The 137066-nt window shown below is 46.8% G+C and overlaps 9 protein-coding genes across 21 annotated transcripts in view; 3 read left to right on the top strand and 6 right to left on the bottom strand.

Annotated features, from left to right (window-relative positions):
- Positions 1-27368: 27368 nt before the first annotated feature.
- On the bottom strand, positions 27369-29120 carry tmem18 (transmembrane protein 18). Its single transcript, XM_076016829.1, has 5 exons — positions 28940-29120; positions 28646-28763; positions 28295-28349; positions 28114-28207; positions 27369-28006 (listed from the first exon to the last, which is right to left on the bottom strand). The coding sequence occupies exons 1-5, from the start codon at positions 29030-29032 to the stop codon at positions 27908-27910; spliced, it is 459 nt and encodes a 152-aa protein (XP_075872944.1). The 5' UTR covers positions 29033-29120; the 3' UTR covers positions 27369-27907.
- A 401-nt stretch (positions 29121-29521) lies between these two features.
- Positions 29522-31909, bottom strand: LOC142882209 (required for drug-induced death protein 1-like). Its single transcript, XM_076016797.1, has 2 exons — positions 31479-31909; positions 29522-30253 (listed from the first exon to the last, which is right to left on the bottom strand). Exons 1-2 carry the CDS (start codon positions 31782-31784, stop codon positions 30116-30118), a joined length of 444 nt encoding a protein of 147 aa, XP_075872912.1. The 5' UTR covers positions 31785-31909; the 3' UTR covers positions 29522-30115.
- Positions 31910-32547: 638 nt separating this feature from the next.
- On the bottom strand, positions 32548-40235 carry LOC142882208 (structural maintenance of chromosomes protein 6). Of its 2 annotated transcripts, XR_012925751.1 has the most exons (28): positions 40083-40235; positions 39686-39852; positions 39482-39599; positions 39264-39369; positions 38953-39089; positions 38813-38874; positions 38608-38688; positions 38417-38518; positions 38216-38335; positions 38014-38112; positions 37748-37894; positions 37350-37438; positions 37087-37251; positions 36837-37015; positions 36223-36424; positions 35976-36090; positions 35598-35758; positions 35276-35411; positions 35065-35145; positions 34787-34957; positions 34522-34659; positions 34204-34349; positions 33974-34099; positions 33743-33848; positions 33372-33524; positions 33186-33283; positions 32759-32920; positions 32548-32720 (listed from the first exon to the last, which is right to left on the bottom strand). XR_012925751.1 is itself a non-coding variant. In XM_076016795.1 (27 exons), exons 2-27 carry the CDS (start codon positions 39803-39805, stop codon positions 32830-32832), a joined length of 3249 nt encoding a protein of 1082 aa, XP_075872910.1. In that variant the 5' UTR covers positions 39806-39852; positions 40083-40235; the 3' UTR covers positions 32548-32829. The 2 variants fall into 2 exon arrangements, 1 of the variants encoding a protein (XP_075872910.1); XM_076016795.1 differs by having other exon boundaries at positions 32548-32920.
- A 546-nt stretch (positions 40236-40781) lies between these two features.
- On the bottom strand, positions 40782-50590 carry ak9 (adenylate kinase 9). 2 transcript variants are annotated; one of them, XM_076016831.1, is made up of 36 exons: positions 50450-50590; positions 50262-50359; positions 50086-50149; positions 49966-50018; positions 49780-49876; positions 49566-49678; positions 49300-49464; positions 49093-49215; positions 48885-48959; positions 48626-48727; positions 48402-48541; positions 47982-48304; positions 47878-47898; positions 47539-47657; positions 47253-47400; positions 47058-47154; positions 46822-46895; positions 46353-46550; positions 45883-46022; positions 45582-45788; positions 45192-45461; positions 44977-45110; positions 44507-44726; positions 44380-44433; positions 44063-44299; positions 43726-43944; positions 43379-43595; positions 43075-43276; positions 42848-42994; positions 42526-42743; positions 42218-42414; positions 41954-42123; positions 41714-41812; positions 41463-41565; positions 41243-41357; positions 40782-41107 (listed from the first exon to the last, which is right to left on the bottom strand). In XM_076016831.1, the coding sequence occupies exons 1-36, from the start codon at positions 50478-50480 to the stop codon at positions 40899-40901; spliced, it is 5199 nt and encodes a 1732-aa protein (XP_075872946.1). In that variant the 5' UTR covers positions 50481-50590; the 3' UTR covers positions 40782-40898. The 2 variants fall into 2 exon arrangements, with proteins under 2 accessions (XP_075872946.1, XP_075872948.1); XM_076016833.1 differs by having other exon boundaries at positions 49093-49212.
- Positions 50591-51383: 793 nt separating this feature from the next.
- fig4a (FIG4 phosphoinositide 5-phosphatase a) lies at positions 51384-85354 on the top strand. Of its 2 annotated transcripts, none has more exons than XM_076016835.1 (24): positions 51384-51617; positions 51774-51876; positions 53506-53805; positions 54466-54589; positions 56635-56791; positions 57619-57669; positions 57812-57975; positions 58566-58694; positions 60569-60669; positions 61136-61298; positions 63539-63636; positions 66672-66805; positions 66985-67101; positions 68515-68560; positions 68904-69052; positions 69308-69474; positions 72990-73128; positions 74766-74824; positions 75182-75329; positions 75514-75597; positions 75940-76141; positions 79319-79407; positions 80514-80588; positions 84560-85354. In XM_076016835.1, exons 3-24 carry the CDS (start codon positions 53686-53688, stop codon positions 84735-84737), a joined length of 2694 nt encoding a protein of 897 aa, XP_075872950.1. In that variant the 5' UTR covers positions 51384-51617; positions 51774-51876; positions 53506-53685; the 3' UTR covers positions 84738-85354. The 2 variants fall into 2 exon arrangements, with proteins under 2 accessions (XP_075872950.1, XP_075872949.1); XM_076016834.1 differs by having other exon boundaries at positions 53707-53805; positions 84560-85353.
- A 4592-nt stretch (positions 85355-89946) lies between these two features.
- On the top strand, positions 89947-91445 carry gpr6 (G protein-coupled receptor 6). The gene has a single exon (XM_076016799.1). The coding sequence runs from the start codon at positions 90016-90018 to the stop codon at positions 91012-91014; it is 999 nt and encodes a 332-aa protein (XP_075872914.1). The 5' UTR covers positions 89947-90015; the 3' UTR covers positions 91015-91445.
- A 7011-nt stretch (positions 91446-98456) lies between these two features.
- On the bottom strand, positions 98457-100427 carry ccdc167 (coiled-coil domain containing 167). Its single transcript, XM_076016850.1, has 4 exons — positions 100269-100427; positions 100060-100154; positions 99892-99944; positions 98457-99335 (listed from the first exon to the last, which is right to left on the bottom strand). The coding sequence occupies exons 1-4, from the start codon at positions 100317-100319 to the stop codon at positions 99205-99207; spliced, it is 330 nt and encodes a 109-aa protein (XP_075872965.1). The 5' UTR covers positions 100320-100427; the 3' UTR covers positions 98457-99204.
- A 132-nt stretch (positions 100428-100559) lies between these two features.
- Positions 100560-107327, top strand: kif25 (kinesin family member 25). Of its 2 annotated transcripts, XM_076016837.1 has the most exons (15): positions 100560-101107; positions 101277-101342; positions 101875-102003; positions 102100-102232; positions 103105-103208; positions 103295-103380; positions 103678-103717; positions 103797-103864; positions 103955-104029; positions 104118-104252; positions 104430-104606; positions 105113-105267; positions 105348-105611; positions 106222-106377; positions 106798-107327. In XM_076016837.1, the coding sequence occupies exons 1-15, from the start codon at positions 101039-101041 to the stop codon at positions 106950-106952; spliced, it is 1812 nt and encodes a 603-aa protein (XP_075872952.1). In that variant the 5' UTR covers positions 100560-101038; the 3' UTR covers positions 106953-107327. The 2 variants fall into 2 exon arrangements, with proteins under 2 accessions (XP_075872952.1, XP_075872951.1); XM_076016836.1 differs by lacking the exon at positions 100560-101107 and having other exon boundaries at positions 101117-101342.
- A 1399-nt stretch (positions 107328-108726) lies between these two features.
- wasf1 (WASP family member 1) overlaps positions 108727-137066 on the bottom strand; it is a 42380-nt gene continuing 14040 nt past the window's right edge. For 3 of the 9 annotated variants that reach the window (XM_076016839.1, XM_076016840.1, XM_076016841.1), the window contains exons 3-12: positions 129800-130002; positions 129100-129234; positions 123408-123561; positions 121850-121967; positions 118732-118815; positions 115814-115870; positions 114932-115095; positions 114071-114247; positions 111788-112350; positions 108727-110758 (exon numbers count right to left, since the gene is read on the bottom strand). In XM_076016839.1, coding sequence (XP_075872954.1) covers positions 110601-110758; positions 111788-112350; positions 114071-114247; positions 114932-115095; positions 115814-115870; positions 118732-118815; positions 121850-121967; positions 123408-123561; positions 129100-129234; positions 129800-129932 — 1743 coding nt within the window. In that variant the 5' untranslated portion in view covers positions 129933-130002 and the 3' untranslated portion in view covers positions 108727-110600. The remainder of the gene's footprint in view (positions 110759-111787; positions 112351-114070; positions 114248-114931; positions 115096-115813; positions 115871-118731; positions 118816-121849; positions 121968-123407; positions 123562-129099; positions 129235-129799; positions 130003-137066) is intronic. The other 6 variants (XM_076016844.1, XM_076016843.1, XM_076016842.1 and 3 more) reach the window with 6 other exon arrangements.

Raw genomic sequence — 137066 nt, 5'->3', positions numbered from 1 at the left:
ATTTAGCCCTCTGCTGACAACCTCTCACAGCATAAAAGCCACAGACACTGATGGCGCGTTGATCTGGAGACTCTGCTTCGCTTTGCTGGCTTGTAGCGTGTCTTATGGTTGGAAAACATCGCACTAGAATTGTTCACTTGCCAAGAGACATAAAGCAAAGAAACATATGTTGCATGAGTGACTCACTATAAAAAGAAACTGCGCATAATTAACTTCCAACCTCTTGCTATGACCCATTAATCTATGTCCAAAACTACTGGAACTGCTAAATTTAAATAGAACGCAGATGCTGACAATGTTATTAAGCACACATGTGATCCCCCCGACCCCCAGGAAGCCAGCATAAATAAACAAAAAGTTCCAAAAAAATTACAAAAGCAAGTAATATTGTTAAATCAATCTGACAGACATCTGATCTTTATCTTTATTATTTTCGTAAAAAAAAAAAAAAATCAATAAAGTCAACATCATTTAGTTCTGACATGTATCCAGAAATTTCAAACAGATCGAGAACCAGTTCCTCAAACTGTGCCCGAAGAGCAGGAGATGACACGGTGCGGATGCGGATCTCCTCCACATACACATGCAAATGTTTGCATTAACGTGCATGCATGCATCAGGACGCATGCTTCATAGATGAGCCTCCGTGTAGCCTCTAACCCTGAGTAACAGCGGGGGAGGACCAATCATCAGCCAGTTTCCGGAAAGGAACAATTTCAGCCATTAGTATTTTGGTGGAGGTGGTGGAGGTGGTGGAGGTGGTGGAGGTGGTGGAGGTGGGGCAGACGGTGAGGAGTTTATATACATCGGTTTTCCATTTCTCGCTGTCAGATCTCTCAGATTCAGAGCTCAAGCTACACGACGGCACTGATTCCATATCGTCCAGCGTGTCTCTCTGTCCAGGGCATCACGCCTGTTAGTCTCTCTTTTCAATTTCTCGATTTGGAAGCAATGAAAAGTGAGTCTCATGCACTTGTTGTATTCAAGCGTTCACTGTTTACAATGGTATGATTATACAATAAATTTTGTGAAACAATATTCTGTGTCCTGGCTTCTCCCATGCCTATTACTTTTGGCAGCATCGTGGGATTTTTGTTAGTTTTGAAGATTCCAGATGCCTCTCAGACTAAACATCGTTAAAGTTTATCGCCGGCTGTAAACCAAGCTTGGTGTTTGAGTTGATAAAAAGCGTTTTGAGCCGATTAGCTACAGCGCAAAATAGGCAAAAAGGGGGTCACGTCTTCGGTACAAAATAATATTTGTGAATGTTCGGACGGTCAGGTCCATCCGGGCCTCGTGGTGATTTCTGGGGATGAGACGATATGAAAATCTCACGGTGGGATGTTGAGTCGAGACTCATACGTGGCGACACAAACTCACTGCTTCATCTCACACCTGCGTCGGCCTCAGTTTGTTTCTCTTGTGCGAAAACAAGCTGGATGACTGCCTGACACGAGCTGCTCACTCTTCCCACCTGGTTGGATTCGTATCCAACTATGAGCCAATCACACATTTTCAGCTCGTTGGGGCAGCTAGTAAGCACTACCAGACCTTTTAAAGGAAAAACCATTAGCGATAGCCTCGAATCCCTGCAAATACCACAGGCAGACGTGCTACGTGGTACTACTTGGTGGATGGGTCATACCGTCGTAAATGGGCAGAGCGACTTTTACAGCTCTATCTAAAGTTAGGACGCTGTCCAAAAAAAACAAATATTACTGCCGGCAGAAGACGGTTAAACAATGATTCATCACATGGTGTGTCACCGTTCCTTGAGAACCCACAGGTCGAGAGGAACCTCCATCAGCACAACAAAAGGGACAAGGACAACAACAACAACACAATAGGTACGTGCGAGCTGTCTGGCCGGGGAAACATGCCGTGCATTCTTGCCGTGGAGCCTCTGCAGACTCCTTGTAACCCTTTGCAAGTGTTTGAAACCAAACCCTCATGCTCCATTATTCAACTGGCTGAGAAACATTTGCAATCATTTAGTTGTCCTGCCCGGAGCGAGACTGTGGTAAAAGGAGACCACAATGGCTGGTTTCTGTCCACCCAGGGAACGGCGTACTGACTTTGGCAACCAACGACTTCTGCAAAGAACTCACCAGCGCCATCTGCCCACCAAGCTTACAAAACGTGCCGGTTGTGATTTTAGAGCGGGCTGTCTTTTGAGATGTGCCAAGACACCCAGGAGTAACAGGGGAGGGCGGGGTGGGGTGTGATCGAGTTGACGGCAAACTGAACAAACGAGCAAACTGCAATTTCAATTAGGGAATACCTGCATGCTCCAGAAACACTTTAGGTGTCTTCACAGAACATTTAGCTCCAATTCCCACTGCAGTGGTCCTGACAGTCTTGCAGCGCTTTGGTTTTGTCTCAATGAGCCTCAAATGTGCCACACAGTCAAAAAAGCACAAACGATGAGTTGAAGCCGGGTTTCAGCGCTTCGCTCCCCTGTTCCTCGAACCCTGCATTCTTCAGACCTTCTGCTCCCTTGATGGTCGATGAGGAAAGAGTTTCACTTTTAGAAGCAGCCAGCTCGGCTGCTATTGGAATCAGAAATTCAAAGAGTTTGAGACGTACGTTGTAGTGGTGCCATTAGGCAATAATTCATCCCTGGTGGTTAAAAATTTGGGAGACGTATGGCTGCTCTGCACAAATTGATCCACACAAGCACATTTTTGCTGATGAAACCTCAGCACGGCCATGACGAATGAGCTGCTTGAAAACTTTCTCGACGGCAAATGATAAAAGTGCAGATTTTGGAGTCACGCGGTGAGACTGATGGCCTTTGTTTGTATGTTGACAGGCGTCACTCTCGCCTCGTGGATCCTCTATGAAGACCAGCCAGTTCAACTGAAGGAGCGGCTGATTCACAAGGGCAGATCCAGTGAAAGTGACTCGATCAGCACGCTGTAGTTTTTAAGTTTTTATAGTTTCTTATAAACACAACGACAGCCCTGGTATTTCGTTTTCCTTTATGCACCTGATGGTCCTTATTGTGCGGCTGTTGCTGATTGGCTCCCTGCTGAGCCTTTTTATTGACTGTCTGAAGCATTTATGGGAAAGGGGGGCGGGGCCATTGATTGAACCTTCCACCGTAGCATCCACGCGAGTGATCACAGCTTGAAGAAAGCGGCAGCAAGGCGGCTGCGGTAAACTGCAGGCCGGACGGTTGCGCTCTACTTGCTCATCACGGCGCCTCAGAGAAGCTGTTTGTCTCGACAAACTGCCCAGAGTTGGACGTTTTTCAAGCAGCATCAAAGCAACAGCAACATTACAGAAAAGGAAATAGTCTCTGTCTGGCTCAGAGACTGTTTCTTCCACCCTTTGGCTGATTTTTCCTTTTCATCACGGGGCAGCGTGTGACTGCGTTTGCATAATAACACCTAATATGTCTCTTATTATTAGTCAGATCTTCATCCGGCTGCGTGCAGGCCTGCAAATCTGTGGCTGAACAACAGGTGTGGAGTCTCCCATCCAGCCGGGGGATGTGATTGTATTTGGCCGATAGAAAACATATTTTCCACATGCAGGCCAATAACGCAGATGGTTCGCCGAGCTGCGAATGACCTGTTTTCCTTTTGCCCCCATGTGAAAGGATTCCATTTCAGCAGTTCCACAATTCACAGTGCATCCGCATTGTAACATTGAGATGCCCCCCCCGCAAAAGAATCACTTATGTTATAAATATAACATCAATTTCGACACCTGGCAGCCATTACAGTAAACATATTTAAGTTTCTGTGGCCTTCTTTCTCCGTTTGAAAGGACAGACAGCAGCACACTTTTCTGAAACTAAACAAACAAACAAAAAAAAACAACATATTATGGACATTTTTCTAAGCTGTGGAGACACAGAAGTCCGGTTACAGCGGAGAGCCGCATCATCGCCGACCAAGGTGACGGAAAAAACTTTTTGGGATGAAAGGTGTCCACGGTTGTTTCGGCGTGACAGATCAGCAATGATCCGCCGCCTGACGCCACCGTGTTCCACAGAAAAGAGACGCAGGGAAGAGGCACTCAGACACGGATCAGTTACTTTGCCTCCACTGGCAGCCTTTTTCCCTGGAACGACTGCAGCAGCGTTCACCCCCATTATCGATGACCGCAGGCCCTGGAGGCATCGGCAACAAGCACACACAAAAAAGAAGAAAAACTGGAAATCTGCTGATGTGAGTCCACTAAATTAAAAACAGTGATTTAAAAAAAAAAAAAAAAAAAAAGGATAGGAAAAAAAAATCACAAGTGACATCTGATTGACATGTGTAAAAGAAAACAGATAAGGTGGAGTAACTACGAAATGAAGTGTCGATGTGTCGCTGTGTAAATCAAATAGAGGTACATTTATCTGGAAACAAGCCCTGATTGAAACATTATTTTCAAAGAGCGGCCCTATTTCGGTTTTTCTGTCTGCCAGCTATCCTTCAGAAGATAGCTGCTATCAAATGAGAGGAGACAAGACATACAGCACTTTCTGTGGACATGGGATTTTTTTTTCTCTCTCTCTCTCTAAGAATTTCCATGAATTCAGTGACCCAGAAACAGGTTGAAAATCTGAGTCTGAGGGCGTATTCACACCTGCCCTGTTTGGTTGGAAAATAATGTTTTGGTTAGCATAGTAGAAAGTTTAGTAGCACGTCGTCGGACCGTCGGGCGAACATGAGTCGCTGATCAACATGGAGCAATGAGGACACGCTTCTTGGTTGGTAAACATCTCCTCATAAAATCGACGTTGTATCAAAAGCTTCTGATGCTCCAAATGACCTGCAAACGCTTGTGTTTGGGTGGAAAAAACAAACAAACATGAGCACAACGAATGCAGCACGCTGGAGATCCACGATTGTTTCCGTATTTTATTGTGTTACCCCACCCCCCCCCCCCCCCCGTACCGTTTTGTCCAATGATTTGCACGATCTTTGCACACATGTGGGTTTGTTGTCAAATCCAGGGACTCTTGCGAAGATTGCAACATGAAAAGGAAGTGCACCAAACCAAAAAGATACATTGTATTTTGGTCCGGACCAAAGAAAGCGTACTAAGGACTTTCCTGGTGTGAAAACGCCCTGACTTAGAGTTAAAAGCCAACCTGCACAGAGAGAATTGTTAGTCACTTTATTTTTATGTATTTATTTGTTTTGTTTATTAATTTATTGAGCTCTCCGAGGCTTCCTAATTATCCACATAGTTTGCACATGGCCTGATTGTCTGCACAGCTGAAGCAGTCAGCCTCAGAGTGCTCAGTGCAGCCACCTGTGAAGGTGAGGTCGTGGGCGGAGCTATCGACCAGTGCTGGTTCCCACTGGAAGAAGGTGAGACTGAACTTGTTTTAACTTTACTCTGCTCTTGAAAATGTTTTCATCTTCTTCTTCTACTTCTTTTTCTTCTTCAAATCAATCAGCCAGACAAGAAGGGCGGAGGGGGAGGAGCCACTGAACCCTTCCTCTTTGCAGGACATCAGATATTGAAAGGTAAGTTGTATTAAATAAGAGAGTGAACATTCATGTTCAGTCAATCAATCAATCAGCTTTATTTATGCAACACATTTAAAGAAAACATCTGTGTATTTAAATTTAACTTGATCAATTTAATTGAATTAATGTATTTAATCTAATTTAATCTTCAAGGTTTTGGAAGAAGCTCGCAGTCAAATGTTGGCATTTAAATATCTGTTTTTGTGGATAAAAATGACGGCTACAGTTTTTGCTCAGTGAATCCATCCAGTGCTGAATGAAGGAAGCTGCAATTTTTTTTTTTTCCCAAAGTTGTTTAAAGCTTGCTCGTTATTTATCCTGAAATCCCTTTCGTTCCTCTTGTTGTGTTCTTGTCGTACAACACCACATCAAAAGCCTCAGGGCTGTAAAATGCCAGCGTGTTGCCTTTGTGGTGATGACTTCTGAGCCCCGAGACGAAATCTGCCATTTGAAGGCTGTCGATGAGACTCTCACTCTGGGGTCAGCAGCCCGTGTGTGAGAGCCAGTTCACGATTCCCGTTCAGAGGTTTGTGTTCTTCCAAGTTGTCAGAGTTGGAGCGTAGCAGAGAGGGAGATCGTTAAATAGTTTGGAGATATTGATAAACTGATAAATCTGATGACGCTGATAAAAGTTATATAGCGTTTTGGAATGATTTCATTGACTTTAAGTGCTGTGGAATTAGAGCTGAGAGAGTTTGGATCTTTTAAGGGCGATCAATCAAATCCGAGCCGCTCTCTATCCTCTCCTAATCCCGACACATCCACAACAGAGCAGAACTCTCTCATGGAAGCATCAATCGCTGGGGAAGCGACGCCTTCCTCTCCAGCGACACAAGAGCCCTCACATAAACAAAGCTTTCTAATTTGTCTCCGACATCTGTTTGCTTTTCTCCTGTTTTTTCAAGATGGGACGACGAGATTTAATGCTGGCGCTCAAAGCCCAACGATGACTCCTTTTTTAAATACTTTTGGCGAAAGGGAAATAGAGCAGAGGCCAAGTGCAGCGAAAGACAAATCTGGAGAGATTTTATAAGACAAACAAGTGGGAGTGGTGGGTGGGGGCGGGGGGGGGGGGGTCGAGGGGTGGATGTCGGGGAGGGAGCGAGGGAGGTGGTGTGATAAGCAAAACAAGATAAGGAAAGAGAAGCACACATGGTTTGGGGCGCATGGAAGGCCAGTGATGTAGAAGGACTTCAGAAGCCAGGAAAATCTTCTGGAGATTGAAATCTGAAGAGGAGGACGAGCGTTGTGACGGTGCACGGCTCAGTAGCTTCACCCGCTGGCTTTCCTCGACATGAAGCGTCTTTGAAACATCATTTAAGTGATGCGTTAGATAAATATTCCCATGGATGAGGTTCTCATTGATTGAAATTATTTTTCTACTTTTGGAGCGAATCTTTTCATCTGCTGCAAATTTAACGAGTGGTGCAGGATTTAACCTCCAGCTGCTCTGGTGTTTGACCTCCTCCTGTGTGTGTGTGTGTGTGTGTGTGTGTGTGTGTGTGTGTGTGTGTGTGTGTGTGTGTGTGGCCACATCTTAAAATCTCCACTCACACAAATCTTCTACACCTTCTTCTTCCTTAGCGATACGCAAAGCAGTAGGCAGAACGTTCTGCGCAAAGTCGGCACAAGCGAACCCCGACGTCCGATGGAACGTTTCCTGAAGCCGCGGGGATTTATTCCAGGCATCCATCCGCTAAAGAGCCCTTGTATTGAAAAGGTTAAACCCTCTGTCAGAGAGAGCCAGTCAGATTTACTGCAGCAGCCTTTGGCCCCCCGGTGGCCACACCTCCTGATGTCCCATCGGTGCGATGAGTGACATTTGACATGCATTGCTAGCACATGAGCTGATTGACCTCTCGCTTGCCCCCGCGACCTCTCTCACACTTATTAACTCTCTGTGGAGCAAATTAGCCCAATCACTAAATGAGCCTTGGCAGATGGAATACAGCTAATTAGAGACAGTGGCAGCTCGGTTAAAAGTACAGCTTCATTTTTTAAAATTTTTTTTTTAGTTTTATAAATTCTGGCTTCTAGCTTCAAATTGTACCTCAAATTCTGCTGCTCGGACCACAAAGAGTTGTGCTGATTGTGCAGCTGAGCCTCCATATGACGCTTTTATTCTACTTACCATCCTTTTTTTTGGGCCTTTTGGGCTCAAGGTAGTCTGGACTACGTCACTGTTCAAATTTGAAAGCAGTATTGATGAATTGGACGCTGCTGCTAATCTCTCTCGCAGCAGCAAGGCTCGCAGTCACTTCCTGTGTTCTTTTCTTCCTCCTCTCTTCTCATTGGATTGACTTCAGTCCTCAACGATCCAGTCGCACTGCGAGGTTCTGGGTTTGTTTTAATAATGTAACCTGGGCGAGGCAGAACTGTCAAAGTCTTATTTGGCACGCGTGGAAATGCAACAATGGGTGGGAGGAGTGTGAACAGGCTTTTCACAAGTCTGTTGCTGAACCCAGTGGGCTGAACCCTCTTTGTGTGTGAGTGGCAGCTGTTCTCCACCTCGCTGCCAGACCTTTGGTTTGCAGAGGCGGGAGATCCCCTCGTCCTCGGGTTAATTTGGACACCAGAGGCACTTGATCTCCTCAGCGGGAGGAGGAGGACGCCAACAAACGGATGCGTCTTCCGTGTGCGTGAGCCGGTTTACGGGCCTGTAACGAGCTGGCCTGGATCTCTGCGCCAACATTAGATGGACTTCATGTTTCTCGTGAGGCCCAGACATTGGCTTTTTTTCCCCCAAGGTTTCATGCTCTTGTCCTCTTCTCGTTAGTTCACCTCTCATCTCGCCGTCCATCCATCTCCTGCTCACCAGCGTCGCGAGCAGGCCTCCTCCCGGAGGACAGGCTTCGAGGTCTTCACATCCCCGACCGCTCTGATCGTCTCACCTTTTGACCTCTGACCCCCTCTCGGCCGTCCGAGTCGCTCGTTTTCCGGTCTGTTCTTGAGATTGAACCGGCCCAACCAGCCGCTCGCTCAAAAGCAAACAAGCAGACGCCAAACGGCGTCGCAAACATATATTAAAGCGCCGGGACTGTTCTCACCCAGACAGACACGCCTTCACTCCCTAAAATTCCTGCGTATAAGTCAGTGCTTGGTCGACTCCCACGTGTCGCTTTCATCTTTAAATAATGTCTCATCGGGGTCACACCAGTGTGGAAATACCTACCTTTCAATGTCCTCTGATGGCACTGGACTGGAAGGACGACGTCCACGATGTGACCTGCATCCTCATGAATCGTCCGGCCGTAGGAGGAGGAGGAGGGTGGGGTGGAGGTGGAGGTAGGGTGGGGAAGATGGAGGGCGGCTCTCCCACCATCTGGGAGACGCTGAACACTGGCGGCGTGGGTCGAACATGGGAGAACACTCCTTCAGGAGAATTTATTTATTTATTTTTTTTTTTTAAAGCAAAGGAAATGTTAATGTCCTCAGTGACATTTCAGTCGCCGTCCTGATGCTATCGGAGTCGAACCCTTCAAACGGAGAGTCCGACGCAAAGTCTGGTTGGGGCGTCGTTCCGACCTTTGCTTCGCTCTCCTCGTCACAAAAACACACGTGATGGAATTTTTCATTCTGCATGTTTTATTTTTGAGGCGCTGCGAGCTCCACAACGACGACTCTGTAACCCCCCCCCCCCACCTCCACCTGATCTGCTCCTCGAATTCCAGAATTCCCCCAAAACAACGCCTGGGTTCATATTAATATACATAACTTTTCTCTCTCTCTAATCTTGTAAAATCGGTCGGTCAGTCTGGATCGTTTCCAGCTTGCTGAAGCAATCACGTATAGGCAATCAAATCAGCGTCCTGCGAGGAGGAGGAGGAGGAGGAGGAGGAGGAAGAGGAAGCCAAGGTTTGATTGTAAAATAGCCGAAGTTGGTGCAAAAAAAAAAAAAAAAACCTCCTAAAAAAACAGTTGCTCATTAGAGAAAGAGCAAAGAAGACTTAATGAAACACTGTGGCAGTGTGTGGAGAATGACACATGTCGATCGTTGCCCCTGGGGACGCCTCAAACTGTTTCCCGGACACCCAGCTGGCAGCGAAAAATGTGACTGGTCAGCTTTGAATGCAAACAGACCTCCCCTCCAATGTGCTTTAATGTCTTTGGAACATCGTGGGTCGTTTTGGGTCTTTTCCCATTTTTGAAGCTGCTTCACGGGCGCAACATCTTTTTCTTATTCATTAAGATCGCAGTAGATACTGGAGCATAAAAGTCGTAAAAAAAGAAAAAAAAAAAGAAAAAAAAAAGCCAGGAATTCCAGCAGAGTCTGGGGGGAGAATCTCATGTGGAAGCTGGGAAACGGAACAAAGCTGAGTGCGAGAGGAAGTCAAAGCACCAGCTGAGATTGACGGGCCAAGTAAAAATTTCAACAACACCTCGTCAGGTTGACGGCATCGTTGTGAAATATTGGAGGGCTTAAGGATTTACGAGTTCACGGTGGAAACAAAACAAAACAAAAAATCAAACTAAACCTCACTGCTTTCTATGCATTCAGGATCAGATTTGGAAATGCATTTCCAGTTTTCTAACACCTAATTTTATTTCCCTTTCAACAAATCCCCTGTCAGTGTGGTGTCCGCACTGATGATGTGAAACGGTGATTTGTGTTGGGAGGAAACAAATGGAAGTGGACAAGTGGACAGCTGTCGACTGGTCAAGTGAGAGTTCAGTTGGTTTTATCAGCTGGAATGTCCCCAAAGAAATGTGACAACAACCCTTAAAAACAACAATAATAATAATAATGATAAATAATTGCCTCAACTCCAGCGAGCAAAGTCGACTTGTCGAAAAACAACAATTAAGCAGATTGATTTTCACTCTCTTTTTTTGGTACGTTTTTTTTTGTTTTGTTTTTGTAAATGCTTATTTACTTTGGCCAGCAGGAAGAAGAGCAGCAGTGACACTGAGCTCGCGAAGCTTCAAGAACACTAACGACTGCTGCACAGCGTCTTTCTGCAGGCCGAGTGTCCAAACACAGCGGCTGAGTCAACACGGCCGCCGATGTTGCGCAGATAGATCGCATCACAATTCGCTTCGAGTGAACGTGGGAGACAAACACGGAGACTTTCAGCCCTCGGACGCCAGCAGATACGAGATTTTTTGTTTTGAACGATTAAATTGTCAATCAGCGCTTTTCCGGACTTGCATTCGAAGCGGCGCTTCGTAAATCAAGGTGGATCATGGCGGAGACAGACTGTGCAAGCCGGCGGCGGCGGCAAATAAACATCTGGCAGATGTGTTTTATGCTCAGATTAGAGGAAGGTATGTTGGAATCCAAGGAGCTCGGTCCCGGGCTTCTTTATCTTGGCGAGCACCGCTCGGTGATGTTAATATTTTGTTACTTTTTAATCAGCCGTGGAGCGTTGCCGCTAGCTCTTCGCCATCACTTCGCTCATATTTAAAGATCTCTCAGCGACCTTGGGGGAGAGGTCGGTCACGGTTTCGTCTCTGTCCTGACTTGTGTTTACATATCTGGTATTGGCTTCCAGCGGCATCGCGTCTCACTCGGCGAGGATAGATTTCACATTGCGACGCAGTTCGGCCGCACCCTCCGACATACCTGCCGAGTTTCGCACTTCCCCACTTCGAATCTTCGAACCTTCGGGCCTCGTTGTGCTGTGGATGTTTTACTAAAGGCTAAAGTTGTAAAGCTTCAGGTGAACTTGCAACCGTCGGAGGAGGATGAATAATGGAAGGCGACAAGCAGAGGCTTAAAAATTCATCGCAACACAAATAGGTCTGGGCTGGGCCCTGGTCATGGGGAGGGGTCTGGTCTCACTTGCCGTTGGGGCCCCCATCCGGGGGCCGGGTTCTGCTGCCTGTCCGCCCCGAGTGGTGTCCCTTCTTCTTGGGGTATCTGCCTCCCTGTCATCTTGCCCTGGCTCCTCGTGGGGCCCGGGGGGCCTGCTACTCCGGGCCTCTTCCTGGCCAGCTTTGCGGCGGGTGTGCCGTGTCCGGAACCCCCCCCCACCCCCGGCCCGTCGCTGGAGTGGGGCGGTTGCGGCCCTGGCCCCAGGTACACACACCCCTACATCCACACACACACACACACACACACACACACACACACACACACACACACACACACACACACACACTGGTATACACAAGCGCGTGTATATATATATATATATCATTATCATTACTATTATTAACGCTGTTGTTATTATCATTGCTATTATTATTATTATTATTATTATCATTATATGTACATGCATGTATGTTTGTATATGGGTATATATGCATTTGTATGTACTGTATATATGTATATGTGTATAAACATGTGTATATGTATGTATATATGTAGCTATATATATATACATGTATATATGGATGTGTATACATGTATATTTTCTCTTTCATATTCTCTCTTCAGATCAATCAGTTTATTATTTGAGTAAGCCCAGTATCGGACAATTAGCTGTGAAAATTTACTATCTGTTTTTGTTACCCCCCCCCCCCCACACACACACACACACACACACACACAATAGTTGTATATTGTTGCCAGTTGCCTCCTCTATCCCTCTCTCTCTATCCCTCTCATCATCCCCTCCCTTGCCCCCCCCCCAAAAAAAAAAATCATATCTGCGAGAGGAATCCAGAGTTTTATTACGGCGCTCCGGACACGCACCCGAGGCAGGCTCAGTGTGTGTGTCCAGAAGAAGGGAACAGTCAGGTTTTATGCATGTGGGCAAAGGGGGGAAAGGACAAGAGGTTCAAAGGTGGTTTGGTCCTGGAAGGGCAACTGGTTAAACAAAAGGTTCACAGGTGGTTCGGCAGTCATGCCACGGGAAATGGGCTCGTGCACAGCAGGAGAGTACTGTGGGAAACTGGAAGTGGGAATTAAAGAAGTGTGATGTTTACACAGGCAGGGGCCACGTAGGAATAGCTATCACAGTTTACATATTTGGTATTGGCTTCCAGCGGCATTGCGTCTCACTCGGCAAGGATAGATTTCACACTGCGACGCAGTTCGGCCGCACCCTCCGACATACCTGCCGAGTTTCGCACTTCCCCACTTCGAATCTTCGACCTTCGGGCCTCGTTGTGCTGTGGATGTTTTCTAAAGGCTATTTTCCCGATTGTCAAGGCAACTTTACGCGTCACTTTAACAAAAAAATAAATACTGATGGATCCCTGGGAGCTGTAAAGTCCAGGTTTCCCCGCCGGCGGCCAGCCGGTCAGACGTCTCATCACTTATTGATGGGGAGGCTGAGAACACAGGAAAATACGAGCGGGGCTTCAGGTGAACTTGCAACCGTTTGGAGGAGGATGAATAATGGAAGGCGACAAGCAGAGGCTTAAAAATTCATCGCAGTACAAATAGGTTTGTGTGTGTCGCTGATATCGACGCAGTCCTCAGAATCAGGGAGCTGTTGCTGATTAGAAAAAACCCTTTGACCCACTTTAGAAAAAAATGTAATGAAAAAACAACTCTGGAAGGAGGCTGCTGGAAGTTGAAGGTGCTGCTGCTGGTTGCCACAGTTTACAGCTGAGCGTATTAACTTCCTGTGTCATGTCTACCTTCTCACTTCCTGTCTTTGTTTCCCCTCCTCCACCCCGACTCCCCCCCCCCCCCCTCACCCTCCCTGTCACCCCTCGCCGGGCCGCCTGCCCCACCCTGTTTGCCTCCACCTGTGTCCTCTCAACCCGGCACATATGGGGCGAAGCGCCTCCGCCCTGTTCTTGTCAGCTCATCCATCTGCGTGTTTTCATTCCCTGCGTCCTGTGTCTTTGTAATCTTTGCTCTCGCAGGCGCGGCCAACTCTTTCCCTCTCACTCCGTCCCTTTTTTTTTTTTTTGTATTTTTTCGAGTCAACACACAAAGAATCCAGGAAATTCCCAACATCTACCGAGGAAACGGCCGTGCGCCTTGGGCTTTGCAAGAACACAGCGGTTTTCGCTTTCCCGCCGAAATTTACAGACCTCTCACTCCCCTGGATGATGATGAGACAATAGCATTGAGGATTGAGCAAAGAGGTGGAAACACAAGCTGGCCTTGTCACGACTTGGATACAATCTTAATATTTTCGACCGGTTACTACAAAAAAAATATTGTTGTGAAATAATAAGATCTCAAATTTACACAAGGACAATGGTTTTAAAGTAAATCAACAATTTGTGCCATTGAAGGAGTGAACGCAGGCGTTTCCCTCCCTCAGGTCTCTCGCATTGGTTCCTCCACCTCTCTTCCACACGTCCCTTCTAAGCCACTTCATTTCATTCCCCCGCAGATAAGAGCAGCCACTTCAGGCTCCTTAAATCAAAGCGGCCCAGACTAAAGTGGGAAGGACAATCAGTCTGTCTGGCATCTCTGCTGCCTTTGACGGAACCTCCACCCGACGCTGAGGCCACACAAATGCTGCGTTCGTCAGACTAGAAAACATCTGCGGGGGTTTTGAGAGACGTGCGTTCGCATTCGTCGGGGGCCGAGGAGATCGCGACGGCGATCCGCTAGAAGTGAGAGTGGAATGACGGAGAGAGTCGTGGAGAAGCCCTGTGGGCTCTACCAGCATGACGCCCAATAGAACCAATGATAAGTCTATTTTGAGACATGTTAAGTTGGGTTTTGATTTTGCTAATACGGTTGTATTTTACACGATAATGATTGTGACGGTTTTATTGCTCCAACATGATTCAACCGTGACCCAGAACTTGGAGCTGCTATAGAAAACTGGGATTAACATTAACATTGTTTGCGCAGTGATTTGAGACCATTAGACCCAACTAAATCTCCAGATTGTGCTTTTAATTCTTCATGCCCGGTCAGTCAGTACTGCTGCTCCAGACCTTTGGCCCCACATGTCTAATCTGGGGTGGGATGAGTGTATGTGCGTGTGTGTATGTGCGTGTTTGTGTTGCGGAGTTGGGGCGGGAATGGGGGGGGGGGGGGCGCTGATACACCGGAACATGCTAAACAATCTTAATTTTTAGCAAATTTTAGCCAAAAACATTTATAAAACCATTAAAAAAAAAAAAAGAGGCAACTTTCCGAATTTTCGCAGCTGTTGGTTTGATGGATATATTTATGGTGGCATACTTTCACCTTTGTGAAGTGTCAATCCAAAACAAATGTTTTTAACAGCTGTTGCCTTTGAAGAAGTTGTCATGAGTAAATACCTTGGAAATGACTTCCAGACAGTTGAGGTCCCTTCTACACAGACAAATCTTCTATTAAGGAGTGTTTGCGCTAAAGCCTCACTCCACCCAGGATTATGAGTAACAAGCATCCAATTAATACTGTTAATACACACAGCTACTCCCGCGATGCAAAGGATCGTTAAATCAAAACATGAAATTTTGGGAGTTTTTTGCCAATAGGTACCATCCCCTTGGGATTAGTGAAGTACTCCGATTGTGATCCGTTGATATTGCGTTGCTAAAACATGAAAACGGCACCAAATGATTTTACATGTTACAGGATGTCTGGACGCTACGCCATCGGTCTGCTGGTTTGCGACCTGTGCTGACTCACGGCGGTCTGAGTCATCGGATGCTGCCACAGGTTTCACATTATTAAGCGAAGCTCTTTGGCTTATCGTGTTAGCGATGACATCATTCCCAGGGCACTCATCCGTTTGAGTTTGGAGGAAAGGCCTCGGCGGCCCACTGTTGCCATACAAATGCTATTACGCTCATAAATTCTGTAATTGCATTATGGGAGTTAAAGCATACAATGATATTTTTTACTTTGAAACTTTGTCAGCCCCAAGACAGGAGCTTATAAAAATTGATTGAAGGAGAGATTTTTTTTCAATAGAAAGACAGTCCCGACCCCTTAGTCATCGTAGGATATTTCTGGAGGAAGAAGAAGAGGCTTCCGATATTTTTTCTGCGTGGCCTTTGAGGTCCCAATATCCCTTCCTCATTTCCCCTCGCGAGCGCCATCTCCACTTTTTTTTTGTCTTTGGGTTGGGCAGGTGGGGTGTGTTTGCATAACTCACACAACTGGGCTGCGTGTGGGGAAATTACCTCCGTCTCTTCTGGAGACAAAGTGTCATCGCGCCAGACGGAACCCTCGACAAACAAGCGGCGGTGACGCAGGAGAGGCGGCCGGCGGCCAGACGGAGGAGGCTTCCGTCGGTATTTCCAGACCCGGAACCTCCAAAAGAGGCGCCCGCTTGATGGGACCTGTTGGTTTTGGTCGCCGCTTGGTGCAAAGGAGGAAATTGGGCAACGATAATGAACGGTCAGACTTGGACCAACTGTCACCTCCACGCCCAGACATGAGCGAGACCTGTGGGCGTGGCCGTCACCAGGGGGGAGGAGTTTCCTGCTGGGGTCTCACCCTGGCCCGCCATTCTCTCCAGTATGGATCTGCCTGACTAGATGTGACTGGGGGGAGAAATAAGCTCCACCGTCTGTTGTGTAGGATCAGACGTACGTGAATAATCAGGTTTGTGCGTATCGCCAAACTGGAGCGATGAAACGATGGCATGTCCCACGTGTGCTCGGCGCAGACGCATCGCAAGCCAGTTTTATGGCCGCGCATTTAAGCCAGTCTGCAGAGGATTTACTGTCTGATAGATGTGTGCACATGAGGCACAGCGGCTCGACTGCCAGGATTAGTCAGGCTCTCGTGTTGATATATCGGCTGAGTTTTCCGACTCAGCGCAACACTTTCGTGCGGTGAACTAGGATTTGGAGTTCAAACCTCAAACTTTTTTGTTCCTTTGACGAATGAGCAACTGGCGATGCCTCTGACCGAAACCCTCACACACAGACATGTGCGCGCGCATATGCACACGTACACACACACACACACACACACACACGCACGCACGTGGCACCCATCATCTAGGTGTGTTTGATTAAAAGTGGATATAAGGTGGAGAATAGTTTTCATCAGCTGGGTTGGAGCAAAGGAAATGGGGCCATGTGATGAATCCTTGCATAAGCGGCCGCTGCTGTTCCAACATGCAAATGCTGCTCGGCAATGAGACAATTTTTTTTTTTTTTTTATATATATAAACAGCCCATTGTTTAAGCTGGGTTTCTCTGAAAACGCAGAAATATTTCTTCAGTTCGGCCTTCAGCCGCTGTTTTCACTGAAACACCCACTCCTCAGGGTGGATAGGGTTGAAAACGCCGATTTTTGAAGAAATATTTTTGGAAGACGGCTTGTGTTTTTTTTCTAGAGCGTTTTTGAAAAATGTGCGGTTTCAAAAAAATCTGTCTCCGTGTAAACGGCCCCTCAGTCTCAGTTCGGGTGAAACTGGGAGGCAGGTGCTTGCAGAAAGCAGAAGAAGAAGAAGCAATGCATCTTTTTTGCAATGAAGCCTCGTCTTAATGCTAATACCATAGGTATTTGTGGCATTATTAAATTTGCCTCCTCCTGATCTGTGTGTACAGATGTGGCAGGTGCCCCACTGGCTATCCCCAGCGTTCCGTGGGAAGTTTTCAGCTCTAGTTAGCGAGGGGTTAGTGGCGAACCCTGACAGACACCCGGGTGAGAGAGCTCTCCGCTCCCTTTGCTCTCTCCTCGTCGCTAAAAAGAGGAGCAGGCTTCCAGCAGCGTCCGCCCGCCGAGCGGAAGGGACGGCGTGTCGAGCCGGAGCGTCTTGCCGCGCTCTGGTTTTTCCTGCAAATCTTTGAGCAGCAGCGTGACTGAGGGAGAAAGAGAGAGAGAGAGAGAGAGAGAGAGACGGATGTCAGGCTTCTCCTTCCGTGTAGAATCAGTGCGTCAAACATTTTATAAACTATTCAACATCGAATTCAGAGAGCCGTGACGTCTGCATCTTGGTTTATTATTCAATGTTTTGGAGTTTCTATTTTGGAGAAACATTGGCTGTTTTGGTCCCAGCCGCCGTCTAGTAACTCTGTAGGTAGTCAAAGGGTCAGAGACAAGTTAACGCCTTTTGCAGTTTTAAAACTGCTTTACTTCTTACCAGAAGTTTCTTCACTTCTGAGAGCCGATTAGAGGGATAGCTTGATATTTTTTGGAGAATTTGTCGTGACTAGCAAACTTCCCTTGAGTTACCGGTGCAAAACGGAGAGGTGAAGGGAGGAACCTTGATGAGTTTCATCAAATGCACAATCCAAGCAAAACGCTCTCATGGACAAGTTGGGACCTGCACATTTACCACACTGAAAGAATACGTTGGTTCGACGGAGAAGCCGACGGCGGACTTTGCGGTCGACAGCGATGATGATTTCTAGATATTAATAGTCGAGACCCACAACCTGATTTATTTGAGGGTAAGAAACCCTCCAAGTTCTCGCCGTGTCTCTCAGCCCCAGTGGTTCACTCAAGGAAGTAGTTTCCGGTAATTGCTCCGTGCCTCCTAATGTTACACTATTATACATTATTATTATTTCATAGCGCGGTGGTGGAGGTGCAGGCCTCAACTTGTCTGGCAGAGCCTTCTGGAGCTGCAGGATTGTGCATTTGATGAGTTTCATTGCCGTTCACCTTCCACCCCATAATCTCAACGACAACAGGCCCTGATAATTAAAGGCAATGTACCGACTCGAATAACGACTGAGAGGCTAATTTGTTGAACTATCCCTTTAAGAAAATGCAGTGGCTGAAACTGGACCAGAAGATGAAAAATTAATGATGGTGCAGCGGTGGAGGCCTGCAAGCATCTTCACCACCTCCCCCGCTGATGTGACAAGTGGATTCTGTACAATGGAAGCCTGTAGATCCCAACGTTTTTTTCGGTGTTGTGACCCAAAAAAGAGCGAAAATCTGAAATCGAAATTTGCCGTTTTTCGATACGAAAGGCGTCTTTCGCAGCCAGATGTTATCCCACCTGCACCGCCAGCCGCACAGAGCTCCGTCGTCCATCACTCAGTGTTTATGACCAGCTGTGTTTCTTGGCTAATTTCAGACCTAATTGTGATTTAATGGGACAGCCTTTAGAAAAATAGGCGGAGGAAAGAAGAAAAAAAACAACGCACACAAAGAGACAGAGACAGGAAGGAAAAGCAGCGCTGACCGGGGGAGAAATTCCTCCCCTCACATCGATTAGCCGACTTATTTTTCCCACACCTGTGGCTCCACCGGCTTCTATTCTTCATGTTGCCTCTTTTTTTCTTTTTTTGTTGGTGTGTTATGTACGTCTACATTGAAACAGTTTTAAAAAATCGCGGTTAAATTACGCTATGAAAACATCTGTCAACATTTGGTAATAATACACATCTGCATTGTGCAGCCATTTCTCTCTCTGTCGTTCTCTCTCTCTCTCTCTCTCTCTCTCCCACACGACCGCAGGCTTTTCCTTTCCTTTTATGAGTCACCGCCCACAGAGACGTCGGACCCCCCCCCCACTGAGCTGCACGACAGCTCATCTGTGTCACAGTATTTTGTTGGATGACACAGCCGCCCCCCCCGTCCCCCCATCCCCCCAGACCCCCTGCACCCTCACCCCCTCCCCCCTCCACGCAGGCCGATGAGTCAAGGCGTGATGCAGAACGGCCCCCGTTTTCCAACAGTATGTGTCTCCAGCGTGCCCCGTCACCAGTGCACTGTACCTCTGCTTCTTTTTCAGAACGCGTGCACACTCCAGATGCACAGTTCTGCCAATCAGCTCCGCTGCGATGTCATAAAAGGCACTGACACATCTCCAAGACTGGTCGAGGTCAGCCTTTAGGTCCGTTTGCTCCCACCCCCGCTGAGCATGGGAAAGTTCTTCTGGCACCAAAACCAGTATCAGCAGTGTTACAGCTGTAACCAGTATTCAGCAGAGCAGCTAATATCTAAAGGGAGGCTTTAAACAGAGGGCTAACTCAAGCAGCTGTACTGGAGTCCAGGATGCAAGATAAGCGTCTGCTAATTGGGCTTTTAAGAACAGTGTTAAGGACCCAAGCCCAAGATGAGTTGCAACATCTGACTGGTGCGTTGTGAATGGTGCACGGCTTATAGTCACAACAATAAGCCGTGATTCATGCGTCTCTGACCGGAGTCTCAAATTGGCATAACTAATGGAGGAGACAGCGTCCCCGCAGTGAACACTCTGTCCAGACAGACGGACGAGGACCAGAGCGGACATGAATAAGCTCATTTCATTCTGGAGCCTCCTTCATTTCCCCCCTTACACACACACACACACACATACATATACATATATATAGACACTTGTTTTTGCCGACCACATGTGGCTCCTTCCTTCCTTCCAAATATCACGCATTGCTTTCAATTCCAGAGTTTCTTTGGGAAAATATCTTTGCTCTTCCAGCTTGTTGTCACTCTGTTGCCGTCACCTCCAAACTGCTGGTTCCACTTTTGGCCCTTTTCAGCAATTTCAGCTTATGGCGGCGGCAGCCATCACTGTGGCCCTGCAAGGTGCCAAGTCTCTTTAAAATCTCTCTCAAAAAAAAAGGAAAAAAGTAGCGCTGCTCATGACCCATCGGATGAGGACAACCTCCTGATTGGTCACCGAGCTACAAAACAAAATAGTTTTTTTGTCAATCCATTTTTTTCTGTGATCCAATAGTGTAAGGAACTGGCGACCTGTCCAGGCTGTGGCTCCGTCTTCGCTCGGTGACCCTGGAGGACGCTGGAGGTCCTTCAAGTCCCTCGCGCTCAAAGCTGGTCATTAAAAACAACATGAACTTGAACTTGGAGGCACATTACAGCTCAGCTTGCGCGGTTACAATAACAAGTCAATGTGTGATGAATTGCTATATACCGCAAATACCCCTTCACCCCCCCCCCAATCCTCCACCACCACTATTTGGTAGCGAATTACATCCACTCTGTCTCATATTGCGGGCTACGAAATGGATTTTGCCATTACGTCTTTTGGCTTTGTGTGCGATAATATTCTGTGCGTGCTGCCCGGTGCCGCTAGCCGAGGCCTGGTGGGAGTGAAGGTGATTATTGACGCGATGGGCTCCGTTCCCATGTCAATACAACTGACCAGGAGGTCAAGACAAATGATGTTGTCTGATGTAATCACGCTTGGGTAATTACACACCCTGCGCTTATTGCTGCGGGTGGGTCCCTCTTCCCATCATGCCTCTGGGAATGTGTTTATGGAGAGCCTATGGTCACAGTGCACGCAAAAAGATGGAGAGCGGAGCAGCAACCCGTAATGTCTCCCCACCTGAGACTGGATTTCTCGCTTCTTACCGCATTTTCCTTTTTTTCCATGACATCTGGATATCTGGAAAGCAGCGAAAGGTGCTTAAATAAGTGTTCTTCCAAAAAAGACTTCACACATCTGGTTTGGAAAAACCTGCCTTGCACTGCAAGAGAAAAACAATTTTTGAAATGTTATTTCCGATGTAAGGAAACAGCGCTGACATCACAATGGGAAGCACCGTCCAATATTTTATGTCCTGCCGGAATTCCCTGTGTGCTTTTCCTTAATAAAGACATAAAAATCAATTGTGCTTCTACGCTTACAGCCTTCGACCCCCCGCCACAGAGGATATAATATCTGCTTTTCTAAAAAAAAAAAAAGGAAAGAAACCTCTTGTGAAATAGGAAATGACACGCTCGCTGCGCTCCAGCCTCCAGCGGCCAAAGGTTCTGTATGTTTTCCTGATGTGCTCCGATGGAAACAAAACAGGAAGTTGGTCAGCAATTATAAGCCTGAAAAATAATCAGTCAAATCTATTCTTGGACTCTGGTGATACAATCCCACCACTGGGTTTGTTTGAAACACCAAGGAGGTCAATTTATTGATCTTTCTCCCAAACCCCAGCACTGAAAAAAGGTGAAATTGTTGCTCAACAGAAGAAGAAGAAGAAGAAGAAGAAGAAGAAGAAGAAGAAGAAGAAGGAACAGGAAGTGGATTAAGATTCGCACTTGATTGCTCAAGTTTAGTAGAACACTGTGTGGCGCTGTGTCATCAACCCGTGGCTGTTTGGATTTGACTGGCAGGAGCTTCATCTAAACACGTTGGGAGGTTTCCTCCTCTTTTCCAAACCCTACAACCTAAACCAGTAAACCAGACCACCTCAAGTTCTGCTCAAGTAAAGAACAAAAGAGGAAGTTCAAAGTTAAAGGAACATTTCTTCACTTTGCAATCAGTTCTTGTGAAGAACTAACTACCAAACTTTGGACTGTGAATAGAGAATACTGATCCTCACGACCACCCCCCATGACCACACACACACACACACACACACACACCCCCACCCACTCAAAGCCTCTATTGGTTTGTGCCCCTGAATCATGTCGTTGTTATAATTAACACGATTAATTTGCACCGAACCGCACACATTCTTAATTCCTCACGACGCTGCATCACACATGTATTTACATTCCGTGCCGCTGCACCACGGTGTGGGTTCCATTCCCAGTGGACGGCGCCTGGGCCCGCACGGACACCCCGGCGGCCGCCTGCACCGCGCCGCAGAAAGAACCGCTCTGGTCAAACATCTGTGTAATCATGGAAATTGCAGCAATTCATTCGCCAGCACACGCTGAGTGAGTCATCTATCACGCTGTATCGCTCACTCCGGATCCCCCCTCCCTCCCCCGCGTTTCCGCCTCCCCCCCCCCACCATTGCATTAGCGAGGCGGTCAGTCAGTCAGTCATCCAGCACCGCCGGGGTCAGAGTGCGCTGCCTTCACATGCCTCTGCCCGACCCTCTCCCTGTGTCCGCCACTGACAGCTTTAACATGGATTTGTCACAGACGCCGACGGGAAACAAAGCACGATTATGGATCTCGCGCTGCAACAAGTGGGCTCCCTGGAGTCAGGGGGGACCCCCAGTCTGTCCCCATGCACAGCAGGAGAGATTCACACCCGCTCATCCCAACTGTGATGTCAGGATTCTCTCTCTGTGGAAAAAAATTCCCCTGCAGAAATACCATCCAGAAAACACATTAGATTTAGCTTACTTACTTACTTACTTCTTCTGCCGCATTATCCGGGGTCGGGTCGCGGAGGCAGCAGCCTCAGCAGAGATGCCCAGACCTCCCTGGCCCCATTCACCTCCTCCAGCTCATCCGGTGGGACCCCAAGGCGTTCCAAGGCCAGCCAGGAGACACAGTCCCTCCAGCGTGTCCTGGGTCTTCCCCGAGGCCTCCTCCCGGTGGGACATGCCCGGAACACCTGCCCAGGGAGGCGTCCAGGAGGCATGCGGAACAGATGCCCGAGCCACCTCAGCTGGCCCCTCTCAATGCGGAGGAGCAGCGGCTCTACTCCGAGCTCCTCCCGGGTGGCCGAGCTTCTCACCCTATCCCTCAGGGTACGCCCAGCCACCCTGCGGAGGATTCTCATTTTGGCCGCTTGTATTCGCGATCTCGTTCTTTCGATTACTACCCAAAGCTTGTGACCATAGGTGAGGGTGGGAACATAGATCTCACGCTCCATCCACCCCTCACTCGTGAACAAGACCCCGAGATACTTGAACTCCTCCACCTGAGGCAGGATCTCCCCACCGACCCGGAGAGGACAAACCACCTTTTTCGAGAACCATGGCCTCGGACTTGGAGGGCTGATTCTCATCCCAGCCATTTCACACTCAGCTGCAAACCGCCCCAGTGCACGTTGGAGGTCCTGGCTCCATGAAGCCTACATGACCACACAAAAGGCGGAGACGCAATCATGTGGTTCCTGAACCAGACTGCCTCCGGCCCCTGGCTGCGCCTAGAAATTCTGTCCATAAAAATGATGAACAGAACCGGTGACAAAGGGCAGCCCTGCCGGAGTCCAGCACGCACTGGGAACAAGTCTGACTTACTGCCGGCAATGCGAACCAGACTCCTGCTCCGATCATACAGGGACCGCGCGGCCCTTAACCGAACCCGTACTCCTGGAGAACTCCCCACAAGACGCGTCGAGGGACACGGTCGAACGCCTTCTCCACATCCACAAAGCACATGTAGACTGGTTGGGCGAACTCCCATGAACACTCAAGCACCCGGCGGAGAGTATGGAGCTGGTCCAATGTTCTACAACCCGTTTTAGTTTATTTATTGTTTATTTATATCAAAGTCGAGGCAAATGGGGAGCAGGTATGTGAAAAAACATCTCCATGTGGACAAGACAGTGGCTCATTTTTCCTTCTATAATCTGTACTGTGCAACAGGTGGAAAGCAAATCCATCCGTCCGTCCGTCCACTTTTCTGCCACACTGACCCTGGGGGGCCACCGCAGCCCATCTCAGCTGTCACCCCGAGTCCCCACTTCTGCACGGACACCACTAAGAACAATGCGGGAAAAAAAGAAGAGAAAACTGAGGGAACATCTGTTATGGCCCGAGGCCTTACGATCCCTTCCTGCTCCACATATGAAAGACGTTGGCTTTTGACAATCCAGGATAAGGTGCAAGTGCTCCAATGCTAAAGTGTATAATTACAGCGCTCATTATCCTGTTGCGAGGAGTCGTAAAGTGGCAGAGTGGATGGCACAGAGCACAGACAGATGCCTGAGAAAGTCTGCACAACTGGTTTGTTTATGTATTCCAAGTTCCAGCTTTATAGAAAAAGAAGTGATGCAGTTGTAGAAGCAGAAGAAAAAGTCCTTGGCTGCTCTTCCAGCTGTACATACCGTTTCAAGAAGGTGATCATTTCCAATTAACGTCTAGTCAGGAAGGAGGACAGGACGTGTTGCACTTATTTCCAGGATCGACTGAAGCCTTGTATTTTATATTTTTTTAAGTTGATTATACAACACGTGTCCTTCAGTGTGAGGCAATAAAAAAAACACTTCTTTTATTTTTCTTTAGCAGTAAAAAAAAAATGATTGGCCCATAAAGACAGACAGATACAGTGATCGTCAGAAACAATACACACAATGGACTCCAAGATCACAGAGTTCTTAGCAAACCCACCCAAACACATTAATCCTCCCATTCTGACTGTAGCTCGTGGAATCCACTTGAACACGTGGCTCCAACAGAATCCGGTCAGGGCAAAAAAAAAAAAAAAAAAAAAGGTTTTCAGGTCAGGTGGCCTCCCAAAGCTCTTGCCGCTCATTTGAGCACTTTGTCTGACGTTGCGTTGGAAGTTCTCCAGTGCAGTGTGGGAGAGCGACACCCCCAGTGGAGGCAGACGTGAATGAAGGAAGGGAAGATAAACCTCTTGTTTCAGGTATCAAGAATGAATTATTTGGCCTCATTTGTTTTAAAAGCTGTAATATTCTCTCTTGGTACTGGGTGTAAATGACATCTTTATTATTGATTTATTTATTTATTTTTACATTACAAAAAAAATATGTTTGGATCCAAGATTCCCTAGTTGAACTTGTTTTTTTTTTTGGGGGGGGGGGGGGGGGATTCTCATGATGAAACCCTTGAGGTTTACCAATGAAAATAACCTGTCAAGACAACATATTCCTGCCAGTTTGTTTATTTTACGCGGCCAGCTGTTTCCGAATCTCTGGCTACTGAACAAGAAAGCGTTACTGACGGTCGCTCTTTTTCTGGCCAGGGTCAGATTTTTAAACATTTCCTCCGGTGATCCCGAGAATTTTTTTTTTTTTTTTTTTGCGTAAATTTGAATCTCGGAAACTTTTGCGTTGAGCGCATGAGAGCATTGAGAAGAGGCTGAAACTGTTCTTAACCTCATCGCCGCATCCTGAATAAACAGTAACAATGTCAGCAAAGAACTTCAGGCATCCATGGAGCATCTGCTCTTCATCTTGACCTTTTCCACTCGCACTTACATATCCTGAAAATATCCAAAAATCTTGAGAGGGGTCAGCTGGGGAGGAGAACCCCGCAGGTCATCGCCTCGACGCTTAAAAAGCCTGAAATAGCAAAAAAAGGTTCCCATGAAATACATCACATCACCGTTATCTTGCGTGGCAGGTGACACCAAATGGTCCTCCAAGTGATTTGTGGCGAGCATTAGAGCTGGGCGGCTGTCCAAGCCTGTGTTTATAATCTGATAAAATAATGGTTACATAACATTTATTCTCACTCTCGGTGAGCATCAGCGAGACTGCTTTTCACTTCTTCTTCTTCTTCTTCTACTTCTTCTTCTTCTTCTTCTTCTTCTTCTTCTTCTTCAACAACTTTCTGTGCCATGTTGACACAACAGGCCAACATCCACATGTTCGGAAAAACATGATTGTGAAAAAAAAAAAATCAAGGAAACGTTTTGGCTTAATTAATTCCAGCCATATCGTTTTTCCTCCTTTAATCGCTCAAATGGCTTCACAATTGTTTATTTCCAAGTCCCTTTGGAGCCAGAATGCTCTTTAAACATTTCAGTGCCAAAGCCTACGACCAGACTTTGATGTGTGAAATTGGGTGAAAAAGCTTGGTGACAAGGCCAAGTGAAATCAAGTGAAAAAATTGTTTTTTTGTTGTTGTTTGGCTTCTGATGAGACGTCCTGCGTATTGTAAAATAAAAAAATAAATAAAATAAAAAACAGAGAGAAAGAGAGAGAGAGAGAGAGAGAGAGAGAGAGAGAGAGAGAGAGAGAGAGAGAGATCTGTGCCTCCAAAGCATCAATGAGCATCCCAGGAATGAGAACAGTCTATGTTTATACTTCTTTTGGCTTGCTTTATTTTCAGTTTTCACTCAAGACGCTGTGCAATATTCATTTTTGTATGGCTTCTCTTTGTTCTTTTACTGTGCAATTAACCTATTTTAAAGTCTTTTAAATTGTGTACCCCATTTCGCTGTGGTGTGTGACTCCTCGTCTCTTTGCACCCTGTTTCCATTATGTTGAACTTGACTGTGTAACGACAGCAAAGTCTATTCTATTCCGTTCTCTAATGGATTTACCACAGTTGCTGTCTTTAAATGCGGAATGTTGCTTTTGTCTCTAGTTTGGTAAATTAGCCAGGGAGCTCTTCCAAGTGTTTTGACGTGCAACACTACACGCACACTGTATGAAAAGATATTTATCATTTGACCGACCTCATCAGGTTTAAAAAGGCCAAAATGGGGTTTTACCTCCATCTTCAATTCTGAGCTGGATTGAGTTTCCGTTAGTCAGATACAAAACCCAACAATCAAATGACTAATTCATCTTTCCCCCCAAATGTTTGTTTCTGCTCACTGAAGTGATGTTTTACAAGGTGCAGTCTAAACATATGAAGTGGCATTTTGGCTTCATCACCCCACTGGACAGCTCAAGCAACCAGTCTGTCTGCTGTTTGCCTCCCGCACTCTCGCATACCATCCGATGAGGGCCGCAGTCCAATAGCTCGTGTCCGCACCCTGAAGCGAACCAGCTCATGTCAAATGCATCTGGTAACACAAACTGGGAGTCATACAAACAAAATCAAAACAGAGCGAGGCAGGCGGGGAACGGCATCCTGTCATCCTCTGGCCAGAGATAAGAATGTAGAAAAATGAAGTGCGAGTCGATGGAAAATCTCTCGCGTTGCCGTTTTTTGTTTTTTTTGTTTTGTTTTGAGTGGCACCTGAGTCTTGTGATTGAATTCACAGTGCCCTCTAGTGGTGCACTACCGTGGCCTCTTTTTTTTTTTTTTTTTTTGAAGGTGGTACGTTTGTTAGTTAGTTTTCTGTGTCTGAGGAAATCAACACACACAAGGCTGAAAAACCCCTCCAGTGCCGTTAAAAAAAAAAAAAAAAAGACATGAATATGTATCTTCAGTGTGTTGAAATTTTCAAAGTAAGACTTTCTCATGAGGAAATCTGGCACGATGCTGTGGACAAGAGCACACGTGTAAATGGTTTGGTTGCAGCTGGGTTCCATTTAGTGGCTCTGGATGCAGCAGGTTGTTGATGACATAGACGCTGGCTGTCAGACACGGAAAGGAGCGGAGTCCACGCTGGCCTTATCAGCGCCAGCTGTGCGCCTCCTCGCAGCGCTCAAACCTGCATTTGATGAACGTCCATCATGAAAAAGATTTGAACTGGGCTGGCAGCCCCTCGTGTGGAGGGTCTCTGCCTCTGTCATGTGATCTCAATTTGCAGCTACTCCCCCGTCGCCCTCAAATACTCAAGATGCGCGCCCATATATGCACACAAACCCACACATATACACACTCTTCCAGAGAGAATTTAAACATGTATATGGAAATTAGATGGATTTATTGGGAAATTAAGACATTCAAAGAAATCAACCGCCACCTAAAGCCCGGCGCTGAGCCTGCAACTGAGTGATGATCGATACTGCAGCAACCATACAGCACAGTAAAAAAAAAAAAAAAATACAAATACAAATACAAATAAAAAAAAATAGCATAATCTAAACAAACCTAAATGACACATTGTACAAGGACTTTTGTTGTTTCCCAGCCTTTAAACTCACCAATTACAATAAAAACGTTCACAAACACTTTAAACGTATAGTTTGGAATTTAATACATTATGAGAATCAAAAATATATGTATAACGTAATGTCCTCGGGACCCTCAGAACTGCACAGTACAGAATCTTCCTTAACAAAAAGAAGCAGAGAGTTACTTCTGACTGGCATCAGTGAAGCATCACTTTGCAGTCAGCCGAAAGGAATCTGTCCTCCATTCCAAAATTCAGGATTAGCTGAGATTCCTAAATCCTCTGGATGAAGCCCTTTTTTGGGGAACAAGTGGGGGGATCAGTCATTCTTCATCCGCTTCTCTTTGCGCGCTTTTCGCTTGAGCTGAAGTGTCTTCAGTTCAGCCATGGTGGAAAAGGTCCTGTACACCCACAGCATCTGTCAGAGCACATAAACACACGCAGGAAAAAGGAGGTGTGAAACTGTGCATTTGAACCTTTCTGCTTGACATGTCCAGGATGATGACGGATGATCACAACGCTCACCACGATTAGGACGGTGTTCATGAGAAGAGGAATGGAAAAGACCAAGGATATGAACATCCCCTTGGAGTCAAAGTACTGGAAATTGGAGAAGGACCTGCAAATGTAGGAAAATGTAGTGTTGTTCATTTGAACTAGTCATTATTGCAAATCAGCAACACAATGACCAGAGAGACGGACCAACCTCCAGTTCATGGCTGCCAACTCATTTAAATGTTCCGCACTGTACACCAGGCCAACTGTAGAGAGAGGTGGCGTCAACATGCAAAAAATAATATTGGGTTAAAAAAAACAACAACAAATAAAACCTCTAAATATGCTTTTTATAAAAAGGTAGCTATTTAAGAATTAACATATAAAACGTGTTTGAGTGATTTCACACTTTTATTGTTTCCTACATAAATCCATGTGCGTTCATACGTAGTTTTGATGCCTTCGTTGAGAAACTGCGATGTCAATAGTCATGATGACAAGTGACAATAGTCATTCTCGATTGAGCCGTGCTCATCATCTGCAGTATGCATCAATTACTCACCCATGATTAGGAAGTGAACCACCTGGGCTCTGTAGTACCTGCACGTCACCGCAGTCAGGATTAAACACACCGCGTGAAACACCAGCAGCCCGATGAGCCAGGGCTCCGACCACTGCACCTGGAGAGAGGCAGTAAGTGCGCGTCATATTCACCAGCCGTCAAAGACAACAAATAGGATTTTACGGCTCCTTTAAACGGGTAGCTTTGGTTAGCCGTGTGGATATGACTCATGCTAACGGCTCGCAGCTATCTACCCAGCCCGGCTCACGAGACGCTACCTGAAGCGTCACTTACAGACATCAGAAACGTCCATATCGATGTGATTCGTAAGTTGCTGTAACCGTCGATGGGTATCGAAGAAATGTTTTTGGCTTTGTGGTCCGTCATCCTTGGCAAAGTGAGCTCCTGCTTCCGAACGTCCAACGTAAACAAACAGAGTCTGCGGAAGAAGCGAACGAGTCGCAGTCAATTTACGTCACAACCGCGACCAACCGGCGCGTCGCGTAAATGAAACGGCAAAAAAAACCGCTGCGTCCGACACCGGCTCGATCCTGCTCCCAGTTCCGTTGCTTGCTTGCGGCCTTATGTCCTTCTGTTTCAGCTGTATATCCTTTATTTGCACCCATTTCTCACTTCTAACTTTTTCTGTTTTAATGCTTTATATTCAGCCTCAGATATTTGAAAAAATAAAATAAAATAAAAATAATAATAATAGTTATGCTCATGCAAAACTTTATGGTATTTGTCCTGTGTATTTTCTTGTAGAAAGAGACGATAAAAAAGGAAGAAAAGAAAAACCTTTCAGTCCTACAGATCAGACAATTATAAAAGGGAGATGTTTTAATCATTCAGTTTAAAAATACACTTTGCACTTCATTTAGACAAATATCTTTATTTCAACTGAAGTAAATTTCCTTAAAGGAGTGCTCCAAGCCTCTAGAAAAAAAAAGTCTAAAATTACAAATCATATTTGTGCATATGTGAATTTGCACACACATCACGATTAGCAAAACACGCAATTGAACAAAGACGTGGATCGTGAAATGTTTTAGACTATATGAGCATCATCTTCATAATGTCTTAATTCATAATTTCAGCTTTCATCTGCCCCTCATACCTTCAACACGTCTTCTTAGATTCTCTTCTCATAAAGTAGAAACTTCATGGTCTGTCAAAAGTGCCACTTTACACTATCCCCCTGCACAAATGCTTACACCAAACAGATGCTTAAAAAATAGATATACCCCATATATACAAGTGTTTTATCATTTAAATTGTGGGTTATGATGTGGTTATGATGCAGTAGCATATGCATATTACAGTAAAGGACATGTGATTGTAACAGAACCATTGTTAAACAAATATGCTGATTAAAAAAACGTGACTTAATGCACGGATCGATGTTAGGGTCAATCTTTGGCAGTCCGGCAGTGTCTGTGTTGGTAGAAGAGGTGGTGTGCATGGCGCAGATCAGCTGGTGTTCCTCCCGGGGTGATAGTCAGGCACAAAAGTAGCAGCCACTGTGATCGGAGTGGAGTAACCCAGGGCAAAGTTGTACAGGCCGAGCATCAGGCACTTCCATGTGGCACGAAGTGCTTTGCCAACGTTCTGGGGGGAAAAAACAACAACAACCCACCTCCGTGTAAATGTGCACACATCAACACGGTTTTCAGGTCAGCGGTTGCTCAAATCAAATAGCTGTGAGTTCAAAATCACAATCATATTTAAACATAGATAAAGACGGATGTGGGTTTGCTTCAAAAGGTTGAATTTGACCTAAATTGTGTTGAGACATTGTGGGACAACGTGGCAACAATCTAGAGAAAAGAGGTGGATTGTTGTTTGTTGGTTTTGTTTTGTTTTAAATCTGAGCGTGTGATGTTGAGAAACAATAGCTCCACGGGAGCAGAGAGAGGACAGGAAGAGGAAAGGGCTGAGTGCCCGAAGTGGACACAGGAAGTCAGATGTTGGAGGAAAAGCAGAACAAAAACAACCCAGGTCTTTTGAGCCACAATTATTTATCCACAGCACAACATGTCTTACATGTAAAATGAAATAAAATAAAATGAATAAAAAATAGACAGCAAATTTGTGTATTTCCGGGATTTTTTTTGCTGGGGAAAACAAGTTGATGGATTGAAAATTAATTTCTGCAATTTCTGTTTTATAATGTACTGGAATAGACAGTAGTGATACGACAATACTGTCCACACAGTTTACACATTGACTGTGGTTGTGTTTTGCAGATAAGAGCCCATTCCATTGTCATAAAATGGTGCAAGGTAACTGATAAACTCTAAAATAAGTAGGCCGACTCGGCCCAGAGTCCAGAAGCCTCTCTGGCAAATCAAAGTAGGTCAAAAAAATTGGTCATTTAGTGTTTTGAATAAAACAAAAAGGGAAAAAAGTAAAGTATGAAAACATTTCAGATGATTTGTTGAAAAAAATATTTGTGTTTGTGCATATTTAATTGATTAACTTGATTGTTTGTGAACATCACCAAAATAATTCAAATTATTTTAGTGGAGCTGGTTGATTGATGCCATTTGGAGTTTTTAAAATAAAATATGTATATAACTTACCCAAGAGGAAACTACAGAGAAAGAGAAACGTATTCTTGTTAGATCTGTTCAAGTTTCCGCGTTCAACACACAGTTGTTGTTGTTGTTGTTGTTTATATGATCATATTCAGATAAGCAGATTTAACAGATTTATGATTTTGAACTTATAATGCAGTGCTGAAAGTTTTAAGTTGTGCTAAGTTATTTTGACTGCGTGAGTGATTTTATTTCCTTTTTTATGTGTCAAAAAAACAAAAACAAAATCCTTGTACCTTCTTGACTTTCTTGTACTGCTCCTTCTTCTTTTTCTTGCGCTCTTCCTTTGCGTCGTCGTCGACCAGGGGCTCGTACCTCTCGGGCAGGAAGGCAAAGTGGATTTCCCTGTGGCCCTTGTCACTTTTCCTGCGGCTGGCGGCGGCAGTGGGCCACCCGTCCTGGTGCCCTGCGTGAAGCGCTCCCTCCTGGTGATCCATGTTGTCCTTGTGCCGCTGATATTTTGCAGCACATACGTGTGCGGGAGTGTCAGCTGCTGCTGCTGCATTTCTGTCAAACATTGATGGAAGAGATTTGGCCTTCATGTCGCATGCTTGTCGCTGGCAGCAGCTCTCGGGGATGTAAAAAGGGGGAAAAAAAAAAAAAGACTTAGCCTCAGGAGGTCAGGTATGATGTCGGGAGAAGTTTCGTGCATGAGTGGAAGTGCATTCCAGTGGTCAAGCCTTATGAGGGGGATTTGGCGCAAAGCCCTTAAAGGTGTAAATCCTTCCTCCTCACAAGACTGACCTTGAAATCCTGGGGTCTCAAATCCAGCGCTTATATTATCTTTTAACCAGGAAATAATGAGCAGAGACCAGGAGAAGACGGGCGGGTTTGGCATCTCTGCTTTGTTCTGTCACTTGTTGCAAACAATTAGGACACTGTTGCAGCTTCTGGACTAAATTCCAGGTCAGAGTGATTAATACCGTTTTTTCAAGCTCCTCATTTCAACCAATTGTCCGGACTTTATCTTTCACCCTGGACTTCAGTAGAGCAGCCCTTTTATCATGAACAGCATATTTAGCCTTCTGTTTACAGACTCCTGCAACTTCACTTCCTGCTTTGTCGGCTCTTCCTTCCTGGGGGTGTTGGCTATACCCTTTGTGATGTCACAATGGGCTAATTTCCACACTTTTGTCTTGAGCCTCATGGAAAAATAAGAAATAAAGCAAAGCCCAAAAATGCTAATGTATAATTCTGATGCCAACTAGCACGCACGCAACTTCTGAGGTGAAATAGCTGAACTAGGCAGAAAATGTTCTGTTTAAAAAAAGGAAAAAAATTAATGAAGCAACACATTTGTATCAGTTGTAACAGTTTAACATTAAATTTAATTAGTTTACATTTGCACATCACTTACAGAGAAAGCTGAACATTTTTAACAGTTTATCCATATTTGGTAATTTTTCCAATGCAATGACGGCATTTTATTGGCATTTGGTTGTGTACAAAATTACATGAATGTGTAAAACTGCGAACATTGTGTAAAACTGCGAACATTGTGTAAAACTGCAAACATGGTGTAAAACTTCAAGGGCTGAGGAACCTTCTCCCCGTGTCAGTTGCTGTAAAATTCCCAGCTGGTATCTACTAAACTACTACTTCCTCTTCCCTCTCCTCGCCGCCGCGGTCGGGATCTTTGAGACGCAGGATCCGGATTAATCTGGTCTCGGGAAGAGAACTGGGAACCAAAGACGAGAGAGAGAGAGAGAGAGAGAGAGAGAGAGAGAGAAAAAAAACAACGGCCATCAGAAATGAGGCGATATCTGCGGACGAGCAGCTCGAGTCGTTTCCCAGGAAAAACGAGCAGCAGAAAAAAAAAAAAGAGGAGCACGTTGTCAGAGGTTAATTACTGTGAATACACAGCTCCTAGGAAAACAAATCGCACGCTGGTGGTCCAGCAGCTTGTACATGCACTGACGAGGTGTGGCATGTGGCGACTGTACCTCATGCTCTGCGGGGTGAGGAAGATGAACTGTCTGTAGCGCTGGCTGGCAGCCACCTTCAGCATCATGTCCATCGATATCCGACGGTTCACCATGTCCTGGTCAGAAGGGGAGACCGTCATCTTTTTGATTCTCCTCCTCCTCCCTACAAAGCGCTTCTTCTTCCCACAGAGTGGATCATCTTACCATGAAAACGTCAAACTCGTCCAGGCAGCGGAAGGGCGCCTCCGTGATGGCCCAGAGGGAGAGGACGAAGCAGACGGTGGAGAAGGAGCGCTCGCCACCGGACAGCGAGCGCATGTCACTCAGGTCGGCCGTGTTGCCCTGACCGGGCTGCACCTGCAGGGGAGAGAGAGAGAGAGAGAGAGACAGAGAACAATACAGTCAGTGCACCTTGATGCAGCCGTGGTGGCCTTTAAAGGTTAAGTGTGTAGTATTTGGAGCTTTTGAAGAAACGTCCTCTAAAAACACAGAGGTGAATGACAAATTGGTGAAATTGAAATTTTAGTCAGGGTGAAAAAAAAAAAAAAAAACCCCACTGAGGGAAATGTTCTTACTGAAATGGTGAGGGTTTCATTCTTGTGGTCAAAGAGCATGTTCCCAGAGTAACCTCTCTGGGCCAGCGTGTTGTCAAAGTAGTATTTGCAGCGGGCCGAGAGGAACCTGAGGAGGCGGAGAAAAGGAGCGACGGCGTGTATTGTAGGTCAGTGCCGTTCTGCCGCAAGTGACCACTCACAAAAATCTAAAGTGTTAAAAAAAATCTAAAGACGGAATGCGCAACAACTTGCCTTCGCATGTCGGTGTAGACCTGCTGTCTCTGGTTCATGACTTTGTTGAGGGACTTGACAAAGTTCCTGAGGTCCTTGATCTGGTGTGCCATGTTCTTGTAGCTCTCCAAAGCCTCGTGATACAGCCTGGATGTCGGGAGACAGACAGACAGGCAGACAGACAGACAGCAGGGTGAGGTGAGGATGAATCAGTAGGGGCGGGCCAACAGCAGGAAGTCTGGCTGAGATACCTGGTCACCTCCTCGCGGTCGCCCTGCTGCTCCACCTGAGCGTTGATTTTGATATCCAGACGCACCATCTCGCTGTCCAGGCTCTTCGCCGAGCGTCCGACCTCCAGACGTTCGGGGCAGAGTTCGATGGCCTTGGCTAGGGAAGCCTGAACCGCCAGGAGAGAAAAACATCAGTTTTAAATGAAGAGGCATCACTTCTTGTTCCACCTCAGGGACATTTATCAGAACCGTTTAGGCCACAGTTAGGGTGGCAAACACTCATTGAACTCCTGATCGTTCGCTAAAGTCTATTTGGAAAACAGATCCCCGCTGGCCCACCTTAAGCTCCTGCTCTTTGCTGACCAGGTTTGCCTCCTGGGTCTTTATGTTGCCGAGGTGGACGCTGCGCTTGTCTTCGTAGTGCTTCTTGTGATGCTTGCCCTTCATCACCTCCTGGTCCGTCTTGCTCAGCTCCTCCTGTTACAGGACAAAAGAGAACCGCGGTGAGCTTTGTGCCGTGCTCCCTCCCTCCCTCCCGCTCTCTCTCTCTCTCTCTCCCTCCCTCTTACCACCGGACTCACGGCCGGAGGATTCCAGGTTCTACCTTCTTCACGTCCGCCTCCTCGGCGGCTGCGTTGATCCTCTCCTTGTGCTGCCTGTACTCTTGCTCCGCCCTCTCATACTGGGCCTTGAGCTCGGCCATCTGGGCGCGTCTTTCTTCGTACTCGGCCGTCTTGGATGCGATCTTTGCAATGATCTCCTGCAGGTCTTCTTCCTGCAGGTTGAAAGGTGACAGTGGCAGCGTCACCCGATGCAAACACAGAACCGGGATGAATATTAGTCTGTCTAATTTTACATCGCAGCGATGCGTCCTGTACAAACCAGAGGCTTTAAGTCCTCCGACTGAGGCTCCTCCACATTCTTCAGGTCCGTCAGCTCCAGCTGCAGCTTGGTGATCTTATTCTGAAACAAACCGACAAATGTAGTGAAACACGTCAAAAAGTCAGTGCTGCACAGAAACGCATGCACCAATCTCCGATCTGCCATCAACACAAAACCAGATCTGAAAGAAGGCGTGAGGTGAAAGACTTACTTTCGTCGTTTTCTTCTCTGCGTCTGCTCGTCTCAGGAGCACTTGGTTCTGTTTGATGTCCTCGTCCATCTTTCTTATCTGCTGCTGGAAGCGATTCGCTTTAGCTCTCAGGTTCTCGTTCTCACATTGCTGGTGGCTGAGAGGAGGGACAGCGGACGAGTCATTTGTCAAGGCAAAGGAGAGGTTGTTGCATTGCAAGGAGTTGTCATCGTTGAAGTACACACACACACACACACACACACACACACACACACACACACACACACACACACACACACACACACACACACACACACACACACACACACACACACACACACACCGAATCTCCTCCTCTACGTCTCCGGAGAGGAAGCGGGCTCTGTTCTGCTCAGCAGTGTAATTGCGGTTTGTGAAGATCTGATCTCCCTCCTTTGAAAAGGCACAGGAGCAGTTGCGTGGGGGGTTGGGACCCTGGATCACTCGGCGAGCCTCTGTACGATTCTACAAGAAAGAAAACACAAAAAACACAACATGATTTGTACTTAATTTTACATTTCAAGCTCACGTGAAAACTCAAAAATACTTTACAGGGCAATTAAAGATTAAGAAATCAAACAGATCTAAAAGAAATTGAAGACGGTGAAGTGTACAACATAACAGGACAGGCAACGTAGGACAATGAATCACTTGCAGTGTGCACTGCAGACCATCGCCATACCATGAAGAGCAGAATGCTCTCGATTCCTCTCATGTCAATCAGGCAGTTTGCTACGACCGGGTCATCAATTTCCAGGACCTGCAGCACCGACTGGTGGGGGGGGTGATCCACCGCCCTGCCACAGAGACACAAGAAAAACCCAGAGGATGGCAAAAAATGTTGAAGAGTTGAAACGACCCCATGGGTTTTCGTGTGTTTGTTCTCTGTGCAGCAGGAGGCCGTCGCCCTGCGGGTCACTTAGACTCACCGTTTTCTCGTGTCGTGGCAACTTGGTAGGAAAGGGCTGGTGATGATTTGAGGTCTATTACCCCCTGGGAACACTCTGCTCATGATGCCCTTCAGCGCTCTCTCGTCCTCGTGGTTATCACAGGTAAAGGCCTGCAGCAGCGCTTTGAGACACACCTCCACGGCCAGAGCCAGCTCCGGAACCTTCAGGCTGATCAGGTAACCTGGAAAAAAGGATCAATTCAAATGTGGATTTATTGTACATTTGTTATGATAAATATTGTTTATTTTCAGAGATTTATACTCACAGTAATGGTAAACTTGGATAGAAATGTTTTTTTGTTTCAAAAGTTGCAAAGCATGTTCATATAAAACTGCTGGACGTAAAGCATATTGGGATTCATAACTTGCCCTTAACAGACTTTACGACTTTCTCTCCTGCTTTGTTATGATGTAAAATATTAAATTAATTAATTAATTAAATTATATTTAAAAAAAACCAAAAAACGTCCATATAAGTAGTTGTCACAAACGTCTAAATACACTCAATGAAAATCATTTTTGGTCTGTTTTCTGTTTTGGCGCTTACAATCAGTCAAATGTCGGTGGCTTTAGTGCTGCCAGGTGGTTTCTTACCCAGAGGTCCTCGGGGTTTGCGCTTGAACTGGCCTTTTCTGTGGGCTTCCTCGATGGCATTCAGCAGCGCTGGCACGTGCTCCCCAAAGCGGCGCAGGCGATTGGACCGGCTGCTCTCCAGCATCTGCAGGTTCCTTTGGTTGGCGTCGATGGCCCTCATCACCAAGTCGTTCTCTTTCCTGGCGGTGAAGGGATTTGTTTGGATGTCCTGATCTTCCTTAAGGGTCAGGTAAGATTTTAACTTTCCTACTTTAACTTGTCTTGTTCCTCCTTGGCCCTGCTGCAAGCGCGCTCGTACTGGTCGGCCTGCTGGCCCAGGGTGGAGATCTGGTGTCCCAGCTGTTCCAGCTCGGCCTGTATTTGCTCCATACGCTCCACTCTGGCCTGCTGCTCTGTTCCTGATGTCTGGCTGATGCTGGAGGGACGAGCAATTGGATAATGACACAGATGTGATTATTATAAAGACATGTTTTGCCACAGAAGCGGGCATTAGAGATACAGTGTGGGATGTACCTCAGATTGAGATCATTTATTCTTGAGGACAGTTGGGCTTTGTCCTTATCCAGGTCCCTCAGGTTTGCCCTGCATCTGTGGACCATGACCTAGCCCACACACATTATCACATTGAACATTAAACATTTCAGCCAAAGTCCAACACTTGCCAATTATCAGATTGTTTTTTCCTAATCAATGTTAAGCTCCCAAACAAGGGCCAAATGGAACAAAATTCTTGCATCATTAAAGTGCCATGCCAACTCTCTAAAATGTTAATGGTACTATTCACAGGACGCTTTTGAGTCTCTCTGATGTAAAAAAAAATAAAAATAATAATTGAACAACACAATAATCAGAGTATTTCTCAGCACTTCATGAAACTTGATCAGGTTTACAGCTTTCATACCGACGCTCACCTCGCTAGACTTGAAAATTGCATTTTGTTCCTGGACTTTGGCCTTGAGCTCGGAGCAGGTTGACTGAAGCTCCGAGAGCTGCTGCGTGATCCCGTCCAGCTGTTCTTGACTTTGCCTCTTTTTCTTTTCAGCCTCCTCCACCTTGTTCTGGGAGAAAAGGGAAGCCATTCCATGACAAGTGCATTGATGGAGAGCAGCAACCACTGCAGGTCAGCGGCTAGCATCCCCGACATCTTCTGAAATTGAAATTGAATTGGCCCACTCACTTTCCATTCATCCACCTTCTCGTCATATTTCTCTGTAGACGATCTGTCTGTCTTCAGCTTGGCCTTCATTGGCTCCAACTCCTTTTCCATTTCAATTATCTGGAACGATCACATTTATGTGATTCTCACAGGAGGCGGAAATGACGCATTTCATTAAAAAGGACTCAAATGTCTTATTTTAAAAAGTAAGACAGAAGCTCACCTGTGCCCAGGCCATTTGCCTGGTCAACTCCTCCTTTTTGGTGTGCATTTCATCCAGAGACGCCAGGCTCTTGTAACGGTCCTCTTTCTCTGAAAACTTGTGCTTCAAGTCTTTTACGCACTGGATGAAACATTTTAAGACGCGTTAAACACAACTGCTGCCTTTGAGGCAGAAAATGAAGAAAATAAAATTCATTCTTACTTCATTAAGTTGTTCAATTTTGTCTTCGATGACAGATTTGGTAGTTTTGATGTAAACAAAGTCCTCTCTCATTTGATCCAGTTGGGTAGCCTTCATAAAGAACTGCAAAAAAAAAAAAAAACAAAAAAAAAACAGCAACTTGTAAATCAAGAAATGCATCTTCGCTGAAGTTCACGCAAAGCAAGAATTACCTTATACTTGTCGCCTTCTCCTTTAGAGTGCAGGAAGTATTTGCTCATTTCCTGAGTGAGGATAGACACCGGATTGTTTACCTGGAGGGAAAAAAAAACACCATTAAGATGACACACCCTCATACCAATCCAGTCTGTCTGGATAAGCAACAATTTCATGCTGTTCCACTAATGTGATGCAGAAAGGTTGAAGTGCAGCAGATACCTGTATATTGAAACTGTCGAGGATGGACAGCAGCTCTTCCTTTTTGTTCGACACAATTTGGCCTTTTGAGACAGGATTTTGCTGTGAGCACGTGGCCTATTTTTCTGGCAAACGACCGTTTGTCAATCTCCAACTCTTACCTGATTTGCTCTTGAGCTTATAGGTTCTCAGTCCCTCGCGCGTTATTTTCAGATCAACAATAATGGCATCCCCATACACCTCGGGCTTGTACGAGTCCTTCCCCTTGTTGCGCAAGGTGATGGATAAATCCGCTGAGCTGGAGAGCGGACACACAAGTTACTCAACCATCATCAATTCTCAAGGGGAAAAAAAAAAGAAAGAAAAGAAACGGTGGCCATGTGGTTGCGAGAGGACGAAAACAATCTGCTTTACCGGTCATCCAACCTGTGGCAAACAAAAATAAACAGAACAACTGAAGCACAACTGTTACCTCTCGCCTTCCTTCACAAAACCCTTCAGGCTGGACCCTCTGTTTGTTGCCTGCGCATTGCCACCCAAGGCTACTATGAGAGCTGTCAGAATGGCACTTTTTCCACCTGCACAGAAGATGGCGACGACAACAACAAGGCACTTGTTGAAGGCATACAAAACAACAACAAACACGGAGGAGGAGTTTTCCCAGACAAACGGCTCAACAGCTGCACTCACTTCCATTGTTGCCCACGACGAAGTTGACGTTAGATCCGAAGGTGAAGGGTCCGAGGTGAGAGTGACACATGAAGTTCTTCAGGGTGATGCTCTCCACAATCCCCGCGTCGCGCACCACCTGGAGTTCGGGAACGCGCTTTCGTCATCATGGCACGTCTGTCTAAAAATAAACCATCGTCATGAGGACGATGAGCGGTAGGTCACCTGTTTGCTCGGCAGAGGATCCTCGGCGTCGCTTCCATCCTCCACCGCTCCATCGTCCTCAGCGTTCCGGGCACGTTTTTGGGGCTTCCCATGACCGGATGTGCTCGGTCTTTTAGACATGACGATCCTGGGTACTGAAGCCAAGGAGTCTCGGGGGAGACTCGAAACTGAAACGAAGAGAGTGGGCAAGTTGCTCTCACTATCCCAGCAAAAGATGAAAACAGCTGGCCGGAATGTAAACCGGCGATTCCAACCACTGAGCACTGGACTGTCACGGTTGTCGGCTTTCGTATGATGAAAGCGAGTCGGGTTAGCAAACCGGAGCAATTTGGAAAGCTAGCGAACTAACTGGGTAATAACGAAGCCAGGCGAGGGCGATACCGGAAGTTAAACTCACCTTGATTCGTTTGGCGGTGCCCGGGATCAACTGCGCGGAAACCAGACAGATGTGTTTTCAGTCGACTGGGCAAACGTCACGCAAGTGCGTGGATACCTCCCATCGCTTTATTTTCGTTGACGAATTCGCGCGCACTGTTTGCGGAGAAATCTCGCGTGAATAGACGAGACTTGGCTCTGTTAGCAGCAGCAACAGCATTAGCATGGGTATATCAGCCCAGGGTAGGCACCCATGCTAGGCACTCTCTATCCGCAGGCACGTCAAAAGAAAAACTAACACAGAAAATTAAAATAATGGATCTTGAAAGGTTAATAAATGGGGGAAAAAAATAATCTATTTATATATATTTAAAAAGATAATGAAGTATACACAGACATAGGGAACAACGAGCAAACTACTACCAATAGGTAGCATTAATTTAATTTAATACTAAATTAGAATTTTGTGAAGAGCAAGTCGCTAATCAAGCCTATCAAAATTAAAGTGATAGCGTGTAGAAAAGGTTTCATTCAAAATAGAAGGCCGGTCTTTTTAAATTAAAATATCATTACCTTCATTTTTCTCTTTATGCAATTTTATATTGTTTCAGACTGAATTAAAGAAGTGATATGCAGTACCACACAAAAAACAATGATACATTTTTATACATTTATTAATCAAAAGATAGAATTATAATAAACAGAGTATATATTTCTTGGACAACTCCTTCCCCTGAACCATGACGTAACCTGATACATCTGATTGATACAACAAAAATGTAACAGCAACAACAGTACTCATGATAACAAAATACACAGGTTTTGAAAACCACCAAGGCTATAGCACAGAACTTTTCCCTGAGACATTTCTCAAAGCTAGGAACTTGTGAAGCTTGAATTCATAGTCCAAGGGACGTTCGCTGAGTGGCTTGTAGTTCCCCCTCATTGATGAGCACAGGTAGGGAATGAGTGCACAGTTCTCTTCAAACAAGGCCAACTTCTTTTTGTAGATCTCTCTGATGTAGGTTGGGCTTTTGTGGTTGAAAGCTAAAAAAAAAGAAAAAAAAAAAAGAAGAAAGATTGGATTCATTGTGTCAGTGTCTGTGCTGAGGCGGTGGATAAAAACTGTAAAAAGAAAAAAGTAAATGAAGCGCGGCATTCTTTTCATATTGTTTCCTTTACCTTTGAGATAGAAAGCAACATAGATGAGTGCTGAGGTTTTTACTGTGAGGAAGGGATACTTTGGTTTGAGACGCCCGACTGCTGTCATGGCTTTTATGACGGTCACAGCTACACCCTAGAGTGAAAGAGGCGGTGGGTACGAGGGTCCAAAAAAAAAGTAAATATATATCTATATGTTGTGACCATTTTGTTTTGTGTGCGTGGTTATGTATGACCTCACCTGTTCCAGGTAGCCCAGTGTTGGCAGAGACGTGAGGGGAACGGGGTCACTCAGAGGAGGGATCTTGATGGGCAGCTTCAGTTCCCAGTAGGTCTCAGGAGTCCTTGGTTAAAGATATATCAAATATATAGTATATCATGCTCAGATGAAAGAAAAATGACACTGCATTTATAAGTACAAGGAATAACATTTAGACACTAGTGAGTTAGTGAGTATGGTAAAACCTTTAGAAGAAAAAAAGAGCGCAGCACCTCATGAACCTGTCCTGTTTCTGCCTCGACTCCAAAAAGTAGATCTGTTCTCTGTACTCGACAGCAAATTCCATCTTTCCTTGAACCAGTGCTTCATATCTAGAGAGAAAAAAACAACTTTTGGGTTTTTCAAGTTAAAAAAAAGTTCCTCCAACACCATTAAAATAGAACTTGAGGAGGTTACGTGGCCAGTAAAGTGAACTAGACTATATTTAAAATGTTTGCAAATCAGGAGGTTACCTTTGCTTCCCATCCAGAAATGTTACTGGGCAGAAACCCTTCATGTGAGCTTGTTGAGGGAACCTGTTCCTCACCTCACTCCCAGTCAGCTTCCGGGGTAAAAAGTGGGGCGGTGGGAGATTGTGTGGGCAGTTGGGAGCCAGAAAGTCATCGGGACAGTCCAGGAACAGCTGCAGTCGGCAGGGAAAGTTTTGCTCACAAAACATAAGAACATGGATCACGCACCGAGCTAATATGTCCGAAAAATAAGGAATTGTCGCTGACCTCTAAATGTTCTTTACCGCACGTTCTGTAGAAGCGTCCCCTGTACTCTGCACCGTGTGTCAGGGCTTTAGTCTCGGAGCAGTCGGTCAAGTGGTAGAGGAGAGCCAAGCAGATTGGGCAGTAGTGGCCAAACTCCCCAAGGCGGGACTGCAGCTCCCTGGGCGTGATGCAGAGTCTGTTGATGCAGGCGGCTTGCTCTGAGAAATGAAAATTGATGTGAAGGATAAAACAGTTTGCATTTTCTTCAAAAGAGAACACAGCTTTAAAAGTTCCTGTGACTAAAAAAAGTCCCCTCTGATCGTACTTACTGTTGTTTCTCCTCTCCAGGTAGCTGTGGATATTTTTCATGCTGATGCTGACCTCCTTCAAAATGCTGTTCCAGATCCACCATTGACTCCTCTGGCCGTCCATCGGGATCCAGTTCTGATACTCTTCCTTGAAGAAGTGCCTCACCGCCGCCACCTCCTGCTTGTAGCAAATGTTGCGAATGTGGATGATCTCGGAGCTGTCGTGCTTCGGGTGAGGCCTGGGAGTGGAGGACATTTTGTTGCATTGCGGTTAAAAGTTTAACATTTGAAAAAACATAAGAGAGACAAACAAACATGTTGCTGATGAATTACTGTCACCGACTTGTTTGGCTTCATCTTGTCAGCGAGGCCTCTCTTTAGCACCTCAACGGTTTCGAGCTCCAGCTCGAATATAACCAGCGGGATCAGGTTCCTCGACCCCAACAGCTCTGCCTGCTTTATTGTGTTTGGGAATCCATCCAACACGTACCTGAAGTCATAAACGTCTGGGTGAGTCTTCCCCATCACCATCAATTTGCAAAATTAAGAATGTTGCCCTGCACAGCTCACCCGCGAGTGTTGCAGATCAAGCTCAGAAACGCCACCTCCAGGCACTGGACTGCAAGCTCATCCGGGACGGTGAGACCCCGGAAGAGGTACGATTTCATCTGGGCGGCCAGCTCGGTGTGTTGGTGCGTGTTGAGCACCATGCGCATAACACTGCCGATGGAGAGCCGAGCCAAGCCGTACTTCTGAGCAAACATTTGTGCCACTGTAGCAAACAAAAAAAAAAAGCCACGATGACGGTAAATGTATTGAATGCATTGAGAAACAAAATCTCTTCAAACACGTGGCACAGAATGTGAGCGTTCACCAGTAGTTTTCCCGCTTTTTGGGGGTCCCACCACTGCCATTTTGATAGGCACGCAGGGGTTGGGCTTGGGCTGCCTCAGGTACTTCAGAGGATTTGCAGTAAACGTTTTGCGATTCTCGACAGAATTAAAAAAGTAAATGTACTGGTTGAAGATGAGAGGCTGCGCGCTGCTGAGTGGCCACGGCAGCGAGTGGACCAGCTCGCCTTCGTTGTATTGCTGCAGAAGGAGAAACTTGATGGCGTTAATATTAAAATCATTTTTTTCAATTCAAAAATGATTCAAAATTGGCATTTTTGATTAGAGCACAAGTAGAAATTTCATTAATAGCTGTTACGATGCACTCCACCTTGACTGGATCCCAGCATCCAAATGCACTGTAGAATTTATAAGAAGACATGAGCAGCATTTGCGCCAGGCTGTACGAGATGGGCTGGCACTTGAGCAGAAGGGCCTCCCTGTCTCTCTGCAGGGCCAGGGTTTTCTGGAGGAGCTGCTTCCTCACGGTGCCGAGCTTGCGAGAGGCGTTGATCAGCACTTTGGCAATGTTGTTTTCAGCCAGCAGCTCCTAGCGAACACACACAGGCAAGCAAAGTCATTTGTATCATTCAGCCTGCATGCAACGCATGACTCTGCACTGTCAAGCAAAACGTGTGTAGTCGTGATACACTATGGTGTATTACTACCATCACAAGAGCCAGATTGTTTTCATCCGTCATGAAGCGCTCCTCTATATCCATCTCCAGCCTCTGGATCGCTGCCTCCTCGTGCTCTCTGTTGAGAATATCTTCTGGATCTTCCTCCGGTGGGAACTCATCCTCCAGCATGGCTTCAATCTCCTCCTTCAGAGCAGCCAGTTCTTCATTGTCTTCGTCGTCCTCGTCGTCCTCCTCATCCTCCTCATCCCCCGAGCGGTTCCTGAACTGAGTGGAGGAAGCGCGGAACGAGGCTTGTGATTCTCATCTTCATCCCCAGTTTGCTCATGCGGCTTCATTGTGCCTACCTTGGCTTCGAACTCTGCCATCATCTCGGCCCGTCTTTTGGCCATGCTCTCCTCCTGGAAAGTGAGAGCTTATGAGGGCACAGCTCGAGACGCAGTCAGTGAAGATGCCATGCAAGATCTTGCTTACCCGGTTCTTTAGACGGAGCTGCCGCAGCATGGTGATCTGCTCCTCCAGGTGCCTCTGCCATTTGCGCCACTGGTCCAGGTACGACGGCAACAGGCGCTTCTGAACCTCCATGATGTTGGCTTCCATTATGAGCACCAGATCGGGGAAAAGCTGCTGCTGCAGTAGGTATTCAACCTCATCAGTGTTGGATGGAAAGCCCTCCAGAATAAAACCAGTCGACCTGCCAAGTGAATGAGAGGCGTGCACATTTATTTTCCCAAAATGTCAAACACTGCTCCCTCTTTTGGTATTCAAAGTAATTACACAGAGTCTTTTACTTTATCCATAATTATCAGGTAAAATAAGCAAATTATATCAATTTTATCAGTGGGGTCTTGGGAATATATGTCTTCCTGAGAAGATTACTAATATTCATCCACTAAATACATAATTCTTTAAACAAGCAGTTGTGTCTCTCTCTATTCAAATACCGGTATGGTTCCTGTTGCCACAGCGGTTTGACAATAATGTCCAGGATCTTTGCGTTCAGTGACTCTCCGGTGGACAGGTAGGCTGTTATGGCCCTTTCATCTTCAGTCAGCTCCAACTCTGGCTGGCCTTGACCCTTGGAGAGGACGGACATGCACCATTTTTAGCACCAAAAATCAAACGTGAATGTAACGCAGGGATGCAAAAATGCACCCACCTCCTGAGATTCAGTGTCCTCTTTCTCCTCCTCCTCTTCCTCCTCATCCGCAGCCGCTCGCCGAGCCTGCTTAATCTGTGTCGTCAGGTCCTCCTTGGACTCCACCTCGTCGCTGTACGGGACCCTTTGGCCGTTCTTGGCCACGATGACCATTTGAAGCTGCTCTCTGAACTTTATGTGGAAGATGCCGAGCTGCTTGGCGAGCCACACGCCGAGAGTCGTCTTCCCCGCTCCTCGGTTGCCCAGACAGAACATCCGCAGGGCGGGAGGCTTGGATGGTCCCAAAGAAAGAAAAAAAAAATGATTAGTAGATTGTTTTCCTATTAACAGAGATTCCTCTGACTCTGTCTTTCTGTCTGTCTCTGTCCTGGTCACTTCACCTGGTCATACCTGGAGGGGTCCAGTGCTTGCCACGTATTGCGCAGGGTTTTCAATGAACGAATCCTTCGCTTCGGGGCTAGAGAAGTAGTAGAGCTTCTCGCGGTACTTGGTGGCCTCCTTGTCCGTGCAGGGAAACAGGACGTTGTTGTTCTTCAGGGCAACGGGGCAGAAATGGCGGGTGTCGCCGAGCAACCACAGGGCCGTCATGTCCTGGATCTGTCGCAGAGAGAGCGGAGAGACGTGACCGAGCCATTCCGAGGGTGAAACGATGCTTTTGAGTAGAAGGCGAAAACACTTGACAGTATCTGACATCGTATTCTGCCTCGACTACGTCCGGGTCCTCCGACTCTGGTACGTCGGGTGTCTGCAGCTCAGTCAAGGCCTGCATGTCCTCTTCCTCTTCGTCTTTGTCCACCGCGGACGGCACCCACGACACGTGCTGAAAAGGCTCTTGGAAACATTCAATACAGGTTTATTGAGGATTTTTTAAATCCTCTTGATGGTGGAAACTTTCGTCTATAATTATGTGATAATTAGGATAAAAGGGCTGCATACAGTTTGGTAGTGGATATCAGTGAATTACAGTGAGCCAGGCCTAAAAAAAAAAAAGGCTGTCATGGGTTTTGGCTAATTCTCTTTTCTGATTACGAGGCAAGGGTCTGGTTTTAATCACTTTCATTATAATAACTCTGCCCTGACTTTTGAGAAACGCAATTGCATTGTTATGTCATACGTGGCCTCTTAAGAAACAGGTGGACAGAGTTATACTGTTCTACTCACTCTGCAGTTCATCCACAATCTCCTGGAGGAGTTCCTCAGGATTTTTGCCACCGACCTCTAGCACAGTGTGCGGACAAGTCAGGCCTGACTTCACCTCCTCCCAGTTTGCCATAAACTGCTGCAGTTTTTGCCTGTTGGCCTCCATCTCCGGGCTGGCGGGAAAAGCCGAAGCCTGATCAAGCTGTTCCTCGGCTTCACCTGGACGGAGGAAGGTAGAGTCAGAGAGTTCGTTTTCAAATGTCTCTTTTTTATATAGATTTTTTGTGGCAAGTATTTAAAATGCCTGTATCAAATTTTCAAACTTGACTTTTTATGTTTTTATATAGCTAAATATACTTTGGAGTTGTAGCCCTTCTCTTTGCTTTTGAAGAAAATCCAAAAAATTGTTGTGATAATAAATATTTGTTGTGATTGTAAATGAATATTCATCAAAGTCTTTTTAACAGCTTAACATCCTAAACGGACACACCGGCACCTTCGTCCTCTTCAATGACCGTCTCCAGATCAGTTACATGTGCCTCTGGCTTTTGCTTCTTCTGAGACCTGAAACACACACACACACAGACACACAGACACACACACACACACACACACACACACACACACACACACACACACACACACACACACACACACACACACACTTTTACAAGCCATTCCAGACATGCAGAGCCGCTGAAACCGTGTCGGACAGTGCGGACGTACTCAGACTGCTTTATTTTCTCGGTTGCTTCATCCTTCAACCTCTGGCAGATTTCTTCATCTATCGTCTCCTTGTTTTTCTCATACATCCGCTTTAAAACTGGTCCACACATTACAAACACACGACAAATAAAACACTCATGTTCAAACCTCAAAACCTAAACTGCTCGCCACCTGCACCATTTCAATGTTTGGTACCGTTCTTTTCCTCGCTGTCTGTGAGACAGAAGAGCATGTCCGGAGAGACTTGATCTTCCTGTAAGGCCTTCAAGTGTAACATAGTTGTGGGAAAGTTGTCGAGCACCCAGCCGGTGCTTACGCCAGCCTCTGAATCGGCTTTTGCAATCTGCAGCACAGAAAGTTTTAGTATTGCTGCTTTAAACCCTTTAACAGATGCTAAAAGCTCATTGCATCAACTGGATGCGTTAGACAGAAATGACTGTTTGTGCTGTTCTAATGACTGTTTTTTTTTTAGTTGGCAAACCTCTTGCATGATCCTTTTCAGGATCTTGCTAATGGGTTCTGTTGGAGATGTGAGCACAGGTTTGGCCTCCTCCAGTGCAGTGAGCACCATAGCCTGTACTGCCGGGTGATTCTCTGTCACTGACAACAGCAGAAAAGAAATCGCTTACAGGAAATGGAAGGAAAGAAAGTACTGTGCAGGGCTGAATTTGCTGTTTGCATTTTGAATTTTTCGCTGAACTTTTTACTATTGAGTAAATTGACTTGATGATAAAAGATAAAATTGAATCAGAAAATATATGAAAAGAAAAATAAATGTGCAAAGCCAAAACATAAAAAGTCATATACTTTGAAAACTTACCTTCTTCAGGATTTGTCTCGTCTGTAGGAATTTAAAAATTGTGGGATTCAGTCACATGTTAAAAATATGTAGCATTTTGAGGCAAAGGCATACAGAAAACTTACCTGAAGTCTGTTCGATTCCTTCCTCTATGTTCCTCTTCACCATATCTATTGCCAAAAGTGTTGCCTCCTCTTTGATCTTGTCAATTCTCTCCTGCTCTTCCTTGGACAGAACCGGTTTGAGCAGCTCATCCACGTCCAGCACGAGTGCGTTGTAGGACTGAGCCAGAAGCCGACACAGAGTGGTCGTCCCTGCTTGCGGCGGCCCGATGATGCAGACCCTGCAAGGGAACCTGGGCATCGGGGGAAGCAGGTAGGGCCGAGGGTTTGTGATGAACTTCTGGTAAGCCTCCTCAGACGACAGGATGTACATCTTGTCCAGAAAGCTGCACAGAGATAACAAACAACAACAAACCACTTAAAACTGTGATTCAGTCTAGCTATAACATAAACTTAAATGTTTTTCTCACCTGGACAACTCACCTCACACTAAATTCCGGCTGGCCAGGTACTACGTGTCCTTCCTTCAAAGCAACAGGACAATTTCGACCCCAGCGACTTCTCCTCCATCGAAAACCCGAGGCCACCACCATGGCGGAGGACCTGAGCCGGAGTAGTTCGTCCTGCAATTAATGCAAATTTTCTTTTATCAGACTCACAGAATGGAGTGCAGTTTAAATTGAACGTGTTTTTGTGCGACGTCTGACTGTTTCAACGTCGGGTCCTGGTTCGTCCTTATCTGTCTGCCGGAGGATTGCCGGAACGGGAATGCACTTTATTGCCATTGACCCAAGACGGAACATCACCGACTTATGAAAAAGAAGGAAAAAAGGAGTCAACTATGTAAATGTAAGTTGTCTAGCTGCAACAACAACACAATTATGAAACCTCAAAGCATATTCTATGTGATTTCAGGAATAATTTGAACTAAGAGCAACATAAGCTCCATCCTTCCTACTGGCTTACTGCATTCAGGTCGTCGGGCCTGGCGTGTCCATCCAGCTCCAGTATGTAGAGAAGATTGTGCTCTGCCATGTAATCCTAAAAAACACAATCCCTAATGTCACAAAAATAACAATAATTGATGAACAAGTCAAGTGACACTCAACATGTTGACTGGACCTCTTCATTAAAAACTGAACAATTAAGAACATTGGAACCGTGAGTGACTGACCTCCAGCGGTCTGAGTATGGTGTCTCTGTAAATGTTGATTCTAGAAACAGAGTTTTTAGCTTCATACTCAGGGACCCACACCAGCTGGTCAGTGATCTGCTTTGGCAGTCGCTCCTCCTTCTGCTAGATAAAATTAAAAAAGAAACAAACAACAAGTTGGTAAAGCCAAAATATTGGTTTTAAAGCCACAGTGACTGCAATACTTACATTGGCCTCATTCTCCTCTACCTTTGTATCATTCAAGTCATCATCTCCGTCCCAGGTCCTGTAGGAGCTGATCTCTCGCTGCCATTGACTCCTAGTGAACAGCTGCCCGGTCTCAGGGAGCTGCTTCAACCCTGCCAGCCTTTCCACCAGATCTTTATCTGCACACTGGGTAAGAAGAGGAGAGAATCCAAACAAAGGTTTGACTTAAACAGAAGAAGCTAAGGCTTAGCAATTTATTCTCATACATTGCTGGCATATGGGCCCACCTTGATGTTGATGATGAAATCTGGCGCCATTTTGAGATTTTTGATCAGCTCAAGCTGCTCGCGGGCCCTCATGAATCCGTCTGACAGGAAAGGCAGGCAGCTCAGGACGTAACCTGTGTGACAAAACGTGCTATTCTTCGTCATTTGCTTTGCAGGTGTGTGTGCATGTGCAGTGTTTCACAGCAGAATTCTGAGGAACACTCTTTACCCATACCATAATGCTGCACGTCTGCTGAGTTGATCCGAGCAAGAATTAGCTCGAGAACCAGCTCCTCTGGCAGACTTCTTCCTCGAGACAAGATGTTCAGTATCTGCAAGCATGCGGACAGAAATCCTCATATAAGGTGAAGAGGGAACCATCTTTTTATATTATAAAATCTGTGTGGGAAATTATGCTCACCCTGGTGCCTTCTTTAGTTTTATTCTTGATGTGTGTCTCAAGCAGGGTAGTGTCTGAAATATTAGCAATGTCTGAATTAAGTAGCAGAGAGTTGAAGGGACGTATGGCAAAGACACTTACCGTCAATTAAGATGCACTTCCAAGAATCTGCCACCCTTTTGGCCAGGGTAGTTTTGCCAACACCCTGAAAAACAATAACACAAAAATATAGGTATTCTAATTATAGGTCTGTCTATTTCGAGACAAATGTATTTTCTGTTAGGGTGGTGAATTTAAAATCAAGCTGGCAATGCTACCGGTCTTCCAATGATGATGAAACAGATTGGTTTGGCAACAAGACTTTCTCTCTCTGACTCATCTTCCATTAGCGTGTCCACAAGGTTGTCCATTTGAGCTTTTAGGAAACAAGCAGGCAAATATTTAGTAAACATGAATAACGAAAGTAAAAATAAAATAGAATTCATCCAGCACATTGGCTCCTTACTTGGGTTTCCAGTTTTTCCAGGTCTATCCATTTTAAACTTCTTTCAGCGCAGCTGTCTGCCTCGTAACTTGCGGTCAAACCGGCCGTGTCCCCATTTAAAGTGCACGCATAGTTTTACCATTATGGTAAATTCATTAACAGCCGACGCGGTTGGCTGATTTTTGCTACAGGGTACAAATGAAGCAACTTCAGATTTTCAAGACAACGTAAGCCCATAGACAACACGAGGCTCTGTTGAACTAATTTTCTTGTAATTGATACATTCAAAATAAAGAATCAAAGTTCGCATGGTGTTTTGGATCTTCCTCGATACAGCTGCACAACGCTATAAGTACGACTTTAATCTTGGATAAAAGATAGAAATGGGTCGTTCAGAAAAAGGGCACTCTCCCTAAACCTTTGGGTCATGATGTACAGTTGGCGTCTCTGGCTGTGCAGAAGTGGAGAAGCCCCAATGCAACTCTGGAGCTCCAAGATGAAAGCATAATAAACCAAATTTCTAACTTTAATTATTCAATAAACTCTGAAACTAAACTTTAGAATGTTATTTGAGACACTATAAAGTGGGGAATAATGACATATGTTATTTTAAATCATGCTCACAGACATGGCCGCGCATGGGAATAGGTTACCGCAACGTTAGTAATATTCACGCACTTCAAATCTAGAACTCGTTGCTCGGCATCCAGTCAACAAGTACGGTTACTATAGTGACTAAAAGGCCCATAATGATCGTTGAGTCGGGATAAATCTATTTAACTTCTACCACCAGTCTGATGACTACAGTCATCAGAAGGCTTCAACGACTTGTTACCTGTCCGTAATGTATGTAAATATGGCTTGTGTATGTTCATGTATTAAGCATGATTTACCTTTATAATCTTTACAGTTTGAATTTAAAACCGCATTTCCGACATTTTTGGTCTCTTCGAGGGACCGTAGGGTTTGACAGAGAGTTCCGCCCATGGTTCTGCCGCTTCTACACCAGTCACCTGACTCCATGAGTTTACATGTTGTGGTGGTCCTGTTATAGTGTCCGTTAATGCGTGAATTTATACATTTTTAGTTAATAACGTCCACATTTGAATCCCAGGGGAGGTGCGTGCGTTACCATGCGTGTGACGGTCTGTGGCTAACGCTGTTAGCTTGCTAGCTAGCCAAATCAATGGTGAGTAATGTTATTGAAACACGGCTACAGTTGCTGAGGAAGCTGTTAAACCATCGACTGTCATATCTGTGGGTGTCTAGTTTGCACGTTTGTTTTGCAGAAAGCTTATTAACCTCAGGCATATCGGTATCACATTGTGTTTTGAACGCTTTTCAGCCCCCTTTCCATGACTGGCTTGAAAGTGAAAGACTTAAAAATGCCTCAAGCAGCAGGCATCATCAGTGGGATCCAGAGGATGGTTCTCTATGAAACAAGAGCCGTAAGTCCTAAACTTCGTGTTGCTGCTATCGTCATGTCTTGCTCACATGTGAATTTTAAAAATATCTATTTATACGGAAACGTTTTGTTTTTAGTGTTCTTCTATACACTGCCAACTTGAACACTGCAAGCACTTCAGACTTGACTTGTCAATAATTCTTATACTAATCAAGAGGTATGAAAGTCGTTCGTTGCTCTGTTGTTGTATTTCTTTGATTATCAATTGAGCCCATATATATGCTGTGTTTGTTTGTTGTACTCCTAAAAGTTGTCGCTGGTTGGTGTCATGGAGGTAGATTGCTGATTAAATACACACGATCCTAACTAGAGCAAGGCCTTAATAGTCTGCACCTGTATGCCTTAGACCTTGGTGGTCATTTTCATGCCTGTTAGGACTTTATTTTACATTATTCATTCATACACATATTAAAGAGGCAGTGACTACCAAGAGTGACCTGTTTCTCAAAAATGTTAAATATGGAGCATAGCATACACCAAAGAAAAAAAATTCCTAAACTTTTCACCAAACGGAACAAAAACTCCCGAATTAAAAGTGTGGAAACGTTGCCCGTCCGCCGTCGAATTGTAGTTGCCAATCTTCGAACGCTAGATGGCAGCAAACGACCGTTGGGATTTTCTGTTAAACGCCAGTCCAGTTGGCTAATTTGCATTTGTGGATTATCAGCCTCAAGAACAAAAGAAAAACAAAGAAAAACAAACAATGTTAATTTTGTCCAAACCGCTTGACGTCTGAACCCGTGGCAACCAGCCTTTCCTGTCTGGCCATTTCTGCTTTATCTAACTGCTCTGGAGAGCCAGAGCATCATTTGAAACCTGGTGTTGTGGAACAGAACATAACAGCTCTAATGGTTGCAGTCTGTACTGAAACATCATGTTCCTGTTTGGAATATCTGTAGTTGTCGCTGTGTGAAAAGAAAGAGAGATGGATAGAGCAGAGACACAAGTCTTGGCAAAAGACACCATATCAAAAACTACTGTGATCAAAAATAATGCACTGTGTTTACGAATTATGATATATATATATTTTTTAGCCACTTAAATCCCACATTATAAATTTTTTTTTACCCACTGCTCTGATGTAAGATCTCACTGTGTAACAATATATTGGTACCAAGTTCACAGTAGAGAATTATTATAAATAAATATATTTTTTAAAAGATGTGTATAGTCAGTATAATCAGTTATTATTGAATATTGATTATGCTTTGAACAGTATAATATTGCAAATAAAAATGCCCTCGGTGTGTATTAGTTACAGCCTGGTGAAGTAAAAACGCTTCCAGCTGTTCCCTTCAGGTCACCACAGCAAATTGATTTGCTTGTTTAGTTTGGTGTACCGTTCACGTCGGATGCACTCACTGACCCAGCCCTCGGGTTTTCATTTCTTGGCATGTTGGAAACCAAAAATACTCTTAAAACTTGCCGGCACGTTCGTAATTCCACAGACTTTGGCACAATCACTACTTGAGGAGGGATCCAGTTGTTACCAGGCCTGTTAAAAGCAAGCGGAATGCAAAAGAAGACAGTTGCAGTTCAAAGGCCCATTGCACCTGCAGTGCAAACTGCACTCTCTTACAGTGTGCATCTCTGCATGCTTCTGACGCATCAGCTCCATTTGGAAGTGTAAGCGGAGGTTGGAGAACGTGCCACGCTGGCGGTGTTTCCAAGATAAGCGAAAAGGGATAAAATGTAAAACAAATAACATCCCTGACAAAAGCCCCTTGTGCCAGCATCCAGGAAGAAAAGTTATGTAATCCGGGTTAAATAAAAAAAAAAGCCATGCCTTGACATGTGCATTTTATTTCCCCAGAGGTACTTCTTAGTCGGGTCCAATCAGGCACAGACCAAGCACAGAGTCCTGAAGATTGACCGCACGGAGCCTAAGGACCTGGTCATAATTGATGATAAGGTGAGTATGGCTGAGTTTCTCTCAGACTCAGTACTGTGCCAATGTATATGCTTATGTAATACAGTGCTGCTCGCTTAGAATAAAATTGTCCAATCACTCAGCCTGTCCCCAGTGAATTGTGGACGACAGCTCTGCCTATGAGCACTCAGCGCACCTCCTTCTCTCCTCCGCCGCTCGTTATCGGGATCTATGAGCCCCGACTTGATTTGTTTGCTTGCGTCGCGGCTGATTATGATTATGATGTGTTTGTTATTACGAGGCATCTGCGACTGAATATCCGTCACCCAAGCCGGCACTCTCGCTTTCCCGCTGCTGTTATACTGACCTCAGTCAACCGTAGTGGCTTTTTATTAGTTAGAATTAGAATAGTACGATGCGGTCTGAAGGCATCGCTTGGCGCTTTGGAATGTGATGAGTAGGGTCGCAGGTTTAAAAGGTTAAAGTGCATATGTGCGATGAACTGGCAGTAAATTAAATGTCAGCATCAAACCACTTAAAATTTCCAAAATGAAAATCAAAATAAATGTTGTTTTTTTTGCAGCGGCCTGTAAACAGAGTGCTAACAAAGTACTTTGTTCTCTTTCCTTGAAAGCAGGAATGAAACGTAAGGATCTGAACCAGGTATTGATTTTTGAACCTTAGCTACATGTTTGTTTTCAGCATGTATACAACCAACAAGAAGTCCGTGAGCTGCTGAGCCGACTGGACGGGGGAAACCGCACCAAGATCGGCCAGAAGGGTTCCTCTGGCTTATCCAGGGCCGTCTCTGCCTGTGGCATTGTGGGTAAGGAAAGTCTCTCCTCACTTCCTGGCTGCTGTCATATAAATGTGCACTTATGGTGTATGTGTATTGGCAATACGAATCTGCCACCAAAACCTCTTCCTTTTGTAAAGCCAAGAAAAAAAGTCACACACAGCAAAGGTTTCGTTCACATTAAAAGTGTTAAAAAAAAAAAACTGTTAAAAATATGGTTTCAGATGTAATTGTAGCAATAAGAGTAATATATATGCCCAACTTATTATTATCATTATTAGTGGTTTTGCCTTTTTTTTTCCTTTAGGCGTAATTTTCAAATGTAACTCATTGAAACGGAACTTCTTAGAGGACGAAACGCATCAAAATAATTATAAAGGTTAGACGCTAGAGGAAAAGGCCAGTGACGCAACTTGCACCTTAATCCAAGTCCAGTTTGTAACTTCCCGTCTTAAGTTCACTGCATGGTGTTGCTTTTGTGAATATCTAGTTCTTGAATTTTCCCCATGTGAAAGGCGGGAGCGGTTACGTGGGAACATTGTGCAACTTATTACTTGTGCTGTACGCTCTGTAGGTTTTTTGCTTGGTGCACGCTGTCAGACGCGCAAATTACTCTTGCAGTGGTTTGAGATTTTTTTGCGCTCTGCATGATTGGCCTTCGAGTCCCGACCTACATTTTCCAGCTCCTGCACCCGTCTTCTCTTCGCACACACACGGCAACAGAACCTATTGACCCACTTCAGATGTACGTGATAGCTGGTCTCTTTGCTCAGGCTCAGGCCTTCTGTGCCTCCTACTCAAACCTCTTCCACCAGCCCGTATTATCTCCGTGTACACTTATATCACTTCCTGCAATACTTTTATTGGACACGCTGACGTCTTCTGCCCCCGTGTGATTGGCTGCCCCACACTTGTTGGACACGCTGACGTCTTTTACCCCATTTGAACAGTGTAAAGGTGAGACCACCACTGACTGTCTGACCGACTTTGCCACCCTCTCTGAGCAAACTGGTCCCGTCTGTGAGTGCTGTTAGTTTTCCATTATGGGCGAGCGAATGATGCTGTCAGTTGATAAGTCATCCTGGTGAGGCCCTCCCAGCGGGATGATAGATACACATTTTAGCTAATTCTGCTCTCTGCTCGCAGCTCCAGGTCTGTTTGGTCACATTGACACCGACAACTTGACACTGGACACAGCGTGTTTGGATGAATGAAGCGCTCTCTCTTCCACCCCATCGTGACCTAATTCCTTTTATTTATTTATTTATTTATTTGTGTTCATCTGCTTAGACTGTCATTCTGGCACGATGAACTGAAATTTTCAACAGCCTTGGCAAATAATATTGTGTCATTTCATGCCCTTGCCTTGCGTCTTTGCCATTGTCACACTGTTAAAGCAGAATATATCTGGTAACTTGGATACTGACACCGATGTATCGTTCCAGACTTGTTTTGCGTGACATGCTTTAAAGCGGCCCCTCATCGTGCATATCGAACTTGTCTCATTATCTTTGCCTGTGGTGAGAAACCCATTACAGTCAAGGCTTCTCCCATTCTGGAATGCTCCAGTTACGGCAGCATTAATGAAATGGCAAAACTTCAGCTGTGACATAATTGTTTGTCAGCAGATTAGTTTTAGAGGCGGCGGAGCAGCAACCGATAATGGCATTGAGACAGGCATCGTGCGCGGCCACCTATTGTGCGTTGAATGTGTGTGACTTGCTCATCGGCGGCCTGGAAAAAAAATTCAGTGTTGCATCATGCTTTTCTGGGTCAGATTCGTAATTGTACAAACATGCCAGGTCCCTTTGGGTCATGACGGTGATAATAAAGTGCCGCGTGACACATACACATACTCATGATGCACCTACGCAAAGATGGGAGTTAGTCATTTAGCCCCTATTGTCATTGATTTTGGCTGAGCAAAATGGTTGACCTACAAATCTGCCAAAGGTAGAACAAACTGATCCGTTTGTTTTGTTTTATTCCAAAACGTTGCTTTTTACACCAACACTCCCAAAGTTTTGAATGTTGCTTGAATAAAAGAATTAAAAAAAAGAGGCATTTCTTGACAGGGTTTGTGCGTTTTCTGGAGGGCTACTACATCGTGCTGATCACCAAGCGTAGAAAGATGGCCGATATCGGCGGGCACTCTGTCCACAAAATTGAAGACACCACCATGATCTACATCCCCAACGACTCAGTGAGGGTGACCCACCCCGATGAAGCCAGGTAGGCACCGCTTCATCCGCAGGGCTTCTTCTGATGCTGCATGAACGCAGCTGTTTGCCTGATGCTCAGTCGTCATCATTGTCGGGGACGATGCTAAAACTATGATTTAAGGTCAGACGCATATCACAGTATTCTCATAGTCTGTTGTGGTCGTGAATTCAAGAATTCATCCCATGTTTATTATAACTTTGTTTATTGCTGGAGCGAGTAAAGAGCAAGAGGAAAAACTGACACCACAAATGAAAAGACTACGTTGTATCCATTATGCAAAATAGTATTGATAATCAATAATATACTATATCTATCCCTACATGTATGTTTATATAGACACACACACACACACACACACACATACTTTTATTCATCTTAATATTGTTAAAATCTAAAGCCTAAATCAGGGAGGCCTGTTGAAAGCAAAGTGCTTTTACTAAATTATCTCTAAATTTACACATTTTTGCAGCAGACACTTTATCATCAATTGCAACCTGCCAGTTGAACAAGACGTTCTAGAGCAGGGGTCACCAACCCCCAAGGACCGCATGAGTCGCCCGCTAGTCTGTTTGGAAAATAGCACAACTTAAATTTGCTTTTATCCAACCTTGTTAAGTCATTGTTGATAATTATTGAGAACTCATTAATGTGATAATAAAAATAACAACATATAACTAACAGACAGTTTGTTATTACAGTAGAGTGTATCAAACTGGTTGCCCTTCAGATGACTCAGGACCCATGAAGTAGCTCTCAGGTTCTGAACGGTTGGTGACCGCTGCTCTAGAGAATTCCTCACACACTCTGGTCACACTTGTGTCTGGCTGCTCCTTCAGATATGTGCGGATATTCCAGAACGTGGATTTATCCAGCAACTTCTACTTCAGGTAAGGCCGATCAACTCTCTCTGACCTCCGAGGAAGCCGAGGCCTCTCGTGTCTTCAGCGACGAGGCGCGTAATAGCTGAAGGTTTTGCCCTCGCGTGAGTCACACGTTGCAGCGTAACATTGGCGTCATTGCTCCCCGCAGCTACAGCTACGACCTGAGCCACTCGCTGCAGTACAACCTGACTCTCCTCCAGAGGCCCTACGAGCAGTGGTCATCGCTGGCATCCACGGTCGAGGGGGAGGTGCAGACGCAGAGCAAGCAGGACAGCTTCGACATCTTTGAAGACGAGGGTCTGCCCACGCAAGGTGAGCGCCTGAACGTTTGTCTCGAGCGCTCCCGCAGCGTCTCGCCGACTTGTTAAGTTGGCAGAATTACAAAGACACACGTGTGGGAGGTGGAGCGCGAGAAAACTTTGATGTCTCGTATGTTGCCGTGGAAAACTCTGTGACGCCGAAATCACACCGCGGGGATGCTGAGACACAGATGAGCGTTACTGTGTTTCTGTTCCTCTGGGTGTTGCTTCACTGGGGAAGGTTGGGTTTTTAGAGTAATAATGTGAATTCTATTGCATGGGCTAATGATTGGTTTCTGGAGTTAAATAAGTAAAAAAAAAGATTGGATTGACTTTAAATTTGAGCAAAGGAACAACTTTATATTTGGACAACTTTTGCATCACCGTAGTCTTATCTGATTGACATGAATAACAAATGTTCAGGTGTTGTTTGGCACACGGCTTAATCCCTGCTACATTATCCAATCAAGTGTCCCGCTGCCCGCGTGTCCTCTCAGCTTTCAGGCGGCTGCTTTGCAACTGATAAATTGGCCCTGGCGGGTAAAAATGATCCACGTGTTCACCTCTCTGTCTCTCTGTCTCTCTGTCTTTCATCCGTCGCAGTGATTTACGGCGTCCAGAACGAGCCGTACTACAAGTACGTTTGGAACGGGAAGCTGCTGGAAAAAGCCAAGGACGTAGTGCATGGCGACTGGCTCATGTACATCATCCACGGCTTCTGTGGCCAGTCCAGTATCCTTCCTCACTTAAAACCCCGGGGACTTGGAGAGTTTTTCTTTTTGCAGGAACCCATCGAGCGCTGTTGTGAGGAACCCGATGCACCTTTTGACTCGTGGGTAAACTTATCTTGCGCTTTTAAAAATGAAGATTTTATTTTGCAGCTCTATCAGGAAATCCTTCAGCCGTGGCTGATCAGCTGGGGTGCCACACTCACTCTGCCCCACCCCCCCGACGTTTCTCACTGTTGTTTGCTGTTCCCACAGTGGCGTCTGTTTGAGCACGTGGACTAAACGTGCTTGTGTGTGTGTGTGTGTGTGTGTGTGTGTGTGTGTGTGTGTGCGTGTGCGTGTGCGTGTGCGTGTGCGCGTGCGCGTGCGCGTGCGCGTGTGTGTGTGTGTGTTTGATTCACCACCGCGCCGCAAGTTTGTTTTTTTTTTGTTTTTTTTGGCCGGTTCATTAAATAGTGCTGTGATCTGTACGTAAACACTGGCTCTTGTGTAATCGCTCCGTCTGTTCTCTCCTGGGAACGAGGTGGCAACATTGCGTGTGCCTAATATGCAATATATGAAATCTTCTTTATTTAGCACAAATAAGATATTGCAACATTTATTAACGACTGTCCCAGTTTTTTTTGTTTTTGTTTTTTTCAGCGTGACTGGAATGGTAGGGACTCAGACGCTGGTACCACAGTGGTACAAAGGGATGGAAACTTGGGGACTGTCTTCTCTGAGAGACTTCAGGGCTTGAAAGGTAACAGTAGTGTTGTAGTACTGGAGACTGGTCTTGGTCTCAAGGCCACTTTTCAAGGTCTCGGCCTCGTCTCGGACTCAGAGGCAATTTTACTGGGTCCTGTCTCGGTCTTGGACTGGGCGGACTGGGGATTTTTGATCAAGACCAGTCGAGACTCAGCCTGTAAAACACTGCAATGACACGATAATAACAGAAAACAATCCAACTGCCGTCGTTTAAAGTCGTTTTACTCTCTGGCCTTGATAATGTCTTGGTCTCAGTCGCTGCCGTCTTGACTACAACCCTAGGAAACAGCAAGTCCTCGAAGGTCTGAGGCTGATCCATACAGTGATAGTGAGCCAGATGCACGAGAGGTATGATGGATTCGTGAGACAAGAAACGCAACACAATGAAACGTGCCTTTGTGGCGCCAGTGCATTAATTACTGGTTTGGGTTTCTGAGTCTTGACTAAAACTCTGATTTATGACTATTAAATTTTGCCCCAGGTCCAGGTTTCTGGATTTGAATTATTCACCATGGAGTCTCGTTTGCATAAATCTCATCAAGTAATACGAAAAACGTTGCCTTTTTGGTACTTTTGCACCTTCCTGCCAATTAATTGGTGTTTTTTTTTTAATTATTATTATTTTAAAGCCAGGTTTTTTGCCTCTGTGCGTGTGTGTGTGTCTCACAGCAGCCCAGAGAGACAAGGTGCCATCACAACAGAACCATTGCCACGGTGACACTGTGTGGGCGCTTTATATGGAGAGAATTCCTGGAAAGTGGTTCAGGGCCGTATTTTTTTTTTAATTTCCTGAGAGCATCAGGGGATAGATTGGAGAAGCTGAGTGGGGACACAACTGATAGAGGCAACACTGAAACTGCCCGCAGATAAGATGCATGTGCATGAAAGCAGATGATGATTTATATCACCAATAAGCAGTGTTTTTAAAACACATTTAAATCTTAAAGGTTTTGGGGTTTTTGCTTGAATATGATGTGCAAGTAATCGTATTAAAATCATTCTTTTCCGGCTGAAACGCTAACAAAAAAGGACGGTTGACATCATCATGTTAATGCTGAAGTGAAAAATGATTGCATCGTCGTCAGCGCCTTCCCTTTTCACTGTTGCACGTCCTTGACCTGCAAACCGCAGAGCTGCTGGTGTACGGCCGACCCGTCTACATCACCCTCATCGCCAGGCGCTCCAGCAAATTTGCCGGGACCCGCTTCCTCAAAAGAGGAGCCAACTGTGAGGTAACGGCAGTAGCCCAGGCAACCAGGGAAGAGACTCGGGGATGACCGAGATCACTCGGGTCGATCACAGTGGTGGGGTGGGGAGGAAGGGTTAGTATGACCCCAGAATACATTAGTGTCCGTGCATGTGGGACGGAGCGGGAACGTCCAGAGTCGGCTGCCTCATTGTGCACATTTATTCCATGCATTTGTCGTGTGTTCCCTCTTTGTCACTTTTCATAACCTCAGTTTTCCACCACGTCATCAGTATGGCTTGCAGAAGAGAGATTTTGCTGTTCCATTTAGAAGCAAACTTGAATTTAACAAAGATAAGATCTTGATAATGTCCAGGTCTCGGTTGGTGCGGTCTTGACTACAACACTACTGTTTAGAATGGGCCAGAAAAAGGGTGTTGCAGAGATAAAAGTGACCAGCGTCAGTTTTTCGGGCCTTGTGGTTCCACCGCCTGTGTTTTTTGCGCCTCCAGGGCGACGTGGCCAACGAGGTGGAGACGGAGCAGATCGTCCACGACGCCTCGGTCATGTCCTTCACCGCGGGGAGCTACTCGTCGTACACGCAGGTGCGAGGCTCGGTGCCCCTCTACTGGTCCCAGGACATTTCGACCATGATGCCTAAACCCCCCATACGATGTAAGACTCTCTTTCTTTTTTTTTTGGTCTTTTTCTTCTCCCTCCGTCTCATTTGGTGTAAAGTGACGTAATGGTTTCCAATACGCTGTGTTAAGGTGTCGATATCAGCGGCTAACGGATGAACAGTGTTCTTTACCCGTGAAGCTGTCAAGTGTGTATGTGCAGGGCGCTGCCAGCGTGTTCAGCATAGCTGCCGTAAGGATGAGAAATGACCTCGTCAGGACAGGAAAGCGAGAACACGGCAGCCTCGCCTCTCCTCTCAGCCACTGGGAAACATATTAAAAATGTATATTTAGAAATCAAAGCAGGTGAGCGCAGGACAGCCTGCCCGTTCCTGCGTCCGTCTGTATTATAAGCAGGATCAAAACACAAAATGAGGGACAACGGGAAGCGGCGGGGTCTCCGGGACTCATGACATTGTGTGTTGCCGTCCTGTTGCGTTGATGTTTTCATGTGGCATTAAATCATAATCTTCCCTTTCCTCAGTTTGCCCTTTAGTTTGTCCTCGGGTGAAACGTCCCCGTGTTCGATAGAGACCCGGATGGCGTCCCTAAGATCCCTCGGCGTATGAATTTAAATCACGCCGCTGCTGCCACTTTGATGCTTGAAAGACGTCCCTCATCTTACATTTGACAAATGAATCCCAACACTGTGTCTGGCCTAATATGCCCCCGGCGATGGCATATTTGCTCTCTTTGACATTATATCATCATGTATTTACTTCATCTCCTGATGAAGCAATAAACACATTTTCACCAAATATGAAAAAAAAAAAAGAGAAATGATTCAGAAGTTTCACACGAGTCTCAATGAGAATAGAGATAAAGTTTACTTCTCCTATTTCTTCTGCGTTCTTTTCTTTTCTTTTTTTTTTTTTTATCTTTTTCTTAATGCGGTTGTGATTGTTCTAGCAGAAAGTTTCTGTTGCAGTTTCCCCCTGTTGACCCCACTGCACTGCACCAGTCTGTCAGTCTGAGAGACAAGCTCAGCTGCACGCTGATTGGAAACAAATCTCCCGGAGAGATTCTCTCTCTTGTCTTGTTTTTTCCACAAACAACGGCTTCAGTTAATTCCAGGTTTCACGCCGCAATGTCACACATTTAGTTTGTGCGGCTGTGATGTTGGTTTGTTTCGCGCCCCCTGCAGCTCTGGAACGATCGGCGGGGCGATTAGACAAATGTAGGTCAGAAACGTAGGAAGAGACGGTCCCAGAGACGAGCGGTGAGCGGCCGCCAAGGCGGAGCACCGGGCGCCGCGTCGGTCATGCGTCGCGATTTGCCTTGATCGGTTGTGATTAGTCATTACATCATTGCAGCGCATGCATTATTGTGGTTACTTATAGCAAAGGAAGTGTGTAAGTGGAGTAACGGAGATGGCCCGAAGTGACGGCTCGTCTCACTCGTCGTCCGCTGTCCTCTCTGGGATTTCATGCCAGATTTTTTTCACCTGACCTATTTCTGCTGGGCCAACTGGACGGGACGCAGGTGTGAGCCCAAATTGAAGTCTTAAACTCAATTTGATATGAAGAGTGAATGGAAATGGAGGTGAATACTAAAGCCAATTCTATAATAAGTATGAAAACACGTGTGCTATGACCTCAGGGAAGGAAGTTCCCTCAGCTGGCAATTGGATTTCTTTAGTTTAAATAAAGCTTTTAAAGACAAATCCCTACTCATTAAACCAGAGACAGCCAGGTGTTCACAATATTATCTTCTCATCACTGCAACAGCAGAGAACCTGAACACCCTGTTGGAGCTATTTAGCATTTTTGTTATATTTAATTATTGAGTTTTGTTTGGCTTGATAAATATACCTTTAGTTTGATCATAATATTTAGCATTATTTGATTTAATGTGAATGCTTATTAATTATTTTATTTTTTACATATTAATTTTCTAGCTCTGGAACGCTAGGTTTTCTATATATGCGGGTCTGCCAAGTATAGGGGGCAGCACTGGGAAGGGTTATGTTTTTTTTTACCATGGGCAAGAGGGGCGGCAGCTGCCTTTGTTTTGTTTGCTTGTTTCAAATGGAAGAATAAATCAACAAAAAAACTTCCATTCTTTGCCCGGACGATGGACTCTGTCGTATCCCTGCATGAATTCACTCCCACGGGGCTTTAGTGGCCATTTGATTTGATTTTGATTAATTTGATTTTGTTTGTTCAGTTTGGATATCAAGGGCAAATGGCCACTACACACCCCAAATGTGAAACGTTGTCTCTTTAATTTCTCCTCCAGTGGATCAGGCCGACCCGTACGCCCACATCGCTGGCCTCCATTTTGACCAAATGCTGCAGCGCTTTGGTTCTCCGATCATCATCCTCAACCTGGTCAAGGTAAACTGGTCTCATTTGCTCAATTCTGTGTCTTGAGTTTTTTAATGAATGTTCAGGAGTTGTTTAAAAAGCTTCAAGACAAAACATCGTAGATGCCGTGTTCTGGCGCGCATGCAAACCTTGACGCACGTTTTGTTTGAAAAAGGTTGCAGCACGTGACCGCCGTGGTTCTTCCACCATCCTGCCTGCTTATAAGCGTCCATCCGTTCTTCCGTCCTTTTCATTCTTGTACCACTGCTGATCCTGCACACGCCTGCAACACAGTGTGAATGTCAGTGAATGTAAAATTCCAAGATTAATGAGGGGTTTATTTGTTATTTGTTTTTGACCCTTGCTGCTTGTTCACACTCCAGATGATAAATTGGCCTGTGTTCCTGGAATCATTTCACACACGGCTATTTAGAAGAATTAGAAGCTGGTAGAGATTTTTTTGCAGTCCCGAGACGCCTTCTTAGTGAACGGCGATTAGGAGCTGTTGAAATGGCTGGAACGGCTCTTGCTGGTGTTGTAGTGCTCAGGATTGGTCTTGGTCTTGGTCTCCAGACCACTTTTCAAGGGTCTCGGTCTCGTCTCCAACTCGGAGGCATCTTTACTGGGTCTTGTCTCAGTCTCAGACTGGGTGGACTGGGGATTTTTGATCAAGACCGGTTGAATGACGCAATAATAACGAAAAGAATCCAGCTGCTGCTGGAATACCCTGCCCCCTTATTCCTAGTTCATTTATTTGTTTTAATCTAATGAAGCACAATTTAAAATGTTTTTTGAAAATGGTTCAAAATAGCTGACAAAGCAGCAAAATGTTGAAGAAAATGATTAAAAGATTCCTTGCTGAAAAGAGATGTTGCTGTTCCATTTAGAAGCAAACTTGAATTAAAAAAAATCATATTTTCTGATTTGTTGTTATTTTTCTTTGATATATATAAAGTTTTGTCTTGGTCTTGAACCCCAAATGCCTTGTCTCGATCTCGATACTCTCTAGTCTTGAAATTGTCTTGGTCTCGGTTGGTGCCGTCTGGACTACAACTCTAGAAGCTCTTACAGAAGCTCAGATGGCAGTGAGGGAAAAGCTTATTGAACATTGTAAAAGAAAATCAGCTTTTGTCTTCAACTTGCTGAAGATTTGAGGTTATACAAGCTATTGTGTCCTGAACTAACTACATTTTTTAATATCTTTTACCCCCCCCTCTCCCAACATTTGTGTCCCCCGCGACCCTGAGTGCAGGACAAAGAGACGGTGGAAGATGAGTGAATGTATGAATGTTTGTGTTCAAGGCTGGCAGGCACGTTACAGCAGGGGAGAAGTGCTCTCGCAGTACTTTCTCCTCTGACTTTTTTTTTTTTTGGGCGGTGCGGTGCATGCGCACAGACACACATGGGCACGCTGCCATACTCTCACTGGTTTTGGCTTCCCAGCTCACGTTGTTGTCGTATCCCATGGGGGGGGGTTGGGCGAGAGGGAGTGGTGGACTGAGGGACCAATGGCAGAGCCTCGGAGTGGTCCGCACAAGCCCGGCCATGTGATATGTGGAAGCTGCGGGGCGGGGTGGGAAGGGGTGGGGGGCGCAGTGAAAACGCCTCCCCTCTCAGCGCAGCATCCTCCTCTTCCTCCTCTTCCTCCTCCTCCTCCTCTTCCTCGTCCTCCTCCGTCTCAGAGGAAGACAGAGAGAGGATGGATTTGGCAATTAACCATGAAATCACGACACCCCATCTCTCCGTGGTGGTGTCAGATTTTGGGTGCGCAGCTCCATTTAAGTGTGTGTGTGTGTGTGTGTGTGTGTGTGTGTGTGTGTGTGTGTGTGTGTGTGTGTGTGTGTGTGTGTGTGTGTGATGCACATGGCAAACCATGTGAACGAAGCGGCCAGCCGGCTCACTCGGAGCGCTTTTGTTTTGACTGCCGGGGATAAATGTTGTACTCCCCAATTTCTTTATTAAATATTGATTTTAATCACCTTAGTTAGTCTGGCTGCTCCATAAATACGGGATGCATGCGATGTAGAACCGAGTGCAAAAGACAATTGAAGCATGAAATGAACAACATTTTTGCAGGTTAAACTGTTTGGGAAAACTATTAATACTTTATACATTGTAATGCGGTGATGGTCGCTGCCGCGTTTGCGCACAGTGGCTCTTCCTTGTGCACGGCAACACGTGCGCTTTTGTTCAGTGACGATGCTGTACGTTTCTTACCATTCATCTGGAGGAGAGGGTGTGACCGCGTGTGCCTGCCAGATGTGCTCTGCTTGAATGGCAGAGGAAATGCACTGATGAGCTGAATAGCAGGATTTGTGCTGGGTGTGTGGATTGCGATGTGAGCAGTTAAATGATGCATCCAGGCCCATTATCACCCTGGGTGATCAGTCATGACGGCACAATGAATACAAGAGTAGCTTAACGGGAAACCTTGAACTGGATTCAAAGGCAGCATGGGAGGGTCCGCATGTTTAAAAAAAAAAAAAAAAAAAATGAATTGCATAACTCTCTTCTTAGTCCGTCCATCCTGCTGAAGGAAAAGGAAATAATATATGTATGTATGTATATACATATATATTATATTTTTTCAAACTAGGATGATTTAACTTGCTTGCAAAAGTTAAGGCTTTTCTCAATTAATCGTCTTGGCCCGTTTGGAGCAATAAAACCTAAAATTTCGAGTGTGAAATCGAATAAATGGAAAATATCTCCAAGTCTGGAGGAAAGCTGCCTCAGTAGAGTTTCTATGCAAACAGCCGTTAAACAACAGCCTTTGCAGGAACAGCCTCAGCGTGCGTGCGGCGTCCCACCGAGCCACATCCCTCGCCTCCACCCTTCACATGTCCAGCCGTAAATAATCTTACGCTCGGCCTTACGTCGAGGATGCGCGACGCCAACGGAGCCCAGCGGGCGCAACAATGAGAGCGCGGCGCTGCGTCCTTGTGAGCGCCTTAAAGGACCCTCTGGTTACATTTCCCTCTCCTGTGGGTGGAGTCGGTCATCCGGTCCATGTGACAGATAGTTACGTGTGCCGCCTTACATGTCTCCCTGCTGTTGCTCTACAGAAACGGGAAAAAAGGAAACATGAAAAGATCCTGAGTGAAGAGCTCTACCCAGCTGTCCTCAACCTCAACCAGTTCCTGCCGCCGCAGTTCTGGATCGACTACATTGCCTGGGACATGGCCCGCTCCACCAAGAGGTTGTAACCATGACCATGTATAGCGAGCAGTTTGACCAATACATGGAGATGTATAAATATATACATGTATATTTAAGTTTTCTGAAATGGTTGGTCCTTTACAGAGGTATTTTTCAGCTACCACTGTATGTATGTATTTATTTATTTATTTATTTATTTATTTATGACTCTTCTTCCAGTAAGTTGTGCAACGTTCTGGACCGTCTGAGTATGATAGCAGAGAACGTGGTGAGGCGAACAGGTTTCTTCATCAATCGGTGCGACTTCTACTGTCACAACATCAGGCCAGATGAAAGGTGAGCATCTCGCCTGAGTTTCTTTTGTGTTTTATTTCAATATTTCGATTCCGTCCACATAAGTGCGGGGCTTAACAGTCACCCTTGTGGAACGCCCTCGTTTGAATATCAGAATGAATGGCAAACTGTGAAAGAGAGTTAAAGGTCAATAACAAAACTAAAAAACAAAAAAAAGAAAATGCAACTTTAAATATACGAAAAATCCTATCTCACGCTATTGCTATTTTAAAATTTCATTGACAGTGGCATAAATTAGTTTATATATGTAACAAAAGACTTTGAACCTTCTGCTTGAGGTCAGCAGCTGACACTCTCAGAATTAACTGATGGGACACATGCAGACGCTGAAGTCAGCACTTAACTTTTTCTTTCTTTCTTTCTTTCTTTCTTCTATTTTAATTTCTGAACACTTGAGTAGCTAACACATTATTCTCCACTAATGTCGGGATGGAAAGTGACAGGGGTGTTTTTCCTAATCGAACTTTCATTTATCCATTTTTCATGTCATACGTATTCAGAATCGTACATTGATCGGCGCCGCCTCCTTCAGAAACTCCCCAGATATGAATTCTTCATGGAAATTATGCCCGATTTTTCGATTGCGGTTGTCGTCGCCGGGACTTTTCCCGCTAATGAGGCAGGCACATTGCCGTCCATGCACTTAATGCATGGTTCCTCCGCCGGCCACATGTCTTAATCTCTTTCATCCAGCATTACCATTCAGTTACATAACCCAACTGCCACACACTTGCCAGTATTTATAACGCTCCTTTCGCGTTGCCCGGCGCGGTCTTGCCCTGTTTGCATTACACTCTCACGTTAGAGGTGCACAAACACACTCACAGCTCAACCGCTCACCGGCCGCTCCATTAATAGTTGCACCTGCAGCCTTTAATCAGCGGTCAATAAGGAAAAAGAAGCTGGTCAGTGGGGATCCAGATCTTCCCCGCACTCTGCGTTTTCTTATCAAGCTCACTTTTCCTCTCCACCCAGACACATTATGGCGTGCTTGCCTAAACGCACGCACTTAAACTGCCAGCAATCATCAGCCTCAGTCGGGTCATCCAGTTTATGCCGCAATAAGACAGGCCTTAAAACCCAGAGCTCTCCGTTTGGCTCCGAGCGTCTCTCATGTTCTCTCTTTGAAGGAAATGACAAACAAATCCAGCAAAAAAAAGACAGTTTTAAGCCCAAGCGTAGAGATGCAAGTGTGAATGTCGTTGGATCTGATCTTGCATTGGGACGTACGGCCATAGACCACAGCATTGAAATAACGTTTAAAAAACTAAAGCTCAAATATTGTTCTTGTTTTCTGTGTTTCTCTACATTGATGTGTATAATGTGATTACAATGGTGACCTTGTGCTCCAACCAAACCGTCAAGGTTTTTTTTAATCTGACTTGAATGTTTCAGGTGGGGAGATCTCGGCGGACACGTCACAGCTAGCGGCCGTGTTCAGGTTTGTTTGGGTTTGTTTTTTTTTTCATTTGTGTATTCATGTTTCATTTCTGCATTATCACACATCTTGAATTAGTCAAATTAAATTTCACATTGAAGTTACAGTTACGAAACAGTTCTTGACTGACTGTTAAATCATTTCTAATTGTGACAACCGGATTCTCTGAGGCAAAATAAAAGCGGCTTTGGAAGTTAGCCCAGGCATTAGGCAGCCAAATTAACGACTTTCTTGGAAACAGTGCGTGGGTTTCCAGTAACAGTCCATAAAGAAAACAAAACAAAATGGAACCCACACAACAGAACCTACGTAAACAGTACCAAAAAGTGAACCTCTGTTGTTTCAGACTGGTGTGCTGAGGACCAACTGTGTGGACTGTCTGGATCGAACCAACACGGCCCAGTTCATGGTGGGGAAGTGTGCGCTGGCCTATCAGCTCTATGCCCTGGGGATGATTGACAAGCCCAAGCTCCAGTTCGACACCGACTGCGTGAGGTAAAACTTTTGTCTCTGCACAGGCGACTTTTCATGAGGAGTCGCGACACAAAAGCCTCGTCTGGGTGGCAGGAGCTTAAGACGAGTTGCGTCCTTAATGTTTTCGGCCTGTATGTGTTTTCAATGCACAGCTCTCTGAGGCCTCTGCTGAATACGTGGGATTCAGCGTTTATTGCTTTATTGCTTTATTGCTCACCTCCATAGCTCCTGAAACAAAACCCTCACTCACTAATGTGTCGCTGCGCTGTGTCGAAGGCTGTTTGAGGAGCTGTACGAGGACCACGGAGACACGCTCTCGCTGCAGTACGGCGGCTCCCAGCTGGTCCACCGGGTCAAGACCTACCGGAAGATCGCCCCTTGGACCCAGCACTCCAAAGACATCATGCAAACGCTGTCGCGCTACTACAGCAATGCCTTCTCAGGTGATCAACGAGCCGTCTGCATATTGATGCAAAAAAATAAATAAATAAATCATCTAGATGAGTAATAAAGGAGGCAGTGTTTCATCAAAGTACACATCAAAATAGAGCAATATGAACTAAAGTTAGTGAGACACTGCAGCAACAACCTGTCTGTGGAGACTCATCTTCATCGACTGCTTCATGTGCTCAACTCCCCTAAAACGTCGACTCGGGTTGTAATTGCAGAACAGCGCCACATAGAACGACCTTTCCTCCCATGATTCATGTTTCCAATCATTTGAAATGACGCCCCAGCCAATCGTTGGATCGTTTTTTTAATTTTTTTTTTCAAAAGAACGAGTGCAGTCTCACACCAGTGTCGGGCAGGAATCTGCTCAAAGGGCAAAAGAAGGAAGGTTGTGTTTTGTGCCTTAAGCCGGCAATAATGTGGTCGCCTCACTTGACTTTTGGTCAACCTCCACTTTCTCTCTCTCTCTCTCTCTCTCTCTCTTGCTCAGACACCAACACACACGCTCACATGCTGAACTACGCAAAAGCACACACTCAAACTGAACGCGACAACATCACCTGATCCAGTCGGTTCAGCCCCACTGTACGCAATTAGTGCTGCTAAAGGCAGAAGAAAGCCTTTGGTCTGCGCTTGTTGTGCACTTTCCTGTCTTTCCTGTTAATTTTAAGATAAAATTCAAAGTAAATTGAATCGTCATCCATCATTTTGAGGCTAATAATTGTGGCGTTTTCATTTTATGAACGTGTCAGCCTGAGGATGACTGCTTTTTTTTTTTTTTTGTTATTTTTTTGAAAAGTGCACAAATGATATTTTGCACAAAGAAAATTCGACAGTGCTATTACAACCTCTTGCAGGCAGTGGGCTGCACACTCACTCTCAACCTTGCCTCGCTCTCGCTGAGCACTCAACTCTTGCCTGTGCTTCAATTGTTCCAACAAACCAACCAGGAGCAGCTTCACTCCTCCACCTCCTCCCTCTTGACATCTCGTCTCCAAATAGACCCGTAGCACTCACGCTGTTTTCTCTTATTATTGCTGTTATTATTACTTTTTTAGTTCCCGTTATGGTTCCGTCACTTATTTGACGGCTGGAATTACAGAAGCAAAATCAAAAAATGACCACTAAAAAAAGTTGCCGTGTTGTCTTTCAGAGGAAATTGGAAGCGCCGTCTAAAGAGAGAGGAAGCAGGAATTAGCATCTTGCTCCGCAGTGTGACATTCGCAAGGATGTATTCCCCTAAAATTGTTCAGCAAATACATCTGTATGTTTTTAATTTGATTAAAATTGCTTAATGATAAGCCTTTAAAATTGAATCTAAATAAGGAGCGGCCGCGGCCGCCACATATCTACAGTGGCCCAGAGCTCAGAACTGCTCCAGGGGCTTTGTGATTTCACCCCGACATCAGAGCAGGCATAAGAAAGGTGCGAGATCAAGTTGCCACATCAGAAAACTGGGGGATTAGCGCGGCGGCGACCTTTACTAAATGGAATTTGTCGATAAGAGACGGATGTTTGAAGAGTGGGCCTGGAGTCACCTGCTTCCTGCTTCCACATGCCAGTCAGACTTGGCTGCTTGAACCGCTGCGACGCCGCGGCAGCGCTCATTAGAATTACACTGCAGGCCTAATAGCATGTTTGCATTGTGCTGTCTCTTACTATAAGGTGCTGGCAAATCCTGCGTGTGACTTATTTGTGCCACCGCCGCCAGTGTTGACCTTTTGATTCTTGGAAAAAAAAAAAAAAAAAAAGAAATATGCGGCTCATAATCACAACCGTATTTAATTTTGCTGATAATAAATAAACCACCTTGCCAAGGCTGCCTGGACAATAGGTCCGTATAAGATGCAGCTCCCCCCTCCACATACCCCCCTCCTGTTTTAGTGTTTTCTTGCTGTTAATTGACAGTGCCTGGAGCATTCAATTTGTCAGTGGAAGTCCGGGAATAACATAATAGCTCTGTGTAGCAGGGTGCCGCCCTCCCTGCTGTGCTGCTGTATTGTTTGACTTGGTGTCTCTGCATAAGTCGCCGCCATTTCCGCTCAGACTGGCACCCACGAGAGAGTCGCTGAGAAAAAAAGAAGGAAAAAGAGTAAATGGGCAGTGAAGGTTGTGTTTCGTATATATATTTATACTCTGCGTTCCCCAGTATTTTGTTGCTACAAATGCACTTTCCATTTCAAATTGAAGGGCCTCTTGCTGCTCTTCTGTTTTGGCTATTAAAAAACAATAACAAAAAACTAAATTTATTACTTTTATAGCTCTGCAAATGTTGGCGGCGCCTGCACCGCAGACCTTCCTCACAGACCTTCCTCACGTGCAAAAGAAAATTTCAAGCTATTTTCTTTCTCACGGGCTCGCGCCACGTTCTGCTCTGAGCAGATGACTCACTGGCGCCACCCTGAACTCTGATCCAGTCCTGTCATTTAAAAAATGTCGAGCCTGTCACACGTCGGTCCGGCACCCCCGCCTCACGTCAGTCTTTGACGAACGCTCACGGCTTTCATCACATTCTGTTTTTGTTTTTTTCCTTTAGAAGTGTGCATGTCTGATACATTATGCATCTTATTAGTCTGATTTTTTTTTTTTTTTTTTTTTTTTTTTTTGCAAAGTTCTGTGTCTCACGTGTGGATTAGACTTGCAGATCATCCGCAAATTGTGTCTAATGACGTATCTAATGAGTGGCGGAGAAAAAAAAATTACCTGTAGAAGAGGCTTGTATTTAATAAGGGCATATTTAGTTTGTAATTGCCCTGCGCGAGAGTCGGAGGAGCGTACACGGGGCTCTGCAGCGAGATGGATTAAAAGGCACCGAGCGGTGCACCGTGCCAAACACGTGCCACAAGCTGAACACACAAACATTGTGTCAGCTCCGCACTCCCCCAAACATGTCGCTGTGCCGCAGGAGTCCTTTGGTGTGAAAAGAGCACTTTGTTAAGTCGCTAAAGCCTCTCACATCTTGAAGTTTGGCTCCAGAAGGAGCCTTTTACTGACTTCCCCTCTTACATCTCATGATCTCACTGTGAACAACATTGTTTGGTAATTCTGGCCTCTTTTTTTATTTTTATTTTTTATTATTATTATTATTATCATTTTTTTTTTTTTCCATTAATCAATTTAAAAAAATGATTATTTAGTCACCAATTGCCCTCTCTGCACAAATAACAAAAAAATCTAAATTACATTAGGAATAAAAATTAAATATGTGGTCGGCTCATCAATCATTTGTCTCTTAAGTGACCATTTAATAATATTTATTTTTACTGTTACACTTAGTGCTTAGATTTATCCGCTAATCATTAGTATAAAAGTACTAAAACCGTAGAATTGATAAATATTCTAATAATGATCTTTTTATTTTATTTTAATTTTTTTGTTGTTAATTTTGCCATAATAAAATGACTCAGTCAGGCTCAAATATAGCATCTACGGTGACCACAAAGCAGAAAGCAGCCTCTTTACTGTCAATCAAAGAAATTCTCACTGTGTTTCTGTTTCCTTCCGTTAGACGCTGACAGGCAAGACGCCATCAACCTGTTCCTTCAGGTCTACCGGCCGTCCGAGTGCAAACCTCACCTGTGGGAGCTTCCCACTGACTTCCACCTGCACCAGAAGAACACCATGACTCTGCCCAAAAACAGACGCAGGTATGGAGAGAGATGGGGAGGAAAGAAAAGAAAAAAAATGCAGAAGATCTGCACTGATTGAATCCCTCGCAGTCGATTTTTGCACCTATACGATGCATTTTGATTGGACCGCACTTCTGCTCCCTGGACGCAGAAGCTGTCATCAAGCTTTTAGCTTTGCAAAGGGCGTCGAAGCGCCACGGCCACCAGGTCTGATCATGAGGGCGCCACTCCCCATCTGCGCTCCGAGCCCTCTTATCACAGCCTGATGCCTTTTGTAGACTTTGGCAAATCTGAAGGCGGTTGACATGGTGACGGTGCAAGGCTACTTATGTCAAAAAGACTCGTAGGTGGGTTAAAAAAAAAGCAGGAATAAGCTGGCCAAGTGAGAGAGCACAAATCCTCTGCGGTAAAGTGATTATGTTATAAAATAAGCTTTTTGGTAAAAGTTAACGTGAGACTTGTTTTGGCATCTGCAACCCATGATGTAAGAATTTTAAGAAAGTTGTCCCCCCAAAAATATATAGCAGGTGTTGCTCATAATCATTTCTAAAGAGGAGGCAGCAGTATTGCACCATCACCTTTCAACAGGTGCTTGAATCAGGATCTCCTCCAGGTTTCCTGATTGTTTTTCTCCTCTCATGTACTCGATGGACGTGAGATCAAGTGGGGCATGAGAAATAAAAAGGATCAAGGTTGTTCACTGAGTGTCTTTCGTGCCGCTCGATGCTCCTAAATCCAACACGGAAGTCGATGATCCATCAGTGGAGAGTAGGAAGTGCAGTAGGGTTGGTCCTCTTTGCCCTCCAAATATAGGTTTCAAGCCAATTAAGGTGTGAAAAACATCTCTCCCATTTGTTCCATTAGCGCTTTAGACATACAGTATAAAATCTTGCTTTGCGTTGCTTTACAATTTGGCCGCGTCCAATACAAAAGCTTCTCCGTCCTGGTCATAAATAGCAACTCCTCACCTGATTGCCTACAAAGAAACAGGTTCCATTTAATTATCAGTCTTTTTTATGCTTGCCCACATTTGCCCATAAAAATAAAGGTGACAATGATGGGTCTTTTGTCCTAAGTATTACCTAATGTCAGACTATATTTTTAGACCTGATATTAGACACGACTTAATGATCACTCCTCTCAGCAGGGCTGACTTGGTACTAGTTTTTCCGCCTTGTGCTTTTGTCATTGCATTAATCATGATTGTGTCCTTCTTTCTTTGAACTGCCTCTCAGTTTTGTTTTTTGTTTGTGCGTTGCAGTTGGCCCTTTTCCTTTGTGTGCATATTGAATAAAACCAAGAGCCACATTACTGCCAACTGGCACTGGTTTGTTAGGTCAGCCATTATTTAAGAGACCTAGAATTGTTGTCGCTGAATAGAGTTCGCATGTACAGTGCACGCTGGCGCACACACAAAGAACAAGGAAGAAAGAGCTCAAAATCGTTGCCTTCTTTGAAATTGGCCATAAATAATAGGGCAGATATGTGCAGGAGTTGTGCAGTTGGGGGTCCGGCGCTGTCAATTTTCATATCTGGGTTAAAATCAGGATGTTACATTGCAGAATAAAAAATCTCACAGTAGGATGTTTCTGCTTGCAACACATCACCTCCTTCCCTCTGTCTCTCTCTTTCTGTATTTTACATGTGTGTTGCAGCTACACAATGTGGTGGTCAGAAGGAACCTTGATGTACCTTCCTGTGGCCTCGGATGAAGGTATCTCTTCACTATCAGATCTTTTTAATCGTCCTAACGGTGGTTTGTTACTTTTCACATCTTTGTTTTCCATCCCGGACCTGATCAAAGTCCTTCCATCTTCAGAAAATTGCCTCTTTAGCCTCTTGAAATATAGGAGAGCTGTAATTACAGTCGCTATTCAGAGTTGATTTTGCAGCCAGTCACTGTAAGGAAGGCCGTGCTGAAGCACCGAAACCCACTTTGACAGTACAAGCAAAATTGCTCACTGTGAATCTTGGATATTCTGAACCTCAAAAAAAAAAATTAAAAAAAAATCATAAATTGTTGGTGTCCTTTGATGCACGTGAACAACAGTTTTTGCTTCCACTTCCTCAGTGCCCACCGACGACACCATGAAGACAGTCAAAGCGAAGAGGGTGAACCGTTTTGATGAGAGCATCGATACCTACACCGAGTTTTTCAGGCCCTACGAGCTCACCTCCTTCGATGAGACCTTCTGCATCGCCATGACCAGCTCAGCCAAGTGAGCACACACACGATTTTACCACTTATGGCTTTTAGATCATTTTTTTTGTTCCTTCTTCTTTTTATTGATTGGGTTTTTGTTTTGGATGTGAAGATGCCTCTCGCTGCTTCTCTTCTCTTCTTGTGCTGATGTTAATGGTTGTGCTTGTGATTTTTTTTTTTTTTTTTTTTTTTCAATGAAGGGAGTTTATGCCCAAGACAGTGGGAGTCGACCCCAGCCCCTTCACCGTGCGCAAGCCAGAGGAAACGGGAAAATCAGTACTAGGGTGAGTTCCTTTAACATTCATAAAAAAAAAACATTCATTTTAATTTTTATCGTGGTTTTCCATGTCCATGTGTTTCTATTTGCATTTTGGTCAGTTTTTGTTTATCGTTTCCCTCCAACCATGTTTTAGCATTGGGCTAACGCTAAAGTTTTTGCAGGAGACTGTAAACACAGGGCTAAATATCAGTTTTCTGGTGTTCTGTACAGGTTTTTTTATATATGGTTTTCCACATGAAGCTGCTCCACTGGAACCCAGCATGAGAAACATTGTGCTAGTCAAAAATATTGATCCCAGTTCAAGACCGGGGGTTTTTGATGCTGCCACATTGTTGTGACTCTGCAGGCACAAGAGCAGCAAGGAGGAGACGCTGCTCCAGCGGAAGACGGCGGCCAGCGCCCCCCCTCCGCCCAGCGAGGAGGCCATCAGCAGCTCCTCGGAGGACGACTCGGAGGAGGACCGCGACGACGACGGCTCCGTGTCGCAGCGCTCCACGCCCATCAAACTGCTGCTGATGGAGTCTGGCGAGAGCACGCGAACTCAGGAGGTACGGAATCACAGCCGATCCAACGTGTTTGGTCTGACCAATTTCATAAAACTAAACAAAAAACAAAGCCAAAAAAATGAAAACCAGACATGGACCATAGATCATGTAAACTTAAAAGAAACCTCCTTTTCTTTCCGATATGGAGAAATTTAAAAATGTACACAGTCGGCCGAGATCTTCTAAGCATGCCACCCACGCCCCCCCCCCCCCCGAGGAGACAATCATCACAGTCTAAAGCGGTAACGATGCCGCCTGCTGCTTCCAACCTCCAAAGCATTTTTTCCTGTTTAGCCAATTTTCAAATTTCAGTTTACGTGCTCACCTCCCTTCTTCTGCGCCTCCCCAGCGTGATGTAGAAGAAAATGAGCTCTGTTTGCGTCAGACCTGAATCACCACCACTGCCAGGGGTTTCCTGTTAAACTCTTGGCTGTGTGGGCGGGTGGTTTTTGCCAATTGGGGGAAAAAACATTATCAAGTTAATTACTTCTATTATGCGTTTATCACAGTTGTCTTTATCCGAGTGCTTCTCAACAGAGAGAATACATGTGGGCTCACACGAGTTACTTGGTGCGCGGTGAGGTCGAAAAGCCTGGTTGAAAGAGAATAGGAAAAATATGCTTAATTGTTGTGCAAAGTGTAGTGTTGGAGTCAAGACGGCACCAACCAAGACACTGTCAATACTAGAGAGCATCGAGATGGAGACCAGACCAAGACTTTTGGGGTTCGAGACCAAGACTCTGTTTATCAAAGCAAACAATAATATTGAAATGATTTACTGTTTTTCTGGCGCCCCATCTTCCTCCTGAATTGGTCGGTCAGCGTAACAGTTGCCCCACACTGCCACTCCTGTCTGTGGATTAACAACAGCCCTGAGAAAGAACAAGAAACACATCGGAGAGCTTCGTGGTCGTCCAGTGGTTTGCTCCTCGGCTTTAATCGACACCTTCTACATCCATAACAGCCGACAGGAGTTTTGCTGGAGAAAACCAGAAGGTTCTGGGCTCTTTACTGCGGTACCACCTGCTGCCAGCTTATGCATATCAAAGTCATTTTAAGAAATGGTCCTTGTGACTTTGTGTTTGTACCCGTCATGTAACGGCGTCACTCGCTGGCCTACATTCCTCTCAGCGCAGTAATTATCGGCGCAGGTAGGGGGGGCCAGCGTGTGAACAGGAGGAATTCAGAAACGCAGCGGGTCCCCGAAAAATAACAACGCGTCACTTTGCCACATCCAAAGATGATGTTCTCGTAGTTACAGGTGGTGTTTTGTAATGTTTTTTTTTTTTTTTTTTTATTCTCGCATCAGCGGGACTCAAAATCACTGCTGGGAATTTTGCAATTTGTTCTTGAAACGTGCAAAGGCGCCATTCACTTTCTGAGGATGCTGAATGTTTTGTTGGCTGTTTGCGAACATTAAGTTCAGATTCCGAACTTCTTAATAAAAGAGTACGTAGTATGAAGTACCTGAGAACAGAAATATCACACCAGTAACTACAATGCAACTCTTTTAGATCAACGTAAGGAAGAATCAATCTGAAGTCTTTGTTTCGTAGCAGCGGAGTAAAAAAAAAAAAAAAACCCAGTCCAAACCACTAGCACTGCACTGTTGCTCCTCAGCGGTCTGTCGATGCGTGTTGCTCGGATGAGCTCAGTGACTCAGCCGACGTCTCCAGCTTCCTGCCGGGGAAGCTCCCGGGTCTGCGTGGTTGGCTTTTCCCTGGAGACAGCGGCTCGGCTCTCCGCCTCGTGGCGCGGCGGGATGCACCAGGCTACGGTGACCTTGCCGGGCTCATCCGCCCGTCTCCGCCGTCTATTTCTGCCTCAAGAAGAATGTGCCGCGTTGAACACATGGCCAGAGAAAAACCTCAAAAACTGCAGAAAAATTCAATAAAACTTTTTCTCTTCCTCTCTTTTTTTTACTTTGTGGTTTTGATTTGCGGAGTTGCGGGTCGAGGGAGGCTTCCCCTTCATGGATCTCGCCCTCTCTCTCGCCCCCCCCCCCCCCACACACACACACACACACACACCCGCCTCATGATTTGTGATGTATTTTCAGTACCTTTTTTTCCTCCTCCTCTGTGGTTCCATCTTCTCGGGGGCCTTGAGCTACGAGCCCGGTCATGAATATTCCTGGCTGCGCTGGACAAGCGCGCGCTCGCTCACTCGCTCGCTCGCTCACGTGTCGGAGGCACACACTCCTGCGTCTCGTGTCGCTGCGATCCGAGGATGGATGGATGGATGGATGGATGGATGGATGGACGGACGGCTGCGGCGCCGGCGCAACACAAATCCCTTGAAATATTTAAACATCGGCTCGTTGGCGACGTTGTTGCCGTGTAATTACACACAGGCGCCCGGATTGCATTACCTCTCCGTGTACGGCTCGTGATTGCATGACAGCATAAATGTATGCATGTATGTACATGCACACACACCCACACACATGTGTTTTGTAGTGATGTGAGTATTGTCTCTCTGCAGCTGGACTACACCCTCCCCACTGCTCAGATCAATACAAATATGGAGAAAGTGCAATGCATTATGTTAAAGACGCTGCGCCGCTGTCAAAAACACTCAGGGAGAAGAACGGCAGCTGATTGGTTAATTGGCGCCCGCTGTTACATAACCGGCTGGCTGCTGTTCAGCAGAGTTTAGGGAGACGGCCAGTATTTATCCCGCCCATGCAAAATTATTATTGTTATTATTTCTTCCTCGTTATCGTTTTCGCCGGCACGGAAGGATTCAGCTCATTAGACGAGGCCACGATTGTGGCGCGTGGGTGTGTTTTCTTTGATTTACAACCAGACTTCAGAACACAGTTCAGCCGTGGTTGAAAAGTTGTGAGTGAAGGAGGAGAAGCTGCAGCTCGTTGTCACTAACATGATGGATTAGCTGAGCAGGTTTGAGGGGAAAAAAGACAGATACAATTCTCACACGTGTTCCAGCCAAGGAGTTTTACAACTGACGAAAAGTAATACTTAAAGAATTAATGAACAATAATAATAACTATATTTATATACAAAATTACAAAGTGCTTTACATGCTGTGGAGAAAAAAAAAATCTTCCATGTTGAGTTTATTTATTTGGTTTTTTTTTTTGGTTTTTTTTGCTTTTTAACGGTTCCGCCTCGGTGAAAACCTGTTGATTTTCATGGCTTCTCCTTTTGACCCCTGCAGGAGCTGCAGCAGCAGCAGGCTGTGAAGGAGCCGTACGGACTGAATGTGGGTAGACTGCTTGCTGAGGAAGATCTGCACATCTACCAGAGGTAAGAGAGCCACCAAGGGAACAAACGTGTCAAAAAAAGGAAATCAATCCCAAAAATCAGTGTGCAAAACTAGTGATGGGCGATAACATATATTTCAAATTCGATACGCTAATTTTTTTTATAAATAAAAAGCTAAAAATCACAAGACGTGTCGATATATTTATTCCAAAAAATGACCAAAGTGCCATAAAATGTAAATATTAATCATTAATGTAACGTTTGTACACTTTTGAAGTTTACAAAGCTACAAGGCTGTTGGTTGCTCCCTAATCAGAGTACAAAATTTTACTTGAACAAGATGAGCACTGAGTTATGAACTCCAGACATATTTCCTTTAAGTGCCGCAAAAGCAAACTCAAGGTGCGACATTTTGACGACCAGACGACACGCAGCGCTTTTCAGGCCGTTTTGTGCGTCGCCGTTGCCGCAGCTGCGTGGCAGCGCTATTCTCTGAGACAAATTTCCCTCCGGCGACAATCCGCTTCATCTCATCTCCTCTTATCATCGCGAGCGTGCACTTTCACGCAAATGAGACGCATCCTGCAAGCCATTACAGTTATGGATGCTGGAATGATGGCAGCAGCGCATTCATCTTCGAAGTCAACACTCTCACACACACACACACACACACACACACACATAGAAGGCTGCAGGGAAACGACCAAATGTTGCACGTTGTGGCTCTTCTAATAGAAGTAGAAGAAGAAGAAGAAGAAGAAGGAGAAAAAAACACCTGCTTGGAAACTCTGAGGATGACGCGGCGCCGGCAGGTCCGTAAGAGAGCGACACAGTATTTTCCATAGTGGTCCAAAAAAAAAAAAAAAAAGCCTTGAACTTTAAATCGCTCTTGAGAGACTAAAGAGGCGGGCTAATAACTGCCGAGTGCCACCGATGAGTCACATGATGAAGAAGGAGGAAGCAGCATGTGGAGGGAGTCACACGTGTTCAGCGTCGGCTGCATTGACTATCTCTATGTTGGGGTTTTTCTTTCTTTCTTTCTTTCTTTTCATCTTTTTTATTTAATTTTTTTGCCAGTTGAAGGTTTTTCCTTTACCTTTTTTTTTTTTTAATTCCTCTCTTCTTCTTCTTTTTTTTTCATTCTGCAGGTTTGCACATCTGGGCGAGAGCCAGCACCGAGTGGAGAGAGCCCAACACGTTAATCTGTCAAACATCGTCTGTTTGTGAGTGAAACGTTACACACACACACACACACACACACACACACACACACACACACACACACACACGGGAGCACCAACCAGCTGCTGAGGTAGAGGGGGGCGAAAGAGGAAAAAAAAAAAAACCCACACAAAACGGGGGAGAAACAAAAACGACAGCGTGTTCCCAAACTCAGTAATCCTGCCTCACGTGCAATAGAAAGTGTTGTGGTTATTAGTTGGTGATATTAGTCAGCAGGTGCTATCCAACCCTCAAAGACCACTTAGCATTTTCCCGCAGCCCCGGGGCGAGAGACGGAGGCCGCCGGCGCTAAGTGCTCCCTGGGAAGGCGCCTCGCTGCGTCTGTTGTCACAGCAGTGACCCGACTGACCTGTCGCTTCTTTCACTCCAGTCGTCCCTCTTTGGTTTTCTTCTTGTTTTTTTTTTTGTCTTTCTTTATTTTCCCCGTCAAACACACTTTTTTTTTTTTTTTTTCTTTACAGACTCGGGCTTCTGTCACATGTGGCTCAGCAGTGCAGAGCTTTTCAGTGGCACCAGCAGACACGAGCTGCGTTTCCATCAGCCCTAGAATTGCGTAAAAAGTGAATATGGCAATAAAAAGCTGTTGATGGAAGAAGAAAAATCGCAAAAACGTTTTTTTTTTTTTCGCATTTACACCAAGCCGGACAGGGTCACGTGACCAGTGCACTTCAAGTGAAAATGGTGCATTATGATGATGAAGCCGTACATTTCAGTTGATTTATCTCATCACCATCAGGCCAGCAGCAGCAGCAGCAGCAGCAGCAGCAGCAGCTGTGGGAAAATATTCAATTTTTACCTTTTCTATTTTTCTATAGTTCTCGGTCCTATAGCAGCCTCTGCTCAGAGTTCGCTGTCTTCTTTCTTTGTAGAGATATAGGTGTACACACATATATATATATATATATATAAATATATATGTATATGTATATATATATATATATATATATATATATATATATATATATATATATATATACATATATATATTTTCTCTTCCCTCGATATCACGTGCGGTTTAACCAGAGATGTGAAGATGCTTCAGGTGAAGGAGCCGTGAGCCGGCAGGGGGATTTACAAACCAAGAAAGAGCTTTTTCATTTATTTGTTTATTTCTTATTGTTTGCACGATGAAAGCATCCAGTCAAGTCCAGTCAGGTTCGCACATCACCGACGGCTGCACTAGAAATAGGCGAACCTGAGTAGGGAACCAAAAAAGAAAAGAAGACAAAAAAAAAGGCTGTGAAGCCGGGGAGAAAAATGCACTCACGTGGTTGTGTTCTTCAGACGCTCCACTTTACAGAGGACGGAGTGAAGGATTTCTCTTTTCCTCTTCTTTTGTGTACTTTTGTGGAGGAACCATCGGCGAGGTGAATGCTTTCCGAGGACTTGGTTATGGCCGTGTTTGAAGGAGTTGTTTCAGGACTGAACGTCCACACCGTGACGACGTCTGCAGGCTTCAGCGAACCTGCTGGGCTCAAGAATGAGCTTTGAAGAAAACCCTGTCTGAACGTCCACTTGCTGGAGCTGAAGTGATTTAAACTGTGAGACCGGAGACAAAAGTCTTAAACTCTAAGCAATATTAATGATCGGGCTCTTGTGTTTCTTTGAATTTTTCGTTTCATCTCCAGCCCCACTCTAACCCTTCTGGTCTAAAGAATAAGATTTGTTGAAAAAAAAAAAAAATACTTTGGCTCTCCGGCTTCCTCCCACAGTCTGAAAACGTACCTGTGGTGCAAATTTGGGAACCTTAAAATGCAAGTTTGTGCATAGGTGAGCGTTCGAGAGTGAATTTTTCATTTAATCTCCAGCCAAAACCTCCTGCGGCCCCCGAGTGAGTGCAGGAGGACAACCAAGTATCAGCAGCTCACTGAGCCTGGTTTTTACACTGCAGTCGCTCCCTGGGTCATTTGCACTTCCTCTTGGTTAAAGCCTTTAGCAACCCCCCCGCTGCCTCACCCAACCACCACCACCATCCATCCATCCATCCATCCATCCATCCATCAATCCATCCATCAATCCATCCGTCAGACCACGCGGTCTGGCAGGTGAGTTTTGCTTGTTGTGCAACAGTTGTGTTATTCTGAGACTGGTTACCGCACACATACACACCCCCGCCCCACCCCCACCCTCCCCAGAAGTCTCCCTGCACTTAGCTCCCCCACCCGCTCCTCCACCGCCTCCTCAGTCATTCGTCAGGGAGATGAAAGCGGACGTTTGCCAGGATATTACCAGCGTCGCCGCTTCCTGCCGCTCAGCGCCAGTAAAGGTGTGCGGCGACACAATTAGCTTGTGTGCAAGTGTGTGTGTGTGGAGCGGGGTTTAATAATTTTGCAAATCCAAAACAATTTGCAGATGTGTGTCACCACCGCCGCCGCCGCCGCACTCTCTGCTGTTTATCCGCTAATTAGGCCAATAAGCTGCTGATTGAGCCTCAGTGTGTGATTGATTCATCCATTTATTTATCGACAGGACTTTGAGGGAAAAGCAAAAGCTTGTTTTGATTTTTGTTATTTCTCAGCGGTCGACTGTTTCTCTGTGTCTTTTTTTTTATTTTTATGATTTACTCACTGTGTTGCGTACCAGTCTCCTTGTTGGTGCTAAATACTGCATGCACACGCTTCCTTCTCCGAGGCCTTACACATGACAGCAGCCGTGCGACTCTTTCTTCTTCTGTCTCGCTCTGTATGTTTTGTGCTCGCCTTGGCGTCTCTCAGTTCACACTGCCGGACAAAATCAGATTTTTAGCCCATCCAGATTGAAACCAGACAGACGGCTCGTTTTATGGTCTCAACAGTCGCAAAATCACATGAAAATCAGATTTTTGCAAAAAAATCTGATTGGGTTGAAACCACCTTCAGGGGGTCGTTTCAAATGGCATTTGGACAGATGCGTCCCAGTGTGAAGAGCTCCAAACACACCGATGGGTTTTGGCTGTCCGTGACGTCACCCTACGCGACGCAAGAGCCAATGGGCCAGAGCAGAGAGCGCCGCTGGAGGTGCGTAGCTTTAGCATAACAGAAGAAGTAGAGAAACAGCAGGGAGTCCCTGGACGGGGGAGGGAACTCATTGGCTCGTCAGTGTGCGGGGGGGTAGCTCCATTCGAGCCAAGCTCCAGGCAAATGTATCGCATCAAGGGCCGCTGTCGCAGTTATAAGACGCGACGCGCTACACGCTAGGCTGGACGACGCCTCTGCTACCACGTCGTTGCTACAGCGGCCCAGGCAGATGGGTCACTGATATGGCCCAGTCTGAACAGAGCCACATCCCATTTGGAGAATTGTTATTCGGCTTTTTCATTTCAATCGGCAGACATCTGCCTGATGACTCAAAAATGTTGCCCCTCAATTAAAACCGACCAACCTCCACTTCCTTTTTTTTTTTTTTTTTTCCTTCTTCGGCCTCCGTGCAGCCTCTCAGCAGGGGCCCCAGCTGCAGTCTCTCTCTCTCTCTCTCTCTCTCTCTCTCTCGCTTTCTCGCTCCCTCGCTCCCTCTGTCTAATTTGCCGCTAAGATGATGACTCATGCTTTTGATGCTGTGCTGCTTTTCTGCAAAACATCTGAGTAATTCTGCTGTAAAAGCAGCTGTCCGCCGTCGCTGTCCGTCTGTCTGTCTGTCTGTCTGTCTGTCTGTCTGTCCGTCCATCCATCCGCGTGTTGTTTCCATTAGCGTCCCTCTTAACGGCTCCGGCAGCTCCATCACGTGATTGTGTTGCTCCCCCGGGACACCGTCATGTGAATGGGGCACATCTCTTCATTTATTTTGATGATGAAGATGATTTTGTGGTTGCTATCAATAGCAACTTCTTTTCTTTTTTTTTTCCACCCCCGTTTGCTTACCCTGATGTGAGAGTTCTTGTTCAGTCGGCACGTGTCCGGTGCTGAACCAGACCTCCTGCTCGAGCAGTCCTCAACCCCTCCTCACCCCTCCTCCGTCCTCCCTCTCTTTCTTCCAGAGAGCCGGTGTCGTCCTTCTCGGGGGACAGCGTCTACGCCGTCTCGCCGCCGCAGGTGGACCGGGACACTCGCGCCGAGCTGGAGATCCATGCGATGGCGGGCCGGGGCCAGGTGAGGGTGCTGTGCCGGGACGACGTGCTGATGTACAGGGAGTACGTCCGCAACAGATACATGTGAGCTGTGTCTGACAAACAACAACAATGTGCGCCAAACTGAAGCGGTTTGCTGTCTCGCAGCCTCAAACTTGGGGGGGGGGACTTTTCATTTGTTTGTGTTTTGATTTTCCTGAGGAGAGAAAGCTGTTTATAAAAAAAAATCAGGTAATAAATTTTTGTTGTTTATTTTTTCTCTTTCAGGCTTCTGATTTTATCCCGTTTTTGTTTCTTTTATTATTAATTTTTAATTTAACGTAAAACTACTTATGGAACTGAAGTCGTTTGTCACCAGCAGTTCCATGCTAACTGTAGTTCTGTCAGAAGGATGATGATGATGATGATGATGATGATGATGAAGTGCATTTCAAGCCTGTTTGAGACGAGGGCTCAGTATGCAGTATGAGGAGGACTGGCCACAGGATTATGAGTCTCACCACTTTGAATGTTTTTTTTTTTTGTTTTTTTTCCATTTTACCAAAAAGCAAAGAAACAACTGTCTTTTTTCTTTACACATGCATTCTCTGTGTCACAATTCAATCAGTTTGGGGCCAATTTGACGTGCAAACATTCCTGGAAACCTCGTCTCACTTTTAAAAAAACTACACTTGTTTTTTTTTTTTTATATATATATATTGTATGACTAATATATCATCAGATTGTTGTGTGAAAGCAATGTAGCAGTTTTAAATTAAACCCTTTATTTATTAGTATGCAGTGTGTCAGACCTGATGGCTGTTTCTTTCTTACTGTGTGTGTGTCTGCAATCCCCTGAATGTAAAACGCACTGTCAGGCTGATTGACCAACGCCACCGCCTCGTGAGCGCTGGGTGGGGGTGGGGTTGTTGAGTGGGCGGGTGCTGCTCGGGCATGTGATGTGTTCGAGACACGTACGAGAATGAAGGAAAGATAGGCGCTGTGACATTTCTTTTTATTTTTTTTTCTCGAGGAGAAATTAATTCCAGGAAGCGTTCGGCCCGACTTGGTGAAACTAAATTTAGAGCCGTCTGTAATGAAATCTATTCAAAGAGGATCAGATGAGAAAATGACAATTGTTGCATTTCAAGAATTAGAAACATTATTTAAAAAATCACATAGTTGTAATTCAAATAACTTTAAATGCCCAGTGTGTAAAAGTCAAGAATTACGTTGCGATGTTTGTTTTTACTAAATTATGAGCTAAAATAAGCACTTAGACTCTATAAGGAGGTGGCTGTGTTGCGTTGTCACTTCTTCACAAGAAAGGCAATAGGCCTAAGGGAATAGCATCAACGCCGCTCGCAGTACACTTTCTAACCATTAGATGTCACTAAATTCTACTCACTGGGCCTTTAAACAATCTTTATGGTTCTGTTTTTTTTTTTTTTTTTTTAGCATTTGTGTGCATCAAACTATTGTCTCACAAATGGAATGTACAGAATATCATAAGACTGTGTCAAAATACTCAATATTAATTTATGTGATTCCCTTTTTTGGGGGGGGGGAATTAATGTTTATGCTGACAAAGTGGCGATGACTTGCATGGCGTCCATTAAGTCTGCTGTTTAGGGCATCTGCTGATTTGAGCCTGACAGCAGCAGCAGCAGCAGCAGCAGCTTGGTAAGGACTTTTATTATTTTTTTTTAACTATGTTGCTGATGGTAAAGTTGGAAACTGGAAATTCTCGCACGCTGTGCTGTTGATGAAAGACACGTTTTTTTGCGAGGAGCATTTTGGCCTGGAGGTCGAGGGTGACTGAGGCACAGCTTTTAAAACAGTGGTGCCTGTTTTGGAACACATGACAACAAACGTGCACCTTTTTAAAAATGGAAAAAAAATACATGCGAATCTCTGGGGAGTTTTGCATTTCAGAGGGGACATCTGAGAGCCGCCTACCTATGACGGCCGCGGCATCAACACATTAAAGCCTGGCATGAATATGGATGCAGGCCTGTTTGTCTCGTCTGCGACGCTTCCGGGCAACAGGTGAGCAAATTATGCCGTCTCACTTTGTGTGAGTTGTTGAAGTTGATTAGCTTGCTGGCCAACGATAGCTCAACTCTCTTTACTTTAGTCCTCAGAGTTCAGTAACACAGGTGCTGTGTGTTTACGAGTGTTGTAGTCAAGACAGCACTAACCCAGACCGATTCTATTCTGTTATTATCGTGTAATTACAGTGTTGGCTGAGTCTTGACTGGTCTGGATCAAAAATCCAGAGTCCGTCCAGACCGAGAAAAAAGACCGGTCTGTAGTACTACAACACTAGTGTTCACATGCATGGGCTGGGCTGGGCTGGGCTGGGCTGGGCTGGGCTGGGCTCGACCCAACCGGCCGCTGTGCTCTTTAACATGAGTCACCAGCCACGCACCTCATGTGACCACTTAGCCTATGAATGACGACGCCCCCTCTCTCCTCAGCTCATCCCTGACAAAAGGTGGACAAACAACTGTTGCCAGGAAACCAGTGCTGCTGGTCACCACTGCTCCCAGTCCTCCCATTGCCATCTTGTCGCCCCCCCCCCCCCCCCTGCTCATCACTTCTCCCTCCTGGGCACCTGGAGGTTTGCCTCCACTCTTTTTTTTTTTTTTTTTTTCCTTCGGGATCTCACCAGTCTTTTAAATGATGGAGCTTTTATTCTTATTTGATCTTAAATGAAAAGCATTGTGATGGGGGCTCAGTGCTAAAATCATTGAATCGTCCCATACGGTAGAAAAATTCACATTAGTCCCACCTTCTGACAAGACAATGATTTATCTCCACTGTCTGTCTGTCAGTGACTCACCAGTTGATTTTCTTTCTCTCCATTTTCTTCTTTTTCTCATCCAGAAGCCCCCACTCACCCCACCTCCTCACCCCTCCCCCCCTCCTCCCACGGCAAACACGCGCCTGTACATACGCACGTTGCCGTGAGGCTGCGGCAGTGAGACACTTTCATCCTCGGAGCTGCCGTCTCCTCTGTTGTTGTTGTTGTTGTGTTGTTGTTGTTGTTGTTGTTTTGTCTTGCAGGAGGTCCAGGTTTTAACCCCGCGCCACGGTGTGTCAACTCGTTAGCCGCTATTTTTCTGCAGACCATCTGTTAACACCTACACCAGTGTGGCTCAGCGTCTTCCATGAGACCCCTGCGCTTCTCCTGCCATGACCAACCACGTGAGGCGGTTTGAAAATCGCAGGTCTGGACTGTTACACTTACAGCCTCTGTACTCGTAAAAAAAAAAAAAAAAAAAAATAGATAAAAAAAAAATCTCTATCTGCTGTGTGATGAGCCCAAAAATTTTAAACACTGACATTTGGCTGATGCGAAGGTTCACACTGGATAATTAGGTGTGTGTGTGTGTGTGTGTGTGTGTGTGTGTGTGTGTGTGTGTGTGTGTGTGTGTGTGTGTGTGTGTGTGTGTGTGTGTGTGTGTGAGAGAGAGAGAAAGAGGCTGTTATTGTCGACTATTAAACTGCACATGGTGAACCTGGCTGGAATCAGGAGGTGTGGAGGACAAGTTGTAACTCTCCTGCTGGTGAGTGAAGCTCGGCGAAACCTTTAAATTGCAATGACTAATTCATCCGCGGCACCCTCTCTCTTTCTAACCAACCCTCTGATTATTATCCTTTAAGTGCTTTTCTTGTACTTTTTTCCCCACAAAATGTCAATCCCCCCCCCCCCCCCCTGTTGTACTTAAAATTTGACTTGCAGTGGACCTTTGCAGCTTTGCCTTGACTTTTCAGAGAAAATTACAATGGAAAATAAGACACTGAAGCAAACATTTTCTGGGTTCTGCAGTAATAGTTTCCATGTAAATCCTGAAATGTTTCATTTAAACCCTAAAGGTGAAAATGAGGCGTGTATATCCAATTAAAAGACCAAACTGAGACGAATCCAGGATGAGAATGAATAAGATCTGGACGGGAACGGGTGCAACATGACACCTTTGTCTCGTGCAGGTGCACGGAGGCTCAGCAGCATGTGCCCCGCAGTTTGGCGGGAAGCAGCCGGCGGCAACACGTTTCAGGGCCAGAGGTGCCGCCGCTTTGTGAGGAGGCGCTGAAGTGCGGAGGGAGAGAAACCTCTCTCTCTCTCTCTCTCTCTCTCTCTCCTCTCTCTCTCTCTCTCTCTCTCTCTCTCTCTCTCTCTCTCTCTCTCTTCCCCCCTCCTCCCCGGGTGACGTCAGGCGGGTTTAAAGCGTCCCTCGCCGGTGCGCGCTCGGATCCCCTCGCTCTCTCTCTCTCTCTCTCTCTCTCGCTCCCACTCTTCCTCCTTCTCCTTCACCACCACAGCCTCCTTCTCCTCCTCCCGCACTTCACTCCTCTGAACTCCGGCCAATGGTCCACACCGCCGCCACGGACCCGGCTGCTGTCTGCCCCATGCGTGGGAAGCGCAACAAAATCAAGGGCTTCACCTGAGAGCCAGACAGTCGCGCGGAAGACTGGAGAGATTTCTCACTTTGTTCACTCTATTTCTTTTTCCTTTCGCGACGCAAAGTCAGCGATCGAGGAGCAGCTGTGAGCTCCGGCTGCGCAAGGAGGTAGGTCGGACAAGCATTTATTTTTCCCCTGTGAAAAAAAAAAAAATAATGCATGCGACGGCAACACATTTTTCATTGAATTGCAAATAGCAAAAAAGCGCGTACTTTTACGTGAAAATCCTTTTCTTGGCGGCGGTAACTGTCAGCACAACTATTCCAGTGTTTAACGCTGTTTTAATCGACTAATGTAAGTGAGTCGCCACTGTTTGTTTTTTCTTCTTTCTTTCTTTCTTGGCGGCGCGTCTGTCTTTTCAGCACCGCGGACAGCTCCCGCAACTTTCTCCGAGGAAATCCGCCGCAAAAAGACTCGAATTGAAACCCAGCGCCGCCGGTTTAAAAACGGCACAATTGTCTCTCTTTTAAAGTTCCGTGTGTCGTATTTTCACACGCAGTGGGTGAAACTTTGATTTCCGACACTTGTGTAGATTTTTCAGTGCGAACCGAAATTGAAATTTTTCGGGTGGATTTTCAATGCAGCTTTTGCTTCTTCTTTTTTTTTCCTGAATTCACTCCGTGCTTATCTCCAACCGTCACACCTTAATCATTTGTATTTAGTTTGTTAAGCTTTTATTCGTGCTCTACATCGTGGCACTGTTGTTTTTCCAGAATGCCGACTGAGAACATCAGCTCATCTTAATGTAACGTGCCTGAAACGGCAGAGTCCACCCTCCCACTGACCCACTCTCTCTCTCTCTCTCTCTCTCTCTCTCTCCCTCTCCCTCTCTGCCCACAGGACACCACCACCAGCAGCAGCAGCAGCAGCAGCAGCAGCAGCAGCAGCACCACCACCCCCACCAGCAGGGCAGCAAGATGAACGCCTCGCTGGCGGCCAACGACTCCGTGGCCGCTCCGCTGCTCGGGGAGGCCCTCCTCCCCTGGATGGAGGCCGCCGACTCCCCGGAGCACAACGGCAGCCGCGAGTTCAACTTCCCCATCAACCCCTGGGACATAATGCTGTGCATGTCGGGCACGGTCATCGCCTGCGAGAACGCCATCGTGGTGGCCATCATCTTCTACACGCCGTCGCTGCGGACGCCCATGTTCGTGCTCATCGGCAGCCTGGCCACGGCCGACCTGCTGGCCGGCGTGGGGCTCATCCTGAACTTTGTGTTCCAGTACGTGATCTCGTCAGAGACCATCAGTCTGGTGACGGTGGGCTTCCTGGTGGCCTCCTTCACCGCCTCCATCAGCAGCCTGCTGGCCATCACGGTGGACCGCTACTTCTCCCTCTACAACGCGCTAACGTACTTCTCAGAGAAGACGCTGCAGTACGTGCACCTGATGCTGGTGGTCACGTGGGGCGTGTCGTTGTGCCTGGGCCTGCTGCCGGTGCTGGGCTGGAACTGCCTGGGCGACCCAGAGTCCTGCAGCATCGTGCACCCGCTCACCCGCAGCAACGTCACCCTGCTGGCCACCTCCTTCTTTGCCATCTTCATGCTCATGCTCACGCTCTACTTCAAGATCTGCAAGATCGTGTGCCGCCACGCCCACCAGATCGCCCTGCAGCAGCACTTTTTCGCCACGCCGCACTACGTGGCCACCAAGAAGGGCGTCTCCACGCTGGCCATCATCCTGGGGACCTTCGGCGCCAGTTGGCTGCCCTTCGCCATCTACTGCCTGGTGGGCGAGCGGGAGTACCCGGCCGTGTACACGTACGCCACGCTGCTGCCGGCCACCTACAACTCCATGATCAACCCCATCATCTACGCCTACAGGAACGCCGAGATCCAGCGCTCCATCTACATGCTGCTCTGCAGCTGCTTTCAAGCCAACAAGGCCTACAGGTCCAGGTCTCCCAGTGAGGTCTGAGGAGGTGCTACAGGGCTCCTGTCACAAGTGTGTGTGTGTGTGTGTGTGTGTGTGTGTGTGTGTGTGTGTGTGTGTGTGTGTGTGTGTGTGTGTGTGTGTGTGTGTGTGTGTGAGACAAATGGGAGCAAAGACACAAAACCACCCTGTGACCGTTGACAATCTGCTCACAGCCGACAGTCAATTCCTTTACAGAACACACACACACACACACACACACACAAGAGGTGGGGCCTGATGCAATACAAATGTGTCTCCCATGCATTCTGTACCTGCACTTTAAGACGTCTGGACATGAGCTGGGTGGCTTCGGCGGCGCTGGAGGAGGAGAAACGCTGTGAACAAGAAACTCCTGTGAAAACTAACAAACACGAGAAGAAAAAAAAAAATGACCTGACAAAAACAAAAACCTGTGAATGTATTTTAAAAGTGAGGGGGAAAAAAAGGAAATGGAGAACGAACTCTTGCACTTTAGTGTTATATTTTTTTAAATGCCAAAGCAGTATTGTAATGCTCTTATTGTGTTTCAACGTTTGACTCTGTGACGACCGTGTGCCATTTTTCTATTTTGTATGGCATTTGTCCGTCGGTGTTCATTTTCTACAAGGACGAATAAAAAATTCACAACACAGCTGCGGCTCCCGCACGTGTCTCTTTCTCTTTTCTCTTGTTTTTTTTTTCCTGCTCCTGTGGAGCAGCACCCCCCCACCACCATCCCCCCCCCCCCCAAAAAAAAATAAGTTGCGCCTGATGTGCCTGAGCGGCGTTTCTTTGTGATGTGAGCCTCCCCTCTCCTTCCCAGCAGAGCAGGTGGGTCTGTTTGAGGAGAGTAATGGTGCATTGAAAAGCACCTTGGCTCGGAAAAATAGCCTCAATTTGCAGCCCGGACATCATTTGAATCCTGTTTGTTCAGTGTGTGTGTGTGTGTGTGTGTGTGTGTGTGTGTGTGTGTGTGTGTTATAGAGAAAATGAAAGGCCAGAGGACCGTTAGATCCCACAAACGTTTGAAGCCATGTGACACCCGGACGAGCGCTCCAGCAGCTTTGATTGCAATCACAACACAACATGAACAGTGATTGTGATTGCTTTTTCTTTTTCTTTTTTTCCCCCCATGTCCGGCAATTTGCACCGCCCCTCAAGCCCCCAAACCCCCCCACCCCCTCCACCCCCACCTCCCGCTGGCTGAAGAAGGGACTGCCTAATAGGTTGCCATAATGCAGGGTCTTATCACCTCCGCCTCCTCCTGCGATCAGCGACGCACAGAGTTGTTACACTCCAGGTGTCGACGCAGCGGCAGGCACGTGGACACGTGTGTGACACCGAGGTGTGACGAGCGCTGTGCGTGTGTGTGTGCCAGTCACACTCTGAATGGCGCTGTTGGAATCGGAGGAAAACGACCAGACTGGATTTGAATGTGTGGAGGGATATTTTAGTCTGTCTGTCTGTCTGTCTGTCTGTCTGTTGTTGTTGTTGTTGATGAAGGTATTAAGTGACGACCAGCTTCACAGCCTGTGAGGGCAAACATGAAAACAGATCTTTGAACCATGTGTAGGTTTGATTGACAAAAAAAGAACACGTAAGCAATGAGAGACGCAATGGACACTTGACTGCAACAGAGGCAACAGCCTGGTTCCGAACAAGAAAGCTTTTCCTCAAAGTCGAGTTCGGACGAGGTGCTTCCAGGGAATCTTGGACTGGAAACAGACCTTGAATTAAAAAAAAAAAAAAAAAAAAAAAAAAGACTTAGAATCAAACAAAAATGATACTTAAAATCTGTAACTATGAAGAGCAACATGGCAGTAAAATAAAAATAAAAACAATTGATTGAGTTCTTAAACAAAATAAGCGAAACAGAAGATGCCGAATGCATGTTCAGCAGGTGTTTCTGTCAAAATGTCACTCACCCGCCACTGTAGTAGTTATTATAGTTCTAGTTTTTATACATTTTTTACACACGGGCCTCCTCTGAAGGAGGCCCGTGGGCGCCGTCAGGGCCCTGGGTGGCCTGGTGGCTGACGACAGGGACCCACTGGGACAAAGGTGAGTGAGGATGGAGGTCACTAATGGAGCGCACGGTGACGCCTGAGCGCTCTCGCTGATTAGAGGGATGTTTGTTCACCTTGTTTTCTTTTTTTATCCCGCCCTCCCTTCCCCCTCCCCTCCCCTCCCCTCCCCTCCCCTCTCCACCCCCTCACAGTGACAGATGTCGCCGGAGCAGGTGAGCGGCCACTCGTGCACGGCGGTCGTCCGCTTGACCTGCGACAAGCGTTCAGCTTCCTGATGTCAAAGTGCATCCAAATCCTGCTGGAAGTGGCGTCGTGGCAACGACGGTCAAACTCCCGGTAGTTTTCCCTTCCTGTCCTCCACCTGTGTGCTGTTTTTAGAGCAGCTTCATGTTGGCGGGGCAGACGAGCCAGGTATCTGAATAAAATAAAAAGTCTGAGCGAAAACTGAGCTCATGATCACGTTTCCTTAAAGACATCAGATCCGAGTGTGTGTGTGTGTGTCTTCTTTTCAATCCATCAGCCTCCAGTGCAACGTGACTTCCCTCCTCCTCCTCCTCATCTCTCCTCCTCTCTCCTCCTCTCAGCTTCCCCGCAGAGTCTATTGATCGCTCATCAGCCGGGGAACGCCGTCCTCGGCCGCGCTGTGGAGATCGGACCTCTGCGGGAGACCGGAACCAATCTCACCTCATTGTACAAGCGAAGGTAACAAAGACTGGACTGAATCTGTTACTGTGGCATGTTTGTGCCTGACCGTAGCTGCGTTTCCATGACCCCTAGAATTGCACAAAATCAAAAAAAAAATCTCTCAAATATGGCTAAAAGGTTTTTACGCTCTCCTTAGGTGGTTTTTCCAGACGTATCCCTGTAGCGGTATATGGCAAAAATGTCATTGTCGCATTTACACGTCACCGAACGTGACGAACGGCATCACGTGACCAGTTCACTGACAAGTGGAAACGGCACGTTGTGAATGGACGGAGGAGGAGACGGAATATTTTTTTCATCAAAGAGAAAAATATAACAACCATTCTCGACAGCAAACAAACGGAAGCAAACAAAAGCAAACGTAATCTCGTCCCGTGAGATTTGACGAGAATTACGGCCTATGGGCTTCACACCATGCAGTGGAAGCGCCTGCAGATCGCCATTGTACTGTGTCGAAACTTCGGAAATGTCACTTTTATTTTGCCAAAAACTGTCATGGAAACGCAGCTGCTGCGGTCCACCAGGTCTGAAGTGTTCGGCCTTCTTGATAATTGAGTTGCAGCTGAGCTCCTTTGCATGTTGAGTGCAGACACTTCCACTTTTTGCCTCACACGGGGGCCCATTTCACCTCCGAACAAACCGTCTCGCTGTCTTTTGCAGGAGATGCCATGAAGGATATTATTAGGCCTCGGCCTCGGCCTCGTTCAGCGGCAAAAGTGGACTGTTTATTTGTGTCGTTGTGGGATTGATATTAACAACAAGCAAATTAGCCCTGCTGTCGCTGCACTTTGATTCCACCTCCATTAGGCTGAGCAGCCGTCTGAATTATGTAACGCTTGATCAGAGCGGACCTGAGCTGCTTCACAGGCAATTACGGAAGCGCGCAGTCAAATGAATCTGTCATTAACGATATAAATCGCGACCGTCTCTCCGTAGAAACATTACTATTACGCCGCCATTAGCGCCACGCCAAAGCTGTTGCTTGTTTTCATTTGACGGATTATTACGCAATGGCACTAATTTCTCGCCGCGGCTCCGCTTTCCCTCTTGTCCTTTGACGCTAATGGGGGAAGCTGCCGTTGTCGGAATTTTTTCGAGGCGCAACCCCAACCACCAACCCACCCCCCAATCCCCCCACCCCCCACCAGTCACCACCACCCCCAGCCCTCCGCATCCCCACCTCCCATTTCCACAAACAGACACAGACACAGACAGCAGCTTTATCTGTAGCTGAGCCCACGCCGGCCGCATCAAATCTGCTTTGCCATAAAAGTTATCGTCCCCTGCCTTCGTCCGCCTGGCTGCGGCCTGTTCAAACACTGCCCTGTCCGAGCGTGTGTCTGCGAGTGTGTGCGTGTGTGTGTGTGTGTGTCGGCGCACGTGTTATAACAGGATCCCTTGTTAGTAGCCTGGCACTGACCAGGGTTTTGTCACAGCTGATTTAGCTGACTGTGAAAGTGGGAGTCTGCCGTCTCTTTGCTGCTTGTGTTATGTTTTCTATACACTGGCAACGTGCGTGTGTGTGTGTGTGTGTGTGTGTGTGTTTGTGTGCGCGTGTGTTTGAGAAGAGAGGCACTGGAGACATTAGCTCCCTTTACCGCTCGCTTCCCATCAAAACATCCTCACCCCGCTGAGTGCCGCGCTGTTGATTCCAATCACAACGGCTCCAGTCCACGTGACCCCTTCAAGTGCGAGTCCCTGAACACACCGAGTGGGGAAACACATCACAGTGACAAATTTGCCTCAGTCCAAAGTCATCAGGAGAGCTCCGTCAATCGTCGCGGCTCCTCGTTAGGACTCAAAATGACAGAGAAACCCGTGTCGGTTTTCTGCATCGTGTGAGATTTCATGATGTCAATCGAAGCAATGGAAACTTGTCCTGTCATGCTGTCAAACCATCTTTGTGTTGTTGTGTTTTGGGGTTTGTTTTGTTCTTTGTCAGTCAAAGATGTTTGCGTGTTCAGTGATGTGTTTTTTTTGTTGGGAAATAACAATAAATGACACTCTTGGGAAGTGGACAAACAAACGTTGCAGCCTTGTGAGGGAACCTTTTTGTTTTCTACTCTACTCTCATTAGCCACAAGCGGGTCAACGCAACCAAAAACATATTCCCTTCATTTGAAGTTTCCGGTTATTCCGCCGGCAGTGTAGCGGGAAGAGCCAACGGTGGCGGTTGCGGTCGCTCTGACCTGCTCGACGACGTGGAGTTTTCAGATCCGTTGATGTTTGGCAGCTGAACGCGACTGCAGCTATTTGCCTTCCGTACCTGCGACACCTTCATTCAAACTCATTATGTGCCTCACTGTGGACGGGTGCAACTTGCACAACAAGGCAAATGTGCCACGTCTCACCATCCCTTCACTCCCACTGACTCAGCTCTGACTCTCCTATTCAGGAGAACTACCCCCCCAACCCCCACCCACCCACCCACCCCACCCACACACACACACACACACACACACACACACACACACACACACACACACCCCGTTCAACCCCTACCACCCGCTGACTCATGGCTTCTCCAACCGCGCCCTCCGAGGACTAATGTGTGAATTAAGTGCAGAGTGGGTAAATGCGCTCATGATCAGTCCGAGCACTCCAGTCTGACATGTCTTCTTATCCGGGCGCGGTGACTCCTTCATATTAGCTCTTGTTAAATTCTGACACGTTTTTGAGGCAGTTGGCTCCGGGTGGTTTCATGCAGCGCTCGGGGGGCGGGGGGGATGGCTAACTTGGGCTTCCATTCACGAGGCGCTATTAGCGACGACAGCGGGAAGAATAAGTAGGGACCTGAATGAAATGTCACAAAGCGGAGTCACGGGGTGTTTGAGGGAGGTGATGGCAGGCGGCGATGGCGGAGAGTGAGTTAAGAAGGTTGGAGGTTCCAGAGGGAAGCTTCTCCTCTCCAAAGGTCACGAGGACCTTGATCTATGTTTGGAACGTTTGTTTGACGACAAAAGGAACAGAGCTGCTCCAGCGTCCCAGGCAGGTCACATGACGTTGAGTGCACTAAAAGAAAACCTCTCGTGTATAATAAATAGTGTATGTAAGTAAATAGAATTTTTGGTGCACATAAAAAAATTGTTGTGTCTAAAGGTGGTTGCACATTTGTGATACCATACGACACGGTACCATATGATATGAATACATTTCCAGCTGAAGGTTTAATCAGCACATCACCGCAGGGTTGTGTATCAGCAGCGTGCGCCCTGTGCAGACAGAAGAAGAAGAAGAAGAAGAAGAAGAAGAATTGCTCTTCCTAGAAAGACAACGGGGCGACTTACATAATGATACCCGACCTTCGCATAGACGCTGAACCTTCACCGGCAGCACAGCAACTCGGCCGTCCTGCTGCTCCACAAGTGGAGGAATCCAAAGAGACGTGGCATTTTGTTCCCATAAGGACAGCAAAAAAAATTAATGAATCTTTCGGGGGATATTTTCCTTCTAAGTCAGACACTTGTTGAACTCCAGGCCTCTTCACTGGATGCATCACGACAAACCCTGCACACAAGGTCAGCGTGAGGGCCAGTTTGGTTTTGAAGGAAGGTTGTTTTTTTTTGTTTTTTGTTTTTTTAAAATCACATCCCTGCCGACCAAAGTTTATCGAGAGCCTTGAGGGAAGTTCTTTAAATTTGGTCCAAATTTCAGTCAATATTCACTGGTTTTGTTTGTTTTATATAAGCTGGCGTTGGAGTCAACCAGTGTGTTTTCGGCCTCGACGATAGATGTCAAGTTCATTTCAACAAAAAACAACTTTGTTTTTAAGTATTTAATTTAGCCACGAGAGGCAAAGTAACCCACAGCTCAGCGATTCAGTTTGATCAGGAACTAAAAGAACGCTGAGAATCAATTCTAAATTAGTGGATTAGTGGATTTACCATCAGGACCGCTTATGCAAATCGCTGACAAAGGCAGATTTTTAAACACACCATCACGAGGAATTATATTAGCCACATAGCGCAAATTAACATTAGAGTAGAACCGACGGCCACGCGGCCATCGGTTCAATCCCCGCGCAGGTCTTGCGTAATGACTGTTTACATTAGTTTTATCTGGGGACGGGAGATTGAGAGGGTGTAGGCGTGCTGCGGTCCGCACCGGTGATAATAGAGTGTGTAGGAGGCGGGGTGGATAAACAGCAGTGTTTGCCCGGCCGTCCCGTCGTACATATAAGTGAATTATTACCACATCAACATCCAGCCGTCTGTGCATTGGAGGCAAATAGTCTGAGATTGTTTTCATTTTCAAAAAAAAAATTGTAAAAAACAAAAAAGATTTTTTTTAAAAAGTCAACATGTGATACAGCAGACAAGTATTGTGTATAGTTTATCAGTAAGTGTGACCAGAAAAATGTCTTCTGGGCCTGTAAGCACATCAAAAGTTTGTTTGGATGATTGTTTGACTTCTGTTTAATCGATTATCAATTAATTGTCGATTAAGAATTTAATCGATTAAATTAGTCGCAATTAATTGAACATTTTTCTCCACTGGTAGTTAATATCATGACGACGGTGTAGTGGCAGGAAGGAGCAGTTCACCTGTACACACTGTGATGGTCGTAATATCCACACTTCTCAATTAATCGTTAATCGATCAATAAGTCAATCAGCTAACGATTGATAAATTAATCGACCATTTGCATGCCTATTCTGTATGTTGGTGGCCTCGCTAACTGGCTGATCACACAACACTCTCCTCTACGAAGTAATCAAGTTAAATCCATAATAATTCCACTTTTGCATCATGTAGATTTATTGGCAAAAAGCAGATGACGGCATTGGTATCAAAACAAAATACAATTTCTTTAGGAATATTGTCTTCATCATCATCATTATTATTATTAAAGACATTATAGAAAGGTTTTTTTTTTTTTAAGTATAACAAAAAAAAACAAACAATCTGCAACCATTCTGGTGACATCTGCCATGCATTAGAAATACCCTGAAGCACATGAAAGTTTTAATGGCATAAATATTATAATCAAGATATTATATTGATTTATTTGGCACATGAAAATACATTTTTTTTTTTCTCTTAGCTGAAAAACTTGTATATACATTCTTCATGTCAAATTCATTACAACATCCACTCAAGTATTTTTTTTTTGCAGCTGTGACAATAAAAGCAGGAAGCAAACTTTTCAGTATATATATCATAGTATTCAGTATAAGACTCTCGCTATGAAACTGCAGCCGCTCATGTCTCTGCACACTAGAGGCTTTGTAGCGATGAGTTGAGCAAAACTTTGGTCGGTGCACGTTTCTGATGCCGCACAATGAGCCGTGAATGACGGTAGCAGATCAAGAAGATGACCATTGAGCCATCTAGAGGCAGCAGTGAGGTACTACACGTACGTTACTGGCAGCTCTTCGCTCTTCCCCCCCCCACCCCCTGTGCAGTGTGAGCATGTTGGCTTGATGAGTTTTTTTTTCCCCCTACGACTCGGTCCTGAGGAAGCTGCAGCATGGTCCTCTCCTCAGTCGAGTAGAGTCGAGTCGTCGTCGCTGTGAAGGAAGATGTAGTAGAAGAGAACGCTGAGAAGCAGCAGAGCCACTGACAGCAGCATGTTCTTGCGGTTCTCTCCTCGCAGCGCCTGCAGCTCCTTATCTAGAAAGGAAAAGACAGAAAGAAAAGCAAAAGGCTCAGTCAAGGCTCTAATATGTTACATGTGATAAACAAACACAAGTCTGAAGAAGTGAGGGGGGGTTGGGGGGGTCTGTGTTGTTGGTGCAGTCATGCTGTTACGTACTGGCTGTTTAAAAGTCGTGGCACACAAGTTTAACTCAGAGTGGACCGACTTGGAGTTGACTGAACTCAAACTAAGTGGGTCAACGGAGGGTTCAGGGTCAGACTTGTTTAATTATCAGTTTCTATGAGTTATTGTGAGTTTACTCAACGGTCTGTCAGGTGTAGTAGCAAAGCCAAAGTATACTCGTCTAGACAAGTACTACTGGACAAGTACACTAGTCTTCATAGTCGATTAGGAAATAGTACATTTTGGTTTGATCAAGCTTTGATGACGTGAGTCTACTTGTGTCGCCCGATGCCGAAGCCCTGTGTGTTGCCTGTGACACAAAGTTGTGTATTCACTGTGTTCATTCTCCTAAGTGAGTCCATTCATTCTGCTGCGCTGACGGAGAGTTCGAGGACGTTGACGACGTACCCAGTTTGTGGACCCTCTCGGTCATGATGGCCATCTCGTCCTCCAGCTCCTGTCTGTCAACACAACACAACACAACACGGAGCATCGTGAGCGCGGCCACTCGGTCAAGGTGCTGCTCACTGTCAGCCAATCATAATGCAGCAGCAGCAGCAGCAGCAGCCGCTTTACCTCTCCTTGTCCGACAGCTTCACCTTCCTGCTCCGGAACTCCGCCCTCTCCAGGTTGTCCCGGCAGTGCGTCTTGCGCTCCTCCAGCCGGTCGATCTGCCAACACAATTCGGTCAATTACAGTTGGCCCGATGCGGAGATTTAAGAAGAAGAAAAAAACAAACAAAAACAAACAAACACATTTTCTCACTGATAGACATGAAGTTTCACCTCGGTAGCCACGCTGATGTTCTCGCGTCTTTGGTCTTTCGATTTGGTCATTTTGTCTCCGGAAGAACGAGAACGAAAGCGACAGACTGGCGGGGAAAGTGACGAGGACCAGAATCGTAACGATGTGACTTGAGTGCGGAAGTGGATTCGTCTTCTTCGCCAGCACGGCTGCGTGTTGCGCAGCAGCAGCAGCAGCTCCGCCGCCCTCTGCTGGTGGAACTTCACTAAAACACAGTCCAAATTTAGAACTCGCGTGTACACGTGACTCGCGTGTACAAAGCTAATTAAAACCTTTAAAACTCGGTCTGCCTCGCTTTTTGGAAGTCACGAAAATTGTTATCAGTTAAAAAGGATTAAATATGATGGAGTACCAAAAAAAATTATCCTAGCGAGCACTGCTATTTAAAATAAATAAATAAACTCGTCATTTTATTTTTATTTTGAAGAAGTGTATCGATCTTTTACGGATTTAGTAATGCAACTCTACGAGTAAATGTTATGTAATTTTCAAACAGAGGCCTCAATTGTCGCAATTTAAAAAAATAGTTTTACTTTACTCTCTTCACTCGGTGTCGTAAAAAGAGGACGACTCACGCCGCTGCTTGGCTCCTCCTCCTCCTCCTCCTTCTCCTCCGGCTAAGCGGACAGGTGAGCGGTGTCGGCAGAGCTGCTCTTAATCGCATTATGTGACCTCAGTGTACAGGGCGCGTGTCAGGGACGAGTATTTCCATTCTGTTCTCCCTTTCGCCGTCTACACTGCTGCAGCCAGGATGCCTCTGTTTCTGAACAGGGACCAGATCTTTGCCCACCAGGTCCACCTGCTGGAGCACAAGCTGAGGGTGAGTTCACCTAAAGCTCGGCCGGAGGTCAGAGAGTGGGATTGGATGAATGATGAGCAGCGATGCTACTTTATCTTTAAAACCACCTCCCCAACCCTCACACCCACACTCACCTTTGACATTGACCTCAACTGTAATTCATATTGTCCTGGTTTGTGGTGTTTTTCAGAGTAAAGAGGAGCGGATCCTGGAGCTGGAGACGGAGAACGCCATCCTTCACCTGAGGCTTGCCGAGGTAAGAAGATTTTCTGCCATTCATGACTCCAAAGGCTTAAAGCGGCCGACCTCCACGGCTCTTCCGCACTGGTCGTCTTTGGATGAGCACGATTGTAATGCATTTGCTTCTTGAGTGTGAGGTGAACATGTCTGCCAGTGCTGGACACTTGAGCGGTGGGAAAGTTTTGCCGGGCTAAAAACTTGCTGTTGCACTTGAAACATCCGGGGATACATTCTGTTCATGACTGATGTGTTTACTATCAGCCCTGTGTGTTCCCATTTTTTGCAAACCCATATTTTAATACACTGCAGTTTCACTGCAGCATAATCGTGCTGACTTCTAGTCTGCTTCGGGTCTTTCTGCTTTTTTTAAAGAGTATTTTTGCAAATTGTCTGGACCATTTTAGCAACTTACCACTGCTACATGCGTCACATGTCAGACCGGGGGGGGGGGGGGGTTGCCAGATGTTCGGCGTCCTTGTTGGAACAGGTTGTAAGTCGTTCTCTCTCTCTCTCTCTCTCTCTCTCTCTCTCTCTCTCGTGTGGCTCAGTGTGTGGGGAAACTCCGGCAGGGCCAGACAGGTGATTCCAAGACCGTCTGCTTTTATCAGCACACGAGAAAATCACACAAGAACGTCATATCCCGCTCGGCCCTCGCCAAACTCCTCCCAGAGGTCCAGGTACCACTGCACTCACATTTAAAAGGGGTTGGTGTGTCTGTGTGTGTGTTCTGTGGGGTTCTAATCAGCCCCCTGCTCTCTGCCACTCCGCTGCAGGCCATCAAACAGACCCTGAGCGAAGTCTTCGCCGTCTACCTGAGTTTCGCCACCGAGCTGGAGGAGCAGAGCAAACAGCTGCTGGAGAAGCTGGAGCAGGCCAGAGGTTCGCTGCACGGAGGCGACGCTGAGAGTGAGTCAGAGCTCAGAGGCTCACCGGGAACTCTGTCGATGGCCGTCGGCTGTTTCGAGAAACAAATCCAAAATCCAAAAAAATCTCAATTGTGGGAGGTATTTGAAGAGAGTTTGCGCTGCACTCGACGACCAGGTCAGCTGATCACCAATAACCTGTGATGATTGGTCCAAAAGCCTGGTGCTTCAGATTGCACCAGGCTGAATGAGTTTGGATTTGATGGAGATGAGTCAGATTACAAAGCCTGCACAAAAGTCATATTCATTTTAAATACGGGAAAATCATCTCGTCAGTTTATTCCTGATGCACATTTTGCACTGTTTTACCTCTTAATCTTACTTCTTTTTTTTTTCTTTTTTTTTGAATATATATAATTATCATCAGGGCTGTGCTTTGCTAATGCATTCAAAACCGTTTTGCTGACTAAAATTTATTTTGCGTCAACAAACAATTTTCTTTCTTTTTCATTTGTAAGATGTGAGAAACTATTACATGTTTCAAAGACGAAGAAAGAAAGAAAAAAAGAAAGAAAAAAAGAAAGAAACACTCAGTACAAGATGGCATTGTGTTTATTTCGGGCGGGCCTATTTCCAGTGTGAGTGAAGGCGCTGGCTCGCTGCTGGCAGGCCAGCTGTGCGTCAGGCAGCGCTGTGTTTAGGATTAAATACTTGGCCTCCGTTCAAAGATCCACATCCCAGAAGAGGAGCCTCCGCCGTGACGCCACCTTTATGTAACTGTGCAGCGTCTCACTGAGCAGGACGCTCCCGGCTTCATGTTTAGAAAACACATTTACCCAGAGGCCTTTTCCTCAGGTCACATCTCACTTCAATTAGTCTCTCTCGCTGTCTCTCTTTCTCTCTGGGCCTTCCCAGGCTTACAAGCTGAGGTTGCGGCTCTGCAGCGCTCCCTGGAGGAGGAGAGGGAGCGCTACAAGACGGAGAGGAGTCGGAGAAAAGAACTCCACAACGCGCTGGTGGTGAGAAACAAACCCCAGAGCCAGGCAGCGCTGGTGAGTTCCGTCTGTGTTTCCTCTCTGTGTGACTCCTCTCTGATTGGCTGCAGGAGTTGAGAGGAAACATCAGGGTTCACTGCAGGCTGCGCCCCGTCCTGCCCTTGGACCAGGTGCCCTCGTCCCCCTCTGGCTCAGGGTGAGGCCTCCTGCTAGTGGCAGCTACTAGTAGTAGCAGCAGTAGCAATAAATATTGCTCTTAAATTGAAGTGGTGCTCTTGTTTTCTACAGACAATGTGAAGGACGCACAATTCAATTCATTCATATGATGATTATGACTGTAGGAAGGCATCCTGTATTTTTCCATTTTTGTGCAATAAATTTGAATGCTGTGGACTAAATTTGGGTCGCAACTTCATAATAAGGAAAGACATGTGTGTCCTGAGACTCCTCCAGTTGAGAGCCAATGATCTAACACCTCCCCTCTCTGCTCCAGACCTTCACCGTCAGAAGAAGTGGTCACCGCCGTCAGCGACGTGAGTTTCACGACCATTTAGAAACCTGATTTCTCTGCTTGTCGTGATCTTCACCTCTCTGGGTTTTCGCTGTTTGCAGGACACAGTGGTGGTGAACTGCATTAAACCAGGAGTGGCAGCGCACAGTAAAGTGTTTGAGTTTGAGAGGTAAAAAAAAAAAAAAAAAAAAAAGAATCTAACTCTACTGCCATGTAATGCTTACTTTCACACTTGTCCGTGTGTGTTTTTTTCTCCCAGGGTGCACGGACCCGACGACTCCCAGGATGCAGTGTTCCAGGAAGTCAAGCCTCTGCTCACCTCGCTGCTGGATGGGTGAGTTTAGAAGTGCAAGGAAGACCACCTGAGATACCGCCGAGCCCCAGCGAGTGTCCAGCGTCACTTCTCTTCTCCCCCCCTGCAGCTACAACGTGTGTATCATGGCGTACGGGCAGACAGGCAGCGGGAAGACTCACACCATGATGGGCTCGGAGCCGCTGGGGGAGCTCTCAGCCGCTCAGCAGGGCATCATCCCCAAGGCAGCCGCAGAACTCTTCCAGTGAGATGAAAATCCATCAGCTCCTCTGGGTGGTAGCAGCCTTTTAAAGAGGGATTCTCACCCATTCAGTCCAGTCTGTTGGGAGCTGATGTGTGTTGATGTGCTCTAAGATCTGAATCACTTGTGAATCACTTGGGTTTGAACTTTGCTCTGCTTTCTGCTTCCTCCCCGAGCCAGGCTGATCTCTGAGAAGCCGGACGACAACCACGCGGTGGAGGTGTCGGTGATGGAGGTGCACAACAACGAGGTGTTCGACCTTCTGGCCAAAGACGAGCAGGGCAACGCTGCCGGTCAGCGGCGCGACGTGGTCACCACCTCGTCTGGCTGCAGCCAGGTGGCGTCGCTCATCCACCAGTGAGTGCAGAGAGAGCCGCGCAACAACTGCAGCTATGTGTATATAAATATGTTTTGTTATATGTATGTATGTATGTATACACACATACATGTATATATATATATATATATATATATATATATATATATATATTATATATATATATAGATATATATAGATATAGATATATATATACTGTATGTATATATACACACACATTTATATATATTATATAATTATTTTTATAAATGTTTTATATGTATAAATATATTTATTCTAGATATATAGATTTCATTTTTTACATTTTATTTATTTATTATATATTATAGGGTTAGGGTATATATGATATATATATATACATAAATGACTTCAACAGCATGTTTAGCCTTCTGTTTGTTCCGACTTCCTGCTGAAACTGCAGCCATGCTGGATCTTCCAAGGCAGCTGGTGTCAGTGCCCTTTGTGACATCACAATGACCCAATGAGTCATTATGCGTTGGTTTAAACTCACTCTGTGCTCCTGCAGGCCGGTGTGCGACGCCGCCCAGGTGATGCAGGTTCTGGGCGGCGTGCTGAGGCTGCGGGCCCACTGCCCCACCCTCATCCACAGCGACTCGTCCCGCTCCCACCTCATCGTCACCCTCACCGTCTCCTCCAAGAGCCCCAACGCACTGGCCCTGGGTAAGACTCCGCCTCCCCCCCGCCCGCCCCCGCCCCTCCCACCTGTCTCCACCACCCCTCATGGCTCCTCCCTCCTTCAGCCCGCAGGCTGCAGAGAGCCAAGAGGGACATGCGGCGCTGCTCGGGCCAGAGGGAGTGGTGGAGCCCGCAGTGCCGCCGCTCCAGCCCCGCCCCCGCGTACCAGCCGTCGGACGAGCTCTTTGCCAGCGCCACCTCCTCGCCCTGCCCCTCCCCCTCGCCCTGCCCCTCCCCGTCCCCGTGTCCCTCCCCCAGGCCCAGCGGCTCCCAGGCGGTGTTCCGGACCAAGCTGCAGCTGGTGGACCTGGCAGGCAGTGAGTGCGTTGGTAAGAGGGAGATCTTGCCTCCAGATGAGCGTCAGTGTGTAAATGTGGTTGCCATGCGGCTCCAGACACAGTCAGGATGAGGAAAAGACTCGTTTGACTCACAGGCTCAAAGTTCTGCAACGCTCCAAATTGCAGAACAGAGTTTTTGACTCATTAGTCTCTGCCACAAGGGTAAATTCCCCAGAGATGCGACTGACCTGGATTTGGAAACATGGTTTCAGTTAATTCAGTCATTTCAGTCACTTTTTGTCTTGGATAAAAGATCTAAAGGCTAAAAAAAAAAAAAAAAAAGAGGAATTACACTGTGACACAATGATTAATTGTTTGCTTGGTAAATATTTTTCAGATACAGATCAGTACACACTCACTTGTCAGTGTGTTTGGAACTGCTGATAAATCCTGAATATTCCACCTTTGCATCTTGCATGAAGCTCAACCATACAGATAAATAATGTAACAACCTGTTTATAGGCATGATTTATGCAGGGGAAGCTTCACTGAGTGCAGCGGAGCGAAGGCTAGTTGGTTAGTCATAAAATCAGCTTCGGGGCGTGCAAGTATAAATATAAACGTGTGTGTGTGTGTGTGTGTGTGTGTGTGTGTGTGTCAGGTGTGTCTGGGGTCTCGGGTGCGTCTCTGTGGGAAGTGTCGTGCATCAACCGCAGCCTGTCGGCTCTGTCGGACGTCCTGGGAGCGCTGGCCGAGCAGAGACCTCACGTCCCCTACAGGAACAGCAGGCTCACTCACCTGCTGCAGGACGTCATAGGTGAGTCTCTCTCTCTCACACACTCACACACACACACACACACACATGCCGACAAGCATACAGTCTGTGGCGACCTGTGACTCACAGCTGAGGTTATCCACCATTTATATTCATTGAAAAGCACCTCAGAAGAGACAGAAAGAGAGTTTGGCTTCTAGAGAAAATAAATCATCTGCTCCCACGACTGAAAGAAAGTCCTCTAATAGAGCAGGTATGGGCAAACTATGGCTTTGCTTTTGATCATTTTCAATTGACATTAAAGCTACATGATGTTTTCTACACATCCCTCATGTGTATTTAGCGGCCCTTCTGTCAAATCTTTAGAACCTCTGTAACCTCTGCAGTGGAGTAATTCCTCCTCCTCCTTTGCTGCTGGATATCATCTCTCTCTCTTCTCTCCTTCACCGCCTCGTCCACCAGGTGGTGACGCCAAGCTGCTGCTGATGCTGTGCGTGTCGCCCACGCAGCGCTTCGTCACCGAGTCTCTCCAGTCTCTGGGTCTGGGCGCGCGTGCACGTCAGGTGCAGAAGGAGGCGCCGCGGCGGAGGAGCAGCGCCCTCAGAGTGAAGCCCTGAGTCCAGGGAGGTGGAGGAGGACGGGACGCGGTCGACACCTGCACAGAGCACTGAGCACGTGACGTCATGTGACCGCCAGTGTGAGGGGCCTCACAGCTGATCAGCTTCCTCTGTCACACTGTGACACGACAGCTGCTAGAAAATAGCTCCTAGTTTAGTTTTCAATTTGATTAGATTTTTGGTTGTGAAATATGTGGATGATTGCAGAGCAGGCGTTGGTGTGTAGATCAATCTAGCAAGCAGCTTTGGAGTTAGAGGGGGGAACAAAATGTCCATACATCTCCAGTCTTGGTAATTCTCACCTGTGAATTATTGATTGTTCAGGTTTGACTGAGCTGCAGGGAAAAATGTTGTCAGACCTCCACTGTTGCAATATTTTGCCTCTCTCTCTTTTTAAATGTCTGTCGTCCTGCATGTGCACCCCGTCCCCCCCTTCCCCTCAAAAAGGCCTTGATAAAACCTAGTCAGTAGATGGTAGTAACAATAAAAGCCATGATGTGCAGAAGAGTGTTGCATTGTGTGCTAGTCCGTACCAGGAGAAGGCAGAAAAAAACAAGCTCCTGTCGGGAGGTGAATAATAACCGCACAGGAATGCAGCAGTCGTGTCCACATGCGTGCAGAAGAATCATCCAGACCCTGGTTCTGCTTTTCGTACCCGCTGCTGCTACTCTGCCGCTGCAGAGAGTGAGTCAGGTGTCAGAGTCATCTGTCGCGTTTGCACAGCCACCCTGGGAGCTTGGTGCTGGAGCCCATCTTGGTTTTTAACTTCATGCTAAATGAATTAAAGCTGCATGAAGACAGCATAGTATTTATTGCATTGCATCAATCCAAGCGTGAAGCTACTGCATTGACTCCATTGTCAGCCTGCTGACTCAAGCAGCAGAAGCTGAAATAACCCAGAGCTCAGCGTTTGAATGCCTCAGACAGGCGGCAGCGGCGGCAACCAGATGTGGCAGAACGAATCAAGAGTGTCAAGAAGAGTGACGAGGAAGAAAGACACTGGGAGCATCTGCCAGTTCCGAGAGGAAGAGTGGGAGGAGGAGGAGGGGGAGGTGAAGGTAAAGTGAAAAGGAGGAAAACAAACTCCGGCCGTCCAACAGAATCTTGTGGGTGCATTGAAGGTCCCACGCGATGCCACAGAAGGACTGACACGCTGGACCAGACTCAGTCAGGGACGACCCGTTGCAGCGCTGGGACTCTTTGGATGTTTGAACATTGTAAACAGAAAAGAAAAAAAAAAAAAAAAAAGAGGGTCAGATTTTTGGTGCAGACAATGGAACCCGTGATCGGCTCCTGCAGACTGAGCTTAGAGCCGATCACATGACCGTCGGACAGACTTGCACCCGATGACCACAGAGAGTTGGACTAAAGTTTTAAAAGGTTTGTGTTTTCTTTGCTTAACTCCCCCTCCACCTTGAAATGAATAGCAGTTAAAGAAAAAATGAGCCCTGAAAATCCCCTTGAAGGCCCCAGTGTGAAGCATTTAAAGAGATAAAGGAAGGAAAGAAGTTCAGTTATATGAAGTTATTAAAAATCAACTGTGCTAAGAGCTGCATTACCATGGCAGTTTTACCATGTTTAGGTTTTGCGTAATTCTAGGGGTGATAGAAACTACTATACTGTCTGCAGGCATCACTTCAGGGTTTAGGACGAGACAGAGGATCAGTTGAGCTCAGTTTACCTTTAAGTGACAGTTTTATCTTTTGAAATGTTGACTTTCTGCTGTCTGGTTTTCTCGGCCGATGGCGACGACAAACCCACGGCGCTCACGGTGGAAACGTAACATTAGAGTTTTATTAATTCAGGCAAACTGTTACAGTCAACAGTTACATAAGTTACATGGTAAAACGGTAATCTAACCTTTTCCTTTTTTTTTTTTTTTTTTCCTCAAACCAGGGGATTCTGTCCCGTCTCCGTCACATCCCCGACCCCTGACCCTTGACCCCTGACCAACCCCGCCGAAAAAAATGAAAAAACAAAAACATAGAAACAGCAAATCCATACAAGCGCAGGCAAGTAAGTAGTAACAGCACGATACATTCATCAACTCAACGATACGTTTTGTACGAACAGTAAGGCAAGTAGAAGAACAAACAAACACAAAAGGACGGCAGACGTGTGTGTTTTTTGTTTGTTTGTTTGTTTGTTTGTTTGTTTGTTTGTTATTGTTGTTGTTGTTTTGTCCCGGAAACGAGCCCACAGCAAGGCAGAGTGGACGCCGACGCTCCGGGCCGGACGGCGCGCTTCCCTTTTCCCGAAACACAAGTCGCTGCTTGCACAACCAAGTGAGGTAAGGCTTGTCATGAACTGGCGATCGGAGTGGCTCCCTCTAGTGGTGAGGGTGGTGGTGGTGGTCTCGGGGTCCAAACGCCTCTTCTGGAAGTTCACACCCTTGTTCCCACCCGTGCACACTGAGAATCAGGAGATGTGGGACAGAAATCTAGGACATGTAATCACTTCCGGCGTCCGTTTTTTCTACTGCAAAGATTGAAAGAAATCGAACAAAAAAAAATCAAACGAGACGGATGGCAGCTGAACAGAACCCAGGACCAATGGCTCAGTGCTTCTCTGGGACATTACCTGACGTCGACCTGAGCGACAAGGGCTCACGAGAACCTGGACAGACTGGGGGAGTTAAAAAAAAAAAAAAAAAAATCAATCTCTCTTTAAAATGTTTTTTCCCTAAACTACGAGTTATATGTGGATGGATATGCACACAGGAAATAACCATATGCTTCCCCTTGATCACGCTCAACCATACACCAATCATCACATGACACAATCTTCTGCTTGTTGCGGAGTAGGGAGGGTAAGGTGGGGTGGGGGGGCGGTAGTCACTTCCTGATAGCAGGGGGGAACCACTGAGGAGAACCCTTCCTGCTGAATGACTCGGTATGTAGCGGTACAAAGGTTCCGTCAGGACAGAAAAATGTGGGGGGAAAAAAAAAAAGATAGAACAGCATTTGTTCAATGCCAAGTCCAGCCACCAGGTGGCAGATGCCGCTAAAGAACTAATGATAGATGCAACATGCCTTTTTTTTTCCTCTTGTATTTTCTTTTTTTTTTTCTTCTTCTTTTTCCACATCGACTTACGGCTAAGAAACCATAAAACAAAACAAAACAAAATGTAAAACAAGTGGTTCGTCCAAAAAAAAGTTCTTCTTCGTGTGTAACGACAGTAAACAGAATGTCGGGCGCGGGTGGAACAATCCGGCGCAACCAAAAGTCCTGTGAGAGTGCAGGAAAGACTTTTTTTTTTCCAGAATCGGAGAACTTGGGAGAGACAAACACGCACGACGTAAAGATTTCCCCTCCAAACACAAACGACAACGAGACACAGAGATATGGTGGATTTTTTTCTCCTTCCTTCTTCTTCTTCTTCTTCTTCTTCTTCTTCTTCTTCTTCTCAAAAAAACGAAAAATTTCCTTGGAGGAAAAGTGTGCAAGGACATTTTCTTTTCTTTTTTTTTTCCTTCTTCTTCTTCTCTTTTTGTCCAGAGCAGGAGGGACTCTGATGGCGAGGTGCGGGCCGCAGGGTTGGGGGGACGGCAGGGGGACGCCTGAACGTGTTTGTCCTCTGCTGCTGCCGCCGCCTCTTTCTGTCTCTCTCTGTCTCTCTCTCTCTCTCTCTCCCCCCCTGACGGGCGATCACTCCATCCAGTCGCCCTCGTCGAACTCGGACTCGTCCTCGGAGTCGGAGTACTCCACGGCGATGCGGCGCGACAGGATGGTGGCCACGTCGTTGCCCACGCGCTCGTGCTTGGCCTCCTGCTCTCGCTGCTCCTCCACCTTCCGCAGCTGGATACCTGGAGGGGGGGGGGGGGGGGAGGCAGGAGAGGGGTCAGGGGTCAGGGGTCAGGACAGTTGATGGTTGAATTCCGCTCTAACTCTGCGTGGCAACTGGATTCCTCAGGAATTCCTGATATGTGCCACCTCCTCCAGGATTTGCTTTCAGTAGTTTTTTTTTCTTCCTGGATTCAGTCGAGCCGAACCCGGGAAGGCCAGCAGCTAGCGGCCCTTGAACGCCCCCAATAGAAGACCAAGGACACGTACAGGCAGCGGCTGCAACTAGAATTTAATCAAAAATTGCCTTTTCTCATCAGCGGGTTGACATTTTCTATTCACTCCCAACCTGAGTGACTTTAACCCTGTGTGATGCGCTAAAAGTCGCCTTTTAGGATGTGATTTAGTGCTAGACAAACAAAAGCCGAGTTGATCAATAAAGAGCGGCGGTGCAGCTGGCTGACTGTGTTGGAAGGAAAAAAAAAAAAACATTGGCAAATTTCCCCTTGGAAAAGAAAGAAGGTTCTTCTTCCTTCCAAGCTGTGCCTCCCTTTTCTGGGGCCAGATCAGACAGTGAGGGGTGGAAGCAAACAGCAAACATCACATATGTGTGCACATATATACATACCTATGTCTGCTGTATGTGTATGTGTATATACTGTATACATACTCTTATGCACTGATATGTACATATGTGTATATATGTATGTATATATATAGTTATATATGTATGTATGTATGTGGCTTTATATGTATATTTATGTATATATTTTTATATATGTATATATACTGTATGTGTCTTTGGATGTACACAGACATACGTGTATATATATATATTTTTTTATATATATACATAAGTATACACATAAATACACATACATACTGCACATGCATATAAGTGTATAAGAGTATGTATACATACACATATACGGCAGACATATATGTATATTGGTAGACACACACATGTATGTATATATATATATATATGTATATACATATATATATATACATATATATGTGTATTTGTGTGTATAAACCCAGTGTGGTCTCACCTTTCCTGATGGCTTCCAGGAGGACGCTGCGAGCGTCGCTGATGGGCGGCAGGCTGGCCGGGTGGTGCCTCTTGGCGACCACGTCGTGGATGGCGTGGGCCGACGGCGAGGCCATGGCGGCCGCCGTGGGGAAGGCCGGCACAGGCGGGGGGCCGGCGAGGCAGGGGGAGGAGCTCCGCGCCCCGGGCAGGGGGAGCGGAGGGGGAGGCGGCGGGGGAGGCAGGACGCCGCCGTCCGGCTGCGAGGCCGAGCCCAACGGCTGGCCCCGCTCCAGGAGGCGGGCCGGCGAGGACGAGTGCAGGGGAGGGGCCACCGGGGGGGGAGCCGGGTGGAGCACGCCCGGGGCGATCTGGAGGGGGGCGGGGGCGGGCGGGATGGCCGGGAGCTGCTGGTGCTGCTGCTGCAGCGGCAGGGGGGGCACCGGGGGAGGAGGGGTGCCGCGCATGCCTGTGGACGGTAACGGGGGAGGCGGCGGGGGAGGCGGCGGCGGCGGAGTGTTGGAGTTGAGGCCCGCCGTCCGGGCGGGAGACTGGGGTCTGCTGTCGGAGAAACCTGAGCCCGAGCTGCAGGAGAGTCGGAGAAAAGCGGTTAGAACAGGAAAAAGGTGGCGGAGGGGAGACAAGGAGATCATCTGTCGCTGTGGGCAACATGTGAAGTCCAGATTAAATGAGATTCAACTTCAAGGAGGTCTCTGATGTTTATCAGGTTCAGCCAGGTGGCTCAGGCCCCCCCCTACTGGTCACATGAGGATCTGCAATTCACCACAACAGCGTTTCATGTGACACCATCCAGTCTGGACTCAAGTGTGCAAACACGACATCCACGGAGAAAAGCCTTCAACGCGATGACCTCTTGACCTTTACATTGGCAAAACTGATGGCGCATCAAGAACTTGGCTTCACAATCGTGTCTCGACTGCTGCAGCTGAAGCGAAAAGCTTGTAGAGGAAGACGATGGAGAGGCCACGCCTCCACCGTCTCCTTCCAGCCAACCTTTGGCTGCGTCTGTGACGCAGGGAGGTGGGAAGAGGGGTGTTTGGGAGGCCGAGGTATAACATCCCCACCACCACCAGTACCACCACCACCAGTGATATAAGAGAAAAATAAAGAGCGAAGGCGTACGGCGAGAGTGTGAGTGAGGGGGAGGCGGCTGCAAGGGGCTCAGCAGAAATCAATGTGATCCAGTTTTGCTGCGAGGCTGCAGGCAGGCAGGCAGGCAGGCAGGCGGAGCCTCTATCGCTCCCTCTGATCTCTCCATCCCTTCCAACAGTGACACAAAGTGAGCAGCAGCAAAAGCGGCCTTTAATACCCCACCGCTGTATTGATCCGGCCTTTTCCCGCCAGCCTTTCGGTTGTTTCATTTATTCATTATTATTTTTTTTGAATCTGCTTTCGCTCTGTCAAACCTCCAGACATCTACCGCTCCGCTGCTTCCGCCACAAAAAAAAAAACATTTTGTCTTGGCGGCTCCAGCGGAGCAGAGCAGGCCTGGTCTCTCCCAAACAGCACAAGTCAAAAGCAAGAGAAGAGCGATGGAGCCGCAGCAGGAGTCTTCATCAGGCCGACCTCACACAGCGGCGGCAACAATCATTATAACTTCAAGTCGATTGTGCCAAAAGTCCCACGGGAAACATTTTTTGATTGGCCTTAATGTTGCACCGCACCCCTCCAACCAATCAGCTTCCGTTTGATGAAACCAGGAAGCTTATTATCTCCCCAACAAATCCGACCGCTGAGCTTCAATGATCACCTTCCAGGTTCTCTTTCCCCCTGATCCAAACAAACAGCAGCTTTCCACACCCACATCAATACACGGATCATCTCTTTCTTCTTCTCTTGCTTGCTCTGGGTTTAACCACAAGCCAATCACCTTCCTCCAGCACCCCCCCGCCCCACCACCCGCCCCACTCCCTCCTCCTCTACATCCTCTCCTCTAACAACCAACTTCACAGCTTCACGTCCTCTTCCTCCGCACCCATAAATCTCCTCTCTGCTCTTCCCGCAGCTGCCAGCATCAATCTCCGCATCCTTCAGGCCAAATATATTCACTGTGCAAGTCTCAGTCTGGCCTCTCTGGCTTTTATCTCCTAGACATCCGACCTGCACCGCCCTCTCTGATGTCCTCCATCCTCATCCCATTGATCCCAACCATCCTGGTCGCTCCCAGACAGACAGGTGAGAGCAGATTTTTGGAAATGTTCCATCTTTGGTTCCAGGTCCTCATCAGGCAATCAGGCAAAACCAATGTTGTGTAGTGTAGTGTAGTGTTGTCTCCCTGGCCCACCTGATGACAGACGGGGGCTTGATCTCGCCCAGTGGGTGCATGGGAGGCGGCGGCGGAGGGTCGTTGGGCCGCGAGTACATCCTGTCGCCGCTGCGGCTCAGCAGCTCGTTCATCTGGCTGTAGGGCAGCGCCGCCAGCGAGAAGGGCCCATCCAGGTGCTCCATGTACAGCTGGCCCCTGGACACACACACACACACACACACACACACACACACACACACACACACACACGGGTGTCAAACACACACAGAGGTCGAGAGAAACAGCTTCCTGTTGCTTTGTTTGCTCCCCTTCAAACATGATCGTCTCTCAGTTGAGTCTCTGATTCACTCAAAATCTCGGTGAAGCAGCTGAGCCAGCCGTCAGTGGTCAACTGAAGTTTTTTTTCTTCTTTTTTTTTCAGTCCAATCAAACTTCATAATGCAAAATCCAAATGGTATTTTTTTTTTTTTTTTAAACAGCTTAATACAGGCCTACCAACACAAAAAAAAAATTAATTAAATGTTCAATTCTGTCTAAATGTGCAGCTCTGACCGTGAAAACCATGATTATTTTTTTTATTATTTTATAAGAGAGAGTGATTGCATCCTAATCAGCAGCCTTGAAGGTCCATTATTACACTCAGGTTCCAATCACTTCAAACTAAGAGAGAAAAACAGTGGAGGAGCCTTTTATTTATACACATACATGCTTATTTGATATATCTCTCTATATTTACGATGTACTTATAAAAACATATATATATCTTGATTCATATTTGTGTGTTTTGCCCTGTATTTAGCTTTAGCTTTAGCATGGAGTCGGATTTTTTTTTTACCTGCCGCTTCCTCAGAAGCGATCACATGACCACCCTCTGCTCACCTGCCGTCGTGATAGGCCGCCGAGCCGTTGGCCTCTCTGTGTTTGTCGTCAGGCAGGTCCTGGGCCAGCTCGGCACCCAGCGCCAGCTTCTGCCACTCCTTCTTCCGGTCGTGCGGCGCCCGCGGCACCTTCTCCGACTCCGGCGGACGATCTATGGCCTTCAGCTTGGGGAGGGTGGTGGTGAAGTGGTGGTGGTGGTGGTGGTGGGGGGGGGAGGGGTTGGATGGTAAAATCAAAAGATAAATGAAACAAAAGGACGGCGGGTGGTTTTGTGGAAAGAGAAAAATGGCACACAGAGGCGGGAAAGAGAGAGAAAAGGCAGCAAAGGCTGTCAAATGAATTGTTTGTTTTGTTTGTTTGTTAGGACAGAAACTCTGCCCGGCAACACACAGGCACAGGTGACATTTAAAAAAAATAAAGTAAAAGTAAGGAAGGCCAACAAATAAAGAAAATAATGCATTAAAGAATCATGTTGTAGCCTTCACTTTAAAAAAAAAACAACAACAAAATAACAAAACCAAGATCCAGCTTTATTTTACCTAGTGTAAAATAAACAATCACCAATCAATCAATAATCACAAAATCAAAGTCACCCTCAGAAAATCCACTCACACAAGTTTAGGAGCAGCAAGTGCTCATGGACTTGGGCCAGTTAGAGCAGATGTTTCATCGGGAATTAGTGATTACAAGATGTTTAAAAGAAGAAAATAAGTCAAGAGCAATCACTGCCTCCCAAAGTGCACAAACACCCACACAGAAACACACAGAAACACACACACACACAAAGGGCAGTGAAGAAACAGAAGCAAGAAGCTTCTGAACACAAACGACTTTTAGAAAACAAGCGGCGTGTCTTGTTTTTCTGATTTTTTTTTTACGTACCTGCCCTGGAAGGTCTAAGTACCTATAGACCTGATCATACATGCGGGGGTCCTGCAACTATAGGAAACAAAAAACAAAAACCACAAGAGTTGCACCGGGGGTGTGTGAGGGCTCAAGGGTGTCAAACAGAAAAGACAAAAAAAGCAACAAAAAATAAAATAGAATCCAGAAATCATCAGGACTTATGATGCAAACACGGGTGGAGTCACACGCAGTCAGCCAGGAAAAACAGGGTGGGAGGTGGGAGAGGGCGGGACAAAAGGGGCCAAAGTGCTGTTGTGCAGAAAATGACAACGCAGCTCCAGAGACACAACAATGCAGGTGGACCCACACACACACACACACACACACACACACACACACACACGCGCAGTGTTGGAAAACAGAGACGAGCAGCGCAGCTGACGGGCAGAAGGACTGAGATCCTGCTGGAAGGATGACAACACGGCACAGAAGAAAAGGACAAAAAGAGCGTGAAGGAGGAAAAAAACAACAACAACAACAACAGCGCCCAAGGACGAGCACAACACAACACACATGGGTGGGCGCGCGCGCGCACACACACACACACACACACACACACAGATGTTTGACTAGAAAATGAGTGGAAAGGCAAAAACAGTTTGAAGCACTGAAGAGAAAAGAAGCAGAGGTTCAACCCCGCCTCCTTCAGGCGCCACGAGTGAATTAAAACACACTTAGTTTGACTGATTCTGACAGAAGAGATCCACGGCTAAGTGGCAAAGTGGCAGTGACACACGGCGACTTCCTGTCTGTTCTCCTCAACCGAAAACAGATTTAAAACCCAATAAAGCCCCTCAGATGAAACCGTATAAACTAGATTTAAACAGTTTTAAAAGTTTCCCGGCAAACAAAACCGCAGTTTTGACCAAACATGGAGACAAACCGAGCTGGCAGCGTTTATGTAAGGCTCTATTTTCAGCCGCGGATTAAAAAACTGCAGAATAAATCAGTGGGAACCAGAAATAGATGTTTACGGCAGCCGGATGATGTGAACGCCGCCAGGTTTATTAGTCACGCTGGACATTTTAGTGCCAACAGGCCTGTCGTAATGACCATGTGAGTTTTCTTCTTTTTTTAATCGGAAAATATAAAATGACACAAAGCTAAATTTTGTGCCACTGACGAAACAGTCATGATGCAACTTTGCCCAACTGTGAAACGGTGGGCTTTATAATCTTTATGGCAATTTAACTTCTCAACTAAAAAAAAAAAAAAAAAAAAAAAAAAATTCTATAGACTGAAATTAAATTTTAAAGGTCCCGTGTTGCACCAGTTTTCAGAAGGTGAATCTTCAGGTGCAGCTGTGCAGGTTAGTGCAGTGATTTGTCTCCACGGTGCTGCTTTTCTTTTCTCCTCTGCAGCCTCCGAGAGGCAGCGCAGGCATAAATCCTGACGCTAATGCGCATTGATTATTATTTTTTATTTTTTTTCCTCTCTATTCATCACGGACCATTAGCCGTGATGAGGCGGCTGGTGGAGCGCGCACGCCGTCACGCGCACGCCCATCTGACAGGCACGGCCTCCTCCCACGCTGCAGCTGCACACTTCCCTGTCTGTCCCACACACTGAGAGACGGATTCATCTTGACAAAACTGTCCAGTTTTCCCCGAGTCTTTCAGTGACTGAAGCTCTGGCAGCCAGAGCTCAGGCGGAGGCCGAGCCTGTCATGGTCTCTGAAGGGTCTGTGTGTGTGAAGCTCAGGGCAGCCTGGCAGCCACTGCAGCTACGGAAGAGAGGGAATCTGTATCCTGGAATATTACCTCAGGGTTTAACAACATGAGGCACATTGTGTCTGTATAGTGAGGAAAAGTAAATCATTGTGTGTGTGTGTGTGTGTGTGTGTGTGTGTGTGTGTGTGTCCTGTAGCTAATAAATAGAGCTAATTTCAAAAGGCTGCGCTGCATCTGCAAACACAGCATCTTTTATCTGAATGAATTGGAGCTGGCTGAGAAAGCAGAGCTGTGTGTGTGTGTGTGTGTGTGTGTGTGTGTGTGTGTGTGTGTGTGTGTGAGGCGTATAGATTTCTGTTAAGTACAGAAATTACACTCCCTTTTAGTCAATGTCCCTGCATTCATGCTCACGCGTGTGTGTGTCTGTGTCTGTGTGTCTGTGTGGTGTGAGTTTACGCTCTGAATGTCTGTGTGTGTGCATGGGTGTGTGTGCGTGCACGGGTGTGTGTGTTCATTGCAACCGACTCAGCAGAACTGCAGCTGTGTTACTTGGTAAATAACCCCAACAGGGAGGCCCGACAGAGAAACCACCCTGCTGTAGCGCTCCAGTCAATACACACACACACACACACACACACACACACACACACTGAATGTTGATCTATTGGGTTCAGCTGGTGCGGTGCTTACTGTCACCAGCTGATTACTGCTGCTGGAAGGAATCGGCGTGAACCGAGAATCTCCAGCGTTTTTATACACGGCAACACTGAACGACGTGCAGCCAACATGGCAAACAAACGCAACTCAACGTCACACTCTGGCTGGTAGTTAGTTGGTTAGTTGATGCCACACAAACACTGCACAACTCTGTAGTGTCGCATGCCAGATTTGTTTTTTTTTTTTTATAGCTGATTGTGAGGCCTTAAAAAGGTTTAAACCATGAAAATTCTAGTTTTATATATAGCTATTACTGCTTCCAATATTAGGGTTTATCCCAATGATGATAATAATAATAATTCACTCATTCAGTTGCTGCCCGCGGGTGCGAGGGTGCAGGCTGGCTGGGTGAGGGCCGCAGGGGGTGAGTCGTTAGGGTGAGACTGGGTGAGACTGGGGGAGGCCGTTTGTCAAGGTGCATGGTGGGCTGCAGGCTCATCTGGAGGGGTGGTAGTGGTAGTGCTGGTGGTTGGGGTCAGGGGTGGGGGGTTGGGGGGGTCGTCTTACCTCTGGGGGAGGGAGGAAGGGAGGAGGGGTTTCAGGGAGGAGGACGCCTTTGAGGCCGCTGGGACCCGCAAAGGGCGTTTCCAGCTGTTAGAGCAGCGTCGAGGAGAGAGAGGAGAGTCAAGCAGGGCTGGAGGTCCGGGGGAGACGCAGCAGCAGCAGCCGCAGCAGCCGCAGCAGCAGCAGCAGCAGCAGCAGCAGCTGCACGTCTGCACCGCTTCAATCAATCCATGACAAGAGTGAAGGGCAATAATAACACGTTGTTTCTTCCAGGGCTCCTTGCAGTCCATCACAATCAATCAAAAGTTACAGGAACACAAAATGCCACATTATTTGACTAAATGTGTCCACAGTCTGAGAAATACCAACCTGCCCAATAAACACGACTCCTCATCAAAAAACTAATGACAACCACCTGCATAATCTGATCGTAAAACCCAACCGTGACTGACTTAACTCGGTTCGCCTGACTCTCGCCTGCAATACGCCTTCTTGCCACTAGGCGTCAGTTAATCATCCACACTGGGCCTTTACCCGAGGCAGAGATTTGCCCTTTTTTTTTTTACGGTCTGGAGGTACAAATTGGGGAAAGCTGTTTAATAAAAACTGGCTCCAGCGAATCCAGAAAATATTTCCTGGTGACTGACTTTGCAAAAAGCCGGATGGGAAAAAAGTCGGAACACACGGGATACTCGAGACGAGCCTGGAGGGAGGAGTGGAGACACTGCTGCTGTCCTTCCTCGCTCAGGCAGGGAGCTTCTCCTTTTCTCAACACCCCGCCACCCCCCACCTCTGCCCCCACCGCCTCTCACTGGCTCAGTGGGCCGCTAATCCACTGAGGTTGAGGCTAACACGCCCGCTAATGAGACCGGGACAGCGTAAAGCCACTGATTCCTCCCCTCTGAGGTGCACTGCCTTTCATTTATCCACCGCCAGCGCTAATCTGAGTCGCTACGATTACACGACACTCGAGAAAACCGGATTATTGCCTTCGTCCGATTACGATCGGACAACTGAAGTGCGCGCAAACACGTAAGTCCGACTAAGATCGGAGTTGGAGGGCTCCGACTGAGACACCCAGATTTGATTGGAATTCAAATTTCTCCGTCAAGGTACAATCATTGCGTAAACAAAGACAAGGTGATTGGCTACTGAGATCCTGACTGGACGCTCCCAGTCGGCGCTGCTCGTCTCTTCTCTCACGATTCCCCCTCTGGGTCTTTTCTTCGCCGCCGTCAGAAGAACCTTTGACCCGAGATCCGCCAAGTGCGCTTCGCTCCGCGCCGGCCCCAAGTCGCCCGCTCGCTTTCCTCTCGCCGCTCGCTGGAAGGCAGCCAGAGCTCCTTTTCTCCGCCTCAGCGAGCTTGAGGGCGGATGAATTTAGAAAACTAATGGAGTCAGAAACACGAGGCCGAGTCGTGACCTCTATTTGTTACACATGTCGGGAGCGCTTCATCTGGAACGTCTCTCGATTGCTGCTCTAATCCATCAGACCCCACCCACTGATGCCGTGTGCGTCTGTTGCTTCTTTAACTTATTCAATATTTCCAGCCAGTGTGAGCTCTGCAGTCTGTCAAAAAAAGTCGCACAAGAAGAAGAGACAGGAAGCGGCAGCATCTTCCCAGTTTCAGCACTCATTAGAATCTTTCTATGGGCTCATAGACGCATGAAATCAATCCAGACGGTTTAGGAGAGCTTCCATCTCAATGATGAGTGTAAACGTTTGCGTGCAAATGAATTCTCTCTGCCAACGACGCTGCTCTCGGGGTCGCTCCACGGGGCCGGTCTAACTCCTGGAGCAGTGTGTGGGTGTGGTGGGAAAATAAAGAAAGAGGTTTAGAAGCTGAGCCCTCACAGGGCCTCATCAGCCTTGAGAAAAAAAACAAAAGCGTCTGCAAATTAACTTTGTGTTTCAGTCTTTCTTCAGTCTTCCCTGCGGAGTCGTTCCCCTGTTAGTGACGTTAGTGGCTTCACTCCTGCTTCACTCCTGCTTCACTCCTGCTTCACTCCGCTCTCATTCTAATTCCTGGATGAACTTGTTCGTCCGTCGTCTCTGCAAGCGTTTCCCACGATCGTTTGGGGGGGAAAAAAAAATCTCATAACCAACGAATTAGAGCCTCTTCATTCCCATGAGGCCTCAGCAGGGGGCAGCGGGGGGACGACGGGGGGGGGCTTAGAAGGGGACTGGTAGGAAGGCAGAGGGAGGCGTAGGAGGAGGGAGGAAGCACTCTGCCTTTTCCTTGACAACATAGATGTATTATGTATGATTTTTCCGAGTGGCCACTCGAGGTACTGCAGCAAAAAAAAAATCCCATGGGCCCATAAAGCATTTTCCCCATTGACCGCAATACAAAAATAAAGGCCTTTAAAACGGCCGACAGGACGACTGCGTCCTGACATGTCTGGAAGTGACCTATCTCCAGGATCCTTCTGATTGGCCATATAGATCATGTGAGTTACAGAGGCATAATGGGAAGTGACACACTTGGATTCTGGGAGTGTGGGACAGGCCACGCCCTGAAGTTGGGGGCAGGGGGTGTGCGTGGCGCCACTGATCCGAGCTCCTGGTGCTCAGGCTGGGAAACCCCGCCTGCCTCTCCTCCTCTTCCAGGACGACCAGGATGATGATGATGATGATGATGATGATGATGATGTGCTCGAGCTCCTTTTTTAATTTATCTATTTCTCAAAATTAAATTTGTGGATGAAGCGTCGGCGTTGCACGGCCAAGCCTCAGAAAAGCGAGTGACACGCTCGACGGGTCAAGCCGACGGCAGATGTTCCCATTAATTAGCGCAACGGCGGCGGCGGGATGAGTGGAATCTGCTCCCGCCGCCGGGGGACCAGCGGCTGATTGGTATCAGAGCGCCGGCTAATTAAGGCTGCGGACGACGTGGCGCGAATGTGCGATTGGCTCGTCTCTCGGTGAATCTGCGAATCAGCCTCCTGATTCTCTTTCTGAGGAGCTTTTTAAGCACCCGGAGGAGGAAGACGCAGGAATTCCATTGTTCACGCCCACTTTGCATTTTCACAACATCCACAGAAGCTGCAGACCGATGGAGCGGCGCCGCCGTCCTCACCACACACACACACACACACACACACACACACACACACACACCTTCTGTTTCCGCCTCTCCTTGCGCTTGTCCTCCGTGTCCTGCAGCATCTTCTCCCTCCAGAGGTCAAAGAAGTAGGATGGGTTGGTGTAGAACTTGAGGCCCTCCTTCCCGTCGTCCCTGCGGAGGAGCAGAAGACACAGGTGCACTGATGATGTAGTGGGTGTGGTTAAAAAAAAAAAATCATGACGGTAACATACACAACGTATCTACTGGATAGAAGAAGAAAACACAACAGTCACAAATGAACCTTTCGCACTTTCCCTCATCTCAACTCTGAATTTTGCTCTCTTCCAGAGATCCGAAAAAGGAGGGGTTGTCGCCTCCAAGCGGCATCACACTTGTTTTGGGAGGCAATTACTTGATGATGACACAGTGAGGAGCAGGAGCAGTGAGGAGCAGTGAGGAGCAGTGAGGAGCAGGAGCAGCGAGGAGCAGGCGAACATGAAAGCAGAAGCTTCCAAAGGCGAGTGTGGAAAGTTTAATGATATGCAGCACAACAAAGGGGAAGAAAATAGAATTCGACAATGGGATAAGGGAAGGGTGCAGAGAGCACTACGGTGGCATGTGTGTGTGTGTGTGTGTGTGTGTGTGTGTGTGTGTGTGTGTGTGTGTGTGTGATGATGGAAGATGAGAGAGCAGCATCGCTGTTCTCGGGGAGGAGCTGAGAAACAGCAGCCCTGCGGATGTGTCCCAGAGAGCCTGGTGGTGTGATGTGTAAAGGGGGGTTGGTGTGTGTGTGTGGGTGTGTGGGTGTGTGTGTGGGTGTGTGTGTGTGGGTGAAGTGGGGACTAAAAAAAAGGCAAACAAAGAAGAGGAGGCTGGAGGAGGAAATGGCGATAATAAAAAATAAAACCGAGGTGAAGCAGTGAGAGGAGAAGAAAGCCATTTGGCTGCAGGCTGATGACTGGACAGCGGAGGTGGAATTAACTACAGCTGCCAGATAATAAATAAATACACGCCGGTGAAGCAACAAGCTCCTCTCCTCCGACACCGAGCCGAGGTTTGGAGCTGCCGTTTCAAAGATGCAGTCGGAGCCGCGACCTTCTCCGAACCTCGTGGTCGGCCTGGTGTGATTCCAGAGAGACGGGACACGCGTGAAGCAGAAATAAAAAATGAAAGAGCGAGGGGTGAGGAAAAAGAGGGGGGGGGGGGGGAGCAGCAGAGCGAGGGATGAAATGGGAGAGGGGGATGGAGGTGGAGGTGAAGCCCCTGGCCTGGAGGAGCTTTTTTCTTTTAATGGATTATTCATCTGGAGATGATCTATCGCTCGGCCGGACCTGCGCTGATAACAGCCTGGTCGGTGTCAGGCCTGCAGCAAGGTGATGCACCCAGCAGACCGAGGAGGGAGATAAAGTGAGAACATCAAAAAAAAACGACAACAACCCGTCTCCTCTGATTCTGTTGTGTTTCGTAAAAGCTTTTGCTGTGGAGGGTTGCAGATAAAATCCAAAAGCTGAGACAGCGAGCAGGTTCAGAAGATCCTCTCTGAGAAGTTCTGCCCTTCCTTCCAGCGCCGACCCAGCCGAGGCTCAGCTGAGGTCTGGTCTCTCTCCTTACCTGTACGGCGTGAGGATGTTGAGGGGCGGCGGCTGCTCGCACGTCTGGAAGGTCTCCTGCAGCGGGATGGGCAGCGACTGGCGCTCAAAGAGCTGCTGGTCCTGGATGGTGGAGCTCCTGAAGGCCTTCCTCATGGTGATGTCCTGGAGAGACACTGAGGGGCGAACGGAGGAGAAGACGAAGGTGATGGTCAGGATCAGTGATTTCAGAAGAAGGAGAAGAAACAAACTGATTCACATCAATGCTGCTCCCAGACTGAGCGTTGCAACCAGGACTGAATCGCACATCGGCGGCTGATGAATGAACACGTTTTCCTGCTGCTGAGAACTGACAGAGCATGCAGGGAGAACTTTAAAGTTCTTCTGCTTTTTGGACTTTTTTTTTTATTTATTTTTTTAGCTCCAGCAGGAGCCCAAAGGCACGGCTCCCTTTCATCCCTCTGGAGTAGAAACCCAGAACAAGTGAGATATCGTGACATTTATTCAATAATTAATTCGGACCATCACTCCCCCCCCCCCAAAAAAAAAGAAACCCAGCGAGAAGGTTGTTAAACATGGAAGCACTCGAGCAGAGTTTCTAGCTGCGGCTGTGAGACGAGGCCAGACACCTGAGGCACCGAGGAATCATTATCAGCTAACACAGCCGACGTTTGCAAAGTAAAAGCGAGAAGAAGAGGAGGAGGAGGAGGAGAAGGAGGGAAGGAGGCCGGGGAGAGATAACCAGCGAGACGGAGCCAAGAGAGGCCGGAGAGAATCAAATAAAAAAAGAGAAACAGAGTCTGGACCGACGAGTGTGGAGAGACGGAAAACAGCAGGAGCTGATCTAATGGAAACAAGGTGCGAGTGAGGAAGAAGAAGAAGAAGAGGAGGAGGAAGAGGAGGAGGGGGAGAAGGAGGAGTGCAAAACAGAGAGAGGGAGAGATAAACACATGGTGTGTGTTGGAAAGTCCCCAGCGTGCAGTAACTTGAGCCGGGCAGCTGGACGGATCAGGAGCCGCCAGCAGGAGGCAGACACACAGCAAACAGCCACACTAATAATTCCCCCCGGACTCCTGCACGGGTCACATGACCAGAAGTGCTGAAAAATCCCTCCTGGGATGGTGTGCTTGGTTTTGAACTGGATTACCACTGTGCAGAGGCAAAGTAGGTTGTAGTTTGTTTGTCTATTCTGGTCTGTTTCCACTGCATGATGTCATCCTGCAGGCTGCACCATGGTTAGTCATCATCATCATCATCATCATCATCATCATCATTTTCTTCATCACCATCATTATCACCACCACAATCATCTTCATCATTACCATTATCATCACCACTATCTTCATCATCATATCATCATCATCATCATCATCATCATCATCATCATCATCCTCATCTTCATCCTCAGCATCAGTAACAGTGAGTCCATTCAAAAACCTAATTTGTCCTGCATGTGAGCGAGAATAGACGCAGCCGTGACCTCTGACCTGCTTATCAGGAAAGTAAGCGGTGGATACTTTATCTCTCTCTCTCACACACACACACACACACACACACGCACACACACACCTACTCTCTCTCTCTCTCTCTCTCTTATCTATTCCTTCCCAGATTTCATCTTGGCAAAACGCTCTCGGCTGAAGAGAGGTGAGGAAGTCCTCGCCTACACACACACACACACACACACACACACTTCTCCTTCAGCTTCCCGCTAAGACTTCCAGTGGCTCCTCCACTCCTCGTCTTTTTCCATCCTTCCCTCCATCTCGTCCTCCTCCATCGAATCTCATCGTTTCTCCAGGAAGTCGCTGCTCTGCTGCGGAGGTGCCGAGTGAACGGCGAAAACACTGCGTTGGGCGTCCTTCACAAGGTGAAGACGGTCTGAGTGAACAGACCCACTTTGTCCTCACCATCTTTTAGCAAATACCGGAAAAACTGTGTTTTTATTTCACATTTTTTCATATTTTAAAGGTAAAAGAAGGACAAGAGACGAGACAGAAGAACCGCTGGTGAGGGAACAACTGTTCCCTGCTGCCTCTGCCCCACCGTCCTCTCATCTAGTGCACATTTTCCCGCCGACTCTCAGCTTTCATGCACGTCTGTAAACCAGATAATTGGCAATTTTTGCTCCTTTGCTCCTCCAAGCAAGTGACTCATCCGAGCGAACCAGACCGACTCGTCTTTTAGCGGAGAACAAAGACGGCGAGTAACAAACTGGGAGTTTTCACAGAGCAAATTAGAGACTGTTGAACTTATGGAAAGAAAGACAGAAATGACAGTTCAAGAGTTTTCACTGGGGGCTGCTGCAGTGCATCAGAGTCGCAGACGGAGGCGGTGGTCAGGAGAGAGTCTGGAGTGTATGAAGAAACAGTTAGAGCCCGCGGGGACGGCGGGGGAGGCTGGGTGGCGGCGCCGTTATGGCCTGCAGCCAGCGCGCTGATCTAACGGCGTCGTTAAAAAGGGCCGACACGGGCCGTTAGTTCAGCCGAGAGCAGCGGCCAATAAGATCCTCCGCAGGGTGGAGGCAGCGAAAACGCCAATCAATCGACCCGCAGACGGACAAGAAGAGGACGGCCCAGTCTGGAGGGCACGGGGAGGGTGTGTGTGTGTGTGTGTGTGCGCGCGTGTGCACGCGTGTGCACGTGTGCGCGCGCACAAGTGAGAGTCTATTGGTTGATGTGCATAAACTCACGTGGTCGCTGCTCCGACCTTCAGCTAACTGTCTTTAGCACCTCGTCCACCTCCACCTCAGCGCTAAATCACACCACGTGCGCGTACGTGCATGTGTGTGCGTGCGTGCGTGCGTGTGTGTGCGTGTGTGTGTGTGTGTGTGTGTGTTGAGGTTCCACTTCTAGCTGGTGCGGCGCTCTGGAGCGCCTCTGCAGCGGGCGAACCTGCAGCAGTCTGAGATGACAGCTAATAATTCACACTGACGGCTGCATTCCATTTCTCTTTTTTTCTCTCTTTTATACTCAGTTGCGAATAATGAAGCGATGTCTCCCAGCGCCACTTCTTCTTCAAGCGCCTCACTGCCCCTGTCCTATTATTTTGCGTTAGGATCGGCTTTCCCCGCTCGGTTGTGATTCATCCGCTGGTGTCAGCAGCACACAGGGATAATTAATAAGATGCTAATTATACATTGTTCAACATCGTGCTTAAGTTTGTCCTTCGAATATTTCCCACGTGCAAATAAATAATGATTGGTGGGCCAAAAATTGGATTCAGGCTGTTTTATTTAGAATTTATTTTTTTGTCAATTACGTGACAAAAATATTCGGTAGGTTTGAATGCAGAGCTTAATCGGACTAAGCTCATAATTTGGTTTTCTCAACTTCTATCCCTGTCCTCCTTGAAAATCAAATGATTGACGGGAACGCGTCCTCCTCCACCACACTAGGGGGCGATGATGAGCCTCTTCAGCGTGTTTTAACTTCCGGTGTGCACCTCTTTCGTCGCAGGCGTTGAAGGAGCTCGTGTCTTAGGTGGTTTTTGTTCCGGGTGCACACGCTAGCGTACGTATTGTCCAGTTAAACTCCGACGAAGGCCTATAATATGACGGAGAAATTCAGATTCCAATGGCACTATCTGGGTGTCTCGGTGGGGATTCTCCGATTCCAATGGGAGTTCTCAAAGTCCAGTCTTAGTCGGACTAATGCGTTTACATGCACTTCAGTTGTCGGACTAAGGCAATACTTTGGTTTTCTCGAGTGTCATGTAAACGCACTTTCATGCAAATAAATAATGAATAGTCGGCCAAAAATTGAATTCAGTCTGTCTTATTGAGAATTATTTTTGTCTATTCCGTGACAAAATATTGTCGTGCCTTGTGTTGCTTTGTGTTGTGTAATCAGAGGACACGCAACCACCCCCCCCCCCCCCCCACCCCCTCCTGCCTCTCCAGCCCTGATTTATGTGGCTCCGCTCGCTCGGCCCTCTTATCGTCTCTGCAGCTCTCAGTGAGGTAACCACAGAACCACATGACCACAGAGTCACGTGACCGAGCTGAACCTGAGCGTTCTGGGTGGGGGAGGGGACGGCCGCCGTCCGTCTTCCTGTCACAACAACGGCAACACCCCCCAACCCCACCACCACCCACTCCCCCACCTCCATCCTCCTCCTCCTGCTGCTGCAGCAAGAAAAATAAATCCTTTTACATCCTGCTGCATTTGCTGCAGTCCCCCTGTGTTCTGCACCCGTCCCTCCATCCATCCATCCATCCCTTCATCCTTCACTCTCCCTCCCTCCTTTCCAACTCCCACCATCACCACCACCACCACCGGCGGCGGCGGCGCTTTCAAACTGCAACTCGGCTGATTCTTATCCACTGAGTCTGGAGCCAAGACTCGGGGCTACAGGGGGAGCGTTGGACTTTATTTATTGATGAGGGGAGATAAAAACCCGAGGACCACATGCACAGATTTGGCACACACACACGCACACACACACACACACACACACACGCACACACACACACACACACACACACATTGGGGTCGTAAAATCATTTTCAAAACAAGGCATTTTTCCATAACTTGAACTCATGTATCTCCAAACTGATTGTATCTCAGGCAGGTGAAGCTCAGAAGAGGCCAGTTTCTTCTCTTTGACCCTCTTGAGGATTATTAGTACTGTTATTATTAACATTATTATTCAGTTCACACGGCCGCAGGCGGCTGTCAGCTGGCGGGAGGTCCACGAGTGATGGAGGCTTGTAAAAATTTCCAATAGTGGATAGAAAAGAGAAGGGTAACACTTTCTAATAATGATCGTTTATAAGACATTTATAAGCTATTATAGCAGATAATAGTGGATGGTTAACTAATCATGAACAAATCCCTTTATATACATGTGTAAATGGTCATTAAATATTTTATAACTTAACTTACAAGACATCTATAAGCTATTGGTAGATGTTACTGCTTAACAAACCATTTACAAACATGATGGTTATTAACCGTTTATAACAGAAGTTGTACAACTTCTATATATAATTTATACAGGAGCGAAGACGTTTCTTAAACTAGAGCGCGTGATTGGCCGAGTGAATCCAACAGCTTGAGGGTGACTCAGCCAGCGCAACGCGGCCAAAAGAGAAAACAGTCCGTCGTCCGTCACAAACACTCAGACCTCTGTGATGTCATCGAGGGCACCGATAACCTCCAGGCGTTTGATGTCACGTGTGTTCTGGAAGCGCCGACTCCATGTGTGTTTTATTCATCGCGGAGCAAATGGATATTTTGGCCACGCCTCTCCGCTGACAGGGCGGTGGCATTTTAAAAAGGAAAAGAAAAGAAAGGGAAACCGAGAGGAGGCCTTTGAACCAGGACGGTGGCGAGCAGCAGCTCGGTACCACAACACGGCCGCTGCTTCATTCCTCTGTACTTCCTCCTCCCTCCATCTCCTCCTCCCTCTCTCGCCACTCTTAAGATAACCCGGCTCACCAGGCGGCGGCGCTGATTATCTCGCCGCTTTCAATTGTTGCTCGGCGGCAGCAAGCGACGCGGCCGCAGATCTAATTTCGCTCCACAAAGACGACGAGGCATCAGAGTGAAACCCCGGCCTCAGGCTTTTCAAACAGACCGCCGGGATTGTACAAATATATATATATATATATATATGATGCCATCTCTCTCTGATAATAACCACTGAGTGTGTGTGTGTGTGTGTGTGTATGTGTGTGTGTGTGTGTGTGCGTGCGTCTTTGCAGAACTCACACTCTTCCTCTTTGGGGTCCAGCTGTGTGACGCTGATGGAGAGACGGTCCACGCGCTCCTGCAGGGAGTTGACCCGGAAGGAGAAGGTGTGGGCCTCGTTGAAGAGCTCTCCAAACAGGTCCTCTGCATATTTACCTACACACACACACACACACACACACACACACACACAACACACACACACACACACACAAGTAAGCACATGTTACGATTCAAATTTAAACTCATTTGTATGCAGCTCATGACTTAAAAGACAAAAACAAATAGTAAAAACTTAAGTGTACTAATAATCATTCTGTTGGCTACGTCTGATATTTTAAGCCTTCACACTCTAATATTATGATTATGAAAATCTTCACTACTTTTTCAACTCCAAAAATCCAAAGATGAAAGATTCAAGATAAAAAGTCATTCCAACCTTTTTAGTAAACACCTGCGTCACACACTTTAAAGGGCTGTGTTGTGAAAACATGTTTTGCAGATTGGTTCCAAAAACACTTTCATGGAAGAATATGTCTCGTTCTAAATTGTGCTGACATGCTAAAGCAGAATCATTAACGAGTCATATTGCAATCTCTTATTTTTAGACGCCAAGTTGTGCGACAGTGACAGTGTCAAACAAAAACGAGCATGAGCCCACAAACAATAACCAGTGTGTGTGTGTGCGTGTGTGTGTGTGTGTGTGTGCACGGCTACTGACTGAGGCTGCTGAGCTGCCGGATGACGTTTGCCAGCGAGATGTTGGTCACACACTCCAGCTCGTTCTTGATGCTCCTGGGCAGCACCGTGTGGCACAGGTGCCTGGGCTCGATGGTTCGCTTGACCAGCGGCATCCTGCTGCTGCTGCTGCTGCTGCTGCTGCTGCTGCTGCTGCTGCTGCGGCTGCGGCGCCGCTACCTGAGGCTGCAGGGAGCGAGAGAAAAAAAAAAGAAGAGCCCGTCAAAAATCCACAAAAAAAAATCCACTAAAAGCATCTTGAGTGGCTGCAGCCAAGCCACCGGGTTCAAAGGCTGGAAATAAAATGAGCAGATTTAATTAATTAAAATGTCAAAAGAGAGCCGGGCGAAGCGGTGAAGTTTCATCACCCGACTCAATCTGCCAGAACGGAAGAAAAAAAAACCTCAGGCCAAAATAAACCTTTTGCCTTCATATCACCATTGATTTAACTTTAAGTGATGAAAGCCGTGGCTGAGTGGGAGGGGCCATCCCTCGCCATCACCTCGCCTCCTTGTTATCAGCTTTGGCTTTAATTAGATGGCGAGGAGATCCGCACGTGCTCAGATGGGAGCGGCTGATTGGACGTGACGGCGCCGAGGCCTCGTCATAGAAATAATGGGACTCGCAGACATCCGGGGAACCCAAACACTGCTGCTGCTGCTGCTGCTGCTGCTGCTGCTGCGCCAACAAGCTTGAAGCGCCACCATCGGCCGCACGCGTCAGAATGTAGGGCAGCGGAGCGGCCACGACTATTCTAGGAAGTGGCCCGACTGCGGATGGTCAGAGGGGATGATGGGAGACAGGAGCACCGTGGTTGGGTGGGTGGTGGGTGATTCATCACGACTGAGCGTTTCCACCAGGAACAAAAACTGCCCGTAGAAACGAGCAACGGACGGAGGAGCTCGGGATTTCTGCTGTTCAACGGCAGCTGAGATGTTTGCAGCTCTTCAGTGGGTTTCATTCCCTCCAAAACACACACACACACACACACACACACACACACACACTCTCGGCACTCGCTGCTCGTTGACATTTCCGCAGCTCTCTAAAAGTCTCGCTAACAGCAGGTTGGACCCTCGGCTGCCGTGTTGGAGGCGTGAGCTCAGTTTTTTCTTTTTCTTCTTTTTCCACGGCTCTGACCTTTCGCTTCCACCTGCTTCTGTTCTGATCCGCCGCCGTTTGCAATGCCGTTTTGAATGAAAAACTGCAGAAAAGACAACGTTACCGGCTGGTTGTGAGTGAAGCGGTGGTTCTGATCCGACACAAGCCTGCAGAGCCGCATCTTCACTGCCACCTTTCCACTTTCAGCAACTTCTCAGACAAACAGACATGTTTTAGTGGAGCTCCCGAAACAGAAATCTGTGTCCTGACAAAAGCAAATTGCAAAAATAATAATAATGATAATAGCAATAACGAAAATGATAATAAAAAGCGAGCAGGGACGTGAGCTGAAACTGCTCACAGCTGCTTTACGTCCCGCATTGTGCCGATGAGAAACTAAACAACACTTTACTCGCCAGATCTGTAAATTTATGTGTTTTACGGCCGTAGAGTGAACAGGTTTGAAAAATAAATAAAATAAAAATAAGTCAATAAAATCCTCCGGCTGCCTCACAACAGCCGTAATGTTGTGTTTGCGATTAATGATTGCGGCAGATGTCGCTAATTTCCGCCAGATGACTGAAAAAGGGGGCGCTCAGGAGGAAGATTCCTCACAAGCAGCCGGTGTGCGTGCACGTGTGCGTGCACACTGTGGTTCCCCCCACGAACCGCACCGTGACATGATCGCCGCTGACAGCGACGCCCCCGTGAGGACGCCGCTGTCATTTCTCTCAGCTTCCCACGAGAAATTGCTTACGCTCTGTCCTGGTTTGCGACGGCGGGAGGAGGAGATAATGTGGGAGGTGCCAAGTGGAAAGAGATGGAGAGAGGGAGAGAGAGGGAGAGAGAGAGAGAGACGGAGAATAAAGGCGCTGGATCACACCCGAGTTCACAGCAATTAGATTCAGGAAATAAAACATCACAACATGATGGGACCTCAGAGGGACTCGGGGAGCAGTTTTCTGTTTTGACCGAGCGAAGCGCATGCTGAGAAATCCCTCGGTGGAGAGCTTCCAGTGGATGTGAGCAGCATCAGCAGCAGATTAAGACAGAATGAAAAAAAAAAAAAAAATCATCAGTGGGTTTTGTCCAGGTCCCCAGACTCCAAGATGGATCCATTCATTTCAGTGGAGTTGCTCACTCAGCGCATACGCCCCAAAAGTTTTAGACTTCCACATGAATGGGCCCATAGAGCAATGCGCAGTAGCGTAACTTCCCAACATGGCTCTGTCACTCACATGATCTATTTGAGAAGTGAAAAATCTACAATAGAAAGATTTGCTATGAATCGCGTGTCAGTTCACAGTTGTCCTGTCGGCTGTGTTGAAGGCCTTTATTTTTCTATTTCGTTCTTTTTTTTTTTTTGCTGCAGTACCTCGAGTGGCCACTGGGAAAAAATCAGCCACATTGCCAGTCCGATTTCCAGTTCTTATAATACAGCCACGGTTTTGTTGTTGATGTGTTGCAGCCTCTTAAAAAATCATCTTGTTCGTATTTGCAGTTGCTTTTTGCAACAAAAAAGAATTTCCTGAGCAATAAATTATTTTTTTCTGTCGCAATCCAACGACCTGCAGTGGCAATGTAAGCACAGTGTGTGTGTGTGTGTGTGTGTGTGTGTGTGTCACCAACGCCGCATTGTACAAAAAAAAAACAACTATTTGACGCAAGGTGGCAATTGAGGAAAAGCCTGAGGAGGATGTTTGACGGCGATGTGTGAACCGAGCGGCTGACGCGGGGATTCAGTGCCAGCGTGTTTTGTTTTTTTTTTTTATTTTATTACTCATCGGATCTCCGACGGTTCCGCACGACGTGACGTGCGACATCATTTTCCACGCCTGCCTGTTTTCCTCACCCTTCGCTGGTGTTGACACGCCCCTCTCGCTGCCACCCCCACCCACCCTCAGGATCTGTACATCTCGGGTGGCGCTTCCTGCTGTCACCTGTCACCATGGCAACGGCTGCAGGGGGATGTCACTGGTCACTTGGTGAAATCCCCAGAGAGGCAGAGGAGTAAGAAGAGGGGAAAGAAAGGGCAGCGGACAAAAAAGGGGCAGCGGAAGAGGGAAGGAGGGGGCGTGGCCGGGGTGAGTGGCCTGAGATGTGGGCGGAGTCAAGCCTCTGGTGGGGTGATGGAGAGAGGGAGAGAAGGAGGGGCCAGAAGGAGGGTGCCTCCGGTGGTCACTGCAGGTCACTGCACTCTTGGGCAATGCAGTCAAACTAACGGCACCGGTGAGTTGCCAGGCTGCGTTCAGTGACGCCCGGGAACTCTCAGTTTCCTGAGGTTGCACACGGTGGAGCCTGCGCAAGATGGGCGAGTCAATTTCCCAGAATGCAGCGTTTTCGCTTGGGTTCATTTCTGTGTGGTACTACAAGCTACTCAGGTAAACCGTCGGTAAATGCGCGAGACTCGGCGAGACAGGAAACGATGCAGTGATGCGAGGAGCCGAGGCGGCGTGTTGTTTTGGTTCACACTGTTTGGCTCACGCAGCGCCGTGGAGGCCGGCCTTCTGTTCGGGATGCAGAGCAGGAACACATGTCCACTGTGTTTACCTTCTGCGGACGTCATAAATACATTTTGACTACATTGTCTGATTTTGGAGGGGTGCAAAACTTGTGGCTCCACTTTTCCACTTTTCTATGTACATAAGTTTGCAGGACTTTACTCTATGGGTGATAACTGTGACTGATCTAGTGAGGCCTGGGATATCTTTTTTTTTTTTTTTTTTTTAAAGCGTGTGAAAACCAAAGCAGAGGAAGGCAGATTGCTGTTTGGCTCAGACTACTTCCTGAAAACAGGCACCATGGTTAAATCTGGCCGTTCTGGGAACTGGTTCACATCAGCCCAGGGCCTCGATTGCTTCCTGCACCACGGACATCGTGAGCAGCTGCAGCCATAAAAGAAACACACATGCACACAAGAATCAAGGAAAGTGGCAGAACTGCACAAGGCAGCGCGACCGAAGAGACCGAGAGAGAAAGAGAGAGAGAGAGAGAGAGAGAGAGAGAGAGAGAGAGAGAAACAAAGAGAGAGAGAGAGAGGGAGGGAGAGAGAGAAACAAAGAGAGAGAGAGGGAGAGAGAGAGAGAGACAAAGAGAGAGCGAGAGAGAGAGAGAGAGAGAGAGAGAGAGAGATTACCCACAGCTGCTTCGAATCAGTCACGCAGCTGCAGGAGAGCTACCGCAACTCTCCGTCCTGTCTGTCTATCTGTCTGTCTGTCTGTCTGTCTGTCTGCCCGCACAGAAAACAAGAGGCGAGACGGAGCAGCGGGTGTAATTTTCTGAAATCACAACCTCCGAGGGCGACTGCTGTCTTCAGGAGCACAACAGCCTCTTCTCACGGAGGAGCCACGGCTCGGTTCCTCCTGGTTCAGTCGCACATTCAAAGACATTTTTTCCCTCCTTGTCGACATTCTAGAACCTTCTGATATTTTTCCTTCCATTCTCTTTTGAATGGCTGGCTAGCCCGGTGTCTAAGACCTAAGTCTAACTTTTTCCCCCCCGAAGGATCGTTCAGGCCGCAACTGTAGAAATTCACCAGTCATTTAGGACGTCCAACTCTCGGTCTGTCCAACAAAAAAAAAAATTCCTCTGGTAACCGCCGTAGTTAGTCAGCCGACTGAGACGTGGGCTGAAAACCAGCAGGACCTCATTCGGCCCAGATTAATCACTGGATCTGGCCGCTCTCTCTAATGACAGACTTTCAGGCCTCACTTTAAAAGGCCGTTTCAAACCACTGAAGTGGCGGCACATTCTGCTCTCACTGCAGTCGTTAATGCTTCGCAGCTGCTCTGCGGATCAAACATGACAGCAGAGGCGAGATCAGGCAGCTCAGAGCAGCTCAGGGTTCTCCAGCGCAGGACGGAGGAACGCCAACGCACCCGTTGCGCCAAAACAAATGCCAAAAAAAAAAAAAAAAAAAAATACAAAACAACTAATTGAATGTACTTGAGGCCGTCTCTGTGCACGGTGCTAATGAGGCCGTGGTGAATCCCTGTGTTGGCCAATCGCAGCAAATCACGTCGGAGTAATACAACTTGTACCAACGAGAGTTCTATCCAATTAAAATTCCGGACTGAATGGGTCCCCGTTTAAGCAGTAAGAGGACGCTCACAAGCGAGGCGCTGTGCAACATGGACACACACACACACACACACACACGCACACACACACACACACACACACCTGCAGCACTATGGCTCAGCCGGCTTTGCTAACTAGGGAAAGTGAGCCAGCAGCACGGGGATCTGGAGCAGAACCTTATTATCTTCTGCACGGTGACTGACTCCGGGATGAAGAGCTCGAACAGAGCCAGAAAAAGAGAAACAGTCGAGGAAACAAAGACGCACCTCAAGCTTCCTCCCCCCGTTGTTTCTCTCTCCCGCTTGACGTCTTGACCAACCCCTATACGCAGAAATAGTGAAGCAACATATAGTGAAATAAGCTGCGTTTACATGGCAGTTTTCTGCCAAATAAAAGGAGATACGGGACTTGACACGGGAATGACCTTTGACCTCTGCTGAAGCTCGGCAACGGCTCTCTGGAGAAGCAGTGAGTTGCGTCCGATTCTCTGATTTCTGCCTCTTGTTTTTTTTTTTTTGCATTTCGCTGACGTTTCCTCGCAGGTGCGGTCGTGGGAAACCGGCACGGCTGCAGCCTGGAGCCAGTCAGTCCCGGGACCCCTCTTGACTCTCCACTGTCGGCTCAGCGTGAAGCTGGAGACGGGTTTTATCTGATTAGCGTCTCGTCCGCTGACGCTGCAGATTGATTCATCCTCTTGCTGCTGCTGCTGCTGCTGCGGCTGCTGCTGCTGCTGCTGCTGCTGCAGCCGGTGGGCAGCCAGTCACGGCCCACGTTGCTAAAAAAAAAAAAAAACATAAAACCCGGTTCAATTTCCTCGGACACGCCAACGAGCGGATAGTCACAGACACGCTTGCGTGTGCGACTGCGAGTGTGTCGACGGCGCTGATTCCATTATATAATGTGCATTTTCTCCCTCTGCCGGGCCGTGCGCTCAGCGCCGCTGCCGTTAATGTTGAAAGCCGCTCTCGTTCAATAATGGATGTCGGCATGTGCGGCGAGCAGCTGGGCTTGTTTGGCCTGGGAGGTAGATTTCATAATGGATGGAGACGGCGAGGACGTGCGCCGGGCTAACCGCTACCACGGCCCTATCGCAAGAGAAGAATAGTCCCAAAGAGGGGAGCACGAACAACACAACCCACAACAACACACACACGCAGCGGCGGCGAGCCCGAGGCGGAGCTGCCGAGGAGCCGATTTGACAAGAGAGGAAGAGGAGGGTGTCTGCCGAACAAAAAGTTTGTTTGGTCTGAATATCGCAGCCTCTCATCCGCCAGCCGGTCGGAAGGCGGGGCTTCGTGTTCCCTTTGGAAAACACAACTGCACTTTTGTCGCAATAAATAAATGAAAAGGTGCCACTTTTTCGGAAACAGCAACGACAAACAAAGCGCTTGGCTTGGAAGTTGGCGTTCGGTGACGCGTCGGTTGTCATTCTGTGACTTTCAATGGAACCGTAGCGGAACAGAATTCCTTCTGTAGGCCTGTGTTATTGGTCTAAACCACTGTATTAACACAACTGACACTGAGGAGATGAAGGAGTTCCCACTTTTTAGCCAAGATCTTGAAACGCATTGAATAAAATAAATAGAAACCCTCCCATTCCCCCACTATTGTTTCATAAACGCTCCGTTTTTATGCGTCCATTCAATAACCGGAGCTTGAGAAAAAAAAAAAGAAAGAAAAAGAATTGCTTGTTTCCACTTTCCACTGTTGTCTGGAGAGCAACAGATTCCACACCTCTGCACAGCAGAGAAATAATCTAAATAATCTCAGCCGCCGTGTGTTGTTTCCTGGAAAATGAAGAAGTCGAGACGAGCACAACAAGACGCCGACGAGCCGACATCCATCAGGGCTGCTCGTTCACTCACTGAGAGAAGGAAGGGAAGACAAAACTGCGCCTCGCCACCATTTGAGGAATATAAAAATCATTATTAGACCGGGCGAAACTGGGAGAAATAAAAAATGCAGGGTGGGGGAGGTAAGGGGGAGGATATCTTCTTTTATATTGAGATCCATGTTGTAAGGAGGCACCAGGGAGCCTGAGTTCAGCGCGAGCAGGCAGCAGAACAGCG

The sequence above is a fragment of the Nelusetta ayraudi genome, unplaced genomic scaffold (genome assembly GCF_046127955.1).
Source record: "Nelusetta ayraudi isolate G7.1 ecotype Tasmania unplaced genomic scaffold, CSIRO-AGI_Nayr_v1 ptg000238l, whole genome shotgun sequence".
NCBI classification, from domain to species: domain Eukaryota; kingdom Metazoa; phylum Chordata; class Actinopteri; order Tetraodontiformes; family Monacanthidae; genus Nelusetta; species Nelusetta ayraudi.
This window is presented reverse-complemented; position numbering and strand designations above follow the sequence as displayed.

What these genes read in the sequence shown, in the direction of transcription:
- tmem18 (XM_076016829.1), bottom strand. Translation starts at nt 29,032, where the DNA reads ATGACGGACCACAAAGCCAAAAACATTTCTTCGATACCCATCGACGGT. An exon ending in GGTTCACTTCCTAATCATGG is followed by an intron (nt 28,350 to 28,645) that starts GTGAGTAATTGA and finishes CTCTCTCTACAG; the next exon opens with TTGGCCTGGTGTACAGTGCG. An exon ending in TTGGCAGCCATGAACTGGAG is followed by an intron (nt 28,208 to 28,294) that starts GTTGGTCCGTCT and finishes CTACATTTGCAG; the next exon opens with GTCCTTCTCCAATTTCCAGT.
- LOC142882209 (XM_076016797.1), bottom strand. Translation starts at nt 31,784, where the DNA reads ATGAAGGCCAAATCTCTTCCATCAATGTTTGACAGAAATGCAGCAGCA. An exon ending in AGTACAAGAAAGTCAAGAAG is followed by an intron (nt 30,254 to 31,478) that starts GTACAAGGATTT and finishes TTTTCCCCCCAG; the next exon opens with AACGTTGGCAAAGCACTTCG.
- LOC142882208 (XM_076016795.1), bottom strand. Translation starts at nt 39,805, where the DNA reads ATGTCTAAAAGACCGAGCACATCCGGTCATGGGAAGCCCCAAAAACGT. An exon ending in GAGAAGGCGACAAGTATAAG is followed by an intron (nt 38,519 to 38,607) that starts GTAATTCTTGCT and finishes TTTTTTTTGCAG; the next exon opens with TTCTTTATGAAGGCTACCCA. An exon ending in GCAAAGAGCAGGAGCTTAAG is followed by an intron (nt 34,350 to 34,521) that starts GTGGGCCAGCGG and finishes CTGGCGGTTCAG; the next exon opens with GCTTCCCTAGCCAAGGCCAT.
- ak9 (XM_076016831.1), bottom strand. Translation starts at nt 50,480, where the DNA reads ATGGATAGACCTGGAAAAACTGGAAACCCAA. An exon ending in AAACTAAAGAAGGCACCAGG is followed by an intron (nt 49,877 to 49,965) that starts GTGAGCATAATT and finishes GCATGCTTGCAG; the next exon opens with ATACTGAACATCTTGTCTCG. An exon ending in GACAAGATGAAGCCAAACAA is followed by an intron (nt 42,744 to 42,847) that starts GTCGGTGACAGT and finishes CTCCACTCCCAG; the next exon opens with GCCTCACCCGAAGCACGACA.
- fig4a (XM_076016834.1), top strand. Translation starts at nt 51,784, where the DNA reads ATGACTGGCTTGAAAGTGAAAGACTTAAAAATGCCTCAAGCAGCAGGC. An exon ending in TTCTCTATGAAACAAGAGCC is followed by an intron (nt 51,877 to 53,706) that starts GTAAGTCCTAAA and finishes TTATTTCCCCAG; the next exon opens with AGGTACTTCTTAGTCGGGTC. An exon ending in CTACAGCAATGCCTTCTCAG is followed by an intron (nt 69,475 to 72,989) that starts GTGATCAACGAG and finishes TCCTTCCGTTAG; the next exon opens with ACGCTGACAGGCAAGACGCC.
- gpr6 (XM_076016799.1), top strand. Translation starts at nt 90,016, where the DNA reads ATGAACGCCTCGCTGGCGGCCAACGACTCCGTGGCCGCTCCGCTGCTC.
- ccdc167 (XM_076016850.1), bottom strand. Translation starts at nt 100,319, where the DNA reads ATGACCAAATCGAAAGACCAAAGACGCGAGAACATCAGCGTGGCTACC. An exon ending in ACATCAGCGTGGCTACCGAG is followed by an intron (nt 100,155 to 100,268) that starts GTGAAACTTCAT and finishes TTGTGTTGGCAG; the next exon opens with ATCGACCGGCTGGAGGAGCG. An exon ending in AAGCTGTCGGACAAGGAGAG is followed by an intron (nt 99,945 to 100,059) that starts GTAAAGCGGCTG and finishes TTGTGTTGACAG; the next exon opens with ACAGGAGCTGGAGGACGAGA.
- kif25 (XM_076016836.1), top strand. Translation starts at nt 101,157, where the DNA reads ATGATGAGCAGCGATGCTACTTTATCTTTAAAACCACCTCCCCAACCC. An exon ending in GTGGCGTCGCTCATCCACCA is followed by an intron (nt 104,607 to 105,112) that starts GTGAGTGCAGAG and finishes GTGCTCCTGCAG; the next exon opens with GCCGGTGTGCGACGCCGCCC. An exon ending in GGCAGGCAGTGAGTGCGTTG is followed by an intron (nt 105,612 to 106,221) that starts GTAAGAGGGAGA and finishes TGTGTGTGTCAG; the next exon opens with GTGTGTCTGGGGTCTCGGGT.